Raw genomic sequence first — 121,604 nt, forward strand, 5'->3', positions numbered from 1 at the left:
AAATTAAAATATTCAATTTAGTAGAGAAGTGCTTTGATACTTGTACATATTTCAAAATTATCCATTCAGGTACTTACCGAGGTGAACACAGTTTGTTAAGTTTCAAAGAAAAATGTTTTCTTTTTTCCCTTTCCCCAATGCTACTGCGGCTAGGCTGTGAATACGACCCATAAATATCAACTTAAAAAATGTTCAAACCTTAGTTAATTAATAAATATATGGGGAAAAATTGGATGTTTTGTGACCTATTTCATTGCATTGGCGTCACAATGGTGGGCCACAAGTATACGTCATTTACAAAAACTGCATGCTGAAATTGTAAAATTCGGCCATATCTAATTTACATCAAAAAAACTAAACGTCCACACTCAAGAAACAGCATGATGTTTTCGGCCTGCAAACAAGCATGAAAACTTCTACAATCTAATTTTGATTTTGATTTTTTCGAACAATTTTAAGCTCGTACTGTAATGTCACCAATATAATTTTCATATTCAGTTAAAAGCTCCTTATATAATGAATCAAATCTTATAGTCTTATGCTGTTAGAAAACTTGTCAGTTGATGCTGCTTTTGTCGTCAGTACACATTCTTTGTTCGGACGTGCACGTTCAGTTTTGAAAATATTTTGACAAACAACACTTTATTGGATTGGAAATACTTTTTTTGTTAATGACCATATTGCAGTCGCATTGATAATCGAACGATTTTGTTTATAACGTGTATAAAAAAATATGAAAAGCACATTGTATTCATATACGCGTGGCGAATTTTATTTTAAAAAATACAAACAAAACAATAATTATGCATACTTCACATATAAAGCACAAAAAGTAATTTAACAATGGCGGCTCAATCGCGAAAAAATGTTGACAAACACATATTTTTCTAAGGTACAATGCCTATAGAAGAATGTTTTCTGTCAAATTCAAAATTCCCGGTATTTTCCTTTCTGTGTGTATTGTTCTGATCAATTTCATTCTATTCCAAAATCATAATCTAACATATATAAGCTCGTTTTTAAGAACTATTTGTTAAAACTATGCTTAAGAATGTGTAACGTATGTAAAGAAAAAGACAACTGCGTCACAAGTTTTTCTTCATAAATTCACACATTCTCTTTAGCGCTAAATCGCAACACTCCTTATTGAAGTTTGGACCGGAAGTGTTAGTAAATGCATGATCGGCTTTGTAAGAATGAAATTCGTATTTCACTTTTCCTCTGTCAAGTTTCTCTTTTAACTTCTTTTGATCGCCTGGCGCTGCGAAACCTTCCATTTTGTCTAATTCACCAAAATGACATTGTAACGGACATTTAATTTTGCTAACATCCGCCAGTTGATCGCCAGGAATACCGTAAAAGGGAGCCGCAGCATCAACTTCCGGGATGTTTGCCGCAGCCGCCAAAGACAATGCCCCTCCCATACAGAAGCCTGTTACACCCACCTGCAAAATTGATATTATGTTAAATGAAGATGAACATATGATTTTGAATTTACAATAAGTACACAAGTGCTAATCCAATTAGGTTGTCAAAGGCACCCACACAGTGCCGTCATAAATTTGCATTGGACACAACAATTGGCAATCCGAAAATTAAAAATGAAACTTAGGCCTACTTATGTGATTCATGTTCCGCACCACTTTGGTCGCTTAAATTCTTTTTGAAATAAATGAACGCAACAGAAATTGCCGTTGACAAGGTTAGATACAGATACAAGGATAATAAACAGTGCCTATTAGAATATTGACTTTTAAAATATTGAACTCGCGGGCATACTTCTTTTTTCTCAAAGTAACAATATGATGAAACTTAAGCATGGAAAGTGCTTATATTCACTTTTACTTGCATTTCTTTTCAAACTTTTAGTAGTAAAGATCTAAGTAGATATTTCTAGACAATATGGTATAAAGACGTTTTCCCTACTTATGTCAATGTTGACGTTTTCAAAGTATAAGACAAAGCAAACTGGAAAAAAATTCCTCAATTTATTATAGATCCTTTTACCTTCTTGCAGCCCAGTGATTTCAAATGAAGCACCGCCGCTTTGATGTCCTTTATTGCCCCTGGCCAGTCTAAATTGTTCATAAGATGCCCAGCTTGTTCGTTGTCGGTAGCCTTTTCTCCTCGGTAAAGATCAGGAACCAGCGCAACTACTTCGGCTTGTTTGGCTATGAGTTCGGCTTCATCCTGGATTTGATCGTTCAGACCCCACCATTCTTGAAGTACAACCACTCCCTTTTTCGTCTTGGATGGGTCACCAATGATAACGCCGGGGGTATCACCTTTTGGGTGCTCTGATTTGCATTTAACAGACTGTCGTGTCATGGTTCTGTCAGCCTGTGAAAACAAACCAGAAATAATGCAGATCGAAGCTTTCAGACTTTGACAATGATATTGGTTTAAGTTGAAATACTTTTGTCCACCGCTAGAAAGAGAAACTCAGTAGATAAAATAAAACTTGCGTTATTAAACCGTCACTTACCTTTCGAATGTAACTTAAGTATGAAAATATAGACACGCGTTTAAATAAAGAGAAGTTTTACTGTTTTTCTTGGTGTGTATCTTTGGCCAATCAAATCAACTTCCGTGTTTTATATCGAACGTACTCTACTCCATAACCTCGAAGCAAATATTTGTATAGTTTGTATAGTATAATTGGCTATTCATGGAAATTCGGAAAATTTTCTTTTAACCGCGCGCGAACCCGGATTTACTCTGATTGGCCGTATCAGGTACTTATTAGATAATCTTGATGGGGTGATAACAATGCATTTCATATAAAAACCTAGCAGTGGCCTTTCCAGAGATTTACAAAAGGGATCCTTACGCAAGGCACCAACTTAATGTAAAATAAATATGCATCATGTTCACTTAATTGTGTTTGTACATTGCTTGGTACGAATTCGCTTTCTGGTTTATTTATTGAACTTAACTGTTTTTCTGTTCAATTTTCAATGTTTTAACATGAACAATATAACATTAAAGAAAAAAAATCAATTTTATAAGGGGGTTGGGTCATGCGGGGACTCTTTTGTTCCGCCTATACCTTGTATGGCTCCTTGTCTGCAATTAAGGTAATAGTACAGATTGTCTGTCGATGAAAAGTAACGAACATCAAAGATCAGAGGGAAGCGTGGCATCCTCTCACAGTCAAGAAACAATAACACAAACCATAATAACTAGACGAATTAAAGTCAAAGTATTAAAGAGCCAAACTTAACCAAAACCTGTTGAATAATGTTAATTCTGGAAGGTTCACAACCGGACGGCCACACGGACGAACGATTGCATTCTTATACTCCAGTGAAACCTCGCAATCGCAGGTATGATGCTATATACAGTGGCGGACCCATGGCCAAAAAGTCCGGCCCCAGTTTTGTTGGAAAATTATGTTAGTTGTGAGCAAAAATGATAGTTTTGATACACACCCCTTTTGTAAATTCTTCGATTGGACCCCCCCTTTTTTAAAATAAATTTCTGGATCTCCTATTGTTTACTAATTAAATAATTTAAGCTTTGAAAATTCTGCAAAAAAACCTTGAGTAAACATTGAATAAATTTACAATCTTTTGGAGATCCTTAATAGTATAAAAATACTTTTGTATCGACAGTGGATTTTACATTCCAATGTAACCATTTGTTAGATTCAACAGAAAACGCATATAAATAGATTTTTAGATTTTCCATGCTGGTTCGTCATAAAGTTCTTGGAAACAACAGGAGATTTTTTAAAGGATTAAAAGATTACTTGAGAGTTACATGTATGTACAATCTGTAGATAAGAAAACGCCAAATGCATGTACATTGGTTTGATTTGACATACGTTCCCTGACTTATCGGTGACCCTACACAATCGGATAAGCCGATCTGTGCGCGCATCCTACAGGGGCAGATTCAGAACTTTTTCGATGAACAAACTAATTGGCGGTTGGAGTAACACCTTTCCGTCTATGCCCAGGAACTTAACATAACAATTTATGTCCCTCAAACGGAATAAAAAATGGGGAAATTCACTAGTAACAAACTATTCTTCAAAACCGAGAAATGTTTGATAAAATGGCCCATGATTCTCAAACTTCCGGTAGCCTCCTGTGGTTGGTCGACCTACATGTATTTTAACTTATCACTTATTTTCCATACATTGCGCTCCTATAAAATGATAATGTCTAAAGGAAAATTTGTCTACCTATGACGTCACTGAAAGGACAATAATTCTGACTTACAGACATCTGTAACAGTAATAGTTTCATAGGATGGACACAGGCAAAATTATGCACTTACAAAACTCATAATTTCTCGCTTAAGCTGTAGACAGATCTGAAAAGATGCAGTAGATGTAGACATGTATGCCGTGATACTATATAAGACCTTTCATATTATTTTGTGGTATATCATCCATAACGATTTTCTTATTTTGACGATCTATAAAAAAAAGATGGGGGTTCTTTGAGCATGTCCCGACAATGATGTGGAATGTTCTCAAATTTTGTTCAAAGATCAATTCATGAGTTCACTAGCTTTAATTTCTTTTGAATCTTTAACGTTTTGTGATATTACAATTGTTATGATTACCCCCCCCCTTTTGCACTTGCATATGTATAATTAATATGCTTCGAATTCATATTACATCACATTAACGGCATGCGAAGGATGGGCCAAACTCTGTTCTAATGCGTCTATCAATTAGTAACAAATCCATAAACACCTTTGATCCTAATGAACAGGTGCATGGTCCGTTTTCTAAGCAGATAACATACTCATGCACGAAAGTAGATGATTTGGAAAAACTGTAAACAAAAAACAAAACAAAACAAAACAAATTACACGCGAAAATTTCAAGGTTCTCCAATTATCAGTAAGAATGTTACGAGAATAATATAATTTTTCAGATGTAAGCGGAACAAAAAATAAAATGAGTATGTATATATTACCTCCTGATAAATAAGAGCTACCATGTTATACTTCAACGCATGATATAGAAGTTTCTTTTGTCATAGTATACAGGTGTCATAGGGACACAGTGCATAGGGGACGGTATTTGTTTATTGTGTTCTCTGCTCTAGTTTTCAAAAATCTCAAAATAAAGTCCGATTGGTTGCTTTGGTTTCTCTGCTTTGTTCCTTTAGATGAGTAACTCGTATGCATTTTGTAAACGTAACTTCATTTCATAGCGCTTAATAACTGAGTTAATTGCTCTTCAAAATGATACTGGAATTTGTTGGTAATAAATAAATTGATATATATTCTGATCTTTTAATTAGATTCGAATATTGTTGCAAAACATTATTTCAAAAAATAATCTGAGTTAATTTTAGGATGAAAATGGCATTTATTAACGATTAAGATGTTGGATGAGAACCAGCTACATGCAGCCTGTAGAACCGTTCTCAATAAACAAAATAATTTAGTAGCTGTTTTAACATCCGGTTATTCTAATGATATAAACTGCCAAATTTTCTCATTACGCTCTGTGTGCTTTGTGGTAATTTGATAGGCTTTTGAAATTAGCTCTCAGTAGCACGAATCAACGCAACATGCACGTTACGGTATAGTGAAAGCTGTTTTTCTAATTTTCAAAATGGCCGATAAATCTGCAGACGAAGAGAAATGTATTTTGTGTTACAATCGTGATGTTACTACGATGCCTGCCTGTGGGAAATGGGGGACAAAGTTTTGTACTTTAATTTATATTATTCTGAATATTTTTGTGTGCTCTTTGATCGTGCATTTAGTGGGATTTTCTACGACGTACTGGTCCTATGGAGAGGACTTCTACCACAACGGATTGTGGCTTCTGTGTGGTCTTAATAAGCAAAGATATTGTCGATATCTTCCGTATGATGCAGGTAAATTGTTTGCATGAGGTTTGTGATTTTCTTGGGGGGGGGGGGCGGCATAATCTTGTTCCTTGGCAGCAAAAACTTCAAGATGGTGACGGTGATACACGAAAAACATCTACAAAGGGGTGAATATTGAGTGTTTTGAGTCATATTAAAGTTAGTTGGCATAACAAAAACTTATGTTCTTGTGTGGGCTAAATAAGTAAAATCATTCATAATGATACAAATATAGAACACTTCTCGTAGCGATAACATTCATAGGTTAGAAGTAATGAGATAATTGAGGTTTTCTGTGACAAAATTACTATGGTATTGTTTTATTTTGATAAAACGTAACATAACTACAAAATAATAATCATATAAATACAAAAAAACAAAAAAACAAAAACAACATGAAAATGTAAACAAATGTAAAAACGAAATAAACGCGGAAGAGATCGAAAACGAAAATACAGTGATTTATCCTTGACGCTTAAAATATTTTTAAAGACATGCATGTACGTGTAATCAGTACAATGTGAGTTGGACATGTTTTTAGTATTTTACATGCTTCTATATGACGGATCCAGACACTTTGAAAAGAAGGGGTGCCATCCAGGGTTCCCAGAAAAAGGGGGTGCTATGACATTTATGCAATTTTTTTTGTCAATTTTACAAATAAAATTACAAATTTTCCTATAAAAATTAGGTGCCAGCCCCTGCACCCCTCTAAATCCGCCACTGGTAAGGAGATATTTTATTGTCTACAGTATTCTAAATAGCCATGTACATGTATTTATCAATTGCGGATCCAGGGTGGGGGTTAGTTTCGGAGGCGAATCCCTCTACCTGTTTATTTGAAAATTTTGTTAAGGCACAGACCATTTTCTTCTCGAGGGGGCCTGAAATTTTGTTTTGAGTTAGAAAATTTTCCACGAAGTGTTCCGAATTTTCTAGGGGGTTTGGGGGCATGTAACATTTTGAAATATTAAATCTCAAATCCTGCATTCTGAGGGTATCTTGAACAATTTTTAAAAATTGCAATTTTCCAAATGGAACCGCCACTGTATATGTATTAAAATAGAAATAGCTTTATATCAATAACTCATTTGTAAGATCTTTAATACACTGTATGTGTTAATAAAATATTTTCAAATAAAAACTTTTTAAGAAAACCATGATAGGACACCAACCCTTTTCTTACCAAGTTGACATAGGACATCATTTTTTATCAAGTCAGATAGCCATAGGGTTGCAACTTTTATGTAGGCTCTTATTTTGTTGCACCGGTCCTATGTGGCGATAAATTTTGACCGGTCCTATGTGGCGATAAATTTTGACCGGTCCTTGAAGTAATGGGAGGTATACTGAATCATAATACTTTTTTTCTGTCCATATCTGAGAAAGTAATAAATCTTTGCTTAAATTTGGAATATTATTTAAAAAAAAATCCCGGCCCTTCTCAGTATAAAAATGGTTGGTGCCAAATTTCGTACATTTTTGGTCATCATCTTTTCTTGACACCTGTCTGGTCTCGCTAAAAATATGTAAATATTTATATGAACCTTTATATAGTATGATTTTTAACAGTTGTTTCTTTGTGTGCATCAAGATAATTCGTGAATACATGCTTATTATGAGATGCTATATTTTAATCTATTTATGTATTTGCAAAATTACATCCACATGGGTCAAGCAAATACAAAATACATAACACGAAGACGATAACACTATATATGTAGATGTAGCAAAGAACTCACGGTAGACATGGACCTCATTTTGGCAGTTTTATAGATTGCTTTATAAATTCTCCTGTTTCATGCTAAAGTGCAATAGTTTGTACACTCCATGATTTGGGTGAAGTCCCAAGTGCAATTTTACTTTTTAGTCAAGTCCAAATTCCATGAAATTTGAAGTGCAAAGTACGGCGGTTTTGAAATGTTAAGTCCATGGCTTTGAGTGCTTAAGTCTAAAGTACACTCTAAAAATGACCAAAATAGAAAGTCCAAAAAGGGGGGGGGGTGATACCCTCTTTGGTTGATCGAATGGTTGGTTAGTACTATATAATAGAATAATATTACAGTGTTTCTTGTCTTAAAAACTGTTGATATCTCATATTTTAATCACATTAAAAAAAAAAAAGGATGAAACTCATCACCAGTTTTACATTGAAGGATCAAGAATTAAGGGCTACAACATTCTTCTGTGGGAGGCGGTTATAAATGAAGTTTTCGAATAAATATTTCCCTATCTATTATAACTTCGTTGTAAAGATGTGTATGAATTGAATACATTTTTCAGTCACAAAAATATCGAGTACGTTGCATCACCCGGTGTTGTATCAATTCTTATTTAAATGTTTTACACCCCGGGCCACCGCGAACAAGGTTGATAGGAACTACTTGTATCATGTCCATTCGTCCAGATATTTATTAGTGCAACTCCTTTTAAACCATGTAAATGATTGTGATGAAACTATTAAAAGTATTGGGCGTCATTTATCATATGTAGATATACATAAAGTGAAACTTTTGCAAGGTATGAAGTGCATCTAATGATACCCTAATATTCAAAGAAAGATAACCTCAATTCATTAACATTATTTGGGGTCGGTGGGTAAAAACGACTGAAAATGGTTGTAAATCAGATCAAACACAAAGTTTGAAAACAGATCCTTCGACATCTTAAATTCTGAATGTTATCACCTGGAAACCGTTTGGAGACCGACAGATGGACAAACAGACGTCCTAGTGTATCATAACCAAGGGAACTCTGATTATATATATGGAATTATCTTTTTTCTGACGAGATATTAAAAAAAAGATCTGCATTTTTTCAAAAGCAAAATATATGAATAGGGTGGGGTTACAGAATCCCAGCGGCACCCCCTATCAAATAAGTATTGGCGTGCCCACCCCCCACCCCCACCCCGAGAGTTTATCAAATTATCTAGGAGTATAAAATTTTAATGTTGCATATAAAGAGCTTTAAATAATGGTCCATTCTTAGTAAAATCTGATTCATCTATACGTGTAGAGATTTACGCAAAGGGTGTAGTCGTTAGGTTAACACGCAACAAGTGTGTGTATGCAGAGATACTGTCTGTTACACATGGCCCTGGGGACATAAAGTTCTGTCAGTTTCATTTGTCTCCCACACCTGTCTTACAAGGTCAGATGTCAGACTCATTTGTTTTCCTTACCTGTATCTACCTGTTATTTCAAATTAACAAAAGAATAAAATATTTTATGTTGTAACAAAATATGTACTGACATATTAGTGTTTCAGTTGTTAGTTCCGCCGGAGTTTGTGTCTGGATTTCTTCCTACATGTTAAATGTAACTATAATCGTGTGACTTTTTAATTTATGTTAGTGGCTACAGATTTAATGTGATAGTGGGACATGTTTGATGTTTCCTTAGCGATACGATATATAGAATTTCTAGGAGGAAAATCAGATTTGATTCTTTGAAAAAACAGAATAGGAAATTTAGATACAGAAATGTGACAATTTCCACACTGAATGATATCAATAGATTGGAGTAATGTAAAGTTTCGCTTTATAAACTATTTTTTTATGATATAAAATGCATGTTGTGTAAATTGTGGGTCACCGGAGAAGAGCATTACGAGAAAGAATAATCACTGCTTTAAATAATCCGTTTGTCTCCGGGTTTTTCATTATTTCTCAGTGATATTGCCATGGATTAAAATGGAAGGGATAGTAGGGATTGATTCAATGACAGTTAATTGAGCCTTGCTGACACAATTTACCATGTACGACTTTAGGAAGATAGTTCTTTTGATAAGGACATTCTTCTTTACCTTTGACCTTGGATTGCTATGCCATGTTATTGGATTTGGTTCTCCCTATTGGTCACAATACAAGTTCACCAACTCTGGTCTATGGAATTGGTGCTACAAATTTCATTGTATGAAGTATTGCCGGGACGAAGGTTTGTTTACTAGTGCATGGAGATGACAACCTTTTAGTTGCCTTTTTAAGTGCAAGTCTTTGTAAGAATCAGATAAACTGGGAAAAATCAGAAACATGCACGTCAAAACCCCACCAGTCTGACAATGTAATATCTATTTAAAAAGACCATTATTTGATCGCTGCATCACTGGCTTTGTGCATTAATTTTTCAATAGAATCTAAGAAAAAATAAGTTTTTGACAGAGTTTTCTGCCCTTGAAATGTTCATTTACAGTGCATTTCAATGAAATCGTAACTCAATGGTCCACCACGATAAGGAAAATCTTGTCTGTTTTCCTTGATTCTGATGATTAAAATAGTCAAATTACACTATCAAAATCATGATGTTTTTTTCCATTTTTCACCGATTGCTTGATTCTTACATGACTATAACTGAAGGAAAAATATTTTTACTTTCAGGCGCGTAGCTGAGACCAAATTGAAGTGTAGGCAAAATTACGGCAGGGGTCTCGGGGCCGCTTAAGGCCCCAAGCAGGTCCAGGGGGCGAAGGCCCCCCCCCCCCCCGAAGCTCTCCTGGATGTATTTTATCTCCAAAAAAAAAATGGCAAAATTAAGTGCAGGCAAAAGCTTTTTTGCCTAATGGCAGCTACGCGCCTGACTTTGAGGAATGATGTCTACCGCTGTTCCACGGCCTGGTCGTTCAAGTTTCTTATTTTAGTCAAGTTACTGACAACTTAGTCTTGTATTATTTATTTAGCAACTTCGTTCAAAATTTGACCAATTTAAATATCGCTCATTTAAAAAAAAAACTATTGTTCAAAACAGTTTTGAGAAGTTGATTTACTTTAATGGCATGTAGGTTACAGACCACCAATTTCATTATCAATTAGGAACGTACCTCTGATAATTTTGAGCCCAAAGTATGCTGCCTCAAACTTGAATTAACTAATTTGGTGGAACTATAAATAAAGATGGTCTAAGTAAAGAATTTTTAGGATTCCCCAGGCTATTTTTAGGGTTGACGAGTTCCGAGTGTCAATGCTGCACTGCAAAGTACTAAGTAGTAAACCTCTTGTGACATTTTGAGTGACATAGCAGTACATGTGTATGTTTCAAGTGACATATAGTTTTGGTTAGGTTAAACTTAAGGTAAACTATTGAGGATCCCCTGAAAATAAGCAAATTAACATAGAGAGTAATGGGAATCTGAATTAGTGGTTTGTAGCTTGTATTTTGTTTTACAATTGATCGTTCATTTGAGCTTGACATTTTGTAGTGCAATGCAGCGAGAAAATCCGGGCTATCTATTTCTGCAACGGGTTAGATTATATATTTTTAATAACTACGCCGGACCAATACCAAGTTCAGCTGTATCCCAAAAGAATTTTATGGTTCTGTCACATTTGTATCGTTGTACAAATGTATGTATAGAGACCAAGACTATAGTCGATTAAGATGATTCTGTGACTGTAGTTTTATGGGAAAAGTTTCAAAATTTTGAACCATTATACTTGTTCTTTACACCTTTATGTTCCAGTTTCATATGCAAATATAAAAAGTACATGATACTGATAGGAATTATTTTAAAAAATGCATCATTAATACTGCATAGATAAAAAAATCTAAATTTCATGTATTTTCAAAGGGCGATAACTATGATTATCGATGTCTGCAAATGTAGAATCGTTTAACTGTTGCTCTATGAACTGAGGAACAAAATACATATTATTTCCATAACTGAACCTTTCCTTCTAAAATGTCAATGTTTTCTGCCATTTATCATTATTACTTAATTGTTACTCCATTGGCATCTTTATCATATGCTCCCTTGATAGTGGTTAAAATAACTAATGGCATTTATTGTCGTACTAAAAGAATTTGTATATGTATGAAATCTTACTAGATTTTTCACAAATTCTATCCCCTCTATTTCCCCAATTTCTGATCTTGCTTCGCTCGGCGCTTAATTCTAAAACCTCGTATCCCCACCTGGTAACATTTTCTGAGACATATAGCACTGAACCACAGGAACTCTGACAAATAGGACATCTAATGGGACATGAAACAATAGCCAGTTTTAAGCTGCAATTTACTTTTCTTTCTTTTCTTTTTTTTCCCTTCTTTTTTTTTTTTTTTTTTTGGGGGGGGGGGGTAAAACGACTTAAAATGGCCATAACTTTCGTGTAAATAACCCGACCAATTTCACATTCAAACTTAATATGTATTTAAAAAAAATCAAAAACTGCAAAGTTTAATATCACAATCGAACCTAAAGTTATCATCTGGAAACTGCCGGGGACGGACAGAGGGACGATCGTATATGCAACTTTTCGGAGGGTATCGTATAATACCTCATGTAGTGGGGTATAAAGAGGGTATATTGTCCATGAGTACTGCATTATGACCATTCGAGAAGGAAGTAAGTCATTTAGTGGTATGCATTGGTTTAACAGGAATACAATTTCCCTCGTCGTTCATTGAAGACCCATGGATGGCCTAGAGCTGATATTTTTCATCCAGGTGGGGGTAGTTGTCTCTCCATATCCATTCATCTGACATTATTTATTTCAGCTTGGTTTGAAGCCACTCAGGCATTAGAAACATTAGGACTATTTGCTGCCGTCCTCGGCTTAGTTTTGTTGGTTCTTTTTATTTTCCACCCACCGTCGACGACGAATAAAGCTATTTTTATACTAGCTGTTATTTCAACTTTTGTTGCAGGTAAGAAGTACAAGTAGAGAGTTTGTTTTACCCTAATCAACTAGTGGAAGGTACATGGACAAATTGGCGAATTATCATAAATCAACTGAAAAACTCGACCCGATTCACTCACAGATTTTGCATACCCCCAAACGTGCTCAGTCAATTGCACCGAGTTAAAGCAGCTGATTAATTAAAAGATTAATCATCTGAACCAAGATTCGAGCGAAAATCAAAAGAATATATTCCATGGCCAAACAGGGGAAATAGACACACACAACAAATAACATAAAAAACAGTTGAAAGTAACACGTACAAAGAAACAGAAGTAAATCAGCAACCCGAACTCCATTTAAAATTGGGAGTATGGACCAAGTGCACTGGTGGGGAAGGCCGCCTCCGTTTTTCTAGAAACACCCACCGATTTGCTCATAAAATGTCACGTCCGGGGTAGACAAAAAAGAACAGGAAAACTATGACACAGTGAACTAATTTGTTCTCGTGGTGTAGATGGATCCACTCTAACGATCCACGAGTTGATGAAAACGACAATAAAACTTATGTAGTGGTGATTTTATAATATTGTAGGAATATAATCCTGTTACAGAAGCTTAATAGTAAGAAGTCTAGTACCGTACAAAAAATCCTCATAGTTTTGGCAAGCTATGTCGTAAAGTACATGTATGAGTTGTGGTATGAAAACTCCATGCACTGGCGCTGCAGGGAATTAGATCAGATCAGCTATATATAAAATCAGCCTTTTGGGATTAATTTAATTGGTCATCGAGTTGCGGAGCACAATTTGTTCTCATTGGAATGCCGAACGTTTGTTGAAAAACACGTGCACATGATGTCGAACAAATCGTGTAAAATCTTTGAATTCGCGAAAGCGCTCCTGCGTTGCAGATTACTTTTCAGAGCATTAGTTCAATGAGTAAGAACTTTGCCAAGCTGTGTAGTTGGATCGTTTGTTAAGTCGAACTGAGATACAACTGTAATGATTATATATTTTTCAAGACTTCACAAAATGTGTTTTCGCAAGTACTATATGTTTCACTATTTAATGTATTTAGAAATGTATGAAACCGGTCAAGCGGTGTCCCACTAAAGCCTCCTTTTAGATTTAAAATGTATGAACAATTCCTCTTACAAAACATTTTGGTAAAGTATTTCGTTATACTTTACGAGGATAATTACTAGTAAGAAAGCAGAAAAGTGTAAAATTTGCCACAAAGATTTTTTTCGGATGAAGAAAAACAATATCTCAACAATGGCGGATCCAGGGGGTCCGAGAGATGGAAACCCCTTTTGTTGGAAAATTTTGGGCATTGTTTTGGGGTAAAGACATATCAAATATTAAATTTCTGAAACTCCTTTTTTTCTGGACCCACTCTGTGGATTCGCCACTGCTCAGGAATCGTTTTCGCTGTTCTTTGGAAACCGTTAAAGTAAATGTCAATCTGATGTTTTCCGATTTTGCATATGTTTGATTCAATTTTTATATATTGTTTTGCTGTTGTTGAAGAAAATTGAAGAAAATTGAAGAAAAGATTTAAATGCTAGAAATGTGACGGTCTATTCTAGTCTTGCATTACCTTACGAGATACATGTAATAAAATTATGTTATGTTTTTTTTTTCAGTCTTTTGTAACCAACACTAATTTATTTTATGCTTTATGTTTTTTTCTTTTTTATGTTTCAGCGTGTTTTACAGTACTTGGCGTGGTCATTTACGGCGCCAAAAACCGTGACCTTTCTTGGTCGTACGGAGTGACAGTTTTGGCGGGAATACTATACATAGGGAGTGGAATTCTTATGGTTGTGCATTTAAATATGAACCTGCAGGATACATAAAGACTTATATTGAATACCCCTTACTTGTCCACAAAGGGGCGATAACCCCATTTAAGTGCCATATTGAACCGTCTTACATATATAACGGATTGTACTTCCATTGAGGGTGAACGACTGGTCGATGATAGACAACATTATTATTGAAGGTTATTGATAAAGCTATAGGTCAGAAAATCTTCTTTTTCTCTCTCGAGGAAATGTTATAATATTTGTTTATAAAGACTAAACATTAGTTATGACTGATGACAAAAAATGCCGTCGGATAACGGTGTAGCAATGTCGTCGCCCGTATATTGGCACTTGATTTTCGTGTTGTAAATTGAATACTAGATATTTAATCTTTGTAAAATTTCACATCTAATTTCCAAACTACATATTGATTTTGAAGGTTATGTCCTCAACCGTTTAGGAATTTGGGCCAATAAGGGCTCAAATCCAAACATTTCATAGAATTCAACTATACAATTCAAGCAGAAGCATATGCAATTCAATGATGTTGATTGCTGTTTTTTTAGGTTAACACTTAAATAGCACTCCAGCTAAGAATCATGCAAAATGTGATTCATGGGTAAAAAACCTACATATTTTTATTTTTGATATTTTGTTCGAATTTCCATAGTAAACAGAAATTAACATTCAGTTTTTCATATAACCTGTGCTCTTAGGAGAAGAAAATTGTATAGAATGCACTGTAGATTTCAAAATTAAGGGAGATAAGTTCATAACTCTGTAAATGACGCTCAAATACAATAGAATCTACTAGATTTTCAATGTTGATTATCACTTAAGAGCAGGCAGATTTGAATGAATAATTACACATTTCATAGTATAGACCCATAAACAACTTCAAAACTAAAAATATGTAGCCTTTTTTAGGGTGTATCACATTTTTCAGATTTTGCATGATTCTTACAAAGACAACTACTTAAATCGTTTGGGAATGAAGAGCCAGCAAAACACGTTTCTAACTGTAACCATTTAGGAATAAGTTACCAATCGGGGGCCACTTCGATTCTGGAAAAATTCTTATCTGGGATCAAGTACATAATCGCCAAAAAAAAAAAAAAAACAAAACAAAACAAATCTTTAATCAACCTTGAATTGTGTCCATACCTACCCCAACCGTTCAGGATTCGACTTCTTTGGTCGTATCAAGCTGTGCCCTGTAAAACGTTTGATTTTTTACTGTTAAAGCGTGGAGGCTCAATACATATTTATTGTTGTTTCCAAATTAATTCTAAAAGAATTTTGATTAAAATTTAATGAAGAGGTCTTTTGTATTTAACCCAATCCTACTGACTGGCACGGCATTGATCACCATTTTATCATATGCATTTAACATTCTTTGCTCTTCATACTTTGAGAAATACAAACACCATTTAAACAAAATTTCTCCGAAATAGTTTTTCCTGGCCAACTTGTATTCTACTTGACAATTTCTTTGATAAGGGTCTTATTTCTATAAGGATCGTTTGTATGTAGATTATTCAGAGGGACTTGATATTACTAACATACACTCCCTGCATGGCTAGCCCGAATGTTGATTTTTTTTATGTGACACTTATATAGTGCAGTTACATAAAGGAACACGATGTTAATCACTTATCCTATGTCCGCTGTCGTATATTAACCACATTAGCTGCTTATTTCCACACTTTTTTGCTCCCTACACAAAACCGTCGAGAATAGTCTTCTGTAGATATTTTTAACTTCTGCTCTAAACTTACTGTCCAGGAAAAGGTAGACAACTGGATTAATAGCACTATTCAAATACAAACCACGGAACAAAATGGCGGTCAGGGTTCCGTTACTTTGATAAAACGAAAGGTTAATTACTCCAATCAATGTGATTATACTGTACGATAAATATCCGACGAATGAAAATGATGTAATACAAATAAATATACATATAAGTTTCCTTGAATATCTCAGAATATCAACGAATTCATTCCCCTGTCCTTGTGTGTCTTCTGCTTTTGAATTATTGGCAAAATCTTTACCTTTGGTATTTAGTTGTTGATTTCTTTGGCATATTTGGTTGTTAACTGCAATTAGTACCTTGCTATACGCCATGTAGATAATGATAAACAAAACAATAAGAGCCAACAGTTGAAGAGCTGTGTAAATCTGAAATCCAATGGTTTTAAAATGCAGTACTCCTATCGTGCATAGATGTCCTTGGTAGGGCGGGATAATATTTGTGGTAGAAAAATATAATGAAGGAATCGATATCGCCACCGACCCTACCAATGCGCACGCGCAGAACGTATTTATTTCCTTGAAAGAAAACTGTTTCCCATGTGGATCTCCTAGCTTCCGCTTCCGATGAACAGCAATAATTCCTAATATGACCACAGAACTGAAGAGAAGTGCTTGCGAAATAAATCGAAATATTTTGCAGCAAATATCACAAGTAAATGACATATTCCATCTCATGATGACGATTTCAAATACGATACAAAGAGAACAAACGATAATGTCAACGAAGGACAGCCATAGGACAAGCAGACGACAGGTAATAGGTTTATACCGGAAGAAGTAAATAAAAAAGGCATGCGCATTACCAAAAACTCCTATAACACAAAAAATGATCAACATGATAAATGAAGGAAGATAGTGCTGTTTAAACTTCGTTACTTCTAGATTGTCGTTGTCTGTCATATTTCCAGGAAGAGCCATCTTAGGTCCTTGTATCTTGTATCTTGGTTCACGGTCCACTTAGATCTTGTGCTTCTCAATGTGTCTGAAACAAAAAAAAATGAAATAACACATAATACGAGACATTCAGTTTTTCGATTTGCCATTGCAGTTTTTGAATGGCAGAATATTAATACGTCTTGTATATTAGTAAACTGTGCTGAGAACACCTACACGTACATTTACACATCTAATTTAATACTTGTAATTAATGTTTGTCATGTAAGATCTTAATGCATTTCATACAAAAACAACAATCGTAGTTGATACAAACTTACTGAAACGACTTTGGAAAATAAACTACATTTAGTGTAATATCCCATGAATTATATATCATACACATCTAAAACACATTTATGCTTTCCATTTTTGGTTCATTATGAAATCAATTATCCAATGTGTTCCCGTCATTGAAACAATTAGAAACGGTCCCAGATGTGATAATTAGTATAATTGTCCGCGAGTAATTTCGACCAAGTAGCTATAACGTGCTGTTAGGTGCATTTGATGTGCAATCAATTGTCTTATTTTAGAAAAAAAAACTATCCTAAATAGAAGGATTAGTCGCCCTTGTGCTTTTAAAACAACTCGGAAATACACTCTACTTTATGTGTCACTGTGGTACAGTTTATTTTAACGAACAATCTTTTTTAAACCGCTATAACACTGCATGAGTATGACTTATTTTTATTGATGAGTTTGTGATCGCCGTATCCAATTAAATTTGTTGAATGAAGAGAAGAAAGTTTTGATTTTATCTTACGACAAAGCAGACCTGGGAGTTGAGTATCACATGGTTACAGTATTGACAGTCAAGTTAGGTAAACAGTTAAGTTATCATACACACCGTTGGGTGTTAAGCCGACAGTTCAGTTTACATATGGTTAGTTAACAATTCAGTTTACATATTGTTGATTGAGTTGACAAAATTCAGTTTACATTTGGTTGGTTAAGTTGATAGTTCAGTTAACAAATGGTTGGTTAAGCTGACAATTCAGTTACACATGGTTGGTTAAATTAACAATGTAGTTAATATATGGTTGGTTAAGTTGACAGTTTAGTTAACATATGGCTGGTTTAACTGACAGTTCAGTTTACCTATGATTGGTTAAGCTGACAGTTCGTTTAACATATGGTTGATTAAGTTAACAATTCAGTTTTCATATGGTTGGTTAACTTGACAGTTCAGTTAATACATGTATATGGTTGGTTATGTTAACAATCCAGTTTACATATGGATTGCTAAGTTCACAATTCAGTTTACATATGGTTGGTTAAGCTGACAATTCAGTTACACATGGTTAAGTTAACAATTTAGTTAATATATGGTTGGTTAAGTTGACAGTTTAGTTAACACATGGCTGGTTTAACTGACAGTTCAGTTTACCAATGGTTGGTTAAGCTGACAGTTCGTTTAACATATGGTTAAGTTAACAATTTAGTTTTCATATGGTTGGTTAAGTTGACAATCCATTTTACATATGGATTGTTAAGTTAACAATTCAGTTTACATATGGTTGGTTAAGTTGACAATTTAGTTAACACATGGCTGGTTTAACTGACATTTCAGTTTACCTATGGTTCAGTTATCATATTTTATTTTGGCAGTCATTTTATGTCGACAGCTTTAGTTTTAGTAAAAGTTTAATGATCTGATTGATGTTATAATGGCACTAAGTTTTCAGGGGCGGATCCAAATATTTCGGAAAGGGAGGTTCCAAAAGGGTTCCAAGACTTATTTGCTCATTGTGTCCAAATATTGCACGAAATTAACAAATTTTCCCACACTTTGAGGGTCCAGCCCCTGATATCCCCCTGGACCCGCCATTGAGTTATTCAGAATTTGGTATTTAGTTTAGTTAGCATAGTGTCAGTAAAGCACTTTGTACTTGGAACCCACACAGAAGTTGAAATAATTTTTCCTTAGCACTTGGTGCACAAACGTTTTTACAAAGTAACTTTCTTAAGGAAATGAAACTGTTTTTGTAATTTGAGTTATAAATTTTGAGCTACTAGATCCTTGTTTCACTCATATCTAATTGTCTTCAAACAACAGGCACGAAATCTTTGGTTGATTATATAAGCAATTACTAGAGAGGATCCACTCTTAGGACATTCAATGCTGATCTATATCACGGACCCAGACCTAGGATATTAAGTGCTGGTCTATACCACGGACCCAGACCTAGGACATTTAATGCTGATCTATATCACGGACCCAGACCCAGGACATTTAGTGCAGACCTATACCACAGACCCAATCCTATGACATTTAGTGCTGATCTATATCACGGACCCAGACCTAGGACATTTGGTGCTGATCTAAAGCACAGACCTAGACCTAGGACATTTGATGCTTATCTATATCACGGACCCAGACCTAGGACATTTAGTGCTGATCTATATCACGGACCCAGACCTAGGACATTTAGTGCTGATCTATACCACTAGAGATCAATGACTCTAATCTTTATGCTCTCCTGTTTCTAAGATGACGGAAATCGCAAGAAATATACACAATAGTCATGACTACACTAATTAAGACTTTCGGTTATAAATACGGCTTTATTGATTGATTTTGAAAAAAGCGCTTTTTTAGGAGGATACTGATTGACCAATAGGACAGACGCTTCTTTGTACTGGTTCGACATGTTGAGCCGGATTTTAAGTGTTTGCTCACAGAAGCAACAACCCTCATATAAGTAGGCCACTCCACTAGGACGCAATAATAGTATTCTGACACCGAAGCGACTAGTCGTCTTTTGTGTGAATCCCCACGATCTGGTCTCCAGCGCTCGAGACGAGCATGTTACCCCTAAACCACAGATGCGGAAAGGTGTTGAACAATGATAACATTTCGTGTTTAATAGTTATAACACTATTCATTCATAATTACTAAAAAAAGAGAACACCAGGACGGAAACATATAAAAGGGTCCGATTTGAAAGTCTATTAAAGGAAAGATATTTTTCCTAATTTTAAACAATTAATGACACTTTCCAACATTGGGAGCGCCGAATGGGATTCTTGTGGTTTTAATTAGAACTGTCAAATTTGCGATGCAAATTTTTGGTCGTCCCCTCCGAGGCGGTGTTGCCATAGATGTCACAGCGGTACGAGTTCCGAGTCCCGCGGAATGGACGACCAAAAATTTGCATCGCAAATTTGACAGTTTACATATGTAAACTGAATTGTGAACTTAACAATCCATGTGTAAACTGGATTGTTAACATAACCAACCATATACATGTATTAACTGAACTGTCAACTTATATATATATTTAAGAAAATAAAAAAGTATTCCTTCTACTTAAAATACTGAAGCAGGTTTTGCAATTGGTAATACTCATCCGATTTAAAAAGATAAATAATTTTTCGTCATCAGACTTAAGATTAAATTAAAAATTATCTTAGGTTATGACAGAATTCAATTTTGTGTACGAAAAATTGGTTTTGATTTCAAAAAGATCAAGTCCCATTCGGCGCCCCGTACTTGGAACCTCACCGGATTCGCCATTAAAAAAAAACACACAATACAACCCACAAAGCTATGATTCCTATAAGCTTCTTGAAATAAAATTACATTTAACGTAAGTTTACAAGAATTCAAATTTAGAACAATCCAGGTCAAAATGAACCTTGCAGTTTTTCATGATCTCACCTTGTAAAATTGTTAAAAATATTTGATCTCCTCAGAACATGACAGGAAAAAGACATTGTCCTTGGACAAAACTTCACACCCTACCTTTTAAGCAGCTTATACCCCTTTTACTGATCAAAAATATAAGTCCCTAACTCAGTAACTTGTATACAAATGTATTTACTTACCTTTATCTATCCTACATAAGATTTCTCCTGTATAGTTTCTTAAGATGAAGAAAAATATGTTTAAATATGTACAGCGTTTAAGTATGCAAGAACCTTATTGATACATGTATGTACACTTCAGAGTTAAGTATTTCGGAACTGTCGTGCAATATTCAGGCTGTTTTTTTTGACAAGGCCGGAACTCGCAGCTCTCTTGGGAAGGTCGGAACTCGCAGTTATCTTTACACGGGTGGAACTCGCACTAGACAAGGTCTTCAATCAAAATAATCCTAATGAGGCAGTTGCCTACAATATCAAAGACACGCTACCAAGACGGATTGAGCAGTGTGTCAAATTCTGAACTTATGTATGAAACCTTTAACATTTGTATAACCGGCCGTATGAATACGGATATGTTACAAATCTCTAAATCCGGTCATTCTTTTTAAAAGACTACTCATATCCGCCTAGCTTTTATCTTACCTACATGTACCCAAAAAAATTGTACATGCACTTGCACTGAAAAATGTCGTGCGAATGAATAAAAATATAGTAATGTTCTAAAATCTACATGTATTGGTATTTGATCTGAACATCCATAGACGGATACAAAAGGGCACCCCTCGAAAAGTTAGGTTGATTCTACAGTAAGAATTAGAATCACTGGAGTGCCCCACACTGTATTCCAGTCAATGGGTCCACTTGCGTGAATTTCAGGATCCGTCACTGACATCTAGACCAAATATGAACCATTGAGCGTTTATTCTTGCAGTTGTATGGACATTGGAACCACGATTATAGTTTTACGCACAAACCACAGTTCTGCAAGATTATTTAACGGAGTGATATACTTAATACTTACAAAGTACACTCATGTAAAAATACACAAGCATAGAGTTAGTAGTTAGTAATCAAACATAAAAAGGAAGAAAACTTAATGGTTTCCGACTAACTAAAATGCGGCAATTTACACTTTTTAAAGTATCAGTATATAAGGATTAGTTTTTGACCGGGTGTATTTTGTGTATTTTCAAAACTTTTATGTATATATGTATAATAAATGTACATTTTGTATTCATGTATTCCGAAATTAGGTTCGGGCGTAAAAAATCACCGAGTGGGGTATTATTTTAGTTCTATAACATAAAACCACGCATTCTATGTTTATCTTTAATGTTTTCATCACATATATTTTCAGTTTAGTTTTTTTGTTAAAAAAAGAACTTGTGCCACTTTGATCATATGCAATGTGCACCCTTGGTATAAACACCCAACTGAAACGGCAAAAATATCGAATTAAAGTCTTATTTCTTTATTCATACATCTCCATACAGAGGGCATAGCATACACAAATGCAATTAAAAAAGTTTTTGTCCGATACTAATTTTATCCAAAAAAATACTTGTCCCATAGTTTTCAAAGAAGAAAAAAAAGTGTTGTCCCATACCCATTTGTACCGGTCCCATCCCGGTGATAAATATTCCATGGTCCCTTATTTGTAAAAAATCAACAATTCATACATGCAAAAACAAGATTTTGTTTCGATTATAAGGAGAGGTATGGTATGGTACGTGTCTTTCCTATCAATTGGCATCAGTCAGGATATCATTCGAAGAGGTTGACGATCGAATTCATTGCCGAGAAGAGCGAGTAGAAAAATAGTTTTGGGATTTTCATGCAAAGTATAAATATATTTCGATCCAATTTTAAGGGTTTCCCCCACTCCCATTGCACCCCTTAGTACGTGAAGACCCAGAACAGTAAGAGTATAGTCCAGGTATGTAACTGAAATTAATTAAGGACGTCAACCTTGGTTAAGGGACACAACTCTTACAAAGCATTAGAACGTTTGTACACAGTATTTTACATCAATCTCATGTATGCATCAGAGTAACTTGAACTGATTTCATTCTGTTTCAAATGGCAGCTTGACAGGCTTTTGTGAAATCGGACAGGATACAAACTAGGCTTTGGTGAAATCGAATAGGATACAAACATACAGATTTCAAGAGTTATGTCCCTTACCATAGGTGTACCTCCTTAAATTAATTTCATGGGAGAAACCGATTTTCCTTCTGCCTATTCTTCCTGAGCCCTTCAGCCTACGAGCAATTAACAATGTCCAAGTCGCTAATATCGTCAAGAAGTAATTAATGAAGAGTAATCAAGGGAACCAAAGTTATAGCGGTAATCAAAAGAATTTAACCCAGGGACAAAGACCAGACATGGAAAACAGACATACACAACAAAGAACATAAAATAACTAAAATCATACATACAAAGTAACAAAAGCAAATGAGCAACTCGGACTCCACTAAAAACTGGGAGCATGGACCAGGTGCACCGGTAGGGTAAGCGTCCTCTGCTTTTCTAGAAACACCCGCCGAGTTGCTCATAAAAAGTCAAGTCCGGGATAGACAAACGAGGAAAGGAAAACTATGACCCGTTGAATAAATCAGTTTTCATGGTGCAGATGGATACACCATAACGATCCACGAGTTCATTATGACGACCATAAAACTTCTGTAGTGATGACTTCAATCTTGTAGCAACATAACACTGTTCCAGAAGCCTACTTGTTAGAGTTCTAGCACGATACAAAAAGTCTGCGTAGTTTTGGCAAGCTCTGGCATAACGTATGAGTTGTGATATGAACAGTCCATACGCAGGTGCTGAAGGGATGTTACCATATAAGAAAGGAAAGTTGACAATTTTGAATGAAAAGTCATCACGTTTGTCGTAAAGTTTGGTCAATAGTTTTCCTCTATCATCGATTTCTAAGTGTAGGTCAAGATATAAGGCTGACTTCTCAGTGTCTGTAGTATCCTTTATCTCAAGTTCTTTGGTGGTAGATGCGATGTATCAAATCCCCGAAATTAGGATTGTTTAAAGATAATACGTCATCTATATTGCAGAAACTGAGATTAAAGGATCTAGCTAAACGATATTCTTTCTTTCAGCTATAAAGTCAGCCTCATAAGAGTGAAGGAAAAGGTCAGCAAGTAAAGGAGCACAATTTGTTCCCATTGGAATGCCGACCGTTTGTTGAAAAACACGTCCACCACACCGGGCAAATATGTTGTCGATTAAAAATTCCAGCATTTTGTAAACATCTTCCTCTGTATATTTGGAAGATGATTTGGAATTATTTCTTACAAAGCATGAGGAATCTCTACCAAGAACTATATATTTGTATCTAGGTGTACCATCTTTTTTTGGAAAAACAACGTTGTATAATGTTTTTAAGTCGGGATTTTAACTGAGTATGGGGAATAGAAGTATACAGTGTTCGGCAAGGCAAAGCCCTGAGGGAAACTCCTGAATTTTAACGATTTTGGAGCCAGTTTTTCAGAGCATATACTAAGTTCGTGGTATGCATATGTGATAAATAACCTTTATTTCATCTTTAAAATGTGTGTTTTTATTTCTGTTACTTTTTCCGAAAGTACGCAACTGCGTATTTGCGTATAGGCAGCTACGCCCCTGACTGTTTGGTCTCAGCTAATCTGGTCGATTTGTACTTAATTGAGTTGTCTCCCTTTGAACACTCCAGTTTCCTTATTGTTGTTGTGATTTATTTATATATTTCCAAAAATCTTGTAGTTTTCTATTCCTTCTTCTTTTTATGTGTATGCTTTACTTTATTATGTATCATGTTCAATTTGAACTTTCTCAAATAAAGAATGTATAATATTAATTGTAATTTGTAATCATGAAATCTTCCATGGCATATCTGTTTCAGTCCCCTTTCCAAATATCTCTCTTTGAAGTCGGTCGTTTTTTTGATTTGGGTGGAGAACCATTAACCATCTAACACTTTAGAATCGGTGCACTTATCAAAGCCTTACATTTAGTAGCAGGTGAATGTTTTATTGTATTGTTTATTCGTATAGCATAGGTGAACATCATACAAGTATGGGATACCAGTCTTGCATTTCACATCCCTGAACACATGGACTAATGGAGGGTATAAATATAAAAATAGTGCGTTTTCTTTTGGTCTCAATACATTCTAATATTTGTCAAAAATATGAACTATGACTTATAAAATATAGCAAACATAAAAAGTTTTACATTGTAACAGTGTGAAAATAGTGGAAACGGCTTTTAATACCAGAACACCTTTTCTTTCCGATCTTCGTTGACTCGCCCTACTTTTTTGTGGATAATTAATTTTCTACATGCCCTTAGAATATAGTTCCAACTTTGGTAGTAGGTACCTTCCACATTTTTTCATATTTTTACTGGAAACTTATTTGCTGAAGTTTTGCCTCTAATTGGTAGAAAATAGGTTAAAATTACATGGGTTTTTTTTTCATTAATCAATTCTGACTAAAAGTTGTGATTTGGTTCAGTGGAAGAAGGTTAAAATTTAGGACTTTTAACTCAGTTCAGTTGTCATGTCTACCCCATCTCCGAATTATATGTATTAATTTCAGAAAATGATGGTAAAATTTTCTACAATTTATATATAAAATCCTGTTTGTACATATCTTTAGGCCAGAGAAGTTTTATTTAGTTTGCACCGGTGGAATTTTTTAAATCTGCTCAAATGTGTATATTGAAATGCATTTGAAAATTAATTGCGGTCTCGTGCCTGAAAGATTAATTGAATCAATTTTTAAAATAATGGGTAGGATTTGCCTAAATCAGCGAGCACCATACCGTCTTTGTGAGACTCGAAAAAATGATACTTTATGAAGAGGGGCGTCAATCCGGATGAAAATTTTTGCTTCGCAAGTGCAATATTTTTTTTTTATGTAAGAAGCAAGCAAAATCAAAATTTCTATTTGTAAATCTGATTTGTTAATTAATGGGGGAATTTTTTTTTCAATAAGTGAATAACTTTGAAAATTTTTTCGCTCTCAAAATGGTCGATAACTTTATAGCACTTTGCAATACTTTTTTATCCCTTAAGTGCATCTCCAGCAACATCCATTTCAGTTTTGGCCAGTCAGATGAATCTGCACAGATACTGTAAATATTACAGTTCTCCACGGATGGTGGGAATATTTTACACATATTATGTGACATAAACAAAATTCAGACGACAGCTGCAAATTCCAAACTAGAAAATGATTGCCTTTCCTATCTTAGAAAAGCTATACTTCGATTTTTATAATATAATCTGAGTTACATTTTTTTCCAAGGCGGGTTAGGTTCTTGACAACAGCGACAGGGAAAGAGTGGAGATACACGTACGTACATCCAAATGTTTTCCGAACTTTTCAAAAACATCATATTCACTTCTTTCAATAAGTAAAAAAAAATGGTCTAGAGAAAGACTCAAAAACTATCAGAAAAGATGAATTTATTTTTACTGAAACGTAATCTTAATCTACGTGTTTTTATTTGTTTGGTTTAAAGACGCGATGGATTTTCTCCATAAGGACAGTCACTTTTTGTTACTTCCGGGACAGGACTTTTAACATTAGTATATTGGGGGACCTTAAGGGAAATTTAGATAGTACATGTAATAACCGTAGAGCTCACACCACTTCACAGTGCTCGCTGTTACCTAAAAAATCCTGCAAAATATGCACTTCACTATAGGAGAGTTCTTCATGATGTTATCACTTACCTGTGATTCGGTTTTGGTGGGCAAATAATCCATTGACTGGCATGGGGCATCAACTTTAAATCATCATAACTTTTTCATTTTGTAAGATAATTGAAAAATTCTTTTGGTTCCCAAATTGCAAATATTTTTTTTTATCCATGGAATTTTTAAATAAATATTCAGTAATTATACTATATAGTATGTGCATAAGATTTTAATTATAATTTTATACAAAAACAGACATGATAGAGGCCTGGTTTACTTATAAATATCACTTCAAATTTATTTTTCAAGTAAAAGAGTTACAGATTTATATACAAAATATGAATTATTTTATTTAAATGAAACATTTTACAGAACCAAAATTGGATGTGAAATAACGAACTTATAAAGTTTTGAAAATTGGGATTCTAATAATGAAATTGTCAATTGTTCATTTAGTTGTTTATTTTCCAACCACTTTGACACTTAATGATATGCAAATCAGTGAATATGACATCACTAATGATATTGACAACTCTCCTATAGAAGTCTATGGAAAAATTAATGCAAGATTGATACCATGACTGTCACATGTATAGTGGTTGAACATATTCTGGTGTAATCTAATCCGTTGTATCACAAATTTTGATATTTTGTAACGAAGAACAGTTGCGTGCGAGTGTGGATCATACATCATCAAGGTCAGATCAAGAGGTGTTTACTAACATATTTTTCTTTCACATCTCATAGATAAATATCCAGGGTACATGAATAGAACAAAACATGTACATAAACGCTTACTCTACTGGTGCAACTGGTCCATGATGCCAGTTTTTAGTGGAGTCCCAGGTGCTCATTTGCTTTTGTTACTTTGTATGTATGATTTTAGATTCTTGAATAATGATACTTTCTTTAATTTATTATGAAAATGCCAGAGGTATTCCCAATTGTACACATGATATTATTTCATTGTACACAGGATTATATTTCATACTATAGTATAAAATAATACTGTGAATATAGTTCACATAGAGTAAAAAGAATTTATACTTTTAATAAAATGGATAATATTTATCAGTTAAAGAATATCCTGGATGAAAAACTAGATGTAAAATATCCCATGAAGTAACATCCAGGATACATACTTATTGATATCTGAAAACATCCTGGATAACACATCACATCAAAAACTATCTGAATCATTTACACCTAACACTGTGCCACAAAAAAAGCAAGCCCCACTTTTTTATAATGCCCCTAAAGAAAACCCTTTCTGTTACTTGTATGTTTAATCTTTATAAGATTGTGTACGGAAACAATTTAATAGCCGTGGGAAACATTGAACTACTATAAAATATCCCTGGATTAAATTTGATATTAATTTTTTCCAGTGGAAAGTATTCACACAGGATACTATTAGATGTTAAATACATGTAAAGATGTGTTGACTATTAGAATGAGCTTTTCTGGTTTAATATTTCAAAAGAAAAAAACTTTCAAGAAATGTGTCAACTTTAAGACATGATTTACTTCTGCTTTTTAATAATCTTGATCCTACTGTTCAATTTCATTTTTTACCATATGTTTATTATGATAATTCAAAAACTAAAATGAACCAGAAATAAAAATTTAAGTCTTTTTCAATACATGGATATAGAAGCAATATCTCAGGGAGAAACCATTTAATTCCTATGTGGAGGGGGGGGTAGCTTATTTTATGAAAAAAACCTAGGCAGGAGTCAAAAGAAACAGACAGAAGGAAAGTCCTTATTACAAATGGGAATGTCAGGGTAAAATCTGGAAAGTAGAAAGCCACTGTAATGGTCCTGACATGGTACAGGCATTTCAAAGTGAAAGGGGGGTAAAACCAGGTTTTATAGTGCGCTAAACCTCCTACTTCCATTTCTGATAATTATTTCCTGTATATTTCAACACAAATACTGGTGGAATCCAGTGATCAAATTAAGGACAAATACGGTACTTGCTAAATGCAAGTTAAAATAAACTTTTGCCAGAAAAAAAAATCACTGGCTAAAATTTGCTTGTGGAATTCTATATACTGTATATTATGAGTTCAGTTAAGAAATTACTATGTAAACATAGATTTAGCAAATGTAAATTTTTAGTACTTGCTAAATTCAGTCAGTGGAAGTTTCAAAACGTCTTAAACTTTGTGTAAAAGGTGCATCAAGTTTCAAGATGAAATAATAATATACAAGTAAAAACTACAGAAAATTTAATTGAAGACATTATGAAATCCACCTTCTATGATCTTTTTGTCAGAAACAGAATATTTTTTCAATAAGACATGGATATTGGAAATAAACCTTTTTTAGGCAGTGTATGTTTATAGCTCACCTGGCCAAAGGCCATGTGAGCTATTGCCATCACTTGGCGTCCGTCATCCTTATTAACAATTATACAAAACTCTTCTCCTCTGAAACTAGTCGACTAATTAGAACCAAACTTCGTATGAATGTTCCTTAGGGTATCCTGCATAGAAATGATGTGGGGATTTTTGATTCGTCAAAAAACATGGCCGCCATTACTAAAAATAGAACATAGGGGTCAGACAATAGTTTTTCGCATATATCTCCTAAACTGTTAGGTTTAGCTGAATTTTGACAGGATTAAATGTGTTCAGCATGATGAGATCTATCTCTGGTCAAATTTTGGTTTTAATCCTTTAAGCCATGTTGGAGTTATTGCCCTTTTTCAACGATTTTTGCTATTTTTAATGTTATTTCTTTCCAAAATCTTCTCCTCTGACACTACTTGATTAATTGAAACCAAACTTGGTATGAATGTTCCTTTGGGTATACTGCATAGAACTGGAGTGGGGATTTTTGATTCGTCAAAAAACATAGCTGCTGTTACTGAAAATAGAACATAGGGGTCAGACAGTAGTTTTTCACATATATCTCCTAAACCGTTAGGTTTATCCAAATTCTTTCAATAGCTGAAATGATCCGTATTATTAGGATTACAAAAGTCCTCAGACTCCTTGTAAGAGTTATTGGCCTTCAGAGGGGAAAAATTACTTTTTTTTTAATAGTTTTCAGTCAATATCTTGAAAACTATGATAGATTAAAAGAAACTTTCAATTGTTGAAAAGATCTTGTAATAGTCCTACCAAAAACTTCTTTGGTCAAACTTGTTGGACAACTTCTTGTTTAATTTATTGCCTTTGAAAGGCAAAATTCAAGAAGGTGAGCCATTCAGGCTCCTGTGAGCCTCTTGTTTCTTACAACTTTGGTTGAAAAGCCTGTCTCTAAGGCAATTATTGTGCCTTAAGAAGTTAGAATAATAGCTTCAATTTTTTACTTTAGCTAGTCCTGGAATTTCTGTTCAAACTTGATTCTGATTTTTTTCTGCCATTTGCATCCTGGCTTTTTATTTTACCCTGATGTTCATTGTGGATTTTTTTTTAACCATATAGCATCATCCTGCATTTTTTATTTCAAATTTGATCCAAGCCCCCACCCATGAAAATTGAATGATTGCTTCATAAGGTACAAATAAATAAAAACCAAATACAGTAGTCCATCTCTTGAGCACTCCCCACAACCCCTCACATGAATTACCAGAATTCCATATATATACTTACAAGAGTGAGAGGTTCTGGACCTTTTTGCATCCTAAATAGAAGGTCTACTTCTTTGTCCTGGTCACATTTCCCCTGCTCCTTTAACACTATGAAGTTAGTTCCCCACTCCAGTATGGTCAACTATTTAAATATGTATCTTTTCATTAAATATTTTTTTAAATATCAAATCTGTCTTTCAGAGCTTACATGTAAATGTACTAAAGGTGTTTACACTGGTAGACCTTTTGGTGATCTCTGAAAGTATTTATTTTGTATTTAAGTTATATGCTAATGCATTTGTTGCTTTTCATCATATCCATTCTTTTCTCTATTGTTCTTTATTGTATTTTATAGATATATGCTTAAGGCATTGATATAGTATAGTCATACATGAACACGTGTGATGTTTTGTTCTTTTTTTTTTCTTCAGAACATTAACATGGAGAGTCAACAACTATGTGAATCTTGTGGGGAAGCATTCAAAATGGAGGTTGACCTGAACAAACATATTTTAGAGTCCCACCAGGATGCTGGTAGACTGATTTGCAAAGTTTGCTTCAAAGTGTTAGAGACAGAGGATATGTTCAATGAGCATAAACTTCATTGTAAAGATGGCCAACAGTTACAGTGCAGTATTTGTAACCATGGTTTCGAACGGTCGGTTGATTTATATAAGCACAAGAAAGAAGTTCATAAGCAATTGTTTAAGTGCCATATTTGCATTTTGCAAACTTATTCCGAAGCCACTATGCATAAGCATTTAAAGCGTCACGAAAGGTGTGCTGAAAGGAATAAAAGAAAGATGGAAGAAAAGAAGGACAAGAAAGTGATGTACACATGTCGGCTTTGTCAACATGTAACAGATGCCCCCCTTGGTTTTGCTGAGCATATTGCTCACATCAAACAGTGTCACAAGGATGACAAAAATAACTGGATGTGTAAGATATGTGACAGAGTGTTCAAGACAGATTATAATCTTATAACACATTTGAAACTTCATGAAAGGTGGAAAAATATTTGTAGAGTATGTGAAAGAATTTTCCATTCTGAAACAAACTTGCTGGATCATATGTGGGTTCATACTGGAGAAAAGCGACACCAATGTCCAGATTGTGATGTGAAGTGTTCAACCAATGCACAGCTTATCATTCACAAAAGAATTCATACTGGAGAATGTCCATTTCAGTGTAATTTGTGTCCAAATAGATACAGAGACAAAACAAGTCTAAATAAACACATCAAAACTCATAATTTATGTGATGAAAATAACACAAAACAATTTCAATGCAAAAAATGTTATAAGCGTTACTCACGTTTGTATCATTTGAAAGTCCACATAGCTTCACATGCAAATCCCAAGCCTCGTCAGGAATGCCAGATTTGTTATAAAACATTTATTCATAAAAAGTCTCTGAGAGAACATGAGAAAATCCATTCAGGTGAAGAAGATGAAAAGAAGTTTTCTTGTGATATTTGTGGTAAAGCCTTCAGGAAAAAGATCACTTGTGATATCCATCAACGGACACACTCTACAGAAAAACCTTATAAATGTGATCAATGTGAATCTGTTTATAAAAGTAGATTTGGCCTAAGGCTTCATCAGAAGACTAAACATACAGAAACAAGAAAGCCTACACCATACATTTGTTTTATATGTTATGAAGGATTTGCCACTCAAAAAAGGGTGAAAACTCATATATATAAACATTACAAGAAAGGTACTTTCAAATGCCATAACTGTGGAAAAGATTTCTGCAATCTAGCAGCTTTAGAATGCCATACTGCTGAGCACAATGCTAAAGATAAGGAGACTAAGCCATTTGCATGCCGTATTTGTGGACAAGGATCTTCAAGCATGGATGGTTTGAAAACACATATGAAAAAATACCATAAAAGAATCTTCAATGGATGAGAATCATGTACACTTTCTACATAGATTATTTTTTTACTGATTATGAAGCAATGCACAGACCCATCGAAATTTTTTAAGCACATCTGACATTCGGTCAGACACAAGGTGATGACTTGTCTGACCGAACGACAATTTGTCCGACCGAAAAAACTCTGAACAATTTATCGGAAATCAGTCTTCCTGTCTAATTGAAATTCGACCCATAAATAAGTTCGACCCAACAAAATTTCAAATGAAAATTTGTTTTATCAGATGTTCAATTATTAATCTTTATCAATTTTGATGTAAAAGAAATATACTTTATTATTTTTTTCATTATTATTTTGACAATATAATGACCGCATGTTTCACATGTAAACGAGTAGCGAGACAACGGAAGGGACGATATATCAAAGGACGAAATGACGTGTAGCGAATGAACCGGAAGTTACATATTATTGTTTACAATCAAATTGATTGACTATCTCGCTTGACTGTAGACTAATTCACGTAATTATTAAAACGTTCTAGTTTTATTATTCACAAAAACCACTTCAGTTTTGAGAAAATCTTCTTTAACGTAAGAAAAAAACATCGGACACCCGGGCCGACAAGCAACGTGTATTTACCGGACCCGGGACAATTTTACCGGACAGGTCCGACGGTCCGGCAGTTTTCGATGGGTCTGAATGCATATTTACTGTATAGTTCAGAGTTTTTTAAGGCAGGAGATTTAAATTTACTTTCATAACTGAAAGTTGTCGAATACGTATTAACAGTATATTTCTTAGTTTTTTTAAGGCAGGAGGTTTGAATATGGTGACACTTTCATGAGTGGAATGTTTCTGAATGCAAATATACAGTATATTTTTCAGCTTTTTGAAAGCAGGAGTGAAAGAGTGGAAGGTCCAAAACTTTTCCCAGTTTCAAATCAAGGTTCCATACGAGGAAAACAAAGTCCTTAATGAAGTGTCAGTGAAAAATGTGAAAAGTCCAGGACTAGGGTACATGTGTGAATGAAATAGAAAAGATACCAGGCCAGGCATTTAGGGTCCTGGACCTACATTGTAGAACTACCACTGGTTGTAACTCCTCAAAGGTCCATTAATCAGAAGTCCAGATAAAACTGCTTAACTTGTACTTCCACTTGACATGACACTGGCAGATGAAATTTTTTAGAAAAGGTATCTCAACCATTGGATTTACCCATTTGTTGAAAACTTTTGTTAGTTTTGTGCAAAAAGTTCGGACAAAAATGAGCGAATGATAGCATTGATCCATCCTTAAGTTTATAAATTTATGAATTTGAACCCCTTTATATGAATTTCTACATTTAACTTATCGTACAATGTGTCCCTATTACATCCTGGAAAGTGTGATTGTAAGATATTAACCAGGTGAGGGTAGACCTAAAATTGGGGGTGGGGGATGTAATGGTGCATGAAATCTTGATTTATCAATAATTCTATACTTGTTTTGCTTGGCCTTTAACTCAATTGATGCACCAACCTGAAGATTTGGATCAGCCCCTGCTAACTTAAGTTATGTTTATTTTTTGCATTGCTTGGGTGTTTTTATACAACCACAAAATATTTGCAGCCTTATAATGGTATGGCATTGTTGTCGGTGTTGTCATCTGAAAACACTTGGTTTTTCAGTACTAGTTAGTTCAAACCACAAAAGGAAGTTTGTGACAGGAACCATTTAGGAATTAATGGGCAATCAGGGGTCACTTCGATTCCAGTTCAATTCTTATTGTGTGTCAAATTTTTACCATAATTTAGATCAAATTTCAAAGATGTATCAAGCTTATATAGTATGGCCATTCTTGCCCAAGTGTTCTTCGATTGTATCATGCTGCTTCCTGCGAAGCATTTACATGTAATTGTAAAATAGTTTCATAGTAAAATCTTCAATGGGTTTGTTCCTCCATTCATTTGTCCTTAGAATTTGTACTGTGGGAGAAGACTAACTTTCAATTCAAAAACTATTTCTGGTACTAATACCTTGTTTCTGTGTTATGAAACTTGGACCCAAAAGGGGGGATCAGGCATATCAGCCTTTCGCCTGGATTTAATTTAAGAGTCAGGCCGAATATTAACAGGGGTACATTTACATGCACTACATTGTAGTACTGATAATGCATCATTCAATGCACTTTAGAGATCTTGTGGCAAAGAAAATATACATCTGTTTAAGGTTACTTTGGATGAAAAATAAATAGGATAGGTATATTGGAGAGTTCTTCCTGATGTCATCACTTACCTGTGATTTGATTTTGGTTGGCAAAAAATCCATTGAGTGGCATGGGGCATCAACTTTAAATCATCATAACTTTTTCATTTTTTAAGATAATCGAAAAATTCTTTTGGTTCCCTAAACTGCCAATAAAACTCTTTTTATTCGTGGGATTTTGAAGTAATTTTTTAAAAGTTAGACTATATGAGCATAAAATTTTAAAAATAATTTTATATGAAAATAGAGGTTTACATATAAATATTATTTCAAATTTATTCTTCAAGTAAAAGAGTTATAGATTCCTATACAAAATATGATTTATTTTATCTAAATAAAACATTTTACAGAACCGAAATTGGATATCAAATAACAAAGTTATAAAGATTTGAAAATTGGGATTATAATCATGACATTGTCAATTGTTTATATTGAATTGTTTATTTGCCAACCAATTTGACACTTAATGATATGCAAATTAGTGAATATGACATTACTACTGAGATTGGCGAAATCTCCTATATGTAAAATCATATAATATAGGCACTTATGGGAGGATTTCTTGACTTAAATATTACTCGTCTAAATATGATAGTGTAGCGGCATTTTAGAAAAAATGAAATATCAATAAAATTAATTCCTTAAGAGTTTCGGAGGTGGTAAAAACAACCAGAATATCTCCAGCGCCGAATCCCTAATGGGGTTACTATAAAATGTGCTAAGGTAGGTAGGGTAACCTTAAACAGACATTTTTTTCTTGGCCTTATAGCTCTAAGATCTGGTAAATCATTTTGAAATGCAATTTAGACATTTGTCCCCACTTCATCAGTATCAAGTTACATCTCTTCCGTATGCCAGCATTGCTCATGTGATTATTATTTTTTTCAAACTTTACCCACCTCCTTTCCCTGTTCACCACTGGGAGGTGGAAGAAGGATTTCGAACAGGATAAGTCAATTTCAACAGTATTTACATCCACTTAATCTCAGAATATAGCACTAAAATATCTTTTTTTAAGCATTACACTAAAATTCCTTTACCTTAATTTACCTCACTCACTCCACATCAAATGAGGGGTACATGTAATTATAACCCAGGTTCGCCTAGATTTAAAGCGCTCACACTACGCCAAAATTCAATTCGGACCTAATTAGTTTGGGTTGAACCGGGCTAAAATAGTATAGATATGTAGTGTGAACAGGGTATAAGACGGCTAACAATTTTTAGATCAAGACGTTTAAGGTCAAGGACACTGTTACTATAAATGATATGCGTTTGCGAGGGGAATTAATTACGTGTATACATATACCACTGTTCTTTGTTTATTGTGTAAGAACAATGTAATGAGTTGCATATCAAAATTTGAAAGGTTTGAAGGTAGATGAACACTCGGTATATATTTACTTAATTATTTAAATCATCAAGTGACAATTAGATTCTATCATTTCAAAATTCAACATAAATTTTAAATTAACATTTCTGTTCGTTTATCGATCTTCAAGCTTCCAAATGAATTCGCATTTAGAACCAAAAGAATTGCCGTTTGACAATGACAACTAATAACAAGAACTGTCATTATTACTTCGAATTCTTTTTAGTGAAATATAATGGATTTTAATACATATATTCTGTCTTCATATAACACATTGCCTATAGCCTCCGGGCCGAAAGGTTCGTATCCTTTATTGAGTAAACAGGGAAACAAAATAATGTAAACCAGGGACAAAGACCAGACAGGGAAAACAGACACGCACAACCCCCCTTGCCTAAAGGTGGGGTTAAACTTAAGCAATTCACTCCCAGTTAATAAAAAAACATTTTCAGTTCTCCTTATGCTTTCCAAGGCTTTATGGATTCAATCTGCCAAATACACAATTAACACTTTCAACACTTAAAAAATAAATTTTAGTCGTATTTTGAGCCAAGGAGAGCCCTGTATGTGCCCTCCTCTTATGTCGCGACAATCTTATCAGCCGCATTTTAGATCACATACTTTATAATGTGTGGATCTCGGGTTGCATGTATAATGGCCAGATTTAAAACACTAGCTTTACAATGTACGCAAATCGAATACTCGCTTGAACACCCCGGTGCACACCAGCCGTGATAGCGGCCCCATCGAACCCTTGTGCTCGCATATTTTGGATATCAATACCTTACTTTTCGAAAGTAGAAATGAACAAATTTGCAAGCGTTTCACCCGTCGTACCATCTGGATTTACAAAACCGAGAAATTCTTCTCTCATTAAAGGACTTTCTACCAACATTGTCAACAAACCGGGCACAAACAGAAACCTGCTCTTGTGTTTAAACTACTGTTGCTTCGTCCTCAATATGGACAAAACAACCAGAGTCGTTAAAAGATTTCTCAGTGTTCTGTCCTATAATTTTACCGAAAATGGAGTTACATGTACAGTCCCCAGACCCCACTTATAGACATTATTCTCACTCCGAAGCAAACAGCAGTTTGTTACTCATTATTTCATATGCTGTCTGATTAAAATATAAGCAGGGACTATTATTTTTTTAAGTATGCCTCGACCTTTACTCTCAGGACGAGCACGTTACGCTAAATCACCACGTACCTACAGAGGCTCAAGCGGTTAATACACAATCAATGCCATGTTCATACGATATCTAAACATTTTTATTGATAACGATCATCTGATAAAGAATATATATAACTAGTGTCATAAAAATTAAGTAATTTGGAACATTGAGAAGTATACAACTACGAGCGACCGGGACTCATCGGGATTTTAGTTGATGTTAAATTACAAAAAAAAAAAAAAAAAAAAAAGTACAGATAATATCAAAGTACTGAGTTAATGAAGCCTTCATAGTTTACTCTGTTTCTTACTGCACAATCACATTTCTAATAAAAAAAGGATTGTAATATTTTAAACTAGGGAAAGTAATATTTTTACCATTCTTTCTCCTAGAAGAATTTTTTTTCAACGACCGTTTATTAGCCGAGCCGCCATGGCTTCTTTAGTTGATTTGACGATACACATTTAAAAATATACATGTTAATTCACTCTTCCATGGGTTTTTTTGCTTTTTTATATCACTTCACAACATAGCTTTTGCTTTTACTTACCATAGAATTGAAGCAAATATTTATACAGCTCCAAGTTCTCCCTTAGTCATACATGGTCAAAGACTCTAGTTAAACCACTGTCGAATCCTGTGTCAAAGCATGTAAATTTGCCGTTTAATTACTTTCAAAATGATTTATGACCATATAGTCAGACCAAAGCATCCACATAGTATTTCACCCAAAACCAAGGTTCTTTCGCCTCTACTAAATAGAGTTACTAACAGTCATAAAATGGAACAGTCCTGAGAAACGCAGGAAGGGTATTCAAGACCGTGATAGAAACAATCTGTATTTTCATGTCATTCAAACAACTTTTATCTTTCAGTACTAATGGACCCCATATCTTTGTTTAATGACTAAATCACATAACTAGCAAGTCCCATCCCTATTAAATGCAATGCTGTCAAAATATTCTAAATAAACAGAAACTGAAAACTTTTGGTAAATAACATTTTTACTATCTATTCTTAACTTAGGCAAAAACAAGTACGTTACACAGTTTTCAACATGTGTTGTTAATTGTAAATTTGTGTATATGTATTAAGATGACAACAAATGAAATGAATACATCAATTGAAACTAGGTTTTTGTACTGTTTACAAGTAACACATTGTAAACAGGTCTTATCTTTCTAACAAAGATAGCTAACGCAGTAAAATTTGTTCTTTTTACTTATAATTTTCTACATTTCATTCTGGAAATGATTGCGTCGGAAAAAGAATACATCTTACAAGTATTTGTTGGTACATACAATGTAAAGCATGCAATACCTATACTTTCGCTCTTGTTGCATAATTATAAACTGATTCAAAAAATTCAAACCTTCTAAAGTTTGTAACATGAACATAATCATACATTACACAGCAAAAAAAGGGTAAATTATCACGACTATGAACTCACGATAGATTCATACCTATTTATCATAAACTAACAGAGTACAAAAAAAATTTCACAAATATTGTACATCAATGATAAAAAAAATTAAACAGAATTAATACAGAAGATTTGGCATGATGCTCGTCTGTTGAGATGCATGCGGGGTGACGCGAAAGTACTGTACTAACGAGTTGACTGGCAGAAAAAAAGGATTCATTTTCCCTTCAATATTAAAATATATAAAACTTTGTCTCTAAAATACTGTTTTCAGCTGAAAATTGTCAGGCCAATTAAAGAATATATTTAGATTTGTCATGATGCCCAACTGGAGAAATCCAAGATGACGGAAGGACGCGAGGGTACTAGCGGGGGCTACAGATACAGAAAAAAATATCCATTCTTTCCCTCAAGACAAGCAAAACTTGTTCGCAAATAGTATCTGTAGTGAAAGAAGTGTGTCTACATCAGGGAGTGTTTTCGTGCAGTAACCCACCTTATGTAATCGAACTATTTCCCATTTGGCGTCCCCTTCAGCTTCAGAAACTTTTCTTATAAGGTCACGTGATATATTCATACCCATGAGATGGCCGGTGACTGTAACAATTTTTCACCACGTGATCAACAGTCCGAAGAAACAAGTCATTAAATAGTGCGTAAATATTACACGGATTCATATAAATAAAATGGAAGATGCGAAATTTCCCTTGCATGCTGTTTGATTAACTATCAATTTCAGGGTTATTTTTACTCCTTTCCATTTCACATTTCACACTTTTCCATTCACAATGGTATTGATCGCGGATGCATGTGAGTGCTACCGCAAATTATGATATTTAGCAAGATTTTCATGTGATGCGTAGGTCAATTTCAGCCACTGCCGTGGCTTCATTGACAAAAAACCGTTAGTATAGAGGGGATAAAAAAATGTTTCGTAACTGTAATTATAGTCGCTTTCTGTAAATTAAGCATGAAAAATAAAGGAGTTTTAGGACAAAGACTTTAAGTTCTCAACTAACCTAACAGGAAACTGGAAATCTGCTACATTAGACCAGCTATTTCTTTAATTATTGCAGTCGGAATTGTACATTTTTAAGATCTTCTGCGCTTAATATCTCCAAGTCAGGATAATCGGGAATACTACTTAAAGGGTTGGCTTAATTGGCAAAATTTGAACTGGATGCAGCAGCTACAGAGTTATTTGAATTGGCTTCAGAATTACTAAATCTCTTTTAATCACCTTTGTTTCGTTTAAAAAATGTGGTAATTTTATGACACGAGGCTGCAGCTGTCCATAAAGAGTGTCAGAACTTAAATGTTCTAATTACAATATACAGAATCATTGACGAGTACATGTATTGTATAATCACGGAAAGTAGATAATTTATGTATTTTGTTGTACATTTTTAAAATCAAAATAGGTCTTTTAAGCAAAAGGAATAAGACGACCATAAAAATAAATTAAAAAAAAAAACAAAACATTTTTTGTGCGGGTGTGTCTTTTTCTCTAAACGCCACTGATGTACAGAGAAAAAGAACAAATATTAAAACGTTATTGAACCAATGACGGTGACCATGTCGTCCGATTGATTTACTGAATCTAAAGTTTGGGATAATTTATAATTTGGAAAAATAATATGTTGGACCTTACGTGACTAGCTATAGTTTATGAATAAAATTTATTTGATGAGGTACGTTCTTCTTTCAGATCTGACCAACACAGGAACGCACTACATCAGGTGGGGAAAGTCTACATGTCGATCTAAATCTACACTTATTTACGCAGGTATTGCGTTGTTATGTCACCCGTTTTGAATAGCACGTCGTCTGTTTGTTTGTTGATCACGATCAGTTATCTCTATGTACACTTTCCTTGTGATATTTAATATATAAATTAATAGTTGTATAAAGAGGTCTGTCTTGTATACATATACACAGTCATCGTTTTTAGGAAACTTCGTGTTAAAATTTAAATATCCTCCGCAAGTTTATTCGGTACAAGAGTAATTAAGGGAACCAAGATTCTAGCGGAAATCAAAAGAATATAATCCAGGGACAAATGCTAAACATGGAAATCAGACATACACAACAAAGAACACAAAATAACCAAAATAATATACATACAAAGTAACAGAAGTAAATGAACAACTCGCATTCCACTAAAAACTGGGAGCATGGACCAGGTGCACCGGTGCTTTCCTAGAAACACCCGCCGAGTTGCTAAAAAGTCAAGTCCAGGGTAGGCGAAAGAGGAAAGAAAAACTCTGACACGTTCAACAAATTAGTTCTCATGATGCAGATGGATACACCGTAGCGGTCCACGAATTCATGGTGACGATAATAAAATTTCTGTAACGGTGACGTCAATCTTGTAGCAACGTAACCCTGTTCCAGAAACCTAATTTCAAGATGTCTAGGGCAAAACAAAAAGTCTGCGTAGTTACGGCAAGCTCTAGCATAACGTATGAGTTGTGATATGAAAACTCCATACGCAAATGCTAAAGGGATGTTGCCACAGATGAAAGGAAAGTTGACAATACAGAATAAAAAATAATTGCGTTTGTAGTTTAGTTTGGTCAATAGTTTTCCTTTACCACCGATCTGTAAGTGTAGGTCAAGATATGAGGCTGACTTCACAGTATCTGTAGTATACTTTATCTCAAGTTCTTTGGGGTACATGCAAAAGCAAGGGCCGTTGCGTAAAAATAAGACAAGGCATTGTTCAATCTGTTTAGTTTTCTGGTATGAACCGCCGTTCTATTTCGGCGCACTCTTACTTCTCGAGGTAGGATGAATGTGTTTAAAAACGAAACATGCCGCGGCAACCACACTATAAAACAAGTCCAATGTGTAAGACGTAATGGAATTCATTGGCTAATTTAAAAAATAGCAACTTAATACGATTTTTTTTAATGTATTATTGATGACAAAAAACCCTTAAGCACATACCATTTTCATCACGTGGCGGACGTGGGACCAAGATGTTCGTTGTGCTGTATGCAGTCCACAGTCCGCGTCTACTACACTGATGATACCGGGTAGTAACAAGTGTACGGTAGGATGTTGCGAAGAGTACCATGGCTATATAGCAGCAAACTATCCCGGAAATGCACATTTGTGTCGATGAAATCCGGATTATTTGAACGGCGGCGGTTCAAACCAGAACGGGTTTATTCTACACGTGACCGTTGCAAGATGTGGATCTCTAAAATGTCCGCCATACGCTGAACGAAAGCTAGTCACGTGTGTTGTTTGTTCAAAATGAATACATGTATAAATCTATCGAGTAAATGTCTCTTTTTTATTTTATTTTTTTTAAATTTCTCACATAGTCCCTTTTTCAGATAATTTTGTTCAACTTTTTAATTTTTTTTGTCCAGTGTGCGTGCATGTCCTGTTTCAGATGCTATTGATGTGGTTGTAATCGCAGACGTGATTATTTGATAAACAAGTATAAAAATCGCCAACAACTACCACTTTGAGTAAAAAACAAAACCAATCCATTCGGCGCAAAAACAACACTTCTTAATAGGAAAAAGGTTAATTTACTTTAAAACGGTGTCTTCCACCTATTCCCACTTTTTAAAAAACATTATTCCTCCTATTCCCACATACAAGTTTCTTTGATGTTTTGATTTGTTTTTATAGTAATTAAGCCCTACATAAATGACACCTTCTGTTTACCTGTGTTTACCTTTATTTTGCAATTTTTGTGCATATTGTATATTTTTACATAAGTATGAAAGAGAATGAGATTTAAACAAATGGAACATAAATTTAAGATTTTATTATAATATGTGATATGATATTTAACAAAATATAAATATTATCAGAAACTGAAAAAAAACTAGACCAGAATCTAGAATCATGTTGATATATAGTCCTCTGCAGGTTAAAGTTAAGGTAAAGTCCAGAGAAGCCATTGAATATTGTGAAATTAGCATAGAAGCCTATGGGAAGTGGAATTAGTGGTTTTTAGCCTTAAGCTGAAGCCATGGCAAAATGAAAAGTTTCTTGAAATAGCTTTAAACTACTTGAAGATCTTGTTAACTTTGCCATGAGAGGAATACACTACAAAAATCCTTCAAAATATGCATTTTTTTAAGTTATAGGTCCAAATTATGGAAAATTGATCTTTTTGGCTGATTTTTATGTCCTATCTTGTAAAAACTGTAGAAAATTTAGTAAAAATATCAAATATTAAACTTTGAGGGCTGTATTTACCTAAATATGGTGGTAATAAGCACTTGAAATCAAGTTTTGTGTAGATTTGAGCAAAAATTAGGTTAGAAATGAGGAAAAACGCACTTTCATTACTGCGGTTAAGGCCATATAAGCATTCCCCTATGGCAACATGGAAAATCCATAATTGAGTACTTTTTTTGCTTTAGGTGCCCTTTTCTGGTCATGTTTTAATGTGAAAACACTGTATTTACAAATTTAAAGCCAAATATATCACCTTTTGTGAAAATTTAAAGATTTAGGATTTTTGACATGTGATCAAGAAAAAGGGGGAGGCATGTCAGAAATAAATTTTTAAAAATAGACCAATTTCTCAGAACATGATTACTTTTAAAACTATTTCTTCATTAATATTGTTAAAAAACAAGTTGTGATTGATATTGTTTATTTGAAAAGTCAGAGAAAGTTCTTTGCAAATATTTAATGCATTTAAGTATGGTAGAATATTGTCACTTTTTTGCTCGCACAACTTGGTTACCCTATATTTAAAAATCAAATATTTAAAAAAGTGCTTGTCACATTTCACTGAAACTTTGCAAATGCATTCAGTATGTGTGTAGGAAGATACCTGTATAGTTATTTATTTTTTCTAAGACAAAAAGTGACTCTTTAGGTTACAGACCACCAATTCAACCAATGAGCATTTGGAACGTACGCAAAAATAGTCCTACGCAGAAATTACCCCTGTTCCTCATAGTGCTGTGAAAAAAGTTCTCATCTTATTTAAAAAATTTAAACAGTTTCTGAAAGGAAAAACATTTCTGTACATTGTATAGGTGCATTTTGCTTCTTGTGATGTGAAGCCTAATCTCCATAATGATTTTTAAATATACCCCTATCTTGTGAAAACACTGGGATTTCCCATGCTATTTATAGACCCTTCACTTCCGGTGACCAGTACTGCACTGCAAGTCTGCTAACCCCACATGCCATTCTGAGGATTGTGAGCTGACATATGTAGAATCATGTTGATATATAGTCCTCTGCAGGTTAAAGTTAAGGTAAAGTCCAGAGAAGCCATTGAATATTGTGAAATTAGCATAGAAGCCTATGGGAAGTGGAATTAGTGGTTTTTAGCCTATATACCAGATTTTTTACTCTACCCAAAGATTTATGTCAACAACATCAACTGCAACTTCAACCTACTACTATCTTTCTGGACTATGAGGTCGCCATACGCAACGCAGCATACTCCATCGTTCCTGGCATCAACGCAAAGGGCTGTTTTTTCACTATACTCAGAGCATATGGCGAAAAGCTCAGGAAACAGGTCTACAAGTGCCTTACAAAGAAGACAACAACATCCACCAATTAGTACGTCGTGCAGCTGTGTTACCACTCATACCCACTGCTGAGGTCGAAGACGTATGGTTTAATGCCCTTACTGATATAGATGATGTTGAAACAAACGCCAACTACGTTCCCTTCACTGACTATGTAACAACTTACTGGGTAGAGCAGAACAGACACTTATGTCCAGTTTGGTGATGCAGCTTCATACCTTCTGCACCTTGACTAAATTGATGAACTGTTAAATTGTTATGTGAAAACAAAATTATTGTGTATGTTTAATATATATGATCTAGTGCTTAATATAGTAGAGACTGGTTGAATGAATGTGTTTAAACTGATATTGTTACTTTCTTATGTCTTATGACTTATGTATATCAAAAACTACTGATTCATTAATATACATTATGTATTCATATATATAACTGTTTATTTATATTTCCTTAAATTAAAAAGTATAATATTCAAAATTTACTTGTTTCTTTTTTATTATATTTATGCAACAAAATGGAAATTCACTGACAAAATATATCATTTACCTGTCATTAATTACAAAATCAATTAACACCTAATCAAACATTGTTTATACAATATAATCCTTTATCTACACTATTTTCCACCTATTCCCACATGAAAATTTACCTTTTTATTACCTATTTTATAAAAAGTGGGAATAGGTGGAATGAACCCTTTAAAACGTAATTAACTTACTATCAAAACACGAATGACTCGTATCCACGGGGTGGGGGTTATATCTATTCCTTACATATTGTTTATTTTATTGAAAATCAGATTTTGTGCACTTTACTCATGAAAAAAATCACGCGAATATAATGTCTTTTTTTTTAGCTCACCTGGTTCGAAGGTGCTAAATACTCTTCTCCTATGACACTACTTGACCAATTAAAACCAAACTTGATCTGAATGTTTCTTGGGGTATTCTGCATAGAACTGATATGGGGATTTTGGTCCGTCGAAAAGCATGGCCGCCGTTACTAAAATTATAATATAGGGATCAGGTAGTAGTTTTTCGCATTTATCTCCAACAATGTTAGATTAAGTCAAATTCTGACAAGGTAAAAGTGTTCATGATGAGATCTTTCAGTGGTCAAATTTTCATTTTAATCTGTTAAGCCTTGTTGGAGTTATTGCCCCTTTTTCGACGTTTTTTATTTGCTATTTTGGATGTTATTTCTTTCTAAAATCATCTTCTCTGACACTACTTGCCCAATTGGAACCAAACTTGGTATGAATGTTCCTACATAGACCTAATGTAAGGATTTTTGATCCGTCGAAAAAAAAAAAACATGGCCACCATTACTAACAATAAAACAAAGGGGTCAGACGGTAGTTCTTCACATACACCTCCAAAACCGTTAGGTTTAGCCAAATTCTTTTAATTGCTGATATCGTTTTTTTTGTTTGTTTGTTCGTTTGTTTTAGTTTTCAGCCAATATCTTCAAAACTATAATAGACAGAAAGAAACTTTAATCGCTGAAATGAACCTTATGATATTAGTCCTACCAACAGGTGAGCGATTCAGGCTCCTGGGAGCCTCTTGTTTTACTTATCTTGTTATACGATAGGCACTTACTGCAACACGTCTAAGAAGGTGATCATTACATTTTATAAATGTTCTTTTTGGTTAGTCTTCTTGTCTCTTTTACCATGGAAAAATGATTTTTTTAATTGGAAGGGAATTTTAAAAAAATCCTCGCATGCATGAAAATCCCAGTCCCCAGATATCATATGGTTTGTGCCTTATCCTCTTAAACCGTATGTAGTGGAGTTAACACAGCAGTATGTTAGAAATATTTTAAACTTCATGATGACCCATTATACATCCATCCGATTTTTGCGTTACGATGCATTTTCTTCAATTAGAAAATTGGACACAGAAGAATGCAGAGTACCACAAACAACTTTTCCCCATATTTGTATACATAATAGCATTTTTGAAATGATGTTTCGACACAATATAGTGAAGGTGTGGCCATTTCTGCATAATGAGATCAGTAATCGTACCTCGGTTGTCAGACATAAGTTTGTTAAGTGAATCCGTTCGTAGTACCCCGACTACGGGATCGACATTTTCATAGTTCCTACTGAAAGTTTATTGGCTAGGAAATCCGTAAAGGGAAGATAAATGATTGTAATTAAGACCTTAATTGTACACTTTCTTCTCTTCTCTACAAACAAAGATAGTCCGAGTAAACATTAAGTCATAATTTAGACAGAATTAATCCTAGAGCTTGATTTTTCTCATCCTGTTATCTCGCTATATCTTCCGTTGTGTCTATATATAAATCTGCTCATTCAGTCGTACGCTTTAATCGGCATTTGATAATTTCAGTTTCGTCAAAAAAAACTTTTTCATGCGGTAGTATCGTTATAGTGTTAGGAATTAGATCTTGAAAGAACGTATGTATAATGGTTGAACAATAGTTGCCCGTACCAATTTCACAGATATGGAAATTTTCAAATTTGAAGTAACTCACTTGTCATGTTTCCTGTTCATCTTCACGCATGGATTTATGCCTACTTGCGCTATCATGCAAACACAGCCCGCCAAAGTTAATACCTATCCGGTGAACTTATCAAAGACTTCAATAGGTGTTAGCGCGGGAGTTTGGTCCACACAACCACCCGCTCTCCCTACATTACCTCCTGACTCAATGTTTAACAATGCTGAAAAACCAGTCAAAGCTTTATTTGAACTTTTGAAATCAGAAATAAAATGGAGGATGTTGATCGATAAAAGACTTCCGGATATAGAAGCGAAATTGTTCAGCTTAGAACAAATAGCTGGAAAACTTACAGAAGCTTTAAATCAGACAAACAAAACAACAGAAGCTACTGAAATAAGCTTACGGGATCTCAAAGATGAAATCCAACAAGTTAAAGTAAACTTTTCGTCAGTTGCCAACGAAGTTATCACAACGAAGCAACAATCTAAAAACGAGTCAGAGGGAATGAAAGTACGGATACAAAATTTAGAATCCAACGTTAACACACAACGAACATCCACTAATAAATCCATCGAGACATTCAAGGACATAGAAGAAGCTCTAGAGAAAAGTTTGACTGAGATGGCATCAAACGTCTCAACTGACCTTTCCGAACTTAAAAACAAAACAAAACGTTTAGAGGACGTCCTCAGTGATCCGTCCGCGGCGTTTGCTTTAGTCAGGTCGGATTATTTCAACGACACGATCAACGAACTGACAGACAAAGTGAGCAACGCTAGCTCTACAGCGAATAGCGCTAAAACAACCATAGACAAATGGAAACGTCTTCTCCTAGGTGAAATTAAGAATCTATACAATATTACATCTCGCCAAGAAGTAAACTTGGTAAAGAATACAAAAGATTTGAAAAGCCTGACCAACTTCATGAACAAAAATCTGACGGCTGAGATCAAGAGTATGAAATCAAATTTTTTAACTGAAATCGATTCACTGCAGACATTGCACAATTCAAGCATAGATAATATTTTTAAAAAAGTAAAAGAATTAAATGAACTCGAGGGGTCGAAATTTGAAAACCTAACACGTTCAATAAGTGAAAATGAAATCCGATATTTTGAAAACCTCGCTTTAACGGATCAAAATGTACAAAATATTGTGAGAGAGGTGCGCGAATTGTCCAACAATGTCACTAAAACAGAACGGGGTCTGAAACAGAAAAAAGACGAATTAGACCAAATACAAACGGACTTAAAAAGCAACTTCGATTCTTTAAATGTGACAACTGAAGCAGCATTGTTAGAATTCAACGTTAAATTTGGTGATTTGAAAGACCATTATCAATCAATAGAAAAACAACAAAATGAAAGCCTCCATACTTTGCAAACAAAATTGGATACGAAGGATAAAGAGTTGGAAAATCTGAAACTCACTTTAACCTCAGATTTAAGTAAAGTTTTGACATCATCACAGCAAAATATTACTAAACTCGAAGAGAAATTAAATCAGAAATTTCTGCACATGAAGGGAGAGTCGAATACTTCTGAACTACTGAAGAAAATAGAAGAGGTTGACTTGAAAATTGATTCGAAAGAGGCTAATTTAAGCAAGCAGATGAAGGATTTTAATGAAATATGTCATGAAGGAATTTTAAGAGTTGATTCAAATTTAAGATCTCTAGCCATTTCACAAAATAATTATACAAATAGGTTAACTCAAAGCATAAATAGCGTAAAAGGAAATTTAAATTCCGTATTTAATTTGTACAACCAAACCCTCCAAAACTTGGGAGAAACTGCTCTCCTCAATATCACTAAGATAGATCAGAAACTCGGAAATGAATATACAAAGTTGGGAGAACTTGACAATGCTGTAAAAGGAATCGGGAACAATGTGAGTAACTTGTGGAAAAGTGTGGAAAATATGAAATCCGACAAATCCGGAGATCTTTCAGAGTTGAAGGAAACAATTTCTAAAAATCTAACTGCTACCAAGAAAGAGTTCCAAACGTATATAGCGAGTATGATTACGACGGAAAATTCTAATATCCAGAACTTTCTACAAGGAATTCAAAGGGTGGATAAGAAAATAAACGAATTGAGCCAGAACTATTCCCAGGCTTTACATCAAGTTCATGGCAACAGTTTAAAAGATAAAGGTAATTATATTTTATGAAATTCGCGTTCCTCGGGCTGTATGCGAGACTTTCTATTGACATGCTTTTATTAAACGGGACATTTTACTTACAAATTATAAAAAAAATAAGTTTTCATTTAAGAATGTTTACAATATCTATTATTTTCTTTTCATTTTTATCGAATGGTATCCAAACAATCTGGCAAAATATGACCCTAACATAAAACTTACTGCAGAACAATCAGTATTTGTTGTATAGATGGCAGTGATTTTTCTATTTTTCTATGTGTAAAAATAAAATCGATAATGAACACTGAAATAAATTCGATAATTTAGCTCTAATGCACTCTCCCGCCAAAACGTCACAACATGAATTTCATTTCGCCAATGATATAATTTAAAATATATGCTGAAAATAGTAACTAATTATTATTATCATAATATGCTTAGTATAGGATAATCAGTTCTGCCATGAACATCACTCTTTCCATTTAGTTATCCTTTTAGTCCTACGTTTATGTTACATCATCAAGAGTACGGAAGCCCATTAGTGCCAGGTATTGTTTTATAGGTAATTATAACGACTTAGTGTCTTAGTGTACCGTGTTATAACGACTGAACTTACTCATTATAAGGACTTAATATCTCGTTATACAAATTTAGTAACTCGTTATAACGACTTAGCGAATTCGTTAAAACGACTTAGTAACTTGTAATAACGACTTAACATTTCGTTATAATGAGATACTAAGTCGTTATAACGACTTAAAACAAAACAACACCTTGCACTAATGGACTTCCGTAAAAGAGAGACCACGACTATCAATAGCTATATATAGAGATTTTTTAGGATAAAATGAAAACGTCATAGTTTAAAATTAAGCAATAACTGGCCATTCCTAGAACGTGTCGAAAAACAACGATCAATTTAAAATAGAATCGAAATTTTCATTTTCATTACAAGGCTCTTTGACAAACATTTTCTATCTTAATGAATTACCACATCATTTGTTAAATAATTACAGCGAATACAATGGTTAACCTCAGAAATAGATAATTACTGAATGTTTTAGCTGTTTTAAATGAATGAAGACTTGCCTATTCTTAAAACCCTTCACACTGGTTTGTAGTTTTAACACTAAATTATCTGTTTTTACAATGGTTTGTAGCCACTTTCATTAACTGCGTGATGGTCAACGTACAAGTTGAATTTTTATCTCCGCGAGGAATATTCGTTTGTTTTTTCAAGCCCTACATAGTATACGTTATGCATGCTTATTGATTACCATGCAGTTTACTCGTGATCGTCATATACAACAGGAACTGGAAAGTAAATCAGTGGGTTTCGTGGAAACAGGCCAAATATTCATATTTTTTTTCTCATATCTCCACAATCATTTTTACCAGGTACTACAAATGGTTATTATTTTTTAGTTGCCATGACAACCTGTGCAAACACGAAGATGTTAAGCTCTGGATCACCCATACTATTCCCAAATACAAAAACAAAATATGGAATGAACAACATGGTCGACTTTGCCACTTCCGGTAAATTCTCAGCTCAGTCACCTGGACTTTATCTAGTAACCGTTCAAGTTATGTCGTATTCAAAGGGAGCAGAATATGAAATCGTTAAAGACGGTAGCGAAATAATCCGAGTTCAAGTTACGCCATACGAAGACTCTGATGCACATAACTATCACACCGGAACCGGAACCGCAGTTATTGATCTTGACATCAATGAGAAAGTATGGGTTCAAGTGCGACAAACTGTTAACAGCATGTACGTATACGGTCCAGAATCTTGTCTTACTATCGTCAAACTGAATTAGTAATGAATGTCATTTCGATACAAAATTTTCAAATACATGATTTTAATATCTTTCGTTCATTTGATGTCGGCATTGTTTAACAACTAGCCAAATTTATTGACATCTGGCAAACAAGATTAAATACCACCATTTGCAAATCAAGTTATCTGGTCTTTATGTAGAAAGTATCTTTCACAGGCGATGTGAAAAAATTCATTGTACATCTTCATTTATCAGACACTCCAAATTCCAAAGATTTCATTTGTTTAATGTGCATGGTAATAACACATTACATTGATATAAGAGACTGTCTATTTAGAAACCATTTTCCAATGTAATATTCATATCATTTTAATATTTGTCCAATAGTACAAAGAATTTTTTTAAAAATCGAAAATGAATGGCTCAGAAAATGACTTTACAGTTCCCTGAGAAAGCAACCAAATTTTGCACAAAATGATAGAGTTGTCTTGTATTAATTTCAATGCTTTCTATGTACATGCAATTTATTTCCCTTTAAAAGTTGCAGTTAATCAAAAACCAACATTCAACTTTGAGGGAGAATGCGTTTGCGATTTAAACAAGACAAAACAGTTCTGAAAAAAATTGTCATGAGCTACCCACTACCTGGTTTTTACGTGGACGTCCTCTTAAAAGTATTCTACGGTGTTCAGACAAGCATTTCATTTACAAAAAAATTGGTTTTGTCCAACAATCGTTTACTCGGTTCTCCACAGACAAAACAAAGAGAGTAAAATATGACACGCATATAGACATAAATGCAAATATATTACAAATTTTGATAAATTGATTAAACAAATATCTAGAACGGAACAAAGAATATGAGACAAGTGATAACTGGGACGCTCCTGAAGACCACTTTTCATCTGGTAAGCCCTGTTAACCCGAACATGCGCGGCTAACGATAGACGTTTAGTCAAACCATTCATTCAGACAGGTGCACAGAAATGGCCCAGGGAAGTGAATTCTAAGTGAAAATAGCCATTAAATGGATTCAAAATAAAAATATGCAATTCAAAAACCGAGAAAAAAATTAAAAAAGAATTATTTACAGTATCTAGATCCGGTACGCTGAATTATTACAAAAAAGGACAACCGTTTACCTTTCGTCCCTTTTTCAATGCCTGAACAAACGTAGAAAAAAAAATCGCATAAGTACGCTGCCCGTTTGAAGACTTTGCTTAACTCGTATGATCTTATTCTACAACCTTTCAATACGATTGAAATTATTCTGAAAACAGGTTGACTTGTTCTTAAACACGCTCCGAGTTGTTATGGCCCGAAACGTCATTTTCGTAAATCTTGGAAACCTGTGATTCGATTTGTGTTTGATAATCGAATCTAGCGAAATGTTTTCCGAGACTGGTTTTGGTTTCAAGCGCATTTACAAAGTATACAAAAATAGAGGTGGCATGATCTTATTTTAAAGCTCTTGAATGAATGTGCAAACTCTACTCTCCATGACCATTATTCAGTAATATGATTTGCTAGTAAGGAAACTACTATTTGTTTTTTTTTTATTTTGAATGAATTACTCGTTTTCTACACTTAAATTATTACTACAAAGTTTACATTTGAAAATAAAACAAAATGCGATGGAATATACATAAAAGAATTATCACACCAACTTCTACTGTGTTTTTATCCTTACAAAAAACAGGCACCTCACGTGAAACAACTTAGCAAGGCTCCTACAATTTTCAGTTGGCACATAAAAAAAACCAAAAGTACAACTAGAATGCGGTAAGTTTAAGTATTTTTTTTGTGCAGGTACAGGGACTTGCTTCCACTATCAAATATATATGCAGCCCCACTAGTATATAACCTGTGCTGTAGGAAACGCATTTAACTGATAAAGGGGAACACGTAAGAATTGTAACAATCATTGCATACGGAATCGCATTTGTGTCATGTCTTTGTTATTTCTACGTTTCACAGTTTTAAAGCTCGCTCTTTAATGTATAGAAACTCGTCTAAAAATCTATCATACTGATTACTGACACTGACACTTGAGAAACTTTCGTCAAAGCAAAACACTACATCAGATCTTTTGAATCTTTACAAATATTCAAAAAGCTGCCGGTAGAAAACACTTCAGTGACGTCTGTTGTTCGATTGGAACTAGTCTACTCAACTACGATTAGAGGGATCTTGGTAAACCCTACATTCTGTGCCGAACCCATATAACTGTTTGACCGGAAGTTTTACCAACATTTGCACTGTTGTTTTGGAATCATATACATAATGAATACGGGTTGGTAAGTTTAAAGTACCTCAACAATACCGTGCAAATAAAGGTACAAATATCGTAATTCATTCCCAAACACGCCCTGTCACGTGCGTCTGCGCACTGATTTTCAACTTTTTGCTCGAAATTGGAAACTTTGACAAGAAATTGATATATTTCCAAAAAGTGGGTGCTTGTCAAAAAGAAAATAAGGTTTTTCCATGATCATTGATATACTTGTTATAAAAGCGTAACCTGGGGATTCAGAGAATTCCAAAATTATCAAATTCAATGTTAAAACCATTCGGAAAGTTCCAGTCGACTTCAGGAGGACAAACAGGAAAATCGGAAAAAAACTTTTTCTGCGACAATATGACAAATATAAAAGTGTGTCAGGTTTTTTGGTTCTATGTATTGCAAGAACCTGGTCAACTTTTCCCCGTGAAATATATGTCATAAGTGACCCCGTATAATAAGCAATAAGAACCACTACACACTACACACACGAATACATGTATGATCAAAATACTGTATAATTAGAGAAGAGCATTTTTGCCAAGATAGATAAATCAATTATAATAGCCTAGAAATTCATAGATAAAGATTATTAAGGGACTAAGATGCCAGGTACGTATCTTTTGCTATTTTTAAGTAGGTACAATTAATCAATAAAATATGGAACTTGTGCATGCGCACTTCAATGCCAAAACTGCCTTCACTTTGATTTTTTTTTTAAATCCAGTGGTCAACTTATCCTACTGTTGTAAGTGTTTAATAGTTCATAAGAAATAAGGTCGCAATGTTTTTTTACTACATATTACTACACGTACAGTGAAACCTGTATAAACCAAACTCTGAATAGACTAAAAACCTGTCTAAACCAAACCGGTCTTAACCAAAAACCTGTCTAAACAAACACCCTAATTCAATAAAAATGTCTAAACCAACCCCTGAATTAACCAAAAACATGTCTAATCCAACCCCTAAATAAACTAAAAGCCTGTAAAAACCAAACTGAATAAACTAAAAATCGGTCTACCCCAAACTCTGAATAAACTAAAAATTTGTCTAAACCAACCCCCGAATTAACCAAAAGCCTGTCTAATCCAACCCCTAAATAAACTAAAAACCTGTCAAAACCAAACCCTGAATAAACTAAAAATCGGTCTAAACCAAACTCTGAATAAACTAAAAACCTGTCTAAACCAACCCCTGACTTTACCAAAAACCTGTCTAAACAACCCCTGAATAAAATAAAAACTTGTCAAAACCAAACCCTGAATATACTAAAAATTTGTCTTAACCAACCCCTGAATATACTAAAAATTTGTCTTAACCAACCCCTGACTAACTAAAAACCTGTCTAAATCAAACCCTAAATTAATCAAAAACCTGTCTAAACCAAACACTGAATAAACTAAAAATCTGTCTAAACCAAACACTGAATAAACTAAAAAAATGTCTAAACCAAACCCTAAATTAACCAAAAGCCTGTCTAAACCAAACACCGAATAAACTAAAAATCTGTCTAAACCAAACACTGAATAAACTAAAAATCTGTCTAAACCAAACACTGAATAAACTAAAAAAATGTCTAAACCAAACCCTAAATTAACCAAAAACCTATCTAAACCAAACACTGAATAAACTAAAAATCTGTCTAAACCAAACACTGAATAAACTAAAAACCTGTCTAAACCAAACCCTAAATTAACCAAAAACCTGTCTAAACCAAGCACTGAATAAACTAAAAACCTGTCTAAACCAAACCCTGAATAAACTAAAAACATGTATCAAACACTTTTTGAAGTTATTTTGTATCAGTTTGAATGTCTTTAGAACCTGGGTAAACTGAACACCTGTTTAAACCAAACAAAAGAGGTTTAGACAGGCTATATTGTACCCTACTTGTACACATACACTTTTAAGAAATCAGCAAATGGTTGGAACATGCATGTAGTAGTGCACAAAAATGTAGAATTATTTGCAGTTGCAAATTAGTTGCAGTTTGCAGACAATTTGCAGTTGTCTATAATTACAAATTTCAAACTGAGCTTCGATAAAAATTAGTACATTTGAGCATTGAAAAAAAATACTGGTTAAAGACAGCCAGTTATGGCATAATATTATACGAATGTACAATGGCATGTCTCCGTCACACACGATGTTTTGCGGGGTTAAGATCGTCGTTGTATTTTACGCAACGACCACTACACATTATTTCGGTACATGCATCTTATAGACGAACATGGATGGTGGGAGTTGCATGGGCTTAAGTAATAGTTCAAGTATTATTTGAGAATTGGCAATAATAAAAATTTGTCTATTGAAAAGTGAAGTGCAGTAAACAAAATATGCACATGGAAAATTTATGTTATTTTTCAATAGAAATTTTTTTTATCATAGCCAATTCTTGTAAATTAATTTTAAAACATATTTTTATCTTTAAACATGAGAAAAGTAGCTCTGAATTTAACAGAATAGGGGCGTGTCAATATTTTTTTATCCATTGAGATATAACAAAATTATTTTAACCAATCAGATTACAGTATTTATCTCCCTTAAAAGACTTGCAGCAGATCACTTCCTGTCAGACAAAAATCAGGCCGTTATTTATGAGGAATTGGTTTTATAAAAACGCATAGAAACCTGACTCTCTGCAAAAAAAGGGAACAACTCTACATGTATGTAAAAATGTCAAATCTGACAGACTGCAATTGAATATATCCATTTAAAGTAGCGAATCCAGATATTCATAAAAGGGTCAAATCAAAAAAATTATGATAAAAAAGGTGTTCTTAGCTATCATTGACTCATTTTTGCCCAAATTTTGAACCAAATAAAACACCGGTATACGAGCATTTATTTTGTTCAAGAAGAAAAAGTTAAAAACTAAGATTTGCTTTAGTACCAAACATCTCTAAAATTAATTTGGCTCGTTTAAATTTCTTGAAATTTTATATTCAATGCATTATTTTGATAAAAGAAGTAAAATATATAAATTTCAATAAAATTTAACCACATGTTTCATGAAAATAATTTCAATGACATCAACAAAACTTTTGGTCACTAAGATGCTTTGAGTTTGATATCAGGATGTGACAAAATAAAACGTTCTGCTGATTTTACAGAGGTATGTCCCTTAGGTTGTTGTATAGCAGAAACATAAACTCCTGGAACAGTCGCCTCTGCCTTCTTTCATCTTCCTCCATACTGAGACATTAATGAAGTTTTAATTCGCAGGATAGATGTGCATGTGTTAAAAGGATATTTTACTGCTCCTTAAATTCAGATAACATTGGGCCACATTGGAAAAGCGGGAGATAAATAATGATCATGGTGTCCGTTCGCCCGTCGAAAGTTCTTATTCGCAACTCCTCTGAAATCGCCGATTCGAATTTGCTGAAACTTTGTATTACATGTACATGATTCCATCGTGCATTTTCTATTTGTATTGTTTTCAAATCCGAATAACATTGGGGTTTCCTGTAAACATAAACATAGACTTATTGGTCAACCAAGACCATCTTCTCATCTGTAACTCCTCTAAGACCGCTGAATAAAATTTGACGAAACTTCAAAAATTCTTAATTGCATGACATCAATGTGCTACTCCTATTTTGTTTTTATTCGGAATGACTTATTGTACTTCTTATGATGTTTTGGGAGGGGAGCTGTTAATATACGATTAATATAATTGTGTGTGCAGATTATCTCTGTTTTTTGTTTTCATGTTTTGGTCGTGTTTTACAATGAATGTGCTTGTGTCTCTGGTGTCCTTCTGTTTTACGCTAACCAAATGACATAACACAAAAATCATACAAAAAATAAAAAAATAACAAAACACCCCCCCCCCCCAAAAAAAAAAAAAAAACCCAAAAAAACCCAAAAAACAAAACAAAACAAAAAAAACAAAACAAATCAAAAACAAAACAAAACAAAACAAAAACAAAACAAAACAAACAAACAAACAAAACGAAAAACAGACAAGACGTTGCACACTTCGTCGTGCTAAGATAACCCACACTCAGCCACTGCAGTCTAACCCAGAAAAGAAAATATGAGAAAAGTAATCATGCAAAAGCAAAACACCAAATATCTAAAAACAGTCACTCTAATAGAAGGAGTAATCAAGGGAACCAAGGTTATAGCAGTAATCAAAAGAATGCAATCCAGGGACAAAGACCAGACATGAAAAACAGACATACACAACAAAGAACACAAAGTAACTAAAATCATACACAAAAACAACAAAAGCAAATGAGAACTCGGACTCCACTTAAAACTGGGAGCATGGACCATGTGCACTGATAGTGTAAGCGTTATCTGCTTTTCTAGAAATATCCGCCGAGTTGCTCATAAAAAGTCAAGTCCAGGGTAGACGGAAGAGGAAAGGAAAACTATGACACGTTGAACAAATCAGGTTTCATGGCGCAGATGGATATAGCGTAACGATCCACGAGTTCATGATGACGATCATAAAACCTCTGTAGTGATGACTTCAATCTTGTAGCAGCATGTTCCAGAAGCCTATTTGTTAGAATTCTAGCGCGATACAAAAAGTCTGTGTAGTTTCGTCGCAAAGTTTTCCTTTACTATAGATTTCTAAGTGTAGGTTAATATATGAGGTTGACTTCACAGTGTCTGTAGTATCCTTTATCTAAAATTCTTTATGGTAGATGCGATGTATCAAATCCCCGAAATTAGGATTGTTTAAAGATAATACGTCATATATATATCGGAAACTGGGATTAAAGGATCTCGATATTAAACGATTATTCTTTCTTTCGGAAGAACTTTTAAGAACTTTAAATTTATAATTCCAATTTATGGAACGTAGTTCACGGTACTTGGAACCTTTAGAAAGGATATTACGCAGAGATTAGTTTTTGATGATGGATAAATTTCCCGTAACGACGTGACCGGAAGGACCATATTTGAATGGAGAGTTTTTGCAAGAACAGTCAGGTGGTTTAGCCTTGAAGTCCTCATCTGGAGGTTTTGCAATAACCTTTTATGACTGAAAATTTTGGATGCAATGGGTGAAGTATAGGAATATGAAATAATTGGTATGGATTTGTCTTTGAAATATAGGGGGGGGGAGGATTTTATTGGTAACGTTTTTGTGATGGAGGATGTTAGCCAAATTAATTGCATCTATACCTTTGTTGACAAACGTTAGTGGAAGAAATTATCGTTTTTCTTCATCTTGACTTTTCACACAGACTGGTTTAAAGATTCTGTGGAAACAAATATCCAAAATGATGGCAACAAGTCTGTATAATGATGTGGTAGGGTCAGAAACAGAAGTATCAGACTTGTTTTGTAAAGGGAGTGAAGTAGAGTGAGAGGTATAGAATAGAGTTTGGTTCTAATGTGATGAAGTCCAACAAGTTTTTTTGTATTTAAGGAAGGAGACAGAAGATAAGGAATCTGTTATGAAACATTCCATAATGCAACCTTTAAAAAAAAAACTACTGAACAACGAACCTGAAATGCACGACATATCTACGAAACCACAATCCCTCAATCAATCAATCAATCAATCAATCAATCGATTCACCATCCTACATCTGAGATTAAGTCTGACTTCTTCCAACTCCTATTATTTATGTTTAGTTATTTATGGCATATGAATAAAAAAACAAAGTCACGTAATATTTCTTACAGCTTATACATGTATATGATATGTTAATTTTATCAAATGCGTTTATTTTTTTAATTTGCATAGTCTGTGGCGGAAATGCATTTCAGGGAAGTTACAATTACAATAATATAAAAGTTTTTTTTCTGAAACCTTATCAGAACGTTACAACTGATACGTATTTAATACTTCCTCTGGTTGTCTGTAAGTGGGAAATTGGATTTGAATTTCTAAACAACTGTATGCATCGATATGAATTAAGTTCAAAGAAAAAATGCATTAATCACATTTACAAAAGACATCCTTTGAAATCTAGTATAAAGCGCTAGACAATTTATTCAACAGTTTCCGCTATACTAAGTTAACCAGAACGGGAAAACTAGACATGCTATAGTCAAGGGGAGAAACAACAACAAAACAAAACCATCGGTGTAGGACCTGAGAGGTAGTCAAGGGCGTTTAAACCCACTTCGAACCAACACTTAATAAATCTATAAAATGAGAAATATTTGGTGTTTCCTTCTAATGTCAAGTCTCGTTTTTGTTGGCACGGCAAATACGAAGACAATATCCGTACTGAAACAATATTTTAGTTGTAATCCAACATTTGATACTAAATTCCAGTATGAATTTGCAGTGGGAGCCAATCATGACGTCACGATCACCCAATGCACGATGGAGTGTCTCTGCAACATGCGATGTTTGACGTACTTTTATAATGGCATTAACAGAAGCTGTATCCTTCATGAGATGGTATTTCAGTTTTTCGACCCAGTTTACCAAGATAATGGATGGAAGTTTTATGAAGTGGTGAAACGTAAGTTCGTAAAACGGCTGTCTTTATGTTTCTTACATGTATGTAATATGATTTAAGCTTTGCCTAGCTGTCATAAGGGACGGAGCAATTTGCTCTCACATTACAATGCTGATGGCTCGACCAACGGGAATATGCGAGATAACACATGACGTGCGTCTCCGTTATAAGTTCAAACATTTACGCCTAAACTGCATACGTCACTTCCAGAAAACGTCTATTTTCGTACATGTTTGCATCAATTTTGAATTTATCTAAATGCTGTTTTTATTTTTTGTTTTTTGCCAGTGATGTTGTATGATGTTCCAATTCAAAATATTATTAGTTATAAGCTCCCAGGTGACCATCTATGGTTATCTAGACAGTCAGTAGATAGGCCTAGCCAACAGATCTACCAACTGTCTAAATAATCATAGACGGTTGCGGGAGCTTACAACATTTTTGTACGATTTTGCTCATCTATGTTATGGGACAATATATATTAATTTTTGTATCGAACTATATTTCTTCGAAGTTATTATTGGAAATCATTCGATGGTTATTAGGTAAAATCAATTTTTGCTTGGCGTCCAGGACAAATGTACACACTGGCAAGTGGCGTGATTGAACTATCTAATCTTTCATAACGCGACATTCATTACGAATTGTCTGAAAGTGCTATATTAATCGCAACGTCATTCTCATTAGTGGATGGATTTTCCTTTTATGGTCATTTGCATATTGTTTTTCCAAATATTTCCATCAATGGCGGATAGATTTTCTATGTACATGTATCATATGCATCCTCATTAATTTTGCACATTGCTCCTTCGGTTGTTTGGATGGGTGGTTTTATCCAATCACATGTGGTCAATACAACTCAAAATCGTACAAATAAAGTATGCAATACGTATGCAAATTTTAAAAGCTGTTAAAATGAGTTTTCCTATTCATACGTCTATTTATTTACCAAATAAACATTTGTCAACTAAGAAAAAAATACTGATACCAAATTTAAACCTACTCATTTCTTTACGATTTCTTCAGAGACCGGGAGATGTTCCCAAACAGATGAATTCAGATATAATCGGAGACTGGACCTCTGCTATAGAGCGTTCGGTCCTATAAAAGGATCAAATGATGGAAACATTTTTCTTAATCTGAAGCAGAGATGTAACACATTGAACTCATCACTGGTGAAAGTGACAAACCAGGAACGCCACAACTACATCCATTCAATTATTGCAAGTAAGTAAATGTATTAAATAGGTACTATACCCGATAAACACTATATATGTAACAATTACATTTTGTTCATTTATATTTGTTACTGAAAACAGACGGTGCAGGGGTAGGGAGCCCTCCTTCTTATTAGAAAATGTGTAATTTTCAAGTGTAAAATCGACCAAAAAATGGCAAATAATGTCCTAGCACCCTCTCTTTCTGAGGACCTCCAGCTGCCACCACTCATTTTCAAAGTGTCTGGATCCGTCCCAGCACACACGGTACTGAAATTAAGCATCTCTAGAGTCACCCTTGTTAAAATGATATGACATAATTTGCGATTTTGTCTTTGAATATTTTACCGATAAGTTTTTAATTTGGATTTTAAGCATTTTTTATAGATGCTCTCAGACAAGGCTGTCTGCCTTTTTAGCTGTGGATAGGAAAATCTAAGCAAAATACATTGTACACAGTGAATTTATGCTCTATTTTATATTAATTATGAAGTGCACACAGTACAAAATTAGTATCAAGTAATATAATTACTTCACCGTTTGAATCTTCCTATATATTTGATTCTAATGATCCGGATGAGGTTATTCATTGCACAGCATATCGAAATAGGCAATAAATAACATTGGTATTTAACAAAGTCACGGGAGAATTCATAAAAGGGAAAGGCATAAAAAGGGGTTCAAGTTTATCGTTTGCTGTTGCGTACAAAATTGTCAATGAAAAAGAGGAGGTTTCCTCCGAAGTAACACCCCCCCCAAAAAAAAACCAAAAATAAATCACAGTCTACTTCATGTTATATCTGTATATTTGTACTTGTATTTTTTGTACGTAGAATGATTTTACTATTTCCGGATCCTAACAAACAGAATCGTAAGAAATATCTAAATATCCTTCACAATTAAAAAAAAAAATTACACAATGTTGCTCCCACAAGTATTAAAACATTAGTAAAAACCCCATTAAGTTACTTACTTTTTGAACTTGAAAATCAAAACTTTGCGAGACAAATATTATGTAGATTAATTAGTTAAATTGCCACCAGAAAAGAAGTGACTAGACTTAGTGAATTGTTAAAATACATTTTTGTACCCTTTTTTTTATTGTGGGTGGAGCTTCTAGGTATATTGCAATACAAGGAACGAATACTGGGGATAAATCCTGGACATTTGATAAAGGTGAGCCTATGGAATATCTTAACTGGGCCGAGAACGAACCAACTTCCGGTTGGGGTAATATTGTCATGGATTCAGAACGCCAACACAAGTGGAGGACTATTGATCCCAATAACGTACAAAACATTATGCTTATCTGCGAAAGATAAACATTTTACGCATGCCTGAACGATGAACTTACAAACGTGATGACTTTTCATTCAAAATTGTCAACTTTCCTTTCATCTGTGGCAACATCCCTTCAGCACTTGCGTATGGAGTGTTCATATCACAACTCATACGTTATGTCAGAGCTTGCCGAGACTACACAGACTTTTTGTAACGCGCTAGAATTCTAACAAATAGGCTTCTGGGGCAGGGTTATGTTGCTACAAGATTGAAGTCATCACTACAAAAGTTTTATGGTCGTCATCATGAAGTCGTGGATCGTTACGGTGTATCGATCTGCGCCATGAAAACTGGTCTGTTCAACGTGCCATAGTTTTTCTTTCAACTTTCGTCTTCCACGGACTTAACTTTTTATGAGCAACTCGGTGGGTGTTTCAAGAAAAGCAGAGGACGCTTACCCTACCGGTGCACCTGGCCCATGCTCACAGTTTTAAGTGGAGTCAGAGTTGCTCATTTGCTTTTGTTACTTTGTATGTATGATTTTAGTTACTTTATGTTCTTTGTTGTGTACGTCTGTTTTCCATGTCTGGTTTAGTCCCTGAATTACATTCTTTTGATTACCGCTATAACCTTAAATTTGTTCCTTTGATTACTCTTTTAGATATTATGATGAATGTCCTTAATGTTCCAAGCCATAATATCTTGCATTCAAATATTTCTTGAAAATGTTTTGTTTGATACACCTGACGGTTGTATACATGTATTTCCAGGATACGATATACACTGAACGTATCGTAATTGAACCTTGAATTCTCCAAAAACTTGTGTAAACCAGACGACTTTGGAAAGTCCCTTTACACCAATTTTAATGGTATTTGACCGTGGTTAACCCAACACCTGTCTCAACCCCCCCCAAAAAAGTCCAAAAGATGTTCAATATAAACATTGTTTCACTATACATTACTTTAAGGAGGTAGACTTAGGGTAAGGGACATAACTCTTGAAATCAGTGATATGTTTGTTTCATATTCAATTTCACCAAAGCCTCTCAAGCTTTTGTTTGAAGCAGAATAAAATCAATCCAAGATGCTTACATAAAAATGATGTAAAATGCTACATACAAACGTTCCAATGATTTTTATGAGTTGTGTCCCTTACCCTTGGTCTACCTCCTTAAGTTAGTGACCGATTCTTTCTAAACGCGGGGCAACAAGGGAACAAGGAAATGAATAATTAAAAGTATTTTACAAAATAAAATTGTGTTTTTTTCATCGTTTGTTTTTTGTTTTTTGTTTTAATTAAAAGCATCTCAAAGAGAAACATTTGGTCAGTTGAGTGTTTTTTTTTAATTGAAAGACGAGTTATACCTATTTATAAGTGTTGACTAGTCGCCTACTTGTAAATCCTTTTTTTTTAAAAAAAAAATATATATATATTTAAGATAATAATGGTGTCTTTCCCTGTCAGTGTCTCCATCTACAGGTCTCTAAAATGTTTAAATGTTCTTGACTAGTCTATGTAGTATGAATAAAGATGTAAGATTGCCATACGACATAATAAAAAAAAAAAACTTAATTATATACTAAACAAGAACCTTTTTATGGTCGCATCTGTTACTCGACTCAATATTGGTGTACTGTGTTTTTAAAATTAGCAAAATACCATATTTAGGTTTATCACACTGTTTAAATCCACAACAAATTTGTTTTCAAAGTGTTTAATCAATTATAAAAAAGCAGGGGCGTAGCTGCTTATACGCAAATACGCAGTTGCGTACTTTCGGAAAAAGTAACAAAAATAAAAACACACATTTTAAACATGAAATAAAGGTTATCACATATGCATACCATGAACGAAGTGTAGGCTCTGAAAAACTGGTTACAAAATCGTTAAAATTCAGGAGTTTCCCTCAGGGGTTTGCCTTGCCGGACTCACTGGGGGCCTTGAGCGACCCTCCCCAAGACCCCTCGCCGTAATTTTGCGTACAACTAAAATAGGCCTAGCTACGCCCCTGAAAAGGATCATCAATACCATACATAGGCAGATATTGTTCACGTGAAAAATTATCTAATTCAAGTTTCACATAAAATATGGAAACTAAACATGAAATTAACGTGATTTTCAAGTGAAATTCACTTAACATGCACTACACATGAAAGATTGGCATGAAATTCATGCAAGCACGTAAAGGCTCGATTCGGGTGAAAATCACCTGAAATTTTTGTGAAAATCATGTGAAATATTTTTGCATGCGTACGCTAATATTGTCTGAAAGTAAAGGGTTATAATAAGGAAATCATGCAATTAAATTTCCCGACATCGTTCAGAAGTATTTGTAGAATTATTGTGTACTTCTAATGTGCAAGAACATCGCAGAGCTTAATAACTTGAATGAAAGAATATAAAGAAATATATGTGTAATTTCTGCGTCATTTCACGTCGCTAAACAGATTAAGTACGGGCAATCAAAATAAAAACACTTCGTAATACGAGTTTATTATCTTTGAAGTAACAGGTTGCGAGGTGTTCCGAAGGTTGGTCTGAAGGTCGATTATTATAATAAAAAATCAAAAATAATGAAAAAGGATGAAGTCAAGACCGTTTTATATTTAAATGACAAAATGACTGATCAAGGAGTTCGACTATATTACACAAACGCTCACTAATAAAGTAACAGTCGTGTTTATAAGCAAGATACACTCGTCCCTTCTTTGTTTCACTTTTAAAAATTTTCCATAACTCTGGAACAAAAAAAAAGAAAAACGTAAAACATAGAAAAATGGGAAGAATACTCTCTTCATTGGAAACAATTACTGTACCAAAAGTATTTAAATTCCTCAAAGAGTTTTGAATTATTGGACGATGTGTGGCCAAACAGACGGACTTCGATATACGATAATAAGTCAATCAACAAATCTGGGCAAATAAAAACCAAGAACATAGAGTTGAGAGAAAGTACAGTGCCAAACAAAAGAAACAAATAAAAATGAACAGACACATACACAAAGAAATATACAAACACAAATGCCGACAGTAAAACAAAACAAAACAAAACTAAACAAAACAAAAAACAAAAGAGAAAAATGTAGTCGAAATAAAAGAAGAAAACCATAAGAAAACTAAACAGAAAACGCTGGCAAAAATACTATAAATACCAGGGCGTCAATAAATGCACAATTTAAATAGATAAACCAGGACGTGAAAACAGGAAACAATGATGTACACATGTAGCATTGTGTAGCGATCACAAATAAAAATAAGAAGTGATGCACACATAACTAAAGCAGTACCAATATGAAATCTCAGAAAAACTGAGAGACTATCGGAACAGACAAACCGGGAGATTATCGGAGCAGAAAAACCCGGAGACTATCGGAACAGACAAACCAGGAGATTATTGAAACAGAAAAACCCGGAGACTAACGGAACAGACAAACCGGGGGATTATTGAAACAGAAAAACCCGGAGACTATTGAAACAGAAAAAAACGGAAGACTATCGAAACAGACAAACCGGGAGATTATTGAAACAAAAAAACCCGGAGACTATCGGAACAGACAAATCGGGAGATTATTGAAACAGAAAAACCCGGAGACTATTGAAACAGAAAAAAAACGGAAGACTATCGAAACAGAAAAAAACCCTTGTTTGTATACCACTTTATCCTGTTGAACAAATATATTCTTAAAAAAAACCATATCATTTTAAAAAAATTATGATATTACGTTGTATGGTTTATGAGGAAACGCATAATACCCGAAACTGTTGTAGTGAACCAGTATCTAGAGCAGCACAGCCGACATGTTGAAATAAGTGTCATTTATTGTTCTTATAAAATGGCACAATGTTCATACATGTAGCTTTGATTGGTGGTTTTTTTGGTTGGTGTGATAGCTTTAAATTAAAAAGATACAGTTCAATATGTATCTTCTTCCCATTAAAAAGTTAGAATCAAGGAAACCTATCGTGTAGGACAGACCTACATGTAGAAAAAAAGACAAAAACACAGGAACGATTTATGAAAAAAAAAACCAAAAAGACAAAAAAAAAAAAAAAAAAAAAAAAATAAAAATAAAACAAGCAATCACAGAACGCGACTTGCATTTCAGGAGTTCAATGACGTTGTCTAAATAGTATTTGTGTAATACCCAGGAAAGACCTTTCATTCCTAGGTGTCGTTGTTCCAATTTGGCAACCTTTTCGTTTTTCGTAGCTGTTGTTATAGCATTCGTGGCTTTAATTTGATCACAAAAGTTTTCATCTCCGACGAAAAACTGCATTTCATTCGGAAGTTAAGATCAATTGTTTAACCGACCAACTAAAAATTTCCCCGTACTTCCCCTATGTGAGCCTCAATAGTTTTATTTGTCAATATCACGCGCCTTTTCCTAATAACATGCAAAGTACCAGATCAATTTCTTTTTATACAGGATTACAGACATAAATGGTAAGACGCTCACACCTGTTTGTTTGTTCAGAGTTACACGTTTACAAAATCACAAAATCATTACATATTTACATTATTAACTTGGTAGACTTACCTTATCGTGAGCTCTTTGTACAAAAGGTAAGACATATTTATGACAAAGTAAGAAATCTAAGTAAAGTCCATTTTTGATAAAATACACTCTCTTTTCGGTAATATTTAAGAGTTTTTCTTCGAGGGTGGTTTTAATGATTTTATATTTGGTTCAGCACAATTTATGCTCAAAGATGGTTAATTAGACAAATTTTTCCACGTTTGGAAAAACATTTTTTTTTCTTTCGACCAAACATGACATTAACATTCACGAGATTTCTTCATGTTATTCATTTCTTGTTCAATTTTCTTCTCAAAGTGTAAATTATTCCGCAAAGCCAAAGTAATCAGATCTGCAAATCAAATTTGGTTTACTAGTTTTTTTCCACGCGTAATTTGAATTTTTGTTCCTGAATAATACCTCCAATAAATACTCACATTAAATTCTTAACCGGTTTAATTTTCAGAAAGAAACTCAATGGACTTCAAAATGATTAAACTCATCATCGCTACACTTTTTGTAACCATGGCAACAGGAATGTCAGATTTGATTAGGTAAATAGTAAAGTATACGTACATATTTTTCATGTAAGCTGTTTATCTACTTTTTGCAAATGTATTTCGATAGGAATCTTCTTCTGGTCGAAAAACTAAACTACGGGGAAATTGATACATGTACTGTAAACCGGGGAATGTTTGCACTGTGCAATCAATCTGTATTCGCAGTCTAAAATTCGCGATCGGCCGTCAAATCGTATGAAATATTCTATGAAAAAAATATTCGCAACTCTTTTTTTTCGCGTTACATGTCTCTTCGAAAAAGGCGAAATACAATGGCACGAAAATTTCCGGGTTTTTAGAATACATGTAACCCCCGATAGGCAATAAAACGGAAACAGAGGAAACAAACAACTTACATACACGTAACCAGATAAATATCTAACAAAACTCAAAAGAAATAACAAACAGAACGTCTTGAAAGTTTGGACCATAGTCCAGTTGCTCTGGTAGGGTAAGCATACACTTATTTTCACGTTTAACTTGTGGCACATGTTTGGTATGGTGGTGAGCGGATGATGTTTAAACTTAAGCCATGGTCCTGCATTTCAGACTGCGTAGTTTTTATATTAAATACTACGAACTTTCTCTCATCTGAGCCTATTTTGAATCTGTAACAAAATTTTTTCCAGGATGTTCTACAGAGATAGTTTACCTCTTGACCTCAAATCAGGATTAAAAATGAATTTTCCGTACAAAATTTACATCTACAATCTGCCACCTGCACTAAACGCAGATATCGTTAAAGAGCTGCTCAACACTGACCTTATCAGCAAGGGAATGATGACGTCATCCGGATTCGGACAGGAAGTGTTCAAAACGGGAAAGTATGACGACATTTCTGTTCGGAACACGTATCAGTTTGCTTTAGAAATTATAATGCACCAGAAAATGATGGCGAGTCCGTATCGGACACTTGATCCGGACGAAGCCGACATTTTCTATGTTCCGGCATACACAGCTCTCCGTTGTATTGTGAAGGATAAAGATTGTCAAAGTTGTCTATTTAACCGTTATCTCAGCAAACTTGTTTCATTCCTTCATCAACAACCTTATTTCAAAGAAAAAAGACCTCATTTCTCCACCATCGGTAAAATCCACAGAGATTTGGCAAATTTTGACTGTCCATACTTGCTGTATCCGGTGATGAAGGAAATCAACTTCTTCGGAATAGAGAAGGTTTTGGAAGAGGATATGGGCGAAAATCTACTCGTCAACCAAGCAGCACAATCAATTATAGTAGTACCTTACCCGTCCTACGTTCATTTTACTGGGAAAACTGCAAGCGTCACCAATTTCAAGTATGACAGAACAGTTTTTGCATTACTTCCGGTTGCGCATTCTGAAGAGTCATCCATTAGCGCAAAACTTGCAAACCAATTTAACGGAACTACTTCAATGTCTTACGGAAAATACTTCCAAGATAAGAAACGTGGAATGTATGATGTAGTTCACATAAGTACTGAGGGTAAAACTGACGATGTCAAAATCCGTAAAACTATCTCATGGATGACTCGCTCTATCTTTTGTCTGATTCCACCGGGAGACTCCTCGACCAGGAGAGAATTTTACGATGCTGTCCTTTCCGGTTGTATCCCAGTTCTATTTATAAAAAGAGAAATTCCGTACGCTTTTGCCAATAGTTTAGATTATAGCAAGTTCTCAGTAGCAATTAAGCAGTCAGATATTTTAGATGGAATGAAAGTCACAGATATTTTGAAAACTGTAAGTCCCAGTGTTATTAAGCAACTTCAGTACAACCTAGATTTAGTTTCACAAAGACTCCAGTTTTCTGTTATGAAAGCTAACGTACCAGACGCAGTAGACATCGCTCTGATAGAACTGGAACGTTTAATTAAAAGTCAAGAAAAATCAAAGGATGGAAAGAAAGAAAAACTTCTGTAGAAATCGTCATAGTTTACTAGTGCATCGAAACCTGCCTAAACCAAACCACTTTTGGACTTTAAAATTTGTTCGGCAAAGGCAGGTGTTCAGTTTATTCAGGTTCAAAACCATGTCTTTAGCAAGCGTCTGGTTTAGACAGGTTTTCATATTGTTCATTGTTCGGTTTAGACAGGCTCCACTGTATTGCATTGCTACATTAGATATTCTGATATAAAGTTCAAAATCATTAGCGAAAGACTTAACTTAATATCCAGATATTACATACATGTATATCTTAATAGACATGTGACTGATACATGTATATGACCTGTACTTAGAAGGATAAAGGCGACATGGAAGATCGAAGCACTTTGAATGAGTCTTTGCATTATTCATAAAGCTGCTCATCTTTAACATCATCTTGTCACGTTTACAAAGAATATTTGTTGTTTGTAATAAATAAAATGCGTTTTAAGCGATGTTCCTCGTTCTTTTAAACTTTCTGACAGCATCGTAAATTACCACTTTCTTGCACTTCAGATTAGATTTCGGCCTTTGGTTTGCGAAGTTAACTCGTGTTAGGACAGTATACTTATAGTATTTAGCAAAATGAGTGTACATAGCCAGACCTAATTCAAAACTTAAAAAAAACATAAGGCATTCAACTGTACATAAACACAAACGAACTCTCTGTTCCGAAAGTTGACACGTTACCGCATTTTCTTGATCCGCTAACAAACATCGCCATTACAGTGCTTATTGTAGACTTGACCATATAAACTTTGATTGGTAAGGCATGCTTTCACAGAAACGAATAAAAAGAAAATGATGAATAAATAAGAAAGGAAAAAAAATGATGATAAATAAAAACGAAGAGCGGTTCCTTACGTAACGTTCATACATAAATGATTCCCCGGGGGCGTTTATTTGTTATTATAATTAATATAACAATCCGTAAACAGACCGAAGGGAACATTAATATATATATATAAAACCTTGTATATTACAAATGCATAAAATGTATGTTCAGAATTAACATTTGAAATCATGCAGGGGCGGGTCAAATATTGAAAATCAGAGAAATTTGAGCAATGCTCACTAATACTTTGGGGGGGGGGTCGGAATAATTATTTACTAAATATCAGGACTATTTGGGAGTAAAACGACTAATTATTCAAAATTCAATGCCACACCTACATAACACATATAGGGGTCCGAAAAATTATATCATATATTATATATTTTCTTTTTTTGGGGGGAGGGGGTAACGATCCCTCTATGCACCCTCTGAAGCTGCCACTTGTAGTGGTAATTTTAATCACATAAAATGAACTCCAGTTGTCGTGAAGTTGGTCAGAAGAATAAGCCATAACTATCAAAATTAAATGTAACGAACTATAAAACGCTGGTCATTTAAGGGGTCGAGGCATTTTAATCTGTGGATAAAGTTGACTGAATTCCAAAAGCAAAATTGGTAATTTAATTTACGATTTAATCCGGAATTTTTCATCCGTATCCACCCGTACATTGAACATGAAATTACACGAACCGTTACAGGAGTTGTCCAATCAGAAATAATCTTACAACGGGTTAAGGTAGAAACATGAAAACAAAAACATACCCGTACCTGAGATCAATTACAAATCGATAAATAACACGGACATTGTTTGCGAAATAATTTAGCATAACATTGAAATACTGGAAAAATATCAAGGATTTCGAGAGTAACACTTCGGACTTTCTTCAACGCATTTTGATGGTTTAAAATGGTGAGTGGTTTTAATAGTTTATTTCTACCTGTTATTTTTGCATTAGCAACCTGTGGTAACATGTAGATCGTGTTGTTGATGATTCGATTATCTATCGACATTTATATTGATACAAATGAAGTCAGTGTCAAGTATGGTCAAGTACGCATTTCTGTTGCACACTTCGAGTTATTGAATTCAGATTTTTCAAATCTCGTTAAAATAAAATTATGCAAGTAGAACTCTCTCACTCTTTACATTGAAGCCAATAAGCGTGTTCAAAAATTAACACATATATGTTCTGTAGAGGTCCTCTTGATTATATGGGTTGCAAACGTCGGTGATTCTTTAAATATTGTGAACCCTGAATTTTGAATTGATATCGCATGCAAAATAAAAACATATGACATGTGCAATTACATGTAACGATAAAGCGTTATCAACAACATCTATGCTTGAGTCTTACTTCATGTCAAATGCTATTTATTCGTATTATTTGTTAGGATAACCTGTAGCTTTTGATAAGGGCTGGGTAATCCAAGTCGGAAGTGGACACTCTTGCATTTGAAGGCACGCCATACACGAATATTTAGGGGGGGAATGACAGAAAAGGACAGGACGTTTATACCCCCCCATCAAAAAAGATCAGGATACGTGCACCCAAACCACATACATGTACAATTAATAATATGCATGTTTGGCTGCATTAAATTGTGTTTGCCTCACGGAAATTCTTCCCTAAAAACACTTCTCTACATGTATTAAACTATTGAATTTTTATTTGGTAGTTAATATACGTGTAACAGTAACATTGGCATGTACATGCAGGTAATAGGTATATGAAATTACCATATCTTCTCGAGACATAAAAAGGACCAGATAATTGGAAATTATTTTTAATTTGGTATCCTTGACCTGTCAAGTAGTACCGGAATATTTGACATTTAAACCAACCTTCTGAAGGAGAAAAATCGAATCGATCCTTTAACAATATATATATAAACAGTTCGTTTTGTTAAAATGTTCTAGCTACAATGGTAATGTTTAAACCTTCTTCAATTCTACAGATATTTGTGAAAGCAAAGTGCATGACGACCGAATTATGCGTTTTACAAAATCTTGAATTTACAAAGAAAATTAAATGTATCACTGGCATAATACGAGAGCTTTAACTTTGAAGCTGTAAATTATTACATTACAAATGTAGGTACTGCATAGTCGTGTCCAAGGGGAAGAGGAAATGGAATTTAAAAAAGATGTTTATATAAATAATTTTATGAAAAAAACACCGCCAAACATAATGAAGTTCAAAAAATAATCAAATAAGTTCGTTATTTAGCAGAGTATTGTCAACACAAGTGAATATAATATTTCTTCCCACATTTTTCGATCTCGAGGAAAGATGTGAGACTCGTGTTAGCCCCCCTTTCGAAATCCCTAGATCTTCTGTGTCGATCAAAACGAAAACCTACATGTTTCTACTAAATGAATTAAAAAGGCGAACCAAGGTGCAGCGCGTATCGAAGAGATCTCCCCAATTTTATGCCAACAGGTGCCTTTTTCCATTTGGAAATTTTCTCCATCCAGCCTGGTAACTTAAGGAGGTAGACCTAGTGTAAGGGACACAACTCTTTTAAATCATTGGAACGTTTGTATTCAGCATTTTACATCAATCTCACGTAAGCATCAAAGTAACTTGGACTGATTTCATTCTTTTTTAAATGAAAGCTTGAAAGACTTTAGTGAAATTTAATATGATACAAACATATCACTGATTTCATGAGTTATGTCCCTTACCCAAGGTCTACCTCCTTAAATTCCATTTGATTGGTGTAGAAGAAGCTAGCTCACTTCTAGGCTTCGATTTATATGGAAACCGCACAGGGTTGATTATGTGAGACCTATCACATGTACGTGTTGAAGGACAGACGGCACTCTCAAGAAAGCTTTTTAATCGTCAAATTATAGCCTCCCATATTTTCGTCAATATATGATTGTTTCACTTTGTACATTCGGTATTGCATATATTGATATGCATGATTGCACATTATAACAGGGAAGTGTGACAAGAGATCAACACCTTATTTGCACCCATCTCCTCCGCCGACCTTTGATTGCTGACTGGTTTCCGAGGAATCAATCCGCTGACATAAGGACTGTGCTAAATACCGGATGTGACAACTTTTTCAGGACATGTACAATATTACAGATTATCTGAGATAAACGAATATTTAAATTAACTTGTACTGTAAAATAAGTTAAAAAAACAGTTTTGCAAAAAATGATGTAGGATTTAGCAAGTAGCGTGGTAGTAGTCTAGCAAGTATACTCTCTGCGCAGGAGATTGTTTTCCAAAATGACTATTTTTATCCCGCTAGTGAAGGGGAACTGACATGCATTTACATTGAACATATATATATAGACTTTCTAAAAGGTTTATAAAATATGAATTAAGGGTCTTAGTTGCAACATCAGATTGAAGATTAATGCTTCAATTACATACGGTAAAGTATAGGAAGCAGTAAACATTTCTCTAATGGTTTCTTTGAACCTTTTAAAATGTTGAACTTGTGTGTCAAAATGTATCCTGAACAGGACTGATTTACTATCCGACCATGAAGGATATTTGTAATTTTTGAATTAATTGACTATCCAAGAGCCATGTAGGTATTTTGTTGTGAATGTTATTACTGGAAACTTAATGTAGATTTTTATTTACAAGATGTTGAAAATTCATTACGACGTCAGACAGACCCCATGTTTAGCTCACTTATCCCGAAGGGTAATGTGAGCTATTGCCATCACATTATGTCCGTTGTCCATTGTCGTCGTCCGTTAACTTTTCCAAACATCTTCTCCTCTGTAAAAAAAAAAAACTGGACAGAATGTAACCAAACTTTGTTTGAAAGTTCTATAGAGTATTTTAACGATCCCTGTATGGGAATTTTTTAACCGATAGACCATTGACCTATGTTGGCGTTATTGCCCCTTAAATGGAATTTTTGCAAATTTTTACATTCCTAAATTTGAAATGCTCTCTCTCTTGATTAAATGATTCTTATGACCACAGTACACTAGAGTCAATTAAGAGTCCAATTTTGGGTTATTGCTTTAGAAGGATAACAAAACTTTTTTTTTTGACCAGGTGAGAGATTCAGGTTCCCTACAGCCTCTAGTTATATTAAGATATCAGTAACACACAATTAAGAATAAACTGAGAAATTTTCGACGACCGAGCACCCAAAACAGGCAGACAGACAAAAAAATGTTAACGCCCTTCTAAAATGGTACCCCTTTGAATTCATGTTCTAACTTCGAAGTCAACGTTTTGTTTTTTTTTTTTGGTGTACTGTTGTGATGGTTGGTATCCTCTGTTGACTAATAACTAATGCAGATTCGTTACATAACTGTTGTAACTCACACACACGTTTAATGTATAATAGCAATTCGACATGAGTGGCCTGCCCTTGGTAAAACAATGATAAAATGGAATTTTCGTGATATGTCGTAAATATACAATGTACCTCTCCACACAGAGGATTGGTTGAAATTTCTGAGGTGTGTTACATAAGTGTTAATCTATAGTACCTACATGTGTGTACATGTTTTGTATGGTTCTTTGCTTTACTAATTGTCATGCACGCGTGCCGGGTATGTCGTACTATCCCTCATCAATTGTGAAGTATAATACATGTATAACTGATCATTATGTCCTTTCGTTTGTCCAACCTTTACATTTTTGATTTTTGATGATAAAAAAGTGAATTTTATTTGTTTTTAACTCAGAGATTTGGACCATTGCATTAACCGTCATTACCCCTACTTACTCATGTAAAAACATGTTTTTAGGACCATATTGACCTATACTACTTGGGCATAATGAAACTGTAGATTACCGAAATACCAATGACTCATTTGACAACAAATTATTTATTTATGCACGAAAGAAAAAGTTTTAAGGCAAATGAAGTTTGTTTAGGTATAATTAAACCGTTTTAATTTAAACGTGAATTTCAAACATACGTGATGCTTTGACCTTGACCCAGAATAACCTGCATGATATTTAAATGGAGTTCTAATTAAAAGTCATCTTTAATCAGGAAGTAAACGGTAAAAACTGGTCAGGAAGTTAATGGAATCACAATTTTTCATCTAGTGTTTAACATAAAACTTAATAAAACAAAAACAAAACAAATTGTACATTTGAACATTTAAACTACTAGTACATGTAGTATGTGTGTACATATGAGTATACTAATTTTAGAGCGTAAAATTTCAATATTGCAGTGGGTTTATTTGTCTGCGTTTTTTTAATGTCCTGCTTTAATGGCCGAATTTCTGTTTGAAGTTTCTTTTAATGAATTTTACTATTATTTATTAACATGATCTTTTATGTGAATTTATAGACATGCTTTTTACTATAAATTATTTTAGAAATAGGGTTTGTGTGTAGTATGTGTACATTTTACACATCACAAAATCAACAAGCCAATTGCATTCGGTGTTCTCATATATCTCATTGTAAGATTTATATGTAGAACGATTTCATATCTCCTAAATCAGTTGCAGGTCCAGCAGGAACGCTTCCAGTAATTGGAAACCCCTTTTTGTCGGACATCTTTGTTAATTTCGTACAAAATTTTGGGCAAAAATAAACAAATAATAGCATGTAACCCCTTTAAAAATCTCAGGTTCTGTCCCTCCTTTAAAGTTTTTTTTAGATATTATTGAGTAATACTAAAATGTATTGACAAATTATTCATACTTTTATGTTCTGTTTACGTATCTAATTTCCAAGGTTGAAATTACATTCCACAATTCGTTTTGATTAACCCTCTTTAAAGTTTTACGGTGCATATCTAATTGTCTTTGTCTTGAATAGTATCAGATGTCTTTTTGCACAATTACCTATCCTTAGTAAATATTTTGTATATTCAGTTGAGCAGCTACTACTTGGTAGTCAGAAAATTTATACATCTGGAAATGATATGTGGAATAGATGTACCAACTGTGAATTGGAAAATTTTTGCAGTCATTTTTTTTTTTTGCGGTTTCGGTGATCAGTCTTCTTTCGTGCATTTTTGAAGAGACGATCATTAATAGAAATGATGTTTTACGAAGAAAATGTTCACAACTGTTTAATGTTAGTGTTACAGGTCTTAACGCGAATTTCACGGATAATATTATCCATAACGGTACCACCCACCCTGCACACCAAGTAGTGACTTTAGTGGTCGTAGAATAAACATATGATTAGCTGCCCTCAGTCGCTTCTGTTGAAGACTATCTTTGCTGTTTCTGTCCAAGACCGAGACCTAGCTGTTTCCTTTCCCCGTCTATAGTAATTCTCAATATTTCGTTTACCTTGCCTGTCGATTGTCCAATTTCCCCCTTCTAGGTATCTATGAAAAAAAAACCCCATAAACAAACTGACCCTGTTCACTTCCGTTTCAAGGGTACTCTTCCTGCTGCTGTCTACGACCCATTACTAGCTCTGGCATTTTTCTTCCCATGTGTTCACTCTAGTGTTATGTTATAGTGTGTGTGTTTGTGTGTGTGTGAGATTTTTTCCTGTCCTTTGAACGTGACTTATCCATTGACAACATCGTTTTTTAGACAGGATCCTGATTTTTTCAATAGCCGCACTTTGTTTAACTACTGTAACACCTTGACCAGTATATCTTTTAAAGCATTCTTTTAATTATTTTTTTTTCATTTCTTATTTCAGTCGACGTCACAAGATGAAAACTTGGCAGGTATGATGTTACAGATTCTTAAAAGTTGCAGATAACTTTATTTCTATAACATCACATTATACAATTATAATTTGGCACAATCAAACTCATAAAACAATGAATGTACACAAACTGTACACATGCAAACTAAACTCACTTAACCATATAAATTTCATATGACACACATGAATGAATTGAGTACAAAAATACCAATCATTTATATTGCAAATTTCGATATGCTGTACACGTGTTTAAAATCAAATATATGGGAAGAAGTAAATCCAAGTATTAATTGTATAAAAGAAGCACTCAAAAACCAAGTCTATTGAAATAGGAAGCCAAATCCATCACTGATAAGTTGAGCAAATTTCTGACAGAAATAAGGTGACATTTATGTAAATCCAGAATTCACAAGCAAAATTAATTCGTGAATGATGAGGGGACAGGGGGCACAATATACATTGTATATTTGAAGACGTGATTGCTGATGATACCCCACTCGCAAACAAAGTTTTGAGGTTATCATTATGTCCATCCGTGTAAGCACAGCTCATAAGCCATTATATGGGTTATGATGAAATTGTGTGTCAAACGTACATGTGCATGAAAAAAGATAATTAAAGTTGAATTTTGGACAAAAGAGCAATTGATAGCCTGTTAATTTCAAAATCCACCCACTGCATGTACTTTTATGAAAAATTTCCCCTTTTCAGATATAGAATTGATATTTTGAAATTTTTAACCGCAAAAATAAACATTCTATAACGATTTTTTTTCCAGCATATCGTGAAGCATTTGACTTGTTGGATAAGGACGGAAGCAATAGTATCTGTGCAAATGAATTGGGAATGTTACTGAGAGCTGTAGGTGAAAACCCTACTCAGCGAGAGATAGACTACTTCATAAAAACATGCGATAAAAATAGTATGTAGTATCATAGTTACCAAATAAAGAAAAAACAAAACAAAACAAAAAAAAACAGAAAAAAAATATAAAAATTCAATGATTCTAAATTGAGACTTTCAAGACTTACCGATTAAGTCGTATTTCAAGTAAAAACAAAAACTTACCCTTCCCGTGCATCTGATCAAAGGTTTTGTTTGGAATAGAGTTTAGATTTGTGCATTTATTTTTAAATTGGGTTTCAGTATCCTGTTGGTCATGTCTAGTTTTGTTTGATTTGTCTTTTTCCTTCGTAATATCATTCTCCCAAGTCAGGGTTTTGAGTCCACCCTCGCTCCCTCAAACCCGGTAAATAAGAATGAGTGATGTCAGGGGTTTGAGGGAGCGAGGGTGGACTCAAAACCCTGACTTGGGAGGATGTCGTAATATTAGATAAAAGGGAATTTACAAACCAAGTGCTCATTATACTTTGAGAACCACAGTTAAACCGCTTTGTCAACGTGTCACATGTAGTTTCCGAAAATTGAGGAGTAATTTTGAGTTGCAAACTGAGCTACTACTTTGAATGGTTGCTTGCGTTTCAGGCATGAGTTTCATTTAAAATCTTAACTTTAGAATTTCCACAAATCCTGAGTTTTCATCAAAATTTCAATTTGAAGTGATCTGATTGGTTAGATTTTGAATTGAGGAAGAATTTGAGGAAAACCTCATTCATTTTTTATGAAACGATATCAGTACAGAACGAGGTATTCTTATCGGTTAAAACATGGTCATGTAGCATTAATTATGCATGATAATGCTGGGGACATTACCACACGGTTATATGCCCGGTGAAATAAGCACAATAGTTGCTTATATAGAGGGCTTTATCGATAAATTGAGGAAGTAATGTTGCCTTCATCACTGATAATGCCCTTGTCTGCGGCTCGAGGCATTATCAACGCTTCAAACAATACCACTACTTCTTTAGCAGTCAATTTATGATGATGATGATGCCATTTACATAAAAAAAAACATTGTATAAAATTACATGTATATGACTGTTCGGTCTGAATTTTAGATAAACCTGTTCTTGTAGATTTTTAAGACCATTTTTAAGTCTTAAATAACTTATCATCTATAGTATGAGAATTGAGCTTTTTGCTAACTGGCGTGACGGCAAAATGTGAAATTGTTCTAATATACCATAACATTGATTTTCCAAAATTTGCAAATTAAAATAACATTATGAAACTAGCCATTTTCTATACAGGGGTGGGTCCAGACATTTTGAAAAGAAAGGTTCAAAAGGGGTACCAGGCAATTATTTTGATCATTCATCACAAACATTTTGCTGGAAATTAACAGATTTTTACAATAAATGTGGTGGTAGGGGGTTCCCCTGTTTAAGTTGTTTTCCTTTAAAACAAAACGATGCGTCCGGATTGTACTGAAAGAGTAATCAAGGGAACCAAGGTTATAGCGGTAATCAGAAGAATGTAATCCAGGGACATAGACCAGACATGGAAAACAGACATACACAACTAAGAACATAAAGTAACTAAAATCATACATACAAAGTAACAAAAGTAAATGAGCAACTCGGACTCCACTAAAAACTGGGAGCATGGACCAGGTGCACCGGTAGGGTAAGCGTCCTCTGCTTTTCTAGAAACACCCGCCGAGTTGCTCATAAAAAGTCAAGTCGTACTGACAGTTGCGATCACTTCTAACCTCTCTTCGATCCTGATAGGATTTGCTGTCATAGAACAGTTCTAAACTGTCAGAAACTGTTCTGACCCGCGACACACCTTGTCAGGGTCTGTCAGGACTTCGGACAAGCTCTTTCATAATTTGTCATGGGTCCTGACACCCTCCTGTCAGGAACTGTTCTATATGTAAGTAGAACAGATACGTGGATTAGAGGAGTTCCTGACAGATTCTGACATTCATCAGCTCGAGAATACTTCTTTGACTGAATTACATACAGTACATGTACGTGATAAAAAAAGGCGTAGCACCCGAATCTCGATTCGTACGACGGGAAGGAAGCCTTGGTATGTTTAAACTTAATTTTTTTTTCAATTTTTTACCCGACTTTCATATATGTATGGCATGCAGTACCAACAAAAACTTTAAAAATTTGGACTGAATTGTTTTTGGTTGCAGATCTAGACACCGGTATGATACAGATTACCCATATATATTGAAATTTTTAAACAGTTTATACAGAAGTTTTAGCCCTTTATGGAACTTTAAAGTGTTCACACTCATACAATTTGCAAGAATTGGACATTTTTAAAGAATTTTGACTCAAAATAATATGTCACATCCACCTAATGATATTTATATTGAAAAATTTAGCATTTCTGTCATTATTTTTAGACCCTGATGGAAATTAAAAGTGCTCACACTCATACATTTTGCAAGAATATGACATTTTTGAAGAATTTTGACTCAAATTAATTTGTCCCAGCCACCATATGATAGTTATATTGAAAAAGTTAGCTTCTTAATTATTATTTTTAGACCCTGATGGAATTTAAAGTGCTCACACTCATACATTTTGCAAGAATATGACATTTTTAAAGAATTTTTACTCAAAACAATATGTCGCAGCCACTGCATGATAGTTATATTGAAAAATTCAGCATTTCTGTCATTATTTTTAGACCCTGATGGAAATTAAAAGTGCTCACACTCATACATTTTGCAAGAATATGACATTTTTGAAGAATTTTGACTCAAATTAATTTTTCCCAGCCACCATATGATAGTTATATTGAAAAATTTAGCTTCTTAATCATTATTTTTAGACCCTGATGGAATTTAAAGTGCTCACACTCATACATTTTGCAAGAATATGACATTTTTGAAGAATTTTGACTCAAATTTCACAGTCACTATATCACAGCTGTATTGAAAAATTTATCATTTTAGTCAATAGTTTTATACCATCATACCAATTAAAAGTATGCACACTTATATATTTCATGAATATGACATTTAGAAAAAAAATTTTGACTCAAACTAATGTGTCACAGCCACCACATGATATTAATACTGAAAATTTACCATTTTAGTCATTAATTTTATACCCTCATGGAAATAAAAAGTGCTTGCACTCATACATTTTGCAAGAATATGACTTTTTTAAAGACTTTTTACTCAAGTTAATGTGTCAGAGCCACTATATGATAGTTATATTGAAAAAATTAGCATTTTAATCATTAATTTTTTGTATGCAAAATGTAGATGGTTCTATTGTAAATACAGTAGCACTTCATGTAAAAACTTAACCCTGTTCGAAAATGATACGGCAATTTTATTTTGAAAATAAATGTACTTTTTATCGGCCATATTTGTAAAATTTAACATCAGAAGGTTGGAATATATATATAAGTCTAAATGATTACACAACGATACAGATAAAGATGTTAATAGGCTATAATAAAACATATAATGAGCAAAAGTTTCGGTCAACTAATGACCTTCTTCAGTGCTTTAAATAAACTGAGTGTATATGAAAGTATATGATCTATTTTTTTGTCATGGAATTTCAACATGTTGATTTTAATCATAGTTTTTACTTACATCATGGATTAAATAAATCTTGTGTCGTTGAATAGATTGAAAAAAAAAATCACATTTTGTCTTCTTGTATTACAAGAATAATTGCATCATTTATTTTAATTAGACTTTAGGAAACTTCTTTTAATGACAAGTTTTTGTTTGCATTTGTGCATTAACAACGTTTAATACATAACAGTCATAGTCCCATGTATTCCACGGAGTCGGAAAAGGGGGATGTTTCTTTATGCGATTCATGGAATATGTGACACATATAATTTTGCCCATTATTTTTTTTTCAGAAAACAATTTAATTGAATTTGATGATTTTGTACTTTTAATGGACATTATCAAACGTGATGCTACCAGAAAAGAGGACCAGATGAAAACACTAGAACGAGCGTTTAAAATATTTGATAAAAATGGCGACGGATTTATTGAAGTGGGCGAATTGTCGAGGGTAATGACTGAATTAGGAGAGAAACTGAGTGAGGAAGAAGTCAAACAGATGCTTGCCGTGGCTGATGTGGATAAAGATGGAAAAATTAATTATAAAGGTATGGATCTCTTGATCAAATACATTCAATTACATATACAGTAAAATCTGTTTAAACCGAACCCTTAATACATCTGCAACTCGTGGAACAAATCTTATTTGATCAGGCGCGTAGCTGCCGTAGGCAAAAAATCTTTTGCCTGCACTTAATTTTGCCAATTTTTTTTTAGATAAAATACATCCAGGAGAGGCATAAATGATGCTCTAAAACGCCATCTCCGCGGAACTTCAGGGCGGCTTCGCCCCCTGGATCCCCTACCAGGGCTCCGCCAGACCCCCTGCCGTAATTTTGCCTACACTTCAATCTTGCCTCAGCTACACGCCTGCTGCTTAATGCTTTATGTACTCTTTGACTTAGTATAGGCCACTGACGATCTTCTCGCTTATCGCTCGGATTCTTGCATGCTTGCTGAGCCAAATGAATGATGTTCAAATTGTATACAGCTGTTTCATTTCATTTTCAAGTAATCTTCTCCAGGTTTAGTTTCCTCTACCCCGAGGATTCGACTGAAGTGCTGTTTATGTTATGTTTCATGGCTTCTTTCTACGTTTGTGTCTTTTGCAGTTGGACTTTCTTTTCCTTTTCTGTGTTAGAGCTGGTAGCTGATGTGTAATATGAGGAGAATGGATATTGTGAATATGTCAAAATTACAACAACCCCACTGTGATAAAAATATCAGTTCAAGGCCACCAACGGGTTCAATGAATGACCAAGAAACACTCACACCACAGGTCAGGCTGCAGCTGACTCCAAAACATTATACACAGGTGCAGCGAAAAAATTGCCCCCATTTACATCAGCAACATAAAAAGTAAACTGAAATTGAAAACGAAACAATACATACAGAGGCCAGAAACTCCTGACTTGGGGCAAGCACAAATATTGCGGCGGGGTTAAAGTACTTTGGCGTGATCACAACCCATTTTAAATCTGGCCACTGTGGAATAACATATTACACAATTAAACAGACCCAACAATCGGTTCAAAAAGGTCTGAGTCCTTTGTTAAATTAGAAATGAAGAAACCGATTATATATTGTACGTTACACAAATGTACAAACAAAGGACTACAAGCAGTTGTCTGACGTGCTACCTGCAGACCAGTTTAATCCTTCAAAAAGTTCTGCCCTCCTCGTATGCAATATCAATATCAATCCCATTTCTTCCCATGCGGGGTTGAGAACCACGGTACATCATAAGTCATACAGTTAGCACACAATCCAGAGATCCTGGTTTTTGTTACAAATCATCCATCCTTAAATTCCAATCGTATATTAAGCTGAACTGATCAAATTCTCCTTTGGGGTTTCAGTTTAGACAGACTTTACTGTAGATGGATTGGTCCATTCAGTAAGATCTTACTGTTGTTGGATTGGTCCATTTATTAAGATCTCACTGTAGTTCGATTGGTCTATTCAGTAAGATCTTACTGATGTTGGATTGGTCTATTCAGTAAGATCTTACTGATGTTGGATTGGTCCATTTATTAAGATCTCACTGTAGTTGGATTGGTCCATTCTGTAAGATCAACTATGCAGCATCATAAATGTTCGCCCACTTTTTATGCTTATGTTCTAACTTGTCTATTGATAAATTATATACTTTAAAAGAAAGCTTTGTCGAATTATAATTTTCCTCTTTCATGCAGAATACATAGGTTTCAAAAGATGATAACTATGTGAAACCTGTTTTTCATGTAAATTTCAGCTGCTACTTCCGATACGCCCCTGGTACAAGTCTGAACATCTTTGGACGATTGGTTCGGTTAAAAAACGCATTAAACTCATTTGAAGATTTGTTTTATATAGGGGTTCGGTTTTTTTCAGATTTTGTTTTACAGACATGTTTTACAACACAAAAATACGGAAAAAGTTATAAATATACAGTAAAAGAAAGAAACGTAGCGGTAGTATCCAGACTTGAAAAAAATGGACTTCCGAAAAAATCGGGAAAAAATTATGTCTGGACTTTAAGTCAGATTTCATTGTATGTTCTTAGGTGTATCAATGTAAACAGTCATCTTTCTGATTGACATTTGTACAAATTGCAGAAACAAACTTATCAAGCAAACAAACAATTACCCCTACAAAAACAACAACGATAAAACATCTCAAAATAAAAAAAAAACTATAGTTAAGGAGGTAGACCTAAGATAAGGGACTTAACTCTTATAAATCATTGGAATGCTTGTATTCAGCATTTTACATCAATCTCATTTAAGCATCAAAGTAACTTGGATTGATTTCATTCTGTTTCAAATGAAAGCTTGATAGGCTTTTGTGAAGTTGAATATGATACAAACATATCACTGATTTTAAGTTTTATGTCTCTTACCATAGATCTACATCCTTAAGTAAACATTGTATTTTATTTGATGATAATTAGTCATCCATATATTCCATATTAATTGACGTTTTTTGTTTATTTCAGAATTTATTAATTACATCACAAAACCAGTGAACAAAACGCCCTTAGGACACACAAAGCATAACCACAATAAGAAGAAGTAATAAACCAGACCATAACTTAGATACTTGTACAAATGTAACTTAGAAACTTAGAAAAACAACGAAGATTTTATAGCAGCCTTACCTCGTGGAAAATATCAAAATCACTTTTTATCAGTTCAGAGGTATTTCAAGTGTGGTATAGAGACAATGTTTAATGTTGTGGATAGCTATACTTTGATATAGACCCTTTAGTGTTAACTCTAGGATACTAGATGAGCATGCGTGAGGTACATACTTCAACGAGCTAGGGCTTGGGGTAAAACAAAAGAATTGTCCTCGCGGAAGTGTATTTTGGGGATGCTCATCGAACACCCGGCAGGTAACACAAAATGGTCCATAAGTTAATTTAAACAGGTAGTGCTTTACTATGTGAGTGGTTCTACTAATGGACAGATTTTGTAGTATTGCAAACATTTTAACTTAATTTACAATTATATTTGTACAGTTATTTTTAGTTAAGTACTTTGTATTTAGACTAATGTCATACTTCATATTCTGTATCACTTGGCGTTGGTATGCTCATCAATGAGTGATGCATCTTTTGCTCAGAATAATATCTTATTTGATGTCAACAAATTCTTCTAAGATTTAATATTAATATTCAAAAATATATATCAAAGAGACGTTTGTCATAGATGTGTACTGTTAAGTAACAGTCTTTACCAATATCAGACAGGAGGTGATTTATGCATGTAGAAAGCCAACGAGAATGAACGCATGGCTTTCTTTATAATACACGTCTCATGCAGAAATTGCTATAACGACCTAATAAACATGACGTATGTGGAATTGAAAACAGTTATTTTGATGGATTATGTATCTTCTCTGTGCCTGCATTTAATATTGATTAGTACTTTTTAAATAAAATAAACTCCGCCTCAGAATCATGCAAAGATAATGTAAAGTCATTTATTCGAAATTCGTATATGGCAGCCTTTGAACAAAAGAAATTTGACGTGAATTTGTTGATTAAATAAGAGTTCTCTCCCATTGGGTGGACATTTATAGTGTATTCTGAGTGTATTCTGTCGAGTTTTTCACACCACAAGAAATCCATATAAAGCTGAGTACTTCCAATTGTATTTTGTTGCTGTTAAAAAAGATGTGATTTTTTTTCGTAAAAACAGAATCATGTCACGTGAGTAAAATGTTATTTGTAAATAAAATTCACTCGGAAAAGTCTGTTAGTTGCTGTCATCAATTTGCATATTATCATTTATTTGTTACTAAAACGAAAAATACATCAAATTAACCGTTTAATTCATGTGAGACTTTACACATTTTAATTTGCATACATATATTTTACTCCTCTTTGATGTTGTAAATTCAATAATGTGCATGTTGTATCATACATTAATAAACTAAAATAGTACAGCAAACATGTATTTTGGTTTTTATCTCAGTATTATGACAAAGGAGCCTGTCAATGAACCTTTTTCATATTCCCGACTTTGGTGTAAAGTCTAGCATTCCCAGCAACTGCGGTGTTCATCTCAAATACGGGATTTCACTTGTCATGAAAGGTCAAAGATTCCTTTTCATCTCTCAATTCAATTATCTGCCCCGCTAATGCTTAACTTATTCATGGGAGCTCTAACAATTCCTCATAGGAGCAGTAATTTATACTCACTGTCATAATGTATAGGGACCGCTTTGTTCCAAGTTTTTTTCTGATGAGGTTAAAATATTTGGATTTTGTTTTTTATGGGGTGTACTGTATTTTTATGGGAAACCAGATTTTTTACACTGACCCCCTAGGTTGCCAATTAAAGATGAAATGTTCCTCTTGCTGGTGTATAATGTTTCAAACACAGATTGAAAGGCTTGATCTGATGGCTTTCAGTGTAATTACATATTAAATTATAGGTTGATAGTATTATTCCCCTCCTAGATTTAACCAATTGTCTAGTCCCTGCTGTCCCACAGCACCGGGTTCCTTCCAACAATTTCCTTGGTTCAATCGAAAAAAAGAGACAAATATTTACATAAAAACAATAAGGGTATTATTCCTCTCCAAGCTACTAAATCAACAATTGTCTAGGCCCTACTGTCTCACAGCACCCGGTCCCTTTCAACAGTTTCCCTGGTTAAATTGGAAAAAAAAGAAAAAATACCAAAATTGAAAATATACAAAAATGTCAGCTATGCCTATGTTTATCCACCAACACTAGAACAGTTTGCCGAACCCAGATCCTTACCCTTCAAAAACCTGGACAAGAGGTCAGAACAAAGATGGCTGCCGCTTGACCATGTGGTCGGGCAGCACTTTCCTGAAAATTTTCAGCAAATCTCAAATTTTCAATATTGACTCCCCACAGTTCGTGGAAGTCGCAGCGCCAGTGAAGTAACTGGTACTACTTACTTGTAGTTACTTCAGATGTGCTTCTGGGGCTCCAGTTTCTGTATTTATATCAGGGACTTGTAAATGTTCATGTCTGTCGTGGTCAGTGTATGGAGCTAGAAGACTGTACCTACTTAGGGGAAGCTAGTGTCATCATCTGGGGGATTCCCCAGACTGACCAGGATTTTGGTCAACCTAAACTTAAGATTATTACATCCCCTTGATAATCTTAAAAAAATGGCTTGATTCCGTAAAAATGAAAAAAAAGTGCTATTACATAGGACATAATCCTCGTCAAGCTTGTTCGTTTAATATGCTAATCATATAGGAATCGAAAAAAAAACAGGACTAAAACAACATATTACAATGACGGGCACATGCACGGACGAACGCTGGCACGCAAGCAAGCATGCACTTGATAAAAATCTATCAAGCTGATTGAGCTCCACAGAGAATCGAGGTTTATAAACAAAGTTTATCATAGAAATCATGATTTGAGATACAATGCGTGAAACAAGGTCGATTCATACATTGTAACATATCAGACAGAAGGTGATTCATGCAAGAAGGTATCTATAACCTACACAATTAATTCTTATTTCTGCTTCAGAAACAGATAGAGACCTCAAAATAATTCATAGTTAGTTATTAACTTGTTACACTTTTGAAATAAAATTATATAGACTGTACATGAAAATTGTGCTCTGGAAGAGTTATCATTCTTGATTTTGTTGATTGAAGTTAGAAATGAATGTATGGTTTTCTCAAAAATACAGATCAATATACAAAAAGGACTATAGTCAACTTAAAATACTGCGTATAAAGATCAAAGAAACACATCGTTTTACATTGTTTGATGGGTTATTCTACACCATGAAACATCTCTATCATTGGCTGTGTCTGAATTTTATATGGATTGGTACAAGCGTGAAATACATTTGGTAAGTTGATTATTATTTTTATCTAAATGAACAAAACTTTATACAAAAAGACATTAAGATATTCTGTATTACTCTAAATCTGTTTTGTTTATAATTTTAGACATATTTTTATTTCTTTTTTTAATTAAAAAGAACCTTTGTAAACTGTTATTGTCCATGAACTGTCGTATTTCATTTTTGAATCGATCACGTGAAACTCGGTTATTTAAATAAATATTTAAATAATGTTTGTATGAGTGTTATTAAATTCAAATATATTGTCAACTGAAACACAAGAAAGTTGTGTTTTTAATTTATTAATTTTCACTATTATTGGTTTTGAGTTACGGACCTTTTCATATCACAAAATGTACTTTTTCGTGGAATCTTTTCGCTGTGAATTCGACATCCTCGTAGTCAAGTCAAGTAAACTTTATTTAGAGTCGATGTTTTAAACAATACATGTTAGCTCCATAATACAGCTTTTAAAATCGACATGTCAATTTAATGATGTAAATTTAATTTTAGAATAACCATTGTTATATCTTTTGTTTGCCTGTGAAGAAATATCAAGTGTGTACCACCGGCATTGAAGGTAATTCAAATAGACAAAAAAACCGTAACATTCATTTCTTACAATATAATTTAACGAATAGATCATCAAAAGGTGGTTGATGACGTCACGATTACATAACAAAAAGAATAATGATGAAACTTCTCATCCAATCAGAAAGAATGTAACTTCTAAAATTGAATCATCATTAGATTACCAGTCTTTCATCGCCTTTTTTGACACTGAACATTATTACACATATACAAATTAAACTTGAATTATAATAAAAAAAGTTATACGAAAATGATAAGTTCAGAAAGCTATTGAATGTAGATTAAAACATGATTATTCGTTGGCTTTAATAGCACATAATATCCTGTCTTATTGGTATTTATTTAAGAGAATGTGACACACAGACTGTATAAAGCGTAACAAAAGATGGAAGTCATTATAATTCAGTTTCTAAGATAATATAGAAAAGGGCGAGCAAAGCTGACTTGGTGAAACCACCAATTCCCCTGGCTAGAAATCATATGGGAAACCCCTGAAGTCATTCAGATGGAAAACAAAATAGTAGGTGCGTAAGGCATCATGTGGTAAAAGATGCAAAAAAAAAAACAAACAAACAAACAAAAAAAAAACAAACAAAAAAAAAAAAACAAAAAACAAAAAACGGAAAAAACAAAATAAGAGGTGCACAAGGGCATCCTGTTGTAGGGAATATATGAGAGTACAACTGGTCCATGCTCTTAGTGTTCAGTGGAGTCCGAGTTGCTCAATTAGTTTTTTTACTTTGTATGTATTATTTTGGTTATTTTATGTTCTTTGTTGTGATTACTCTTTCATTAAATTCTACTTAGTGGTTTCTGACAAGTTGCGGACTTTTTGATCAACAAATTAGAATTGTCATCTTTTACAACTTGTTCCGTCTCGGAACGAGTAACTATTATCTTTATTCATGCTAACCAAATAATAATTCATTGTTTTCCAATAATTAAAAAAAAATTGTGGATTATATCCGAAATCACCAGTGTCATCAAATGAAAGTTCAAAGAGAGAAGTGTATATAACATAGGGAGAATTCAAGTATGTACTGCCTTCTACTAAACCCGTCGTTACCTTGATGATTACTCTGGTTTTATATCACTGATGAAGGATTTTATCCCAGAGGGTATCATCAACCCAGTATTTGATTTACAGTATTATTTACAAGAGGAAGGAATGAAAAACTGGTTCAAACCTCACCATGTCTAAACAGGTTCGAAATTGACAACAGACCGGGCACATCTGGTATAGATGACAATACCAACCTCACGTTTTGTTCGCTAACCGCCCACTCCAGTGCAAACATTCTGACATTTACAAACTAACCAAACAAAGTTCTATGTCAGGTATATAATATTACATTTGACTACAACGATGACGAACCACAATGTACAATATCAAAATGAATGTGGAATTAAACATTGCAAACATGCAACATTCTGACAACAGACGCTTTCTTCACTAGTGCCCTTACGAACAAAACCTTTTTAACAGGAAGTCATGATGACTTAAGTTGCAATTCGACGAACTTAATTTACGGATGAATTTAGACAGTTAATCAGCATTTCAAGCAAATAGATCATTATATCCTCTCTATGAAAGTTCGTATTCTTGACAAAAAAATAAACTATCCAACGAACAATCATATCACAAGGACAAGCTACTACAGAAAAAGAGAGGAATTCTGGATAAGCAGAACAGGTACAGCAACACTTTACAGTTGCAATGACAATATGAGAAACTCGGCAGATGTTTGTAGAAAAGAAGAAGACGCTTACCATAACTCGTGCACCTGATACTTCCTCCCTGTTTTTAATGGAGTTCGAGTTGCTCATTTACGTTTGTTTCCATGTACGTGTTATTTTAGTTATTCCATATTTTTGCTGTGTATCTCTGTTTTCCCTGTCTAGTTTTTAAACATTGTATATATTCTTTTGATACCCGGTCGAATCTTTGTTCTCTTGATTGCTCTTCTTCTTAATAAAGTAGAGTATTCATTGTAGATATTACACTTAAGTATCAGACAATATCTTTGGTACAAGTGATTCATGGTAAGGAAAACCCCACCGAATACGCAATGCTTTTTCGGTCTACATGAGTATATATATTTTTTATGTAAGGATAGTCCTTTCTGTATTCAGCTATGTATTTTTAGAGAAAAAAAAATGCAAATTCCTGTCCCTTTAAGGAGGTAGACCTAGGGTAAGGGACATAACTCTTAAAAATGATTGGAACGTTTGTATTCAGCATTTAACATCAATTTTATGTAAGCATCTAATTAACTTGAATTCATTTTATTCTGCTTTAAACGAAAGCTTGAGAGGCTTTAGTGAAATTAAGTATGACACAAACATATCACTGATTTCATGAATTATGTCCCTCACCTTGGGTCTACCTCCTTAAAACCTACCAAATCAAACACAAACAAGAACGAAAACTCTTGCAAAGTGCAAATTCCCTACGCATTCTATATAGTGACTTTAGTCTCAAAAGTACAACAACCGAATAACAAACTATGACTTGTTATGTAGAAATATTGTTTCTGAATAGGGTATGTAAGTCTCGTTCTAGTTTCATTTTCTTTACCGGAATTTACGACGTATATAAAAAATATAATGTATGTGTATCTAAAAGCCTCATTTTTGATAAAACATTTTTCTGCACCATGAATCTTTTCTACCATAAGAGGTATCCCAATTTGGATTACCTCCCTTATACCATGTCTCAATTTTTATATGATTTGCATTTAAGTAGTACTCCGAAGACTTCATGATTCAATTGTTGCTGGTTTCCTCAAAATAAGAAGTGAGCGTAATAAAAGTTTTGGCTGTTTACTATGTTAATGTATGAAAACGCAGAAAAAAGCACGTCCAAATTATAATTTCATCATATATTCATCAGTGTATTGGATGAAAAACAGTTTTTAAAAAATAAACATTTTTAAAACAAAATTCCTTTCGTTCATCATGTCTTGCTTTGAAGTAAGATAATACATGGTACAGAGAAACTAGTATTCGGTTAAAGCTTCATACATTCTTTTTCAGTAATTTCCAGGATCGATTGTACATTTTAAAAAGATAGCAAAATACGTCTCAACTCATGGACATAACACCAGTCGAATCGCGTCGCGTTGTATCCTTGTAATCTGAACATCGTTTACTAGCACTCTAGCTAACACGAGATGAATAGTCCAGACATTCGAGGTTTCAGAACCCAGCATATGCCAAGGAGATTTTAGATTCATTACTTATTAGATTAAAATCAGAGCGCATATAATTTACATCTCCTTGACATATTCATCGTGCTGCACAAATAATATTATTTTATATCTGAGACTTCACATCACAGACCGACAATAGACCTTTTACATATTCTAGACTTTGACTTCGTTTTTTTTTTAAATTTTGAGCAAAGAGAAGTAGCCTTCCTACCCCACAGGCTAGTTTACTGTCCAATTTGAGCAACAGATAAATTCAAATATTTGATTTATTGTAGCTGCGGTAAGTACTTGGTTACTATTGAATAATTAATTTCAGATCAACTAACTTCTTTCCGAAGTGTAAATAGTTTTATTTCAAAGAAAAAATGTTTACGAATGTTCGTTATGTTTTCCATGTCTGGTCTTTGTCCCTGGATTACATTCTTTTGATTTCCGCTAGAATCTTGGTTTCCTTGATTACTCTTTCCTTATAGTTTGTTGTGGCAATTTCAGTTCCTTTTAAATATTTTGGTTTCATCCGCATTTAATCATGTTTGTTATGTGGCATCTCAGTGTACACATTTCCGGAAAATTTATTCATACGATTGTAATATTCTTTAGTTAGGATTGATCCAAACCATTCATGTCATATCATAAAAACGACATGCTTATATTGAAATGAACTACGTAAACTATTCCATGTGTGACATATAATTCTGGGTCGTGGGGCTTGGGTATAACAAAATAATTTTCATATTATTTTTTATATCAAATCTCTGACTAAATTTTCATATCATTTGTTTTGTAAAATGTGTTACAATCTCATCGAAATACACTGCAAATAACTTTTCAGGAGCAGACATTTATGACAAAAACCTCATATTATTTGTAATATTCTTATGAATACTGATTTTGACGCGGAAACGTTAGTGATCTTTTCAAAAAGCGAAGAGCGTCAACTCGATAGCCTGTCCGCCTGTAGGATGCTCTCTGACCGAGTTCTTCATTCATCGATTGTTGTTGCATTCAATTGCAATTCTTAAGATAATTCACGTAAGGGTCGGTTGTTCCAGATCCGCAACGCAAGGATAGTCAAGACAAAAAGCAATAAATAAAAAACAGTTATAGTTTTCATACACAATCATAACGGTTTTACTTTAATTGGGGAAACAAGTGTTACAATTGGAAAAGTTTATATCCTTTTGATGATATATTTTTTTTTCAAACCAAAGCACACGTAGAACTTGTGACAGAATAAACATAAGAAGTACATAAATAATAAGAACGGATGATTGAAAATAATAAATCTAAAGAAATCGAGTTCAACTCATGAACATAATAACGGTTTTTTATGAGCAACTAGATGGGTGTTTCTAGAAGAGCAGAGAACGCGTAACCTACTGGTGCACCGGGTCCATGCTCCCAGTTTGTAGTGGAGTCTGATTGCTAGTTTACTTTTGTTACTTCGTATGTATTGTTTTAGTTACTTTATGTTCTTTGTCGTGATTGTCTGTCTTGCATGTCCCGTCTTTGTCCCTGGATTACATTCTTTTGATTTCGTTAGAATCTTGGTTCCCGTGATTACCCCCTAAGGTAGGAGACCTGGTGTAAAGGAAGTAATCCAAAATGAAAGGTTTTCAGTCACTAGAACGTTTGAATGACACCTGATATCCAAGATTCAGAGAGATACTGATGTAAAAGGAAAGTAACTTTGAAAGTAAGGGGTTAAATTTCTAGAATCAAGAAGCTTGGAAATTAAAATAAATTAAATAAAAGATTCACACTGATACCATTCTCTTGGTGGGAAAGTATTTGAAATGAATTCTTCTATTGCATAGCAAGATTCCCTTAGATTGTATATTGAAAAAATTGAAATATGACAAAATGTGTTCTCTGCATAAGACAGTAGAAGTTAGCAATGACATCGCCAGTTATATAACTCCTCAACCGTTTATAGTTAATAATACATGCATTTCTTTACGTTGGATTTCATGCTTTCTATTTCGCTTTTGTAGTTGTGTTCAGCATATGACTCTATCCAGCATGTAACTGTATCCATCATATAACTGTGTCCAGCATATGACTCTATCTAGCATATGACTTTACCGGTGCACCTGGTCCATGCTCCCAGTTTTTAGTGGAGTCCGAGTTGCTCATTTACTTTTGTTACTTTGTATGTATGATTTTAGTTACTTTATATTCTTTGTTGTGTATGTCTGTTTTCCATGTCTGGTCTTTGTCCCTGGATTACATTCTTTTGATTACCGCTATAACGTTGGTTCCCTTGATTACTCTTTGTAAAAAAATGTTCTACCAATACAAGATATGGTTCAGTTTGGCCAATTCTTCATATTTCTAAACAAAAAGCAATATTTATCCTTATTGGCCAAGTTATATACGGTGAATATTCATAAAAAATATCAAAAGGTTACCACAGTTAGTGTGATATTATGTACATTTAAAGAAAATTGAATCAGGAGAAAATTTTGGCTGACCGAGTTCTTAACCCTAGAGCATTAAGCCTTCATTTCTTGTATTAATTAGCAATTATGTAGCTACTATATACCATACTACGGTGAGAGTATTTGTATTTTATGTACCATTTCGATATTTTGGTTTTGAGAACTTCTTGTGTTAGATTTATAATTTTAACTTCCCTATAATTTAGTCCTAATGCTGCTGATGCTTGAAACGACATTTTGAATATTTATATGACTTGTATTTTTGTTTATATTACAATTAATCTATGGATCACTTCGAGTTTGATTTCATTTGAAAGTAAGTTAATCATGGTGTGATGGTCAAAAGTATGCCTCCAATATCAAACTCAGCAAAAATAATATATAAATAAACAAATAAATAATTTATTTTCGGAAAACGTTTAATGTACGCCTTAATTTAGAGATTGTTAGGCCTTAATTTAAAGCAAAAATGATCGCAATATCAACACCCATCATTGTATGTTTAGATATTTATCTTTTTATACTGTAAAAGGAGTCAATTGAAAAAAAATAGAAACATTTTTTTCGGCGGAATTCTCCCAACCCCTATCAACCACCAGTCAGGAAGGGTATCTGGATCAAAATAGTGGAATAACTGGAAAATTGCCTCGATGGCCGAAAACGCATCATGGCGTTAAATTAAGACTATGTTTAGTCCCAGTTTGTGTTATTGCATCTGCTTTAGGATATTTACTCCAATATATTTTGTTGTTGTTCCTATTTGTCGTACATGTTGGTGGAGTGTTTAATTATGTTTTATGCGATTTTTCTTGCTTGTAAAATGGCGAACTGAGCAATTGTCAGGATGGGAGGACATAAGCCGGTCCTCCTCCCTTTGAACTGCAACTGATAGATATTCTTGGAGCTGTTCAGCATCTGTGCTTTTTTTTGATAGTTTTAGATATGATACTGTCATCTGCAAAAAGCCGTAAGGAAATATGTTTGGAGTAGTCATTAAAGTCATTAATGTATATAAGGAACAGTATAGGACGCAGTACTGTTCTTTGGTACGCCGGGTGTAACATATTTTTTTTCTGAACATTCACCATCAACAATGACTGTCTGTGTTCTGAGTGTAAGAAAATCACTTTAAGGTGTGATAATCAATGCCATAGTGACTGAGTCTATATAGGAGTCTTTTGTGAGGGACCTTGTCAAAGGCTTAGGCAAAGTCCATCACTATTACATTCGTATGAATGTTGCTATTGTTATTTTGAGCAAATGAAACTAATTGGGTTTCGCAGGATATTAAATGGCAAAATCCATGCTGAAGGTCGTATAAGATGTTGTTACCCTCAAAGTTTTTCATTATGCTACTTGCGATGATATGCTCCATGATTTTGCAGAGAATGCATGTGCGTGATTTTGGTCTATAATTTAGTGCGTTGTGTTTGTTTGTTTTTTGAAGATTGGGCAAATATTTGCATGTTTGCAATCTATTGGTATTCTAAGGTGTCAATGTTTTGTTTCTTTGGAAAATGCATGTAACGATTATTACCATCTCTGTACATTGTTCATTTAGTACCTATTCACATATCAGGTTAGGACCAGTTGCTTTGTGTGGATTTATTTGTTTTAATAGTTTTTGTATTAGTGGATGGGAGTAGTTGCCTTTATCTGGTATTGGTTTATATGTAGTTTTAGTTGAGAATGCATTTTCGAAAGGCGGTTGAGGATGTTTGCTTTTGCAGATGGAGTATCAGTTAGTGTGCCATTATTTCGTAGCCCTTGTTGTCGTTTTTCATACCCGTGATGTGAGTAAAGAAATGTTTTGGATGTTTTTTTCATGTTTTCATCAGGCTCGCATGCTAGAAAGTCAAATATAAGGTTTTGGACATAGCACCAGTAGGCTTTTCTCATATCTTGAATGATGTACGACGAGATAACTATATGCCTTGACCACTTTGTGGAGTGGCATAATTAAACTAGATGTGTCGGTTCGACACGAATGCCCCCAGCCTGCAGTACAATCAGTAATCCATCAAAAATCAAGAAAGCAGAACAGAACTTAACCTCCGGTCAATATTTCAAGACATTAAGAAAAAAAGTGAGTGAAAACAGGGATTTTTGTAAGGAAAAAATCTACATCAAACTGATGATCCTTTTTGGTCCCTTTTACCAGAAAGTAATAAATTATCAAATACGCACTTTATCAGAATAGTAAAACAAGAGTTCCGATTAAAAATGATAAGCACCCATTACGTATATATGTATCAACACTAAATCAACACATTCGGTCACTGAAACTTTTTTTGCACGAAAATTGAATTTATAAAGTTATAACAACGATCAACGATATAATTAGTATTTATGCTATACTTTAAGACACCATTAAAATCAAACAATCTATACGATTGCTGATAGCCCACAGAATGTAGATGACATGAGTTATTATTATAGAAAACTAGAATTACAACAGCCACATGTTTGACGTGTAAAATTAATTTGAATAGTCTGAACTGGTGTAGAGGAGGCAAGAACTTGTCACGTGACCAATATACTCGTAGCTACAAAATCATAAGTTCTTATCATCTAGATATTATTGATGCTATTTTTTGGTATCTTACAATGATTTTTTTGTATCGAATGTTACTTGTATACATCACATTTTTTTTGATAGTTAACTTCCTTCGTATATGGTTTTAATACATCATTTAAGACGTTACTCCTTGAACCACGAGTTCAACAAGCTGTAGTTTGCAATATCAATACAATTGTATTTTTTTTGTGACCAAGGGAATACAAAAATAATAATAACAGCAAATAATATCTTGATAATTATTATTTACTAATTGGTAGCTAGAATAATTATTCCATACATTCCAAAGAAATAAATTCCTTATGACATATTGATTATCATATGTTGTACTTTAGACTAGCAATAATATTTTCAATACTGAGACAGAGTTCAATTTTATGGGGGTTAGGCAAATATTTATAAATCTCAACGGTATTATATGCAGATAATATTTATCATTGAATATTTATCAATTACGGAATTTAAACGAAGTCAATACGTGATATATATATATTGACCTGTCCTAGGATGAAGTCAGAGGTCAATATTATCTAACAGGTCCGTATATCACGTATTGGCTGAGTAAAAGTCCTTAATTTATATATTACATATGTAAATAGTGTATTATATATGGCCTATGATTTTATGTTGAATTGTGCAAGATTGCTACTTGTTATTGAAAAAAGGATAAATAAATTACATGTTTTATTATAAAAAAACATAACATATTTTGGATATTTTACGTTTTTATCAAATAAGAATTTATGTGGAACATATATATTTCGACGTTCATCTTTGTACAGCCGCTTTTGAATATTAATATTGAAATTGAAAGTAGAAATTGGAATGACTAATATCTAGATCTGTATTTAACAGTATAGCGTCAATATATAAACAAATAGTAGCATAGCGTCAATATGCCTAAAAATAGAAACAAGGCCTCGGGTACGTTGAACACAATATGCTTTACCTGTGGGATTCAAATCTAATTTTGTATTATTGTAAAATATTCAGAAAATGTTATTTTAAAAAAAAAACCTTTCGTATATAAGAGGTACGGTGCTACCTTACAATTGTCTGAGAATTTATTTATAGAGAGTCTGTAACCGTTCAAGCCTCTGAAATCTTGGACACATAAAAACATTGATTGACGCATGGTGATGGGTCATCCATATTTGAAGTTCAAATCCATATAAAATTATTAATAATTATACATAATGACTTGCAAAGAACAAATACATACACTAATATCATTTCAGTCTTATATTGGCTAAAACGTTTTCTAGAAAAGAAGAAAACGCTGACCGTACGGGCGCGTTTGGTCCATTCTAAAAGTTTTAGTGGTGTCCGGGTTGCTCATTTACTTTTGTTACTTTGTATGTATTATCTTGATTATTTTATATTCTTTGTTGTGTTTGTATGTTTTCAATGTCAGGTCCCACAATCGCGTGTCAACTTAACCGAGTTGATAAAATAGTAAAGCCGATTTTGTTATATGGCAGTGAAGCCTGGGGATTTGGAATAAGAATGAGGTATTAGAGGGAGTACATCTTAAATTTTGTAAAACTTTATTGCACTTGAAAAAGTCAATCCCCAATTTTATGGTCTACGAGGAACTAGATATTCTTTAGATATCAATGTAAAACTTCGAATGATCAATTACTGGGGAAAGCTTGTACAGCGGACAGAAAAACTTCCATCAATATTATATAGACTTACATTATAAAAGTACGATATTAATATAGAATGAATAAAACATGTTAGATCTATTATAAATGGTTGCGGATTGCCATTTTTATCGAATAGCCAATCGTTTACAAATCTAACTTGGTTGTATAACAATGTAAAACAAATTTTAATTGATCAGTTTAAACAAAGTTGGAATTCAGATATAAATACATCACCAAAAGCCTTAAATTACAGTCGCTTTAATCATAGATTGGAATTTGAGAATTACATTAATATTCTTGATGACAAAAACATCGTTACGATGTGCAGATTTCGAACACTTAACCATCATTTGCCCATAGAAAAAGGAAGACGGCGTAACATTCAAAGAGAGCAAAGGAAATGTACTCGCTGTAATTCAGGTGATATCGGCGACGAGTTTCACTTTTTATTTGTTTGTAAAATTTTGGAAAACGATAGAAAAAAGTTATTGAAAGAAAAGTATATCTGCAGACCAAACTGTTTAAAATTTAACGAACTGATGAACACAAAGAACGTTTCAGTGCTTGTTCAATTATGCAAATTCATGCAAATTATTAATAAAAAGAATCAATCTCCAGGATAAATGTTTAAATACCTTTACAAACTCTGTCTAACTTTTTGCACTATATTGATATTACTTACTGTATTAATGTATCTCTATACCATTGTTTATATGTGGTTTATGAGAATATATATAACAAAGGGACTTATTCTAGGCAATAAAGTATTTCTTAAAAAAAAATATGTATTACAAAACAAAACTGTTAAACAGATTCTAGATTTAGATTATGTGTTATATGTTTTTACTGAAAGGACATTATTTCAATTCAAAACCAAGATATTTTAGAAAATAATATCAAATAATTCAGATATTAATACTCAAATTCACCTCAGCCTGTTTGCAGTTTTTTTTTAATTGTCTTTTAAGTTACTCATAAGTTCCTTTAAATAAAATTTGCCATTTAATTCATGTCGTTCTGTACTACAACTTTCATACAATTATTTCTCGTTCTTCCTCCAAGATCGAAATATTTCCATATTTATTTTTTCCCCGCCATATTTCTGCTCTTTACCTTTAGTAAAAGAAAAAACCAGAAGTTCCGAATGAAAATGCTACAACTGGTACTTAATATGAGTCTTACCACATAAAGTAATAAATTAGCAGGGAACCAGAAATATGGCGGGAAATCATGGTATTTCAGCTCTTCAATTGTGAGATAATAGGGAACATTTCAAAACATCCATAGAAACAAGATGGCGGATAAACAATACGGTCAGTGCAAAATTCTCGTAGGAAAAGTAAATTTTGAATTTTTACCTATGAGAATTGTAGTACAGAACGACATAAATAAAATGGCAAGTTTTTTAAAGGAACTTTTGAGTAATAAAAAAAATAATCTAAAAAAAACTGCAAACAGGCTGAGGTGAATTCGAGTATTCACATAAACAAGTTGTAAAATATCAAAAATTTATTACGTTCATAAATTTGATTTGTTTAAACAGTTTATCACTTTATGATAGTAGGCCTCGGCAAAGAGACGTACAAATGAACTGTTGTCGACTTGCATCAGTATTGATTCAATATTTTCTGATTAAGATATGATTAAATGTAAATTTCTTTTTTTGTTTATCAGATTTAGAAGTATTACTACTAAGTAGTTATTTTTTTTGTAGTTTTTCTGTGTTACTTTTAACTGCATTTCATTCTTTAAGTTGTTTACTGTTTACATAAGACAATACTGCAAACTAATCCACGGACTTAATATGCTATTAATATCATTATGATGCTTCTGCTCATGATTTTTTTTTAAATGTGGGGGTACTTAATGTTAGTATACAAAGTTCAATTAGCACATTTACTAATCATTTTTAATTTACCTAATAAAAAAGCCCTAATTAAGGCAATATTTTTTTCACAATAGAAGCACTGAGAGTCTGATTTCAGTCTGATAGGATGTTAACGACTAATACATCGAGTACTGAGTGAGGATCCTTGCAGTTTCGTAACCTTAACAAAACAAACATATTTAGTTTCTCATTTGCATTTTTCTTTGTACATAATATATTGGACATTTCTTGTTCTTTGCTGTGTGTGTCAGTTAATTATTCTTTTGGAAACTAATTGAGAAAAATATTAATAAATTAATTTTCGTCCTCCTACAGGTTACATGTACACCTGTCTCAAATTCCATTCATTAAATTTACATCATTTTTTTAAGTGCTGAAGTATAATTCGGTAAAAGCATCAGGCAATGGATGGTAAATCATTTTTCTTAATTTTGTCTTTTTTGCTTCGGATATAATCAGTACATCTAGAAAACAACCGGAAAGCTAATTTGACTTATCCTTGTGACGTAAATATTTTTTGTCTGCTTATATAGGGAAAAGTGTAAACAAAATTATTCAGCAATTTTCCATAGTGTATTTCAACTAAATTTGGCCTATCAATATCGTAAAAAGTCAAACTTTACAAACACTTTGAACATTTCTGCAGGTTTTGAGGTATTAAAACTTTCTGCGTCTTTTCCTTCATGTGCCACACCTTATACAGGTGCCTGATTCGTAGACAGAGAAGTACCTAAAATGGATGATGGATAAAGGTATATAATAGGAAGAGGATTAGAACGCCAATAAAAAAGAGCACAATCAATGGACAAAGAAAATAAATATACACGCACAACAAACATAGTGATATTAAACCATTACATATTTTAAGAGGGTTTCACTGCATCTTTTCTCAAAGCTGAATTTTGGTTTTTTAATTAACTACAACGATTAAAAAGAAAAAAAATGGAAGGCATTTCAGTTATTGAACGAGGAAGATACAGTCCCTGTATGGGATAAACTTCCCACTTGCTCCATACCCCATTGCCCCATCCCCCATTCCCCATCGCCCCATATCTCATTCCGCATTGCCCCATGCCCCATTCCCCATTGCCCCATACCCTATTCCCAATAGCCCCATTCCCCATTCCCCATTGCATCGACTTATTTCCCGTTGTCCAATGCCTTTTTCCCATTCCGAAAAGAAAAAGTAAAATAAATGTTTTGTCAAACACATATAACGCATTAGGATGAAGAAAGTTTTGTGCAATCAATATTTATTTTAGAATCTCGCCGGCGAGTTCGAGATTTATCGAAATCACGCGATGTTTGCATTGTTTACATGTTTTATCGCCAGTCCGAGCTGCATGAGAAATAATCATGCAAAATATTCTAAAAAACATAGATATATGTATAAATTGTGAACGAATTTGATTTCTAAAATTATTCTTAAAAATGTTAAAATTATCCAGATAAAATTTTTGTTAATTGTTGTCATATATATATTTCAAACCACATTCTTGAACATGAGATATTTTTTGCAAATTAAATGAGTGCGAACACTAAAAATATCCTTAATGGTCTTATTGTTTAAAATGTTAAAATTGTCAAAAAAGTATCATGTGTGTGGCTTTGACACATTAATTTCAAACAAATTTCTCAAAAATGATATATTTCTTCAGATTGTAAGGGTGCGAACAATTTTAATTTCAATGATGGTCCCAAATTAGTGTTAAAAATATTGAAACTGACAATATTTGTATCCGGTTAGTGGTTGCGACACTCACATTTCAGTCAAAAATCTTCAAAATAACATATTTTTGCAAAATGTATGTGTGTAAATACTTTTGATATACCTATTAGTCTACAATTATTGTATAAAATGTTAAAATTGTCTGTATCATTATTATGTTGATGGCTGTGATACATATATTTGAGATCAAATTCTTGAAATGAGATATTTTTGGCAAAATTAAATGAGTGCAAAAAGATCCTTAATTGTCTAATATTAATGTTCAACGTTTACAGAGGAAGATGTTTACAAAATGCTGAAATTTTTAATCGTGTTTTTCAACAAACGGTCGGCATTCCAATGGGAACAAATTGTGCTCCTTTACTTGCTGACCTATTCCTTCACTCTTATGTGGCTGACTTTATAGCTGATCTGATCAGAAAGATAGAATATCGCTTGGTTAGATCCTTCAATCTCAGTTTCCGCTATATAGATAACGTATTATCTTTAAACAATCCTAATTTCGGAGATTTGATACATCGCATCTACCCAAAAGAACTTGAGATAAAGGATACTAAAGACACTGTGAAGTCAGCCTCATATCTTGACCTAAGCTTAGAAATCGATGGAAAAGGAAAATTATTGACCAAACTTTACGACAAACATGATGACTTTTCAGAATTGTCAACTTTCCTTTCATCTGTGGCAACCTGCGTATGGAGTGTTCATATCACAACTCATACGTTATGCCAGAGCTTGCCGAAACTACGCAGATTTTTTGTATCGCGCTAGAACTCTAACAAATAGGCTTCTGGAACAGGGTTATGTTGCTATAATATTGAAGTCATCACTACAGAAGTTTTATGGTCGTCATCATGAAATCGTGGATCGTTATGGTGTATCAACCGGATGTCCGTCCCTTTGATCGACATCATCAGAAGTCACATGACTTCCGAGTAAAAATGGAACTTAAATAATCTCATATGTTCAATATCTTTAACTTACATGTACGCAGGTTAGTCAAGAAAGACGTGTTTCTGAAAATTCGTTCGTTGAAGAAAAGTACGCGAACAGAATGCAACCCCATAGAAGCCAGACAGATGATCCAAAATTTCGAGAGAAAGAACAGCTGTTGCAAAGCTGCAAGGAGAGGGCAGGCGATACACATTCTGGGAAGTATCCATTAAACATTATCGGTTGCCAAGGTGGAAGAAAGTCATCTTTTTTGAACTCTGCGTTCGCAAATTTTAATATGGATTGCTGGCGTCAAATCGCTATTCATGGAAATTTTGGTGGTGGAGGCGGACAAGTTACTTCCCGATTCAGAAGGTTATTTATCGGTTCAGTTTATTTAGATTTGTTAGCTTCCATCCTGATTTAAAGTGTCTGGTTTTCGGACTATTTCTGAATTCTGAAGCGCGAAAAATAGTACCTGCAAAATTGATTTTTTACACTATAGAACGCTTATCATTTTTTGAAACCGCGAAAATGTTTACTTGACAGAATTCACGAAAATGAGTAACCACGAAAAATAATACTTTTAAAGTAATGATTTTTACATCTATGTTTGCATAATCTATCGAACCTATTAATGATTGAATATTCATTTTATAAAAGTTACATAAAACAAATTATGCATTTTAAGAGCGAAAAAAAAATATAGAAATTCGATGCTGAACAACCGTTTGGTCATATTAAGATTGTTCAAAGTGCCCTTGCTTTGTGTTTTTTTTTCTTTCTTCTTGAATTTTCCCATTTCAGTTACCCAAATTAAAGGATTCACGATAACGTTTTGAACTTTCCTAAATGTATTTCACTTGCCCAAAGAAGTCGCATTACCAGATTCTCGAAAACGTTTTGAACTTTCCCATTTCAGTTACCCAAAGAAGTACTACCGGATTTACGATAACGTTTTGGTGCCTACATTTCTTGATATGACTGGTTTTGAGGATGATTCTTCTGACGTAGGCAAAGCACTCCTGCGATTGATATTTTCTGGAAGAATCAGTGATGACGAGTCTCTCTTAAAAGCAAGAAATTATGTCGGTTACCATGGCGTCGATGGTTTGACGAAGAATTATAACAAATCCATGAAAATGTATGTAAATAAATTTCCCGTCGGCCGGATCATCGTTGTATGTAGCCCGAACAGTCCGTTACCTGAGAACTTTCTTGAAGATGTTATACAGGTGGCTGAAGAAATGAGAGTTAAAATATTATGGCAACATGTAACCTGTGTAATCGTTAACGGGACAGTTGATTATATTGGATTTTTTTTAATTACCCCTTCTTTACAGTTTTACATTAGCTAGGATTTACTTATCTTAATAACTTTATAAAACTTATGTAAACATTTTGTTTTGGTTTAAGATACGAAACTATTACATGTAAGATCCTCCCCTACTCATGATTTTTCGAAATTTAATGGGCCTAGAGGGTATACTGCTATATCATATATCAATGGAAAGATAAATATATGTATTCTTTTCTAACTGAAAAGTGGTAAAGTTTTCTGCTATTTTGCATTAATAACAGAAGAGGTAAAAGATTAATCGACCCCAATACACTTTGATAAGTAATTTAAGTGAAATCGTTATTGTAGGTATCGGAAAACAAGTAACATGTAAAGATCATATGTATAAAATTTCAAAAATATAAAAATGAACTTTTTTCGACAAAAGTTGACTCATCACAGAACAAAAATGCCCCTATAATTCCCCTAAATATCACAAAAAGTGGTCTTCATGCAGAACTCATAAAAAGCATTTAATTCAGATATAAAGAAAATATTATTCCCTGCAAAACACAAGCTCACTTGTGCAGATTTGATAATCATTTTTGTCACAGCAACATAACACAAGTAAACTAAAACTTGTGTAGGACTATTTTTGCTTTAGGCTCCCCTTTTAAAATGAGATTTTAGGCCTACTAAAGGACTTGTAAAAAGGTGTCCTAAAATTTCATCCCAATCTCAAGATGGAAAAATGGACCTTGGTCCCACCGACACCAAATTTGGTACACAAGTTGTGAGGGGGGGGCTTTTTAAAATTTTCTCAACGACAGAGGAAGGTATTGAAATTACCAATATTTCGAGAATTGGTAATCCTTAAGTAGGCCTAAAATCTCATCCCAGTCCCAAGATGGACTAATTGATCTTAGTCGAAGCCACCGGCACCAACGTTTGTACAGATGTGGTAAGCGGGTCCGCTTTTTTAAATTTTCTCAACGACAGAGGAAGAAATGGAAGTTCCCAATATTTTGGGAATTGATAGTCCTCGAGTAGGCCTAAAATCTTATCCTTATCCCAAGATGGACTAATTGACCTTGGTCCAAGACACCAACTTCAAACTTGGTACATAAGTGGTTAGGGGCCCTTTTCATACTACCGCAAGCAATTTGTGGTCATATAATGTTATGGCACAGTTGTTGCCATTTTGTCATATCAAATTTGTATCTTCTGTCAAAATCTCTTCCTCGATATCAATACATGTACAAGGGAAAGTTTAAAATGCTATCAGCGCTGGAAAGAATCTTGTACTATATTCCAAAGTATTTAAATAGTTACCATGCAATTTTATATGCCTTGTATGATTGCAATCAAAGATCTGCCTTATAAGTAACAAGTGCATATAACTTTTGTTTCATAAATCTTCTTCATCTAGACTTTTTTCTATTCAAATAACACCGAAAACTTTTCTCAACGTTAGTACTATTTACCCTTTCCCCTGTTTCAATCCAGTGGGGAATGTTCCAAGAGAAATCGATTTGTAAACCTTGAAAATATATGCCTACATCTTTAATACGAGATAATCTGAAATCAGACAGGAGTTACTTCCACATAACTTCATGCATTAAATTGAAATATTTATATTTGAGGATTTACAGCTCCGGAAACACAAATTTTGTTGTACAAATGAATACTTTCTTAACACAATAATAATTTTGAACAGTAAATTGCATGAAAACTTTAAATCTTCCAAATACAATTTAATTCAAAATTCTGGCAAATTTCTTTTGTATACTTTATTATTGAAAAGTCATTATTTCTCTTTTAAAGTTTTATAAGAGACTTTGAAGTTTATTGTGACAGAGTAGTTTTTCTATTAGCAAATTGACCTTCAAGGGAGACAGTAAGCGAAATTATCATAATTCCCAGGGTCAAAGTATGTTTTTATTATCATTCAAAACTGTTTTTGTTTGTTTGTTGGGGTTTAACGCCCGAGCAGCAATATTTCAGCTGTATTCAGGCGATGAACATGAAGTGGATGATAAAATGAACATGAAATGATGGTGAAATGAAAAATGAGATGGGACACAAGGATAATGGGGTCGACAAATTTTGATTGCCACTGGAAAAAGGGGAGAGGTGGGTAGGGTCGGGCAATTTAGCCTCCTGTGGCGGAGCCTTGTGGTTCCTACTCCGGGAGAATACAGTAGGGTTCTTTAACGTGCGAGGAACGTGGCATCTTTCCCAACACGGTGCACCACTATAGCTTGCGGTCAGGTTTTCTGTATTGTAGCCTGACAACCCCAGAATGTAACACGCCAGGGGTACCCCATTCCACCACCTGGGGCACACAACCCAGTTACTCTGTGGGCAGAGCGCCCTAGTCCCCGGCTAGGGTTCTGAGCACTATTTAGTCGCCTTTTACGACAAGCTTAGCGCTGCTGCAGGCCTATTCTTTTGACACCTGGACCTGCACAGATATTGAATATTGTTTATTATACTTAATAGTCTAATTCTTAGGATTATAAGATAATTGAAAGAGTAATAGGCACGTGTACATGTTGAAAAAAAAATTATATCACGGGCGCTGATTCAGAGGGCCCACAAAAAAAAAAAATCATTGCAACGTTCTTTTTCATCGTAACATACTAGATGACTTTTAAGCAATGTCAGGGTTTCCCTCCTTGGTTTAAATCCGGAATTACATCATTTATATAAGAACAGATCGACGGGCGCTTACGGAAAAACAAAGAAAGGCGTTATAATTAATATCCTACCAATAATAGCGGTCCAAAACCCCATTTTTTTTGTCAAGCCTGGCTTGATATTCAATTCCTTAAATTTATATATGTTATTCTAATGACTGTTTTTGTATTTGTGGTGCTTTGTCTGAATATCCTGTTCTTCATTCCAATTTCCTCAAAACGAACATTCTGGAGCGCTCAATTATTGAATAACAGAAAACAAATGTCAGCTTGTATCTATCTGTTTAAAAAGCATTTAAGATATTGATCACGTGATACAAAAGTTTCTTTTGATGATGTTCATGCTTTTCTGTTGTACCAACAGTTCGGAAACAGAACAAGTTGTCCGGGAAATGATGACTTTCACATTGGCAATTTACGATGAATCTAGTAGAAATCAAACTGGTCTACGCTTTTATACTAGTCACTTGCAATTTCAAAGGTTGTAATGTACATCTAGGAAATAAACCCAGAAGATATAAGGATGCTAGTCTTACATATTTTATTTCAGAATGCAGTATAGTTTTAATAGATATTTTATTTTCCCAACTGACATGTATATTTTAGACATACCAGTATACTGAGTTTTAACGCACAGAGACAAATTCCAGTCAAATAAAACGGATCCAACAATACAGAAACGGGTCGACTCCTTATTTAATAAACTTGGGTTGCCTGGAAATTTGCTCATGTCATGAACTATTGTGATGATGTTGATAAGCAGCAATTCTATCTGAATACATGTATACCTTCCTTAGATGTATCTATTTTGTCTTTTATGCAACAGGTATTTGTGATTAGTATCCAACCAAATTATATCGATATAAAACTATATTTTAGCGACGGAGCCAGGAGATTCCAGGGGTCAAACCCCGTTTAGTTGAAAAGTTTGGTTAATTAAGTTCGAACAAAAGGAGCAAATGATTGCCCAGAACTCCCGTTTTCTTCTGGTTTCTTGAATCCTTCTTTTATCTAGGGATCCGTCACTGTGTTTGTATACTGATGAAAGGAGTAGTATGAAATGTATGACGGTTAGCTACAAAGGAGCGATAATGAATTTATAAATTTTACAATAGAAATGTCCGTTTCGGTTTTATAAATCTTCGAAAAAAAAAAAAAACTTCATTCAGCCAATATCTTAAAAAAAAACTATAATAGATAGAAAGAAACCTTCAGTTGATGAAATGATTCTTATAATAACTCCTACCATAGTCTTATTGAGTCAAAAATGTTGGACAACTCCTTGTTAAATTTATTGCCCTTGAAAGGTAAAATTTAATCAGGTGAGCCATTCAGGGTCCTGGAAGCCTCTTTTTTATATATATTTTTTTTTTAAATATTACATTTTTTTCACTTCAGTCCATTCTAAAGTTCATACGAACTTTAAGAAGTTTTTTTTTTAAATTTTATCTCAATAAAAGAAAAAAAAACACTTTCCTATTAGCTTTAATGTAATGAATGTATAAGATTTTTTTCGAAGATTTATAAAATGGTCTACAGAATACTAAAACTGTGGTTAACCTCACTGAAAGACAACCCCAACTCAATTTTCTCTCATCTGCATATACATTACATGTACTAAACATTTAAAATCTTTCGTTTGGAATTAACTCTCTTTGTAAAACTCTTATGACTATTATGTTGATACAAGGACATCCACATGTGGTCCTCAATTTTCAATATTAATTTTTTATGCACACATACCCAAAGCGTTACATACAAGTTACACTGTATATGATCCTTAAGTTGGGTTACTTCTCTTAATCAGCAATATATTGCACATAATCTGTTATTTTTCACTTTCCGTTATAAAATGTAAATGAATAAGGATGGACATGTATATTATATTTCAACACCGGATTAAATTGATACAGGGAAGATATATAAAGGTCTGAAAAATTCCCAACGATGTTAGAACTGTCAAATTTGCGATGCAAATTTTTGGTCGTTCCCTCCGAGGGACTCGAACTCGTACTGCTGTGACATCTATGGCAACACCGCCTGCACTAAGTCCAGCGCCCTAGACCACTCGGCCAGCTAGGCTATATAAAAATATAGCTTTTGCTGGCCGGGTCATTCCTCCTCGTAGGATTAATCTAGGGCTGTAACTTAGTACACGATGTACGGTGGTACGGGACAGTTCATTTAGATGTTAACATGTAGGATAGAGAATTTTTCAGACCTTTATATATATATGTGTATGTCGGTCTGTCCCTGATTAGATTCTTTTGATTTCCGCTAGAACCTCTGTTCTTTGATTACTCTTAGATATATATCAATATCGGGAAAAAAATTGCCCATTATTCGATTTCATTCAGAAAACCGTGAAAAACAGTACCCGCCAAATTTCAACTCTATTTAACGCTTATTATTTTTTTTAAACCGCGAAAATTGATACCCGCGAATATGTTCACTTGACATAAACCGCGAAAATTAATACGGTTACATTGTGTGGACAATACCTACCCCAAAAGAACTTAAGTTGGCCAAGTCTAACAACAATAATACTCGTACGCTTTTCTCGATTTTGATATAACACTCTAAGATAGCAACCTTTCATAACTTCGCGCGAAATCGCCACAGGAATAAAACACAACAAATATGCTTATATAAGGGTGCACTATACAGTTACATTAAGGCGCACTGTTTCGCAAACCAAGTTACCCAGGTCAAATTTTGTAAAACTTAAAATTAAAAGTTGAAATTTGATGGATATATTGTTTAAATGTAGTTAAGCATTTATACATAGACAGATGTAATATATGTAATGGTAAACGGGTGTAATTTAAAGGAAGAATGGTATCCAGAAAGTTTCAGTCCCCTGCCGTATTAGGTTCTTTCTTCAGCAATAGATGGCTGATTTTCAAAATACCTTATTTCGCACGAACATTTGGAACTAAAATTGTGAGAGAATGAATCGAAAAGGGTCTTATTATTTTTTACCCTTTTTCCACCTACTCCATGCATGCTTTCATCATGTGGTAGTGTCTTAGTGCCTGATATTTTATAAAACATAATAATTGGCTGTTAGTTTTGGAAAGGCACCCCCGATTTGTACTAATATTTTTTTCAGTATGTTTCCATGGCTACTGGATTTTATAACAATACTCACTAAATTACTTTTAAATGACTTGAACCTCTACACACCAACCTTGCCTGATATCATATATATTTATGTAACTTAGTAACATAGATAGATATGTTATCAGGCATTTAGATGTGCAGTCACTTTATTTTAAGACCGGGTCAGAATTCCAAACCTACTGTTAAAAATTGCACCCTAAATAGCGGAACCTTATCAGCTGTCTTTAATATGTTAATTCGTACAGGATATACTTTCAATTTTTTTTACTTTTCTTTGAACCTTGTTTTTGCAAAAGGAGATATTTGAACACTAATTGCATGCCCTCGTAAAAAACTAAGCAATTTTTGAGTATTGCACTACATCAAATACTACGTACTTGGATTTTGATGCTACTACTCCAAAATCCACTCCACTGGAAATGTATTGAATAATTTTTGTTCTAATGCTGGTAGTTTAGATGGTCGTTTATATATCCTGAACTAGCTTTCAGTAACTGCGAGTATTTTTATTTGTTTTGTTTGTTTGTTGGGGTTTAACGTACGAGCAGCAATATTTCAGCTATATTCAGACGATGAACATGAAATTGATGATAAAATGAACATGAAACGATGATGAAATGAAAAAGGGATGGGACACGAGGACAATAGGTCGACAAATTTTGATTGCCACTGGAAATGGGGAGAGGTGGGTAGGGTCGGGCAATTTAGCCTCCTGTGGCGGAGCCCTATGGTTCCTACTCCGGGAGAATACCACAGTAGGGTTCTTTAACGTGCGAAGAACGTGGCATTTTTCCCAACACGGTGCACCACTATGGTTGGCAGTCAGGTTTTCCGTATTATAGCCTGACAACCCCAGCATGTAACACGGCAGGGGTACCCCATTCCACCACCTGGGGCACACATCCCAGTTGCTCTGTGGGCAGAGCGCTCTAGCCCCTGGCTAGGGTTCTGAGCACTATTTAGTCGCCTTTTACGACAAGCTTAGCGCTGCTGCAGGTCTATTCTTTTAACACCCGGACCTGCACGGGGCGCGAGTATTTTTAAGTGGATAACTCAATTTATCTTTATAATGCATTTGTAGGTATTTCATGGAAAGAACTGGATGTATTGTTGAGTAAACGATGTGTTTGTTTGTCATTTGAATTTGTGTTTTGATTTACATAACACGAGGGAATGTTAGGGCCATACAATACTTTTTTTAGTTTAACACAACGGCAACGTGGTATTGTCGGGACACTTCAAAGGTTACAAAGTTTGGATATATATGTTGAAGACCTTAATGTGATCTCTAAATGTATTTACTATTTTCATTTAGTTTAAACGCTGGTGCATTATTGTGTTTCTCGATATCCGTTCTTTTTTTTTCATAAAAGTATATTTTCTTTGTTGTAAATTGTTCTTTGTGGTGATGTGACCGATGATTTACCGATTATGACAAAAGCATGCAAATCCTGTTTAACCACCAATGGTATATTCACGCCGCAATGGAAGAGAAAGGTGTAGCGCGATGTAAAAACTTGATTTCACCCACCATTTCTTTTGAAATACCTGTTACAAGTCAGTACCATTGCGGTACCAGCTGCTCCAGTGGTGTAATATCTATTTTGCCAGATTTATTTTGGACTTGACTTGATTATAAATCAGATTCATTAGTATTCGGTAAGTTTGTTGTTACTCTTAATCATTATCGAGCCCTTATATACTGTCTTGCTTCTTCGAAATTTTCGATGGTTATAAACAAGTACGCTGATGACGTAACACCTTTTCGGCAACTTTGTTTCCTAAATCATTGTCTACTTCAACTTAACAAAATATTTGCGGAGAAATTAAAAGCACAATATATAAAAAAAATCGATTTTTTTTCATCCCTGTAGGACTAAAGGTACTTTTAGATAAGTAGCGTTGTTGATTGTCCACCCCACAGTCGAAAAAAATCTTTATTCTTCAAATCAAAAGAAAGTTACAAGAAATGACATTATGTTGTTATTTTAACATAATTAATTAACAAAACTCGCATTTCATGAGATAAGAATTGAGGGCGTGACTCACTGTGACAATTCGTAGCATAAACGCAAATAGCTTAAATTTAATTGGAGAAATAATATTTCCTACAGTATGACTGCAGAAGATCGACGTATTTACAAAAGTTATCATTTTACATGTCTATATAAAAGTAATAGAGTTTCCAATAATTTGAGAATTGTGAAATTAATCGATCAGGTTATGTTCCAATATCATTATTCACAGAAAAATCAAACAGTCTACCATTGATAAAAGAAAACTTTGTAACGGATCTTGTCGTATTGTAAAACACGATATCAATTACATAAACGCCTAACGAAGACAGACAGAGGACTGCCGTTTGAATGACTTTTCATTTAGTTCCTCATAGGTAGTGTGTTTAAAGAAACAGGATTATCTGTAAAATTGAGCATCCCTCAGAATTAGAGGGCCATTATTTATTCTATATTTGTAACATTGTACGTTTTGAAGAAAATATGACCACAGAGACTTATCGATTAATGTTGAATATGGTATGTTTAACCATCAATCAATAGAGAAAATGAGAGAAAATATTAATTGCGCAATTAGAGAGGGAGATCAACAATTTACATTTAGACTTTAATGATGTAAAAGTAAACTTAATTGAAGTGGCAAAAACTTTCAAATATGTGGAAAAAAGATTGGTTTATATGTTAATATACAGTTTTGTGTCGCAGTTTCTAATAGATAACAACATTTATACGTGCTTGCATAGCTTACCAGAGACGTGGCCAATAGTAATATTATGTTTTAAATGTCGTATTCTCCATTCTTTACCTCAGGAATGGTGTGTAACATGATAACATCACATTTGTGCCAACATAACATTGTCTAGAGTATATTTGATCGAAAGGATTACTGTTATATTACATGTCATAAGAAACCTACAAGAGCCGCCCTCTGTTAAGTCGTCATATGTTATCTGTTAACAGGCCAGACAAACATCTAACTCCAACAACGGCGATTTATTTTACCTTCGAAATAATATTGACGTATATTTTATTTATCCTAACAAATTTATACTTGTAGCTATAGTAACTTTTGATGCTGTTTTGATATTTTGTATATAGTTTTTACTTAGTAATATAGGCAAAATATGTTATATTAGGACAATCTGTACAAAAGGACATGGAATTCGGAAACCAAACTGATAGCCGTGGAAACTTTGAGAGGGCTGATAGCATTGCAGTGGCGATACGATTTTTTTTCGCCGTGTTAGTAATACTGTTGAATGCTCCTGCTGTACCTATCATCTTTGCTTCGGTTACCAAAAGGCTGAACATTCACAGCGCCCAGGTGCTTCTCTGTTTGAATATCACTGATTTGAATTTTGGTTTGTTTTTACTTTCATTTTGTATTCTTTCTCATGTTAAAATTGAATTAACTTTAAAAGAATGTGCTGTACTATTAAATGGAATGACAGCAACTCGAATGTCGTCCCACTGCCAAATACTTGGAATAGCAATAGAAAGGTCAGTTGCAATTAGAAATAAATTACCCCTGTCCTCGTCCATTGTCAGTAAAAGGAAAAGATACGTTTCAGTAGCATTAATTACTCTGTCCTGTACAATAGCTGTAATTGTTACCATTATAACTTACCAAATAAGCTCATTTGAAGGAGAAAACGGCGGATTGTGTAGACATTTTAAGTTTGCTAAAAATATTTATTCCACTATAGGAATAATATTAGCAGTAACTCAAGTATTGACTTGGTTCTTTCTTGGCTATATTATTTATTTTCTGGTATGTCATCTTAAAGAAGGTCCAAACCTGTCACAGACGAGTACACACGAAATACGGACGGCCGTAACCTTTTCCATCATAGCATTAATTTGCACGTTTTTAACGGTTCCGTACATTATACTTCAAAGTTTTGAATCACTGATGGAAAATGTATCACAGACCACACAGACAAGCCTTGGGATTCTGCCAATCTTTACATGTGTAATTAACCCTATTGTGTACCTGTTCAGAATTGAAAGACTCGGAAAACTTCTGATGAAAAGTGTAAGACTTTTATGTTGTAAACAAAAAATTACTCCTGTCAGTACTATAAATCAAGTGGTCACATGAACTTTGAAAGTTAGACGAGTGTGTGGTTTTCGTCTTTTTAACATACTGTAAACCGGGCCACCTTTTTTTCAATTAGGTTCAAATTCGTGATCGTTCTACCGTGAAAATTCCATGGTTTTCATTATAGCTGTAATGGTATGCTTTTTTAATCATTTTTAAAATTTCAATTGATAAATTAACTATGCGAAAACTTATGTCAATTTGAAAAGGACATTACAGACAAAAACACTATGTAGAATTAAATATAATTTAAGTTAGATGGAAGTCGGTCTTATAGCTAGCACTTACCGTATACAAGAATGGAACATTTTTTGCCAAAAACATTTACTTAGCCCAAACATATAATTATCCACATTATTTATAATGTAGAAAAAGACTGTTGACAAATGAAAAACTCCTCAAAATATATCCGCCAATTTCATAATCCTTAATAAATATATCATATTAAAGCACTTTGATATGTGTCAAGAATAATTACAAGGTGTATTAAGTATTGAATGTATTTTACTACATAGAGTCTCTCAAAATGTTTAGAGGTACAAAGGTATTCCTGTCTGCTAGATAATTACATGGATTGGCATTTAAAGAGTTAAATTAGTGCCTCTCAAGTTTTTAAGATTAAAAACGTAACGGATTGATTTGGAAAAAAATCCGTGTTTCATTATAATTTCTTTGCTTTGTTAATTATGTTTGTTGGATGTGGGCAGCTTTAAAATGGCATGCACTTCCTTCCCGTTTACACTACATAAAAACCCCTTCCCCATTCCCCTTAGAAAAATCTTCTTTCTTGACAGAATTCCCATTACATTATTTCATTATTAAATGTTTAAATTACAAAAATATTTTTAAATGAGGTTTGTATTGTTTAAAGAGTCCTAGATTATCCCTTTAAAAATTCCCCTTCTCCATAGAATTCCCATTACATTTTGTCATTAATAAATGATTACATTACAAAATTAAACTTTCTATATATGAAATGAGGTTCATTGATTTTTAAAAGTTCCTTGATTATCCCCTTAGATCAAGCAATTCCCATTACATTTTTTTTCATTATTTAATAATTATATTATGCTTTAACTTTCTTCTTTTTAAATGAAGTTTATCATCTTTTAAGTACTGTACCAGTCCACATTAGCTCTCAAGTGACAAAATATTTGTTTTTTAGAGTATATACATGTATTATATATTGTATTGCTTGACATAGCTTGTTAATAATGAAAATTTGATTTGGATCAGTAAAAATATCTTTATCTGTATCTTTCTTTTGTTACTGACTCGCCAGGTCACTTATTCATGCCATTGACTCGCCAGGTCACTTATTCAGCAAAAAGTTCATGATGCTGAGGATCATACTGTAATATATGTAATATATTCTTAGCCGACAGCAAATCGCCCGACCCCCGAACTGTAAAAATGGTTGGTGCCTTATAATCAAATATACACTGTATTCGAATAATTGGTAGAAAAAGAAGAAGAAGAAGAAGAAGAAGAAGAAGAAGAAGAAGAAAGAAAACTCGTGACCTAGAAGAATTTTGAGTAATATTTCGTCGTCTCAAGACCATAGTTGAATTTACAATTCAATTTTTAATTACTTCCTATGCTCTTCTGTACAGGGGAAACCTAAACTTGTACGTGCGTTCGCGTCGGTATAATGGCGGTTAAAACTATGTTAGATCACATGACGGGTTAAATAAAGAATCAAAGTGATGTGTGTGATAATAAAGAATGCATTCCGAATGACTATTAATATGACTTTTAAGAAACTGGCTATTATCACAGCCGCAATTGCGATTGAAATCAACATCAGGTGTCTCCAGTTATTGTGTGAACAAATTATGCCCCTCTACTTGCTGAACTATTCCTTCACTCTTATGAGGCTGACTTTACAGCTGATTTGATCCGAAAGAGAGAACATCGTTTAGCTAGATCCTTTAATCTCAGTTGCCGTATTACCGTTTAACAATCCTAGTTTTGGGGATTTGATACATCGTATTTACCCCCAAAGAACTTAGGATAAAGGACAATACAGTCACTGTGAAGTCAGCCTCATATCTTGACCTATACTTAGAGATCAATGGTAAAGAAAAACTACTGACCAAACATTACGACAAACGTGATGACTTTTCATTCAGAATTATCAACTTTCCTTTCATCTTTTGCAACATCCCTTCAACACCTGCGTATGGAGTTTTCATATCACAACTCATACGTTTTGCCAGTGCTTGCTGTAACTATGCTTTTTGTATCGGGCTAGACTTTTTACAGTTCTTCTGGAACACGGTTATGTTGCAACAAGATTGAAGTCATCACTACAGAAGTTTTATGGTCGTCATCATGAACTCCAGGATCGTTACGATGTATCCATCTGCACCATGAAAACTAATTTGTTCAAAATATTATAGTTTTCCCTACTGGTGCACCTGGTCCATGCTCCCAGTTTTTAGTGGAGTCCGAGTTGCTCATTTACTTTTGTTACTTTGTATGTATGATTTTAGTTACTTTTTGTTCTTTGTTGTGTATGTCTGTTTTCCATGTCTGGTCTTTGTCCCTGGATTACATTCTTTTGATTACCGCTATAACCTTGGTTCCCTTGATTACTCTTCCTTTCCTCTTTCGTCTTCCCCGAATTTGACTCTTTATGAGCAACTAGGCAGGTGTTTCTAGAAAAGTAGAAGATGCTTACCCTATCGGTGCACCTGGTCATGCTCTCATTTTTAATGGAGTCCTAGTTGCTCGTTTACTTTTGTTACTTTGTTATTTTAGTTATTTTAATTATTTTATGTTCTTTGTTATTTTAGTTATTTTAATTATTTTATGTTCTTTGTTGTGTTAGTTTGTTTTACCTGTCTGATCATTGTCCCTGGATTATATTCTTTTGATTTCCGCTAGAATTTTGGTCCCATTGATAACTCTTATACATATTTTCCTGCTTTATGCACATGTTTTTAAATGTGATTTTGAGGGAAATATCTCCGACATATTCCGTTAGATATTTGCTAGGTACACAAAATATGAAATAAGATTATGATTCATACAAAAGGAAAAAAAGTCTCACTAGATATATTTTGTCATGTAAGTACACATTGTCCGCCCAAAAGTGTTATCTTATGTAATCAACTTAATATTGATTATACGATGGTCGTCTAAGAGAGGAAACGAACGTATGCCGCTGCGTATATTACATTACATTAAGCCATGAACGAAGATCTCCGGATTATTGGAAACCCGCTATTTGTTTTTATTTTTACTCTGAAAACTCATTTTGATAGGTCAAATTCCATCTAAGTCCATCCAAGTCAATTGAAAAAACATGATGGAGTCCACCAAAGTGTTTAGTCAAAGTTTTTGATACAGGTTTACCCGGTCAAAAATGTTTTTTTCAAAGAAGACTTTGACAAAGACTTAATCGAAAACTGATCATGTAAACGGGCCTTTAGAATGTTAATTTGACCAATTGGATGAATAGGGCAGATATTTTATGCATATACGAACAAAGCAATTGAACTGATCATGGTTTGTTGTAGTCCGACAGAATAGACGTATTTACAGTTGTGGACTCTATTTACAAAAATAATACATTTTCCAGTTGTTTTCGTACTAAATATTAATGACGTCACAATTAAAAAATTACATTGTTTCATTGATGTCAAAAGATTATTCAGTTACAAATCTAGTGTCATTTGGAGCAAAATGACAAGTGAGAATTCCTGTATAAGCCGGATCTTACTTGTGCTAGCTTACAGAAGCAACAGCTTATAGGTAAGCATGTCACCTAATTTGGAGACATTGTACGGATTCCGAGTCAACAGATCGACACTCTATCTCCTATTTACCTCGTGTCTGGCGAAATCTGGCGAAATGGCATGGGGTCCATTATAAGGTTTGTTCCACTAAAACCACCAATTTGTATTACATTATATGCATTTCCATGGGCTTTGTCTCAGACGACAAAATAGACGAACCGGATGTAGAAGTTGGTTCGTAAGGGAAACAAGCTAAGCAAAAGCAACAAAAGCAAATGAGCAACTCGGACTCCACTAAAAACTGGGAGCATGGACCAGGTGCACCGGTAGGGTAAGTTGTTCTTAATTAATGTTTCTTCGGGAACGTTAAAAGGTTTCATCTTCATCATATTAAAATAAAAATATATGTTGTGAAGTGGCTAACATTAAAAAGAAATAATAATAATGAATAAGTTAACAATAGCCAAGTTTAAAAAAAAATATAAAAATAAAAAAAGCTATAAACAGCTGATCACGAACTAGTGTAACCTTCTTTTTATCTTTCTTCCCACTTTTTAGACTGGATAAAGTTTTTTTTTCTTTTCTTTTCCATCTTATCTGGAAAATGTTCCCTGACCGAAAAATTTGTTCCTTATAATTTGTAACAGTTTTTCCGTGACAGACTGTTTATCTTGTACCGAAACAAATTTAGTCGATCGCCGTTTTTCGTTTTCTTACCAAATTTGACTTTGGTTTTATTGACTTCAAGTTTATTATCGATGAAGTTTGTCACGGCGTTTACTGGGTCTTCCTCTGCTTCAAGTTTTGTTCCTTACATAATGATGTTATTATTCATAGACTACCATTGTACTCGTCTATATCACTTTCTAGATAGTAAAAGTTCGCATCAGGTCTTTTCATATCGACTATATCCTCGTAACTTCTGCTTTGCTTCGTTCGGAATTTTTTATCCTTGACATATTTTCCTTGCACTTATCTATGATTTTAAGTTTAACGAATCCTATCTGTTGGATGTTTTCTTCAACAAATGTGTTTCTGTTATACATATATTTGCATTTCTCTTCAACATATTCAAATTGTGTTAGCACTAAATCTAATTTATCTTCTAGCAGCGTTATCCGTGACGCTTCCCGTTCAAATCTTTGCATCGATTCTGGAGATCTAATGCTAAAGGTAACACATAATCAATATCGTGACAGTTTTTTTTTTGGTGTTTGCAGTTTTTTTTAAGTAGCACTCAAGCTAAGAATCATGCAAAGTGTGATTCATGGTTGCAAAGTCTACATATTTTTATTTTTGATATTTTGTATAAAATGCTTTAGTAAACAGAATTTAACATGTGGTTTTTCATATAACCCGTGCTCATAGGAGATAAAAAGTATATAGAATGCACTGTAGATTTCAAAATTAAGGGAGATAACTCGGTAAATGACACTGAAATACAATAGAATATACTGGATTTTTAATGTTGATTATCTCCTAAGAGCAGACAGATCGGAATGAATAGTTATACACATTTCATAATATACACCCATATAACAACTTAATTACAAAAATAAAAATATGTAGCCTTTTGTGGGGTGTATCACATTTTTCAAATTTCGCATAATTCTGACAAAGACAACTACTTAAATCGTCATTCCAGTCGCTTATACCTCACGTATATTTTCATTATTAAATAAAAGATGACATGTTTTATTCAGTATAAGCTGGCTTTGGCTGTTCAGCTACTTAAACACTAAACTTAGCAAAATGAACAATGACGAACAATCAAATTGTCATGGACCATTTTATCATGAGTCGTTGCCTCGTGAAATAAACAACTATTTTATTTAAGGAACAACTATTTTTTTCTCTAAAAAATTATTTTTAACTTTATTTCTGCATTAACTGTGGAATCACCATGTTTACATTATTCTATTTCCTGTAACTGCAATTGACAATTTGGGTAGGGAAACATGTGAAATATGATAAAAGTTTGTATTGAATTTCCGTATTTTTTTTTAGTTAACCATGTTAAAATATTGTCCCTTAATGCTTTCAACATGATTTCTCTCATAGTTTAACCATTTATATATATAAAAAAATCATCAACTGTCTCAAAACCCAGCAGACGACATTCGGTGCATTTTTGTCTGCATATTCTTCCGATATACCATGTCAACATATATATGGACGATGTCAAAGTGTTGGATTAATTGCATTGAGTGAATGTAATAGGAGTGTGAAAGACCACTTGAAAAGCCTTAAACTGGCTGTAGGCGGTTATAGAACTACAGGCTTCGCTTTCTCTACTCATGACATTTATACTGAAGCAGACCTGATCTGCAGGAGAACTGGACTCTTTACAACTAATATATCTTTGCCAGTGTGTCCAGCTTACAGATCAAAGCTTGGAATGGATTTCCGGCAGAGGAAAAATGTTGCTTTCCAGTCCATGAGCGGAAAGGGAAAGCTTTTAGTGTAATATCGTCGAATCAGAGTGAGCACATTCTGAGAACATATGGCACATTAGTTCCTGTTGGCAGTGGTAAGTTTAAAAAATACAGTGATGTGAAATAATGCCAAATTTGTAAAGGGAATCGACAGATAGTTTTAAAGTGTGACTGTATCTATGGTCACTGATGGAGTGAAGACATTCATTAAATATACATGTATCATAAATTTGATAAAAAATATTTTAATAAATAATTTTCATAAGACACGTGCTTGTCAACAGTTAGAGATAAAACTTTCTTCTGAAGCAACAATCAACAAATGTTTCTGATAAAAGTATTGATCATGTTGTATTTCATACATATATGCATACCATTACAGACAAACAGTAGCACTCCAGCTAAAAATCATGCAAAATTTGATACATGGGTAAAAAGCCTTTATTTTTATTTTTGATATTTTGTTTGAATTGCCATAGTAAACAGAAATTCACATTCAGTTTTTCGTATATCCCGTGTTCTTAGGATATAAAAATTATATAGAATGCACTGTAGATTTCAAAATTAAGGGAGATAACTCCGTAAATGCAAGCTTAACTTTGGTCCAGAATATCTTTTTCTTGTCGATGACGCCATAAATTTAAAATTATGTTTCAGCTAGTGTAAACAAAAAATGAAGTGGACGATGGCTTTAAGAGTAATTAAATGAATACAATTTCTAATAACTGTTCACTTTAATTCAGTCACTGCAAGTCGAACAAAACTGTAATTCATTCTTCTTTCTGTTCAGATTTTAGCTTTCATGATTTTTAATCATATTCAAAGGGGTAAAGGCGAGGATTTTGAAAAAAAAACACAACAAATAATCTGAACAGAAACAAATGTTATTAGATCCTAAATGTAGTGACAAAAGAGAACAAATTGCAAAAGTAATCTGAATTAGTTTGGCAGCCTGTGGTTAATCTTAAAAGGCGAAAAATACTTTTGTCTTTGTATTCACGGTTTTCATGAACAAAATCAAAATACTCTACATAACAGAAAGTTCTCTTTATGAAAATAAAACTTTATTTATAACACACAATTTCATTCTTTATATCACATTAATGATCAAAACATTTAAGTAGTACTCCAGCTAAGAATCATGCAAAATGTGATTCATGGGTAAAAAGCCTACATATTTTTATTTTTGATATTTGTTTGAAATGTCATAGTTAACAGAAATTACCACGTGGTTTTTTATATAACCCGTGCTCATAGGAGATAAAAATTGTATAGAATGCACTGTAGGTTTCAAAATTAAGGGAGATAACTCTGTAAATGACTCTCAAATACAATATAATCTACTGAATTTTCAATGTTGATTATCTCATAAGAACAGGCAGATTTGAATGAATAATTACACATTTCATAGTATAGACCCATAATACAACTTAATTACAAAAATAAAAATATGTAGCCTTTTTTAGGGTGTATCACATTTTTCAGATTTTGCATGATTCTTACAAAGACAGCTACTTAATAAATAACAACAACTCTCAGAGACAGACAGATTAACAATCAATGGTCGATTACAAAATGATCGCTATATTTATTTACAGTCCCAATAATATAAATACAGTAAATTACGTCCTTAAAAATGTATTTTGAGCTTTGGTAAACACTTTTTTACTGTTTATAAACTAAATCCATCTTGGTTCAAAACATAAAGGAAGAAAGGAAAGAAAGAATTATCAAGAAAGCGACTGCTCAGACGTACTTTATTAACACATATGATTCCTTCAAACCTAAAAAAAGACGTCTTTGTACTATTTCCTTAAGGATGGGGATCACATATTGATCATTAACTAATCTTTTTGTAATGTGTCCTGACTCAAAAATAAATCTCGGGAATTCTCGTTGGTCACATGACTAAAAACAAAACAAATCGACACATTTCAATATTGCAAAAACAACAACATAAAATTTTGATACTTATAAAAATTCTGCACTGGCATTCAAGTTACCACCTTCCACATATTATTACATTAAATTTAAACAAAGGACAAACAAATAAAAATTATTATGATAAACAACTATTATCAACATTACAACAGGTTTTGCATTATTCATGGAAAAGCTAGACATGCATCTCACAGAACACATAATCATAACAGTAAATAAATATATTTTCATAGCAAATGGATTTCTATTCAATATAAACGTAGTTGTTAATGATGAAATATTATGTAAAAATCATTACTAACGTTTTCACTGTTATTTAGTATTTGAACTAGATCATAAAAATGGAATAATTTTTCGGAACTTTTAATAACAATGCCGTAAAATTTTCGAAACTTTTAATAAAAATGCCGTAAATTTTTCGCAAAGTTCGTATAAATGGTTTTTACACGTATTTTGCAAAATAGGATTCAGGAAGTTACAAATTAGTAAAAATTGATTAAAACATAAAATTAATACATATTCATTCCATTTCATTCTGGAATTATAACACACCGGATACCATTGTAATGAGAATATGTAGCGTCGTAAGTTTAACCTGCCAACTATGCTCATCTATCATGGAAGTAATTATACTAAGTTAGGATATAAATGAAACACGTTCGATCTGACATAAAAACGTGACCTTAATATATTTGCCCCTACTACTATTGTCGTAAATATCGAAAAACATTCCAAATCGTTTATCATATTTTTGTTTGAAATTGAACAAGTAGTTTTATATATATGCATATATACGCATAAAGACAAGGATTCCAC

At 33.8% G+C, this 121,604-nt stretch overlaps 7 protein-coding genes across 14 annotated transcripts; 5 read left to right on the forward strand and 2 right to left on the reverse strand.

Annotated features, from left to right (window-relative positions):
• Positions 1–745: 745 nt before the first annotated feature.
• LOC148598427 (uncharacterized) lies at positions 746–2,617 on the reverse strand. 3 transcript variants are annotated; one of them, XM_088562008.1, is made up of 3 exons: positions 2,486–2,617; positions 2,008–2,340; positions 746–1,445 (listed from the first exon to the last, which is right to left on the reverse strand). In XM_088562008.1, exons 2-3 carry the CDS (start codon positions 2,326–2,328, stop codon positions 1,086–1,088), a joined length of 681 nt encoding a protein of 226 aa, XP_088418134.1. In that variant the 5' UTR covers positions 2,329–2,340; positions 2,486–2,617; the 3' UTR covers positions 746–1,085. The 3 variants fall into 3 exon arrangements, with proteins under 3 accessions (XP_088418134.1, XP_088418135.1, XP_088418136.1); XM_088562009.1 differs by having other exon boundaries at positions 2,547–2,570; XM_088562010.1 differs by lacking the exon at positions 2,486–2,617 and adding an exon at positions 2,466–2,475.
• A 2,828-nt stretch (positions 2,618–5,445) lies between these two features.
• On the forward strand, positions 5,446–15,583 carry LOC148598428 (uncharacterized). Of its 2 annotated transcripts, none has more exons than XM_088562011.1 (3): positions 5,446–5,849; positions 12,332–12,481; positions 14,163–15,583. In XM_088562011.1, exons 1-3 carry the CDS (start codon positions 5,582–5,584, stop codon positions 14,312–14,314), a joined length of 570 nt encoding a protein of 189 aa, XP_088418137.1. In that variant the 5' UTR covers positions 5,446–5,581; the 3' UTR covers positions 14,315–15,583. The 2 variants fall into 2 exon arrangements, with proteins under 2 accessions (XP_088418137.1, XP_088418138.1); XM_088562012.1 differs by lacking the exon at positions 5,446–5,849 and adding an exon at positions 9,028–9,778.
• LOC148598429 (uncharacterized) lies at positions 15,558–17,514 on the reverse strand. Its single transcript, XM_088562005.1, has 2 exons — positions 17,290–17,514; positions 15,558–17,057 (listed from the first exon to the last, which is right to left on the reverse strand). Exon 2 carries the CDS (start codon positions 16,991–16,993, stop codon positions 15,950–15,952), a length of 1,044 nt encoding a protein of 347 aa, XP_088418131.1. The 5' UTR covers positions 16,994–17,057; positions 17,290–17,514; the 3' UTR covers positions 15,558–15,949.
• Positions 17,515–17,647: 133 nt separating this feature from the next.
• On the forward strand, positions 17,648–35,696 carry LOC148598430 (uncharacterized). 3 transcript variants are annotated; one of them, XM_088562004.1, is made up of 2 exons: positions 17,648–17,832; positions 30,377–35,696. In XM_088562004.1, exon 2 carries the CDS (start codon positions 30,386–30,388, stop codon positions 31,856–31,858), a length of 1,473 nt encoding a protein of 490 aa, XP_088418130.1. In that variant the 5' UTR covers positions 17,648–17,832; positions 30,377–30,385; the 3' UTR covers positions 31,859–35,696. The 3 variants fall into 3 exon arrangements, with proteins under 3 accessions (XP_088418130.1, XP_088418129.1, XP_088418128.1); XM_088562003.1 differs by lacking the exon at positions 17,648–17,832 and adding an exon at positions 24,552–24,678; XM_088562002.1 differs by lacking the exon at positions 17,648–17,832 and adding an exon at positions 25,157–25,266.
• On the forward strand, positions 32,881–50,060 carry LOC148598431 (uncharacterized). 2 transcript variants are annotated; one of them, XM_088562000.1, is made up of 4 exons: positions 32,881–33,021; positions 39,754–39,831; positions 45,931–48,200; positions 49,613–50,060. In XM_088562000.1, the coding sequence occupies exons 3-4, from the start codon at positions 46,046–46,048 to the stop codon at positions 50,008–50,010; spliced, it is 2,553 nt and encodes an 850-aa protein (XP_088418126.1). In that variant the 5' UTR covers positions 32,881–33,021; positions 39,754–39,831; positions 45,931–46,045; the 3' UTR covers positions 50,011–50,060. The 2 variants fall into 2 exon arrangements, with proteins under 2 accessions (XP_088418126.1, XP_088418127.1); XM_088562001.1 differs by lacking the exons at positions 32,881–33,021; positions 39,754–39,831 and having other exon boundaries at positions 45,680–48,200.
• A 15,573-nt stretch (positions 50,061–65,633) lies between these two features.
• LOC148598432 (uncharacterized) lies at positions 65,634–68,633 on the forward strand. 2 transcript variants are annotated; one of them, XM_088560754.1, is made up of 3 exons: positions 65,634–65,760; positions 66,180–66,267; positions 66,903–68,633. In XM_088560754.1, exons 2-3 carry the CDS (start codon positions 66,191–66,193, stop codon positions 68,173–68,175), a joined length of 1,350 nt encoding a protein of 449 aa, XP_088416880.1. In that variant the 5' UTR covers positions 65,634–65,760; positions 66,180–66,190; the 3' UTR covers positions 68,176–68,633. The 2 variants fall into 2 exon arrangements, with proteins under 2 accessions (XP_088416880.1, XP_088416881.1); XM_088560755.1 differs by having other exon boundaries at positions 65,758–65,781.
• A 1,088-nt stretch (positions 68,634–69,721) lies between these two features.
• Positions 69,722–84,534, forward strand: LOC148598433 (neo-calmodulin-like). Its single transcript, XM_088560756.1, has 5 exons — positions 69,722–69,923; positions 75,631–75,658; positions 76,418–76,561; positions 80,392–80,646; positions 83,076–84,534. Exons 1-5 carry the CDS (start codon positions 69,921–69,923, stop codon positions 83,153–83,155), a joined length of 510 nt encoding a protein of 169 aa, XP_088416882.1. The 5' UTR covers positions 69,722–69,920; the 3' UTR covers positions 83,156–84,534.
• The last annotated feature ends 37,070 nt before the right edge of the window (positions 84,535–121,604 follow it).

The sequence above is a fragment of the Perna viridis genome, chromosome 14 (assembly GCF_037379345.1).
Source record: "Perna viridis isolate PV_CMFRI_1.1 ecotype Kerala chromosome 14, ASM3737934v1, whole genome shotgun sequence".
Lineage (NCBI taxonomy): Eukaryota > Metazoa > Mollusca > Bivalvia > Mytilida > Mytilidae > Perna > Perna viridis.

Bases quoted from the DNA above. Each gene is read 5' to 3' on its own strand.
- LOC148598432 (XM_088560754.1), top strand. From the start codon at position 66,191: ATGGACTTCAAAATGATTAAACTCATCATCGCTACACTTTTTGTAACC. The intron at 66,268-66,902 runs GTAAATAGTAAA...AATTTTTTCCAG, and splicing joins GGAATGTCAGATTTGATTAG to GATGTTCTACAGAGATAGTT.
- LOC148598431 (XM_088562000.1), top strand. From the start codon at position 46,046: ATGGAAATTTTCAAATTTGAAGTAACTCACTTGTCATGTTTCCTGTTC. The intron at 48,201-49,612 runs GTAATTATATTT...ATTATTTTTTAG, and splicing joins CAACAGTTTAAAAGATAAAG to TTGCCATGACAACCTGTGCA.
- LOC148598433 (XM_088560756.1), top strand. The intron at 76,562-80,391 runs GTATGTAGTATC...TTTTTTTTTCAG, and splicing joins AAAAACATGCGATAAAAATA to AAAACAATTTAATTGAATTT. The intron at 80,647-83,075 runs GTATGGATCTCT...TGTTTATTTCAG, and splicing joins TGGAAAAATTAATTATAAAG to AATTTATTAATTACATCACA.
- LOC148598429 (XM_088562005.1), bottom strand. From the start codon at position 16,993: ATGGCTCTTCCTGGAAATATGACAGACAACGACAATCTAGAAGTAACG.
- LOC148598428 (XM_088562011.1), top strand. From the start codon at position 5,582: ATGGCCGATAAATCTGCAGACGAAGAGAAATGTATTTTGTGTTACAAT. The intron at 5,850-12,331 runs GTAAATTGTTTG...TATTTATTTCAG, and splicing joins ATATCTTCCGTATGATGCAG to CTTGGTTTGAAGCCACTCAG. The intron at 12,482-14,162 runs GTAAGAAGTACA...TTTATGTTTCAG, and splicing joins TATTTCAACTTTTGTTGCAG to CGTGTTTTACAGTACTTGGC.
- LOC148598427 (XM_088562008.1), bottom strand. From the start codon at position 2,328: ATGACACGACAGTCTGTTAAATGCAAATCAGAGCACCCAAAAGGTGAT. The intron at 1,446-2,007 runs GTAAAAGGATCT...TCAATTTTGCAG, and splicing joins AATCACTGGGCTGCAAGAAG to GTGGGTGTAACAGGCTTCTG.